Here is a 144179-nt window from a genome sequence, read left to right on the forward strand (position 1 = left end):
GGCTTCTTTCTATCGCAGAAAAGTTTCCAGTCATTGCTAAATCATAATGGTGGAGTAAGGCTGGGGAAAGGACGAAAAGGAAAGGTAAAACCAAAATTTGCTGCTAGATTTTCTGTCAGATCTTCCCTGACAAGGACAATGAAGTCACTTCCTACTGAGTCAATACACTACTTGCAGTGAGTCATTGTGGAGATGCTGAGTAAGCTGAAAGAGATTTGCTAATGACTGGATGATCAGCATAATTAATATCAGCAGAGACCAGTATCTGTTTTTGAAATGATCGGATTCATGCTAACATGAGAATGCAATAAGATGACAAAGATCACAGAGAGATTTTCTTTTTTTCCCCCCCCCCCCCAAATATAAGAAGAAATTTGGTTTGCTTACTCAGCAGGTTATCCTCAAAATTCAGCAAATATCATACCTGAACTCCGATGGGGTTGGTTAGGCCCAAAAAACCATAAAAATTTAACGGAATTTTACTTGTTGCTATAACACTAAACAATTAAGATAGGCTTCAAATACTCAGTTATGGTACAGCCCTAACACTAACCACTTTTAACTTTGTGTTAAGCAAACATACTGAAAAAAGGAGAAGATTGCTATACCTTTCATAATAAGTATTTCTGCTAACAGACAGCACACTGCACACTCCTTTTCATTTGCACAGGGGGTGCATGGTCCCTGGTAAGAAAAAACTGTTTTAGGCAGTGTTTTAGGCACTATGTAACCTGTATTAACTGCTTTTCTGATAAGAAAAGATCAGGCAGTGTAGATTTGCTCCTTTTGCAGTTGTTAGTGTGTGATCCTTCCCTGCCTCCACCCTCAAAGGAGAAATTTACAGTAAAGAGAAAAATTCACTTTCTGTCCCTGGTGCTCACTTTTGAAAGAAAATTACTGCTGGTAAAATAGAGACTCAAAGATCTTACCTTGGACAACCATGTACTTGGGTTTCTTTGTATATTCCCTCCTTCTCTGTATCCGGGATGAATTGGAAGGTACTGTAATGGATAATTACTGTGATTACTGGATGCTTGCCAACCCATTCAGGAATTACAGCGCCCTGGACTGAAAGGGTTGCTGAAGCCTGACAAACTGGCGCTCCTGTGTGCCAGCTGCAGTCAGGCTGCCCTCTCTCGGCAGGCCGGATCTCTCCGTGTGCCCAAAACTTCCAGCACCCCGGAGGAGGACTGCTTTGACATCATGAAGCTGATCTACGGCGGCACTATGGACATGCCCAGGATATGTGGATGTACGGCTGCTCAGTCACAGCTACTCGCAACCATGACTGAGCTGCTAAACATCCAGAAATTCTGGACAAATGTGAAATACATTCACCCCAGACAACATCCTCAGTCTGGAAGTGGTTTTCTTCAGGCAAACTGCAGCTCTGAATCAAATGCATAGCCTTTGCGGTGTATGAAGTAAACCTGCAGCCGAGGCTGCTCAAAACTCTCAGATATATGTACATGTACAGCGTGTTTGTGTAGCACACAGGCAAGCTGAACACTTCACAGTTATTGAGCTAATAATTCTCCCATGGATGCAAATTTCTGTGCAGGAAGCTCTAGATAGAAATGCAGCAGCTTCTGTCTGCCAGTATTTAACCTGAGCGAGTTGCTCAGACAATTAGCAAGCTTTCACCTGCAACGCGCATGTCACGGCACTGCCATTAACAACCGTGCTGGTTGCCTGTTGGCGAGTGCCAGAATGGACAGTGTGGTCAGCAGCTGTGCTCCTGCCTTGCAAAGGGACGAGATTAATAGAAAAACAAGGCAAGAAGGAAAAATTACCAAAAGAAATGGAACAAGAGACAAGAAGCTGTGTAGGTGTTGTTTAGGATGTAAGTGAAGCTGATGAACACAGTTATGTCACTTAGTAATAGTCTTCATTATGGGGCTGGCTTATTTCCTCCTATGCACACATCCCTCAGCCTCCCCGCAGGATGCCCTATTAGAGATGGTAACTTTTCATTAAGAGTAAGTGAGCAGGTAACTATAAATGCTTGTTGCCATTTCTGAAATGTTTTACATCATTGTCATTCCAGGGGGTTATTTTATTCACAACTGTGAATGCTCTTTGGGCTGATGGAACCTCTGAACACCATGGCATTGCAAACCTTCTTGTCTCCAGCTGGTACCACACACTCCACATACACACGAGCTCTCCAGACGAGCTGCAGTGAAGTCCCCCGCAGGCTGACAGGACGCCTTGGCGAGGGCTGCTGCTGCAACTGTGAAGAAAAGACTACTTGGAAGAAAAGCAGTTCAGCCATGCTGCTAGCCAAACGACGACCTGTCCTCCACGTGTTTCCAGTGTATGGGGCTACCCTGGGTCACTACCTTGAAGGAAAATCCTGATGAAGGAAACACGTTTGCAAGTTTTCTGACCCAGAAAACTATAGTACAACAAACACCTGGCGGGTGAGCCCGAGGTCACCCACCTGAAACACCTCTAGTGGGTGCACTTTCACCCAGACCGGCTGCACAGGCTGCAGACCAGAGCTCCTGGCACAGTGGGTGAGCAGGACAAGCACCGGCCAGGCTGGTGTGCTGGAGCTTGGCCTGTGCTTTTAGGTGAAGGGGAGTTAGGCAGCGTGTGAAGCCTGTTCGAAATGGAAATGTACCCAAGTTTGGGTGAGCCTCGAGCCGCCTGAGCCCCCCCCCCCCCGTGAAACAGCTGCTGTTTTCCCGGCAGGGCACAGCCTGAGCTCCCCGCACGCGGTGCGTTAAGGCTGGGGAGTGAGAGGAAAAATAATCTGAAAGAATAAAAACCCATTATGGTTTTTTTAGCATTTAGTATAGGAAACACGGAACACGCTCGCCGAATGGTAACAAACAACACCGGCGCAGGTCGCTCCAGGCGGGGCGAGCACAGCCCAAGGGCGGCCCACACGCGCGCGGCCCGCCCCCCTCACCCGGCCCGGCGCCGCCTGCGCGGCTCTCCGCGGCCCGCCGGTGCCTGTGCGGCGGCTCCCTGCAGGCGGCGCTGTGCGGCTTGGCCCGCCGGCGGAGGGCGGGCCGGATGGCGGTGCCGCTCCGCCCGGGCCGCGCTGTGCGTCTGCTGGCGGCTGCCGCTACGGCCCGAGCCACAGCCCCGCGGCCGCTTCCGCGCATCCCTTCGTCCTACTCATCCTCTTCTTCTTCCCGTCTCTCTCGGCCGCCGCCCGCCATGCAGGCCTTCCAGTACCCGGAGGTGTACCGCGACGAGACGGCCGTGAGTACGACACTCGCCGGCGCAGCCCGCCGGCGTGTGGCGGCTGCCGGGCCCGGCCGCGGGACAGCCTCTCTCTCCAGCCCCTCGGTGCCGCGGTGGGCCGCCTCGGGGGAGGGGTGTTAGTGCTTCCTCGGCTTCAGGGCTTTGTTCGGCCTCGGCCGTTAAAACCCCAGCGCGCTCTCTTCAAAGGGTGTGGGGTTTTTGGCCGCCGTGGGCCGCGGCGGCTGCCGGGCGCTGGTTAAAAGGAGGATTCGTGGCCGTCGTGCCGGTGCCTGCGGGCACGTCCCGCGTGTGCGGGGCCGGCGCCGCCGACCGAGGCGGGCTGGCGGGCTGTGAGCCGGGCCGGGGCCGCGGGGTAGCAGTGGGAGCGGGACCCGCGGCTGCCGGGCCGGGCGTGCAGATCCCGCCGCTTCGGTACGGCTGTGCGGACCGGGGAAGTCCAGGCCTCAGCAGGGCTGTAGCTGCGTGCAGCGGAACAGGTAGTCTGTTTTTGGATGATGGCACATCTGTAAAAGAGCCCCATCTCCTTGTGATCCATAGTAACTTGATACGCAAGGATTATGGTAGAAGTTTGGTTGAAATGGGTTTAGTTGTCTTTGCCTTCTGCAAAGGGCTGAGTACAGGATTTATTTACAGAACTAACATTACTTTTAAACCAAAATGTTTGCCAACATGAGCCAACACTGGAAAAACCTGAACTATTTGATTTCATAGTTGAGTGAAAGGCTGAACCATGCAACTCCTAACGGCAGGTGCCTCATCTTATTTTGTACACTGGAGGAAAGAAGCAGATAAATTCAACCATGTGGGTTAGTCATTTCAGTTTTATTGGTTTGGTTTTTTGTTTGTTTGATTTTAATTTATATATGTACTTCACTCACATGTTTATGAGTAGCAATAGTAGGGCAAGCTAAACCAGAGACAGTCACATAAGCAGAAACTATATTTTGGGTGCATCCAGTAATCAGGTTTTGTGATTTGACTTGGACACCTGGATTTGGAGGAGGTTTTGGGGTTTTTTTAGGGGTTTTGGTTTGTTGTTGTTTCATGGTTTGTTTTTATTATTATTATTTCTTTATTAGTCTTATCTTGTACAAAGAATTTATATTCATGTTCTACATTTCCCTGGTGCTCTGTGTATTTTCTGAGGACAACTCTGCTGCCTTGGTGCCATCACCAAAGGATGGTAATGTTAGCAGCTCGTGTGAGCAAGGTGTTGCTTTTCTCGTCCTTTGCTTCTCAGCATTCTATGCTTTGGTGAAATTCCAAATACCCTTCATCTTGATGCCTGTCATTCCTTGATGAATAGTGTCTGTGCATATCTTTTTTTAAAGTACTCTCTTTTATAAATTCAGGTGTTGGATTATCATGGCTGTAAAATAAGTGACCCATACTGCTGGCTTGAAGATCCCGACAGCGAACAGACAAAGGTAACCTTTCTTTGCATGGGAATAGCTGTTTCAACGTGGTTCTCTTTTATAGACTAGGTGCATGGGTACTCTGTTTTTCAAAGACCTGCCAAGGCTTTTTGGCACCAATTTGACACCATTATTTTGTACCTTTGTGTTAATGGAGGAAAGACTAAAACACTTAGTATAACCTAGATAACAGAATTTGGAAAACTCAAGGCCTTGTATGGCCTTGGACCCATTTTTCTTAGACAATATGAATGCTCAAGATAGTGTCGTCACACTGAAGAGAAATCCTCTGTTTTTAGAATGCTTTATCCACTGTCCTAAGTGCATCTAAATAGTGCATCTATTTATTTGTCGTAATAAATAATAAATGCCATAATTGCCATAATAAAAAAGAGTAGAAAGAAAACTCCTTTGGCTTGCTTTCTTTGTACAGTGACAGTGTATGAATCTTCTATTTTCTTATCCCTTTTCAAAAAACAAACAGACAAACCTATTTTCCTCCTGAAGTTAGGCTTTATTAGTGTCTTTTATTACAGATTGCAGATGTTGCAGTGTTTTTCAGCCTGCAGTCTGGTGTAGCTAGCCTGTGCTGCTGGAATTGGTCTTTCGCTGAGAGATAATCCTGAAAAAGAACAAATGTGACTGTAAGCCAGTTCCTCTGATAGTCATGGCACAGGGCATTGCAGGGGTGATGGCCAAAAAGTGGTAGGTTGGCAGTGTGGGGGGGGGTTCCTCTGTAATGGCTAATAACTTTGTGATAACTGCAGTTCCAGCTCTAAACCACTGGTGTTTATCTAGTATGCGTTATTGTGCCAGAAGGATGATGGAGGGCAGGATCTCTGTTTAAAAATATTCTGCAGGGTGGCTTTCCATTAGTGAGATTCCTTCTAGGTTCTCTCATCTATACATCTTGATGAACTAGAGAGTGGTCAAATAGAACTTAATGTCTGTACAGTTAGGATCCAGTTCCATTCTTACAAATCTATCAGCATATATAAAGACTCATGTGGATTAAAAAGATCCATTTGGGAACAGGTTTTATTGAAAAACTCTGGCACTGACATTAACATTGAAAATTAGATATTTAGTAAGTTGGGAGTATTTTGATTTTCTGATTTTGGCATCCTTAAGAAACAATACACATACAATAGTTTGTGCCAGATTCAGAAGGATATATGTGTGGGGAGATATGGTTATGTCTTTCTTTCATAGAGGCCTTACAAATATCTATTAAAGTGGTTTTCAGGATCCTCTGGAAGAGTTGGGATTGAGAAAATGTCAAGACCTGACAGTGTTTAATATTCTCACAACACACTTGCTAACTTTTCTTAATAGTTTTATCTCCCAAGTTCTTGAGATAGTTAGCAGAACTCCTGCAGAATAGCCATTCTGCACCTACCAGATCAAAGAAGAACCAGACATTGGTATAGAGGCAATTGAATGACTGTGCAGGCTTCACAGAGAATTTGGAGCATGCTTTGTAGGCTTTTCAAGCCTTCGAGTCACTGACCGTGAGACCTGTGTCCTTCCCATTCTTCCTCCAAGTTGCTTTCTCTCTTTATGCAGTCCTTAGTATCCTAAACCTCCATTTATTTTGGAGAAAAGTCAGAATATCCTGTGTAAGTCTCCAACAATAGGCTACCTTTAATTTTCTACATGCTAAGTACAGAACTAGAAGAGGAATTGCTTGGTCATCCATGCTCATTTGTAGTGAAAGAGCCCTCATTTGGTTCCAGTTTACATGCTTGCTTGCTTGATTTGACTATGTGTAACACTGAAAATTCTGGTTTATATCAAAAATGGAGACTGATGTCATTCATTTACTAAGTTAGGAATCTTCCTGTGCATGCGAACAATTGAAATTATTTGGACGTGTGCTGTTGATTAGTTACACAAATATGTTGGAATTCTGCTTTTCTAGTCCTAGCAGAAATAGTCATGTCAAGCATAGGCATGGTCACAGGAAATAAATTGGTAGACCTTGCTTTGTTTCTGTGTTGATATGATTGGTGAAGCATCAAGTTTACTGTTTCTTGAAGCATGGCAAAAGAAGCAAAGGCAAGTGAGGTTGGTTTTAACTCTGGAATTTTCATGGTAGTTTCACCTGCTGCCCACTGTAGGGTTAACAGGGCTGTGACTGAAGGAAATTACTCACAACAGCTATGAGCATAAAGAATAGTGCTCATTGCTCCTGTGGCTAGTCCAAATGATCTTGTGGGCTCTGATAGTTAGCAACTTACAAACAAGTGAACATAGAAGGGTGGGGTTGGTGGGGTTTTTTGGTAATTGGCTTAATGGTACTTTTGCAGTGAGAGTACTGTACCTGATCCACTGTAGTTTGCAGGTTTCCGTCAAGTCAGGTAGTTCTTTGGTTTCTCTCTGTCCTCATTCTCCTTCTTGCACTAACAGGAATGCTTCTGTCTCTCCATTGCATGGGTATAGCCATGACAAGGTGATGTTCTGGTAGAGAAGCCTTTGGTGGATTAGTTTTTTATTGGTACATATGTTTAATTTAGGTCACCCCAAGGCCACATGATAGTTGGATCTAAGATGGTTCAGGAATGGGATCTTTCCTGCCCACAGCCTACTTTTAAGTAGGTGAAAGTCAAATAGGTCTAGAATTTCTTCAGCCGGGTCACTAATATGTTGTTATTTCATATATACCGTATATATAATCTGCTACAAAAAGGAAATTATTGAAATCTGCAGGTGGCTAAGCAAGACTCTTTCTTGTCAGATGCTCAGTCTTATTGCTGATTAAGCCTGTCATCAAGCCACATCCTCAATCTCTTTTGGAAAAGCTGTTGTTCAAGAAGTATCTGCTTTCATTTTCATGATTTACATGCTTTTTTTCACCTGTCAGTGCTTGGTTGGAGTAGTCATGCACAGCAATAAGCAAACAGAACTCCTTTCTCCAGATACATAAATAAAAACTGAGCCCCTGGTCAGATGGGAAAGTTCCTACCTCACTTTGTAGAGAGGAAGTGGAGAATGTGGGTTTGTGCTTTGCTGCTATTTGGCATTGACCTTCAAGATAGACTGAGGAATTATCCCCAGTATAGTTGAAAAGTTGTGCTACACTGGTAAAACACTTCTGGTGACGATGCAGGTCACAGCTGCAAACGTACGCTTTTACTGTCGTCTTGGGTTTGACTTGGGTGGACTTTTCAACTTCTTGGTTTGTTTTTACACTTTGTGGGAAATAAGCAATTTTTTAGACCATAGCAAAGTCTTTCACTTAGACCCTTATTCTGTCCTTTCTTCTGCTAGCAACTTCTGTCCTGGTTCAAGGCTTACAATCAATTGACAGATATAGATTTCTACAGGCAAAATGAGAATCTTTCTCTATAGGCTTATGAAGATGCACAGTTACTGTTAGCCCTATAGCCTGGATGGCGTCTGTTCAGCTCAGCATGGTTGATGGAGTTGTTTACTCTGAAAGTTTCTGCTGACATCTGTTCCTGCACTTTACCTAGAGCAATATTTCAATTATGTATTGCCTTTTGAACATAAGCGCAATCTTGTGCTCAAAAGTGTAAGAACAATAGAGTTCCCAAACTGGGCTGGATTCTTCTTGGTGGAACTCGTTCAAAAACCTGTAATTCCTACCTCCTTTTTCAGATAGCAGTGTCATTCCCTTTTACAAATAGTCTTGGAATCTTTGGTGCATACTAAAGGGAAAGGGGAAAACGATACTAAGTTTCTGTAAAAGCACAATTACTAGCAATTCAGCTGTGAGTGCAGTAGTTAGTATGTAAGCATGCTCTTGTGCATGCTTACAATGCTTGTAAAGAAAAGTTTGTGTCTCCTCTTTGAATGAAATGCAAGTAATAAAAGCAGATGTGGTAAGATGTGGCTGTGCAGTTAAAAGTGAGTAACACATTTCTAGTATACCCTTACAACAATGTTACTGTTTCGATTGGGCTGTTGATATATGAAACAGAGATGTGTGCCAGTTTCTGTCCAGTAAATGCAACTGAAAAGTGCTTTTTGCCCATCCAGTGCAATGGATGGTTTTATACATGGTTTTTTAAGACATCTTTTCTCTGAAAATGTCACAGCAATTTGATTAGTTTATTTGTGTAGCATGTGCTGTCTAGATTTTTGTGTATGTGGTCTTTAAAATTTACTTTTCCATTTAGAGGAAACAAATTCAGATACACATAATTCTTGGGTAGATTTCATTAACTTCTTCCATTATGTGATTGGGGGGTGGTTTTAGAGGTACAGTGTAAAGGCTGCATGTCATTTTTTGCTTACCACTGGGATGTGCTGTGCTGCCATGCTGGGCGTTAAAGCTGTCTATGCCACTGTGATCCTCAAAGGGAGAACAGAAGTAAAAATTTGCCTTTCTTTGGCAATGCATTCACCTCTTCCCAAGGAATCGTTTTCTGATTTGATTCTTGCTGATGCATAAAGTCTAATTTTGAGTAAAGGTCCAAAAGTCATCATTGTTAGCCTGCTGAATCTGTTCCTTTTCAGTGCTGTAATGCTTGCTTTTTTATGTCGTGCTTGCGTGGTGACTTGTGTGTAGCCAAACCACGTGTTCTTAAACTAGTATGTTTCAGCACTTAGCCAAGTGCTCTTAGAGCATTACTAATTCTGCACTCATGTGTTTAAAGCTTATCAGTTTCTGTATGCTTTGCTAGGCATGAACAAACACATCTCAGGTGGAGACTGACTATAATTAATGCAGTTTCTCCTTTGTCTTTTGGCCTGACAAGCCTCTGAAAACACAGTTTGGCATGTAGCGCAGCTCTTGGCTATGCACTGCTGTGTCAGCAAGACAAATGAGAGGGAGAGTGTCTCTCTACTTACCCCATGTGCTCACTTCTCACCATGTGACATGTCTGCAAAATGCTGCTGAAAGAGTTTTATGTTGTATTCTTTCCTCTTTTCACCTGAAGAATTGGTAAATGAGTAAACATTCATAGCAGTTAGTGAATGTGTGCCAGGCACTATGTACAGCAGCTGGCTTTTCTGAAGAACTGTGAAACACAAGTTGTGAAATATGGATTGTAGCCCTGATGTTTCCGTGGGTCATGCCCTGCAGTACAGTTCACTGTTGTCCTAAGTAGTTGTCTTGTGTTCATCTTCTTGTTGTGTGACTGATTCATGACGGGTAGAAACAATAGCATCTTTCAGAGCAACTGGTAAAGAGACCTGTGTAAGCGAGAGATGAGTGGACAGGGTTTCAGGCTGGAGGCAAGAGGCTGGGGTCCGAGAGTGATACTGCAGCCATCATTGCGATATCTGGTTATGAATCACAACCACTCACACTGTGTCCTGTCCTTCCTGCTCTATGTTAGAGACTGAAGAGCCTGCATGTCTGCTTCTTAGTAGCTGTGGTTGCCCTTAAGATGCTTAGGTATTAATTTTATGTTAGTGTACTGTGCTATAAATAGGGATGGTGGAACACTGAGTGCCATTTTTTTCTGTGCATGCCATGGGAGCGGCAGCCTATACAAACAGCTGGAGTAGTAATGGTTTTGGCCACTGTCCTTAAGTGTTTGTGACTGAGAAAAAGAAATCAGACTCCTCAAAGCTATCTTCTCCAAGATTGGGTACTCTTGCCTTTTGTATCTAAGAACTGTTCTGTGAACAGTGCTTTGACCTTTCCAGGAAATACTGTATGGGACAAATCCTCTGTGTTATGTTAATAGGATGAACAGATGGTGCACATGATGTTTTGTATCATCTTTCATCCCTTTCCCACTCTTGAAATAATAGTGCTGTCTGTGGGCAAAAGGGATTCTCTTCTTTATCCATTTCTTAATCTATTGTAGAGTATTGGAGTGATGTATATTTGTGATGAAGTAAGGGAAGATGGTATGTCTTGGGTATATACTGTAGCTTTTCTATGCCATTTAGACAAATATAAAGAGAGTTTTTAAAAACATGAGGCTTGGGTTTTGGTTTTTTTTTAAAGAGAATGGCAGGAATCTGAGCTGTCTTTGGCCAGAACACTGGCTTCCTCAGTGCATGCCCTAGAGAGAAGTTATTCAGGATATAAGATCAGTTTTATTACAGTATTGCAGCATAATGTAAATGTGTAAGAATCTTCAGGTGTGACACTCTATATGACTTACATGGGGGGAAGATGGCTGTGATGAATTGCTTCAGAAAATAGTGTTTTCTGTGGGAAATATGTGTTTCTGCTTGAGTTCATGTCTCTTTTGGGGGGATTGTTTTCTTTCAGGCATTTGTGGAGGCTCAGAACAAGCTTACAGTACCCTTTCTTGAGCAGTGTCCTGTCAGAGGATTGTTCAAAGAACGAATGACTGAACTCTACGATTATCCTAAGTACAGTTGCCACTTCAAAAAAGGAAAAAGGTATGTGAGGAATGTCTTTGTAGGTGGTGATGAATGTGAAGCAAGTCAAAAGCAACTACTAGTAAGGAAATCAAACGATAAATTATATTTGTATTAATTCCTTTGTAGTTGGGAAGTAGGAAAAGTAAGCCAATGTTGGTATATATGGTTGCATGGTGCAGAGCACAAGGTGCTTGGCTGTCTCCTGTTCCCAATCATATAATCTTCTTGGGTTTTTTTGTTGTCTTTTCGTTTTACAGGAAGATTTGTGAGTTTATCAAAACTCAGACAACTTTATAGAATGACTATTGTAAAAGTAAAACTTTGAGGAGTTCCTTTCAGGTTTCATCACTGTCAGTATAGTTAAAGGCATTTGATGCTGAAAACAGCACAAGTCTGTCATATGCATGTTGTTCTAAATATTTGCTAAAACACTAATCTTATGTTGGTTGTACTTTGAGCAGCCGGTAGGATTTTTGTTTAGTCATAGCCAGTGGGATTCTCTTCTGAAAAACTGGTCCTGTACCTGAAGAGGATAGGGGAAGAATCATTTGGTGGACTTAAGGCAACTGATGTAGAAAGATCTGTCTTCTAAGAAATAAACAAACCTTGCTATATTCCAGTATCTAGCCTACTTGTTTTAATGCTGTGGTTAGGCAAAGAGATGGTGCTTACCCGAGGTCTGGAGACTGCAGCTGCTACTCAATTTTGTGACCTCTTTGAGAAACTCTAGCAATCTCCTAGAGGAAGGGAGTAAAGGGATTAAACTGCTGGTTAACTTAGTAACATCTAAAGACTGTTTTAGCAGTTGAAAAAGAGGTAGTGTTAAACAACTAGCCATTCTTAAATCATGTGAAACACAAATTATCTTTTGTGGTATTTTGCATTTGTTTCATCTTTGTTGAGTGGGCACGCAGACATGCCAGCTATGTTTTTACTGTCATCCATAGGAAAGAGAAGAAGATGTCTCATTGCCTTAAGATTTCTGCACAGATATTGGGGGAAATCTGCTACTCTTTAGTCATCTGTCCTATGCTGTGAGGGGAATGTGGATACTTGTTACTAAGGGAGGAAAAGTCTCTACTGTGTGTGTTTTTTGTAAAGTACACTGTGAGGAGTGAACCCAAGCTGATGTTGATTTAATTTGTCACTGATGTAGCATAGCATGTGAGCGTGAGGTTTAAGCCCAGAAGCCATGGAGATGTTTAGGTCACTGCTGCATCCAGAGTAGGCCTTTTTGAGCCAGTCAGGCAAAGAATATTTTGTATGTGATGCTCATGCAGATGTAGCTGTGCTGAATCTGATTCTGAAGCAGGCCTGGTCAGTAACTGCTCTGGATTCTTGGACCCATTCTCCCTGTACAGTGCAAACATGCCTGCGTGTGGTTATCTTCAATGCTGTTGAAATTTGATGTTGCAGGAGTGTTCATGGCAGTGATGAATATGGTCTCCACTAGAGATACGTCTTAATTTGATGCAACTCACTGTCCTCCAGGAAGAACATTTATGCCAGGAGCTTAATGTGCTTTAGCTTGTGACATTTTGTTTTGATTTTAATAGATGTCTTCTTAGGGTTTTTTTTTAGTGTTAGTCTTATTTATTGACCCATTCTAAACTTAAATCACAGTTGTTTAAAAATCATGTGTTGTGGTGTTTGAGGTGATCAAGAGGGCTCTACCAAGTTAAGTAACATTTAGTAAGGGGCAGGGAGAGGAACTGTTCTATTTGAAGAACTATCTAAACTTCCCATGACACATGGAAATTCTTAAATTTAATTACTCCAGTTTTCTGCTAAAGAATAGCAGCTAAAGACAGTGTCTGAAATGCTGTTCTGTAGAATCTGCAGAAGGGAAGAGTGCTCAGGGAGGTGCTCTGTCTCTCACATTGTTTGACCTTTGCTTCCAAGCTTATTGCCCAGTATTTCAGAGGTGAAATTGGCTAGAAAATGTATGGTCAAATGGAAAACTATGTATCTTTTTCTTCTATTCCTTTGAATCTTTCAATTTTGTCACTCACTGAACATTATTGTTAGTATTTGAACATATTACTAGTTCAGATTGTTAGCCAGGCCTTTGTGAGTGTAGTTCTCCCTTCTGGGTTTACCAGGTTCCCACAGTTGTATTCAAATACTGCAGAGTCTCGGGGAATATGTAAACTTACGTAAACTTAGGTTTGAACGTTACTGCATAAATTCCCCTGTTCCTCCAGGTGAAACTGCTATTTGATTCGTTAAGTCACGGGTTTGTGTAGTAAAACTCAGAAGTCCTATGAAAGAAGAAAAGTGTAGTACGTATAAATTGCATAGAGTTATTAATTTTTTGAGCTCTGTACCATCTTACAATGTGAAGAGTATCCCTCACTAAAGAGAATTCTGTAATTCTCTGCTTCTACAACTTTTTCAAAACACACAGTTTTAGGGACAGTGGGAAATACAGATGAAACAATTTCAGTTGTTTCATTTAAACATCTGTCTGCCACTGGATGCAGATTGAAAGTAGCTGTATGAATAACAAAGCTTAGAACAGGAAATGGGAACCTGTGCCAATACTTGTAACAGAGAAATGATGAGGCTGCCAGAGCTGTTTAACATAGCAAGTATGTAGGATTTGTAGTATACTTGGCTTTGTTTGAAATGAACTGTGTCAAATGCAGCTTTTGTTTTTAAAAGATGTTTTGGATATATCCTACAGTCTCTACTATACAATCTGTATCACTGGGGTGAGATTCCTCTCATTTTTAGAGGCCTAGAGATTGATGTCTGGGCTTCCTCTGTACTAAGCGGGAGAAAAAGACACCTACAGGGGGTGGTTAAATCTCTGATGGCCGCAGAGGAAACCATGATTCCTACTCTGCCTTGAAGCTTGTGTTTGCCTTATATATTTACCCGTCTTTTTTTTTTCTTTCCCCCTCCCCCCCCATTTTATGACAATCTCATACAAGCTTTTCATGTTTGTCTAGCTGTAAGTTCTTCGTACTTATTTTTCCCTCTTGTGTTCTTTTAGGTATTTCCACTTCTACAATACAGGACTGCAGAACCAGCGAGTTTTATATGTACAAGATTCCTTGGATGCCGATGCCAAAGTTTTTCTTGATCCAAATAAGCTTTCTGATGATGGCACTGTGGCTTTACGAGGTCAGTGAGATGGTAGTTCCTGCTGAATAAGCCTGGGTCTTTAGCAGAAGTCGGAAATGGTTTCCAGTTCTTCACCTAGAAATGTATAGCTAGAGTTGCTTGTTTTAATTAAAGTAGTCACAATAGACATATGTGGATTTGTATAGTGTTTCAGGGGAATACTTCTAAATCTGCATTGTATTCACAATTAACTTGGTTCAGTTTCTCAACATCTTTTCACAATTCTGTAGCGAGTTTCCACTGAAATATGAACAGATCTTGAGGCTGTCCATAGCAAGGAAAAAAAGTGTATATATTTATATTGACTAATTTTCTTAAAATTGTATTTTGCATCTTTAACACAAGCCAGTAAGTTAGAGACTGTGGAGGAATGTAACATTAACTTTTATGAGAATCACAAAATTACTTGTATTTACTTCGTTGCTTTTAAACTTGTGTTAGCTGCCCATTTTCCCACTCCCTATTGGGTTATTGTAGAAGCAAGGGTCTTGGACCTAGAAGCTTTTAAATCTGTTCAAGACCAGCTGATAAAAATAAAGGGCAGAATCAGAATTAGTGGATGCATCTTTAAGTGTGACCTAGTTGGAAAGAATCAATATGACTTTCCTTAGTGAGAAACCTTGCCTTGAACTGTGGGTATAAGGAATTGAGTTCATATAATCTTTCTGTATTTCTAAAAAGCTTATGACAAAGTTTCTTTCCAAATGCTCTTAGAGAACCAACAGCCACGGAACAGGAGGAGGAAACTCCTGGTGTTGATAAATAATTCATTTAAAGGCAGAGACAGGAATAACTGATAAACTGTCAAAGTAGAAATCACAAGTAGAGTTCTGTCAGGGGCTATGCTAGGACTCACACTGTTCACTATGTTCATATTTATTAGAAAAACGAGTGAGCAGTGAGGCAGCAGTGTTGATGAAGATACAAAGTTATTCCGGGTGAAAGCTGAAGAATGACTGAAGAGCTGCAAGAAGACCTTTGCAATAGCACATGGGCAATAAATGAACAGGTAGAAGTCTCTGTGCAGATAAATTAAGTGAAGCACAGGGACAAGCAATCCTAATCTCATTTGTAGAGGAATGGATGGAATGGACTCTGAACTGACCATGACCACTTGGGAACAATTCTTAGTCTGTAAGAGTTCCATGAAAATGTCAGCCTGGTTCTCAGTAGCAGCCAAACAAGCACATCAAGTATCAGAAATTATTAAGAAGGAAATAGAGAATAAAACAGAAAACAGCCCTGAGGTTTATAGAATATCACTGAATACTAAATATAGTTCCAGTTCCCTCAGCTCAAAAGGGGCTCTGAAATACATTTCAGAGGAGGGCAGTGGGAACAATCAAGAGCACAGAGCAAAGGTCAGAGACAATTGAGTATGCTTGGATCAATCAGCTTCGAAAAGGGACCATTTACAAGGTATATAATAGAGGTCTACAGAATCATTTGTGGCATGCAGTAGCATGGAGAGAGAGTGAAGAGGGGTTGGTTAATCATACTTTTTCTATTACAAGAATGAGGAGATATCAAATTAAGGCAGTGGAGTCGAGTCCAGAGCAAATAAAAGAAGGTGATGGTTCATTCCACAGTAGATTTGTAGAACCCCTTACCAATGGACGTTGGTGGTGCAAAAAATGGGTTTAAAGGCAAGCCAAACAAGGTCAAGGAAGAGGGAAGCATTGAGGATTATTAACCAGCTACTTCATGGAAATAAAGTCTCCTAAGCTAAAAGCAGTCAGAGGTTGCAAGAATGAGGAAAATACTACTTGTGCTTGCATGTTCCTACTCTTATAGGCATCTCATTGAGGACTACTAGGTGGAATCATGTTCTGAATCAGAATGGCCACTTTTGTGTTCTTACGGGGGAGAGTATGTTAGGAAGGCATGGTGGTGCCTCTCAAACCTACGACTTCTATTAAATGCATCTTGTTTGTGTGGGTTTTCAGTAGCTTGAGGTCTGTACAGGCCTATGATAATTCAGTCTTCTCACTTGAGTTGGATTTGCAAGAGTGAGTTTGATACTTGTCAGCTATGACGGACGCTCTTGAATTTTTTTCAGAATCATGTTTTCCTCAGTTTTGAAAGAGCAATATATATATATCAAAGCTTTTAGTAAAGAATACTGGGGATTAATCCATTTGCATCTAGTGGCAAATTTTTCCAGTTACTTCTGTTTTGATGGTTTCCGCAGGGTCTAGTTTTCAGTGACTCCAATATTGAAGTGTTATTTGCTTTATTTCAGGATGCATTGCTTGCATCTCAGTTTCTGTTGACTTCTTTGGTACCGTTTCTCTCCTGAAATCTCACTTTAAGTTCTCTACCTGTGTGCATTTTCAGTCTCCACTTCTTCTCCCCCAAACTCGGGGAAGGAGAAGTTATTCTTACTCAAATCATAATTCAGTAGTTGGGGATAAGTGATATATGCATGATTTCTAAGTATGCATGCCTAAACTCATATCTGTGAACTACTCGAAGTCCACAGAGACTAGAGAAGTTCTGTGAATCCCAAGTGATAGCAGATGCAGTTGCTTGCACTGTCTTTTAGAGAACATACCCTCTTCTCTCAGTGTTCACTGAACACAATTCTTTTAACTATTTCCTGATTTCACCTCTCTTTCGTTGGGATTCGGCTAGCATGTAGTAAATAATAAAAAGTTGTGTGGCAAAATAACCAGCACTTTCTTGAAAATATTGATCCCTTGTTCTGGTTCTTACTTGATTTTGTTTGACTCCAATTTCCTAGGTTATGCATTCAGTGAAGATGGTGAATACTTTGCATATGGCCTGAGTTCTAGTGGCTCTGATTGGGTTACTATCAAGTTTATGAAAGTAGAAGGTCCTGAGGACCTTCCTGACACACTGGAGAGAGTTAAATTTAGTTGCATGGCATGGACTCATGATGGAAAAGGCATGTTCTATAACTGCTACCCAAAACAAGATGGGAAAAGCGATGGTAAGTATGGCTGTACTAATTGCATGCTATGTGGAAGCAAAATTACCTTTTCAGTAAATTCCAAAAAACAATTAGCTCTGTTAGATTATATTGAAATAACTAGCTGTACTATTTTATACAATTAGATACCAGGTTATGTCTTGTATGACCAAAACCTATGCTCAGTTAGTGTGAGTATCCTCTTGTCTATCTGTTCCTGTCTGTCTCTTAAAAGTTTGCTGCTCTTTTTTCTCTGCAGTGATTTACTTAGCTTTCATACAAAGTGTATGAAAGGCTGGAATTTGATGTCTGGTGATCACTTGCTTAGATCTCCTTATGCGTGTGTGTGGGCTAGGTGAACTGGCTTGGGAGATTGATGAATAGCAATCTGGGGCATAAGGTTTTTGTTATTCAGCCAGATTAATTCATCTGTGGTTCACAGCACAGCAACACAAAACGTTTATGCTAGCAAAGTTCAAGGAGCAGTGCACAAAGTGGAATAAATTGCTGAGGAGCGTCAGTACGGAAGGAATTTAGCAGCTCTTATTGTAAGGCAGTGCTGCTGATAAGTTTCTTCTGGAGCTGTGCTCTTCGTTAAACCTTGGAGAGAGCCTGAATTTTGCCTCTGTGTTTGCTTTTGCAGCCTATAATTTTGCCAGACTTGCAAGTTAGATACCGACCTTGTGTTTTTTACTTTTAATTATGTTTGTAGTTCAGAAGGTGAAGTGTTGGAACAACAACTACAACAACAACAAAATAATCAAGTAGCACCTCATGCAGTGCTTTAAAAGATTTCTTTTAATTTGTTTTCAGCAAATGGAAAAATGAAGGTTTCTGGGAATCTTAATTAGCAATCAGTCTCCCTTAGTTGCCCAGGGTGAAATGGGACCAAAAACATTAGAGGGTGTCAGGGATTGTTGTTTTCCTTTGCTTGGTGAATATTTATAGAAAACAGATCTTGAAATGATAAATCTTTAAATTCAAAGAATGTATCGTTAGCAATAAAAGGAAAGGGTAACAGGTTTGCAGCGTGGTTTGAAGTTCTGTTTTGTCTTGTAGGGGGGTGTTTGTTTCGAGGTGAATGGTTGTAGAGTGAGCCATTCCTAGTTCTTTCTGCTGAATTACTCTTTTATATGCAAAGGAATACAGAATTTTCTAAGGGTTTTGTTTGGTTGTTGTTGGATTTCCTTGAGAACTAATTGGTTTAAATATCTTCATTTCACTAGGCACTGAGACCTCCACTAATCTGCACCAAAAGCTGCATTATCACGTATTAGGAACTAACCAGTCAGAAGATATCCTGTGTGCTGAATTTCCCGATGAGCCAAAATGGATGGGTGGAGCTGAGGTATGGTGAACACCCTGAAGCTTGTCATCATTATGTTCAGTTTTTCAGTTTCTAACACTGATACGAATTGGAAAACATTTTGTTAAATGCTTTTCATAAGTGTTGCAGAGTCGGTCATTAAGCTAAGAATCATTGACTAAGAATTGCTGAAAATAAGATTGTTTAATTTGCTTTAAATTGGTCCTCAAGCCTGTAATGACACAATCACATACCCTTTTTCTTCACTGAGGACACTTCAGTGATACACATTCCAGGACAGAGAAGGATCATTTGATGGACAATGTATCAGTGTTCTTGTTTCTTCTTAGTCAGTGTTGAGCTGCAGCCTTCAGTCTCTGCACAAAAAGCTTATTCCAATAATCAGCATGGCTAGATATTCCTTGCCATGTTTTGTTTTTTTTTTAATTTAGATTTATTTTTGTGATGTCTTTCCTGAAAATGAAATACATCTATTCTGCTTACTTGAAGAATGGAGGCATGCAGGTTAAAACCTGTTAATACTGTGTGCAAAGTTAGAGACTTAACAGTTTCCCTACAACAAGTTTTATCAGCACAAATACAGTGTGGACTGTGTTATTGGAACTGGGACAAGTGACTGGGACAAGTGACAAAATAAGCTTAAGCTTATTTTATTCAACTAGTACGATATTGTGAACCAAATGTGATAGGTAACCATGCTTTATTCTTTCCATGAATGATTCAAAAGACCCTAAGTTTTGTAATTAATGTGTGTTTTATTCTTCATATTAGACTTAACAGTGCTTGATTGAAGACACTGTTCTAAGCGTTGGAATGTAGCAGTGGTCATTGTGTTTATGCAGGAACTGATGTGTTCTTTGCAGTGGATAAAAACCTGTTGTAGTTCTTCATACTCTCCTAGCTACTGTGTTTAATCAGTACATTTCATTTCTGTATAGGGTCTCTTTTGGTTTGATGCTTTTTATGAAAATGAACTGGTTTTGCTCTGATCATTTCCTAGAACTACTTTTCCCTGTGATCATCAAATATGACATTTTTCAACACATCAACCCGTGAATATGTTGGGGGTTTCTTTTCTGTGGCCTGCCAGAAAAGTTCATTCAAAGAATTTGAACAGTGGGAGTCAAAATGAGAGAATGAGCGAGAATGTGAAAGGCTCCTCAGCAAGGTGACCACACTGAGCTTTCTTTATACGAATCAGACTTATCTGTAGGTTCTGTGAATAAACAGAACCTTTTTTTACATAATCTCATCTATTCATGAAATATACCTGTAACAACTGACCTGAATAGCAGTGTAAACTTGCAAATGGGGCTTTGGGAAGTTGTGTTTGTTTTTTTTACCGTTTAAAACTAGTCAGTTATGTTGAATTGAACTGCAATAAAATGGAATTTGGAAATAGTTATCCTTATTTTTCCCTAGTTCCATAAATAAATGGGCTTTCTGTTTGTGACAGATGTCTTGTAGTGATGTATCTGCTGATTCACATGAGTGATGCTTATTATTATTGCTTTGCAGTGTCATGAGCTATACTACACGTGTTATGAAGGCAAATTAATTTCCGTGGGGGAGGGCTGTTGTAGTCTGATTCATTAGACTATACAGCTTTTTAGGGTAGTGAAAGTTTACAGTCTCAGATGGTATTAAGTCCCATGAAAATGATATCTTCTGTGTTGGGTGTAGAGGTACCTTTCTCTTACAAATACCAAAACCTTCTTTGAGATAATAGCATACTAACAGAGCCTTTTCTTATCTAAGTTGAAGGAGCAAGGCTGGAGCATCTCAAGATCAGAAATAACAGGAATTCCTATGAGAAGGACCGTGGAATGGAATTTGTAGTACAGTGCTTGTAGTGAGTAGCAAAGAGTTTGCCTGGCTAGGGTCCCCAGAAGCAGCAGTCCTGCATCTCCTGGCTCTTCTATTGTGAAAGAAGAGCTTGAGGCAGCCTTTAATGTAAAAGAAGTATCTTTTTATCTGATACCAAATGTCTCAGGGAAATTTTGTGATTAATAAGAATCTATAGCCCTTACATGAAATGCTCAAAAGGTTTTTGCGGTGGGAGGAAGGGACTGATAGTAGTAACTTTTGCAGTAGGATAGAAAAATAATAGAATCTATCGCAGCTACCAGTTCTGAAGCCGTTGGAATTGAAACAGCCGCATAAGTATTGGGAAAGTGGGGAGGATGTTGAATAGAGAAACACCCCACTACTCTGGGTTCTTGTTTAATAAATTTATATGGCTGCTTATGACTCTTTTCTTGACATCTAGGAGGCATAAACTTCCAGAGATACTGGTATTTAATAAGAAATGCTATTTTAAGGAGGCATGGTAAAGCAGAGATCCACCTTGATAAATAATCTTGAGCTTATCTAAGTGAAACATTTAAAACAGCTAATACGCTGGGGTTGTGCTGTAAGCTTTAGCTGTAAAATGTGGCTCTGTCATCCTTATAGGAATGAAAAATGGATTTTAATGGTCAGGAAGAAACATATTCTGCAATTAAAAACCCCAAAACACAACAATGCAATTGAAAAATGTGGTTTCATCCTTGTGCAATAGTTAAAAAATCTTCAGGCTATTCAAACAAGTTTTATGGACAATTTGTATGTGTTTGAGAAAGTGGAAGACCACAAAGTAATGGGGGAAAATTAAAATGTCACTAGTAAAAATTAAATTATTGTCCTGAAAATCATTACTTGGTGCTAATATACTGCCACAGATTTTAAAATACAGCTTTGCACAGCTCAGCATTTTATCAAAGTCTGCTTTGATGCATTCCTGTCAGATTAATAAATGTTTTTTTTCTACAGGGCTTTGGTAGGCCAAATATTTAGATACATTTGGTTGTTTTACCCAAGCTCCAGTGAAGACAGTGAGATTATGGTGTGGGATGGTCTAGCCTAAACTACCAAACCTTTCTCCGTAGTGGGGGACAGAGCTTGATCTTCCATACTTGGGTTTAAAGCAGAATTTGCAGGTCTTGCAATCACTGAGTCGAGGGAGAGAAATATGTTGCTTACAAGTGAAAAACACCTGACAAGGTGCTTCTTTTGGAGAATCCAAAAGAAATAATATTGCCATGATAATTAAAAAAATGAGTAATCTCAAATGCACTGTAGGGAGTTGGTGCAGTATGTATTTTCAATGGAGAAAAGAAACTAGGTCCCTGATTAGGACAAAAAAGGGTTGTGTAGAGTCTTATCAGCTTAATATGTTTACAAGACAACATGCAAGAAAACAGCTTCAGTTTTTTGCCTCATTACCCATTCAACACCAGCTGCAAGTATGCTTGATTCAAACAAAATCTATGGTGCTGAAAATGATGTTGGAATAGAAATACAGATGCATTTCCAACTCCTTATTTGAATGGATTGCTTCTGAGGAAGAAAAATCTGTTTATTGTTAGTCAGATGTATTAGTTTTAAAAAAGAAGATATCAAATCTTCTCATTATTCTAGAGAAAGCATATGTATTTCTGGTACAGATTCTGCTACAGTGGAGGAGCTATGAAGAGCAGGGGCAGAGTTTATTTGAATAACATCCCAGTAGAGGGCAGTCTGGTACGAAGATTTTTGAAACCTTGGCAATGTTACAGCTGCTCGCAGCAAAGAGGAGCTTCCCATGCTTCTCTGTTTAAGTGGCATGTTCTTGTTTCTTCTCCAGACTCGCAGAGCATCTCTCACAGCCAGAGTGTTATTCTCAAAGTTAAACAATAAGTTATATAAGAGCCTTTCACAGTTGGTAGTGTTAAAAGTCCCTACGGTACCAGCAGGAAAGTAAATTGGAAAGAGAGGGTGAGGGGAACCCTCCCACCCTCTCATCCCAGTTCTGCCAGCAGTAAACCAAGTACAATTTGTCATATGGTCTAATAAACGCAGTGCACAGTCCCTGAATTGACTCTTTTTTTTAATGTTTAGAGCTGTCAGTTAACATCAGTGGTTTTCAACTATGGAGGTGATCTTGCAAATGAAATTCAGAGCACAGAGGAGTAAGCTGTGCCAGATGTGTGCAGGCTATGGCGTTTTTGCTGAAGGAACATGGAAGTGCAGTATCCGCAGGGGAAGGGCTCACAAAATTGTCAGCTTGCTCGAGTGAGACTCGCTGCTGGATAAAATGGGCCTGTTTTTTTTCTAAAGCCTTACACTGTCTTTTTGAAGGCTGAATCTGGAATAGAAGCCTACTATGAATATCTTCCTACAGCCATGGCAGTAGGTCTGGAGAATTTTAGAGAGTTTTACTATTAAGAAACAGGGAGGCAATCTTTCTGGCTGCACATTAGGCTGTGGAAGCTATGTAATCTCTTAAATAACCAGGTTCCTGCTGTTTTGGTGCTTTCATTGCACTCGAAAGCAAGCTGAAACACACAGAGAAAGTCATGGGTGATGTTTGTCTGTCACCTCAGAATGTAGTTCTGTGGGACCTGATGCTGAAGTTTTGTATTCCTGTAATCACTCATCATTAGGGCTGCTGAAATCTAGTTTATTAAACTAGTATGATGCAAATAGAAAACAAAATGAAGCATTTGCAGCCTTAGAGTACCAGTTTCAGGGCGGGGAGGGGGGGCTTACATTATGCGGACAGTCGCAAGAAGTCGCTTAGTGAAAGGAAGTTTTTGCCCCAGTCATCATCATGTTAAAAGGCCAAAAGACTGCTAGGACATTAAAATGTGATAGGAGCTATATGCAAGCTTCAGTGACTTTCTGGCACCACTGCAAAGATAATGTCAGAGCATATGAATATTAAAAAAAAAAAAAAAAATCTAGTCAGTCACTCGGGGTGGTTTAAACTGTTCAGTATATAGCATAGAGTGAAAATTATAGCAGTGTTAAAATGCAGCTTATTGATGCTATGGGGTTTTAATTCCTAGTTATTAATGCCATGCATTGCATGGTTGCTTCCTTATTACCACCCATCTTGCCTTCTCTGGACCATTTATCTTCCCATGACTGGGTACGCACTGTCCGCACTGAGTTACTGATTTGACCATTTGGCTCTGTTTGAAGCTTTGATCGTGTCTGTGATTTTTAGTGAGCTTTGAATTTTACTTTTTTTGGGGGGGGCAGGGTTCGGGGTTTTTTTGTGATTAATTTGCTCCATTTCACTGGAAATGTATTAGATAGCAATGACAGCTGCCTTGTTCCATATGCAAAGGGCACTAGTGTATGAAGAGCAGTAGTTTGTAAACTAACCACAGATGCATTTTAGGTTGTGGATTGTGATAATGTTTATGTCTGCAGTTAAAGGAGAAGTCAGTTTATCTTTTCCTCAACGTAACCGTATCATCTAATAACTGAATCTGACTAATTTTTTAGTATCTTGTTATGCAGAAACAAATTATACCATGATTAGTGTTTTTCCACCTTGATAATAAAAAGGGCAAAGGTGGTAAAACTTTTAATTGGTCAGCTTAAAAAGGAATGATGTACATATACATATAGTTGCCTTAATATAATACTGTGCACTCAAAGGGCCCCTATTTGTGAACTAAAAATAGAGAGCTCTTCCTTATCCTGAATCTTGAAGTGATGACCCAGGTAGTATTCAAAAAACTAGCATTGATATTCACCGGGATTGCTGTCATGTGCTTTTCTTGGAAGCAAAGCATTTAAATGTCCTCCTATTGACATTTTACTTGAGGAGTAATACATAAAGCCAGGAATTCTGAAAACCTGACAGCCTTCTTCTGCTCATTATTTTTTGTGTTTTAGTTTAATTATGTATGAATTTTTGGTCTGAAATTTGCTGCTAGTAGACAAAATACTTCAGTTTTACTGCGGATTGTCATAGATGGTTAGTACTATTGTAACAGATCACATAACCCTTTGGGATTCTTTATATGGAATTAACTATATTAATTAAAAAAAAAAATTAATTGGAAAACTCTTTACTAATTAGGCTTTAAATAATATATCTTTTTTTGATATCCACTGATTTGTTGAAGTTACAGTTAAACTACTTCATCTCTTAATGATTTTCAAAGCAGTGGTTACTTTTCATCAAAATAGAGAGAAGAGATAACATTGAAACGAAATTGCTAATAAAAACAAAAAATACTCCACTATAAACCAAAACTTCACAATAAAGATTTTACTTCAAAGAGTCTGATCCTTGAAAGACTAACAGTACTTGGGAGCGGAGCTATTCTGTATGTTTGTATGGTGTAAAGATGGTCACAGTAAATACTTCAGAAATAATAGATCTAATAAATTCAAAATTGCCAAGTGATTGAATGGCAGCAGTGAAACTACAACCTATGTAGTAACGTCAGCTCTTTGAAATAATCCTTCCTTTACTGGTGCTGATTTAGGGATAAGTGCTGCTTATGCCAATAAAATCATGGTTATGCTGAAGGTTTTTGAAAGCTCCAGTTGAAGGGCTGCAGAATTTCTTCTGTCCTATTTTGACAGGACCTAAATATCTTTTAAAAATGTTCAGTTGCTTTATAACCTCCTTACCTTTTACCAGTGGATGTTGTTTGAAATGATAGAAATTATTTTAATGGGAGAAATGTGTGCTGGCTAGCATTCCAGATCTCTCAGAAATTATTGAGATGTGTTTCCTTTTCAGCTTGGATGTGGGACTGGGAGAATTTATTTCTGATCCAGACTGTCAGTTCTGACTTTACAGCTGTCTCCCTTACGCTGAACCATGAATGCATTTTAAGATTTGAGTGGAATGCTGGTATGAAGTTTCAGTTCACAAGTTTGTGGGCCAAAAGCAAGGATTGCCATTCAGCTCCTGAAGATGATGTAGCAGCATAAGAATAACCCAAATGATAGTGGGGAAATCCTATTTCCTTTTGCCATTCTGAAACCCAGAGACTTGTCTGTTTGTGGTGTAGAAGGGTCAGTGGCATTCAGGCTGTGATTACACATTCATCAGTACTGCCATCTGAGCTGCCTTAAGCAATCTCTGCCCCTGTTATTCATGTTTCCAGCTGCTTGGTGCAGTATGTTGGCTCAGCCATTTGTGCAACTGCACAGTGAACTGACTGAGATACTAATCTGGCAGAGGGACTGCTTTTATTCTGTTTCTTTTTTGTTGGTTTTTTTGTTGTTATGTTTTGGGTAGGTTGGTTGTTTTGGTTTTTTTCTTTTACTACTTTTTTGGGTGGGTTTTTTTTGTTTGGTTGGTTTTTGTGGGGTGGGTGTTTTGGTTTTTCTTTTTTGGTTTTTCGTTTAACATGCTGGATTTTTCAGCTGGATCAGTTCCTCAGTCTGGTTTAGCTCACAAATGGTGAATGCTTATACTGACGTAACTAGGGGAATGAACTTCCAGGGACACAAGCAACCATAGCAGTAGGAAGAACTAGAGGTGGAGACCACATAAGCTGGTACTGCTGCCAGTATTTGCTCATCAAATTGTAACTTTGCAATGTGGATGTCTAAATACGCAGTATAATACTAAACATTTTAGCATGCTGCAGTCAGCAGTGTCTTGTCCTGTTTCTGTCAAATTCCTTTGGATTATAGAACTCACTGATATAAGAATAGCTTTAGTGATAGAGACAGACCTAATTGGCATCCCACCAGCAGTATGCTTTGGGAATTCCTACTTCAAATTAAACATAAACTGCTATCAACTTTTCACTAGTCCAGCTGGGAATCTGGAAAATAAAAATTCATTAGATGTACTCAGATTTGCTGTCATCAGAGGTTCTGAATTGCCCTTGCAGCAACATCATCAGAAATTTGCGAGTAAGTTTGCTTTCTTGGGCAAAACAAGCAGTCTTCTGCTAACTGTTAACTCACAGCATCAAAGAAGAAATTTATGCGGGTTCTGACTACAACTGAAAGAATTTTGTGTGTCATACTCTTGAGTTTAACTGAGATTTGTATTTGTATATACTACTTGCAACTATTTAACATGTTTTGTGAGTTGGTGAGGAAAAGAAGGGGAGACTTGGCGCTTTGACAATATGAATAGTTGTTTAAGAAGCATATTGCAGTCACTAGTTTAATTAGAACTGATACCCACAGTTGATGTTTGTCTAAAAACACTGAAGATGCTGCTTTCAAAAAAGATCACCTGATCTTGGTTTCTATTTCTGACTATACTCCCATCTTGGAAGAAGGAGGCAAAATATCTCCATTTTGCAGACTGTCCTGTTAAAGCTATCTTAGCTGTTTCATACAATAGGGGGTTTTTGGTCCAGTAGGAATCTTAAGTGTTTTTTTCTGTTTGCCTTCTGAGCTTTCAGCTGTATGGACTTTTTGTAGGGGTATAATTAGTTGTTGACAAAATGCCTGCAAAAAATGTGACTTACAAACATGACTTTGAGATTAGTTTTGTTTGTTTTGAGGGGTCTTTGGTTGTTGGGTTGTGGGGTTTTTTTGTTAGCTTTCATACATGGAGATTTGCGTCTGTATTCTACTAAGTTCCTTTCTTGTGTCTTCAAAGCTGTGGATGTGTTTGAACAGCATTATAATTGGGACCTAATTCTTCTGAAATTTATTTTGCATAACTAATTCTACAGATACTTTACACAACTAACGTTACAAATATTAAAGTAAATCGAAGAAGTAATTACAATATATAAGATATTTTTTGAAGATGTGTTTAGGGCCAAATGGAAAGGTTCCAGAACTAGTTTGTGACTAGGGATTTAATTTTCCATTAGATATTGTCATATAAGAACATGGGCAGGAAACAGCTTTCTCTATCAGTTGTTAATAAAAGCACCTAAGTCTAGTAATTTTGGAATATGCTCAAAACAGCTTAGTCAGGAGAGGAAAACTTTTAAGTTGATGACTTCTTCTTACTTCCTGCCTTTCCTTGATGGGCTTGCACTTTCAAAAAAGCTTTGCCAGGACACAGTGTTTGCAAAGCCTGAGTAGAAAGAACAATTCATTGATGATGTTACATACCATTTTGGAAACTTTATCGTGTGTGTGTGTATGTGCATGTGCAAAAGCAAACCAGGAAGCTTCATCAGAAAATTTATAATATGGTTGTAGCTTGTAATGTTCATTTAACAGCAGCATTAGATGTTTGTGTATGTAAACCTAGTGAAAATGGCAAATATTAAAACTTTCTAAGTGTCATTTAGCTTGCCACAACAAGCAGAAGTGTCCTTAAGATTATCAGTTTGGATGGTTTCTAAGAAATTTCATACTGCTTTGTGACAGAAAACACACCTTATTAATTCTGTCACTGGAGAACTTGAGGGAAAATTTGCTATGAATTAAGTGTTTGTCATTCAGATGGACTAAGCTGCCAGCCTTTTTCTGCATCTGAGATGAACTTCTGGCAGATACCTTAAGGCAGCCAGAGATCCAAAGCTAATCTCTACCACTTGGGTAGTTTTTTCTGTTGTATGTCATGCTGTGAACAACAGCATTAAGTAGATGAGTATTCATCTTTTGCTTTTAAAAGTTGGATTGGCAAAGCAACTGTGTAGAGCAAGTATGGTTGCTGTATGCCAAGAGCTGACTTGATGGTATTCGCTGTCCTGCCATTGTGAACAATTGAATTTTGGTTTTCCCATTCAAGCAGCAGGTATTATATTATCTTACAAGGCTCAATTCACAACAAGTGTGAATCTGGAGTCATTTGGTAATCCTGGATTTTGGCATATCTAGGATATTCACAGGTTCAAACGCTGACTGTATTGGGTATGGTAGAGAGAGGAAGCATGGTGAGAGCTCCTCATGTAGAGGAGGCAGCAGTTAATTTATATAGGCCTGTAAGATTCACCGAGGGCCTGTTTTAAGAAGTAGGTTCTATTTAGCTGACAGGTTACACAGTAAAAAAGTAAAGTAAAAGTAAAAAAAATGCTTACACGGGGATCAAAATAAAAACCTGACTGAGATAAATGCCCCTTTCACTTAAGTATTAGCTGTTTCAGCAGCACAATTTTTGCTTTGGTTGATCAGCAAGTGCAGTCCTGGTACATCTCTGCCTCTCTTAAAATACTTGAATTAATACCTGTATCCAAATTGCTGATTTTCAATGAGGTACGTGTAACTGGGCCTTCTCATGTTGCAGCTGGACTGTTTCCATAAGCCTGGGGGGGAAGGGGAGAGGAAGGCCAATTCCTTTTTGCATGGTATTGATACCTTGATAAAGGGGTTTGGAACTTCATAAGTTTTGACACCATCTTCAAGAAACATTTTGGGAATTGTTTGGACAGAAGACACTAGTTGCTCCATTTTTTGGTTTTGTGAGTTTTGGGGAGTTTGTTTTGTTTTGGGGGTTTGGGGTTTTTTTTGTTGTAATGGTTTTTGTTGTTGGTTTGGTTTGGTTTTTTTCCTTCTTGCCAGCAGGTTGGCTTTTTGGACTGTTTATACTGAGTCCATTCTTAGTTACTAAAATGTCAAGGTAGTGCTGTACATTAGCTGTTGCATTGGGTATATGCGGTATATCTTGGTACTGGGGCAGCTGCAGGGGTGGCTTCTGTGAGAAGACACAGGGGCTGACCCCATGTCCAACAGAGCCAATGCCAGACGGCTCCAAGACGGACCCACTGCTGCCCAAAGCTGAGCCCATCGGCAATGCTGGTAGCACCTCTGTGATAACATATTTAAGAAGATGAAAAAACCCAACTGCACAACAGAGAGTGGAGTGAGGATATGTGAGAGAAACAATTCTGCAGGCACCAAGGTCAGTGCAGAAGGAGCAGGTGCCGGAGCAGAGATTCCCCTGCAGCCTGTGGTGTAGACCATGGTGAGGCAGGCTGTCCCCCTGGAGGCCCAGAGTGGAGCAGATATCCACTCTGACTCAGACACCTTTTTAGCTGGAATACTTTTAATAATAATATATTTTTTTAATTCACAGTGGAAAAAAACAAATAATGTTTTTTAATTCACAGTGGAAATAAAATCTCCTGAAATGTCAGCAAACTATACTTATGTTATTTGTTGATGTAGGTAATGAGTGTGGGTTCTTGGTGAGTTCTCATATTCCACACATGTTTGCTCACTCAACTAATTTCAGCATCAATTCATTTTTTAGTAGGGGTTTAAGGACTAACTTTTCAAGTTGGTTGGTTGGGTTTTTTTTTCCCCCAGAAGGTGAATTGTCTTTGATTTTTCTGTAACTTCTTACAGGTATCAGATGATGGTCGATATGTCTTGCTGTCTATCCGAGAAGGCTGTGATCCAGTGAACAGGCTGTGGTACTGTGATCTACAGAAAGAGTCTCAGGGTATATCGGGTATGTGTTGTCTTTCTTTGTAAGTTTTGCTTCATTTTAGGACAATGCAAGACTTGAAATACTTTATGTTTTTATATATACACAAGATCTAACTGTAACCATTTGCTTGCACGAATTCTCCGTTTTGTAAACTTTGGAGCTCTCCGTATCTGTCTCACTAAGTTGTCTAATGCGTTTTCAGTGCAAAGACTCTTATATTTACCCTTGTCTTTCTACCTCCATGCTAGTAAGCACAGATCTGACAGTAAGCATCTGGGTCATTTCCTAGAGTTGATCTTCCATGCAAATGTAAATAACCTGTCCCTCTGGTCCTTCAGCCTTTGATGGCCAGAGGCAGTAAGTAGAGCAAGCAGTGATATATGTAAGCTTAATTCTTGGTTCTGCCGTGAGAGGTATGATTTCAGTTCAACTTGTAAGTTTTTGGGACAGAAGGTGTAGAAGAGGTTGCTTGTGAAGCTAGGATAAACTAGTGCCAAATTTCATTATTTAAGCTGTTTTAGAGAAGTAAATGAGCAACTCTACAATAACAGAGTTTAATGGCAAGTCTCTCTTAAGACTTGCATTTAACTTACAGTTTATACAGACTGTTCAGTAATAGATTTCAAACTATGATGGGTTAAGATTAAGTGATACTTAGAGAATTAAGTATAATGGAAGCACATTCTTAACAAAACCATGAGATAGAAAAATACTGACTCCTGGCTCTTGTTATGCCATTGATAGAATGCAGTGTTCTAGACAAGGGTCTGTGTAAGTATCAAACCATACCACTTGTGAAGTGTTAAGAGAATCAAGTGTCTTTGAGAAATATCTGTACTTTTAAGATGTATTACGTTATCCTTCTATCTTTTAGAACAGGCTTTATTTATGAGTAGACCTCACTTTTGATGACATCTAAGATCCTTCCTGCCATTTTCCTCCTTCAGAACTATTGAGTGTTTAATCTGAGCCTTTTTACTTGACCTGTTTACAATATTCTGTTTGTTCAAAAATCCATTCTAGAGTTCAGAATATCTCATCTTAGTTTTGAAAAAAATGTAAAGGAAAGAAAAGTAGGATAGCTAGCGGGTTTTTTTTCAGTGTCCTAGATGGTATTTGATATAGATAAATAATCAGAATTTCAGACACTTTTTTTTTTTTATTCTCTATTTGCTCTTTTAATCCAGGTTGTCCAAGAATGCACTAGTTCTCTAGAATATTTTCTTTTTATGTCTTAGATCTTTCAAGTCTCAAACTTCTTTAGACTTGTTCAAAGGCATCAAACGCAAAAGGCAGTGAGGCCTTTTCAAAAGTAACAGGCAGTAATATTTTACATGGCATCCATTACTTACATATTTCTTTGGGAGGAAGTAAGAGCAGTTGCAAAACAAAAGTTATTGGATGAGATTCTAATTCTTATGAAATTTGTGGCAAAACCCTAATTACAGAATGACATGCTTCAGCAGATTGTTTTTAAAGCTGCTCTGTAGTGTATATTGTTTATAAAATAATACTTCAATCATGTAATCATAAACTGCTCTTTTCTTAAAAATATTTCTATTCCATGGTAAACATACTACTGCATAGTTCAAAATGCTACATGTAAAACTGTGAGTTAAAGAATTTTCTGTTACTTAGAATTGCACAAAAATGAAGAGAACTGCTTCTCATCTGTGACTTATTACCTGAAAAATCTATTTCAAAATGTCATGTTAACTAACTGAGGGATGCTTTTCTTGATTTTTGATTGCTAATAGTGCATTCCTTTCCTTTGACAGAAGGCAGTCCAATTTCTTAAGTTGTTTAAACAATTTTCTAAATGTTCTAAAAAAAAGAACATGTTCTCATAGTCAATATATACGATCACTGGAGAATGAATTTCTTTCCCTTCTGATGTACTGAGGCCTTGTAGTTAGCTGTCACTCTGTACTGTTTCTTAGAAATGATGGTTGCAATGATAAAGGCTGCTTATTTGGCCCCCTTACTAACAAAATTCTGCAAAGAAGTCATGAACTTCAGTGTTCAATGAAAATAAATGCTGTTACTAACACTTTCTGCTTCCGAAAAAGCAGAAGGAATTCCTTGGAAATGGGAGGTGCAAAAGTATCTCTCTTTCATTTTAGGAACTATAATAGCCAAAAACTAGAAGAAGAGGAGAAAGTCTCCTGTTATCTGTAGATTAGCTGTAAATTTGTAGAGGAAAGGGTTGAAAATAGCAGAGTACATTGAAAGAGTGAATGTATGTGCATGCTTGTTCCCTAAACAACTTTCTCTTCTTTTATAGAATCATAGAATAGTTAGGGTTGGAAAGGACCTTAAGATCATCTAGTTCCACCCCCACTGCCGTGGGCAGGGACACCACGCACTAAACCATGTCACCCAAGACTCCATCCAACCTGGCCTTCAACGCTGCCAGGTACGGAGCATTCACAGCTTCCTTGGGCAACTCATTGCAGTGCCTCGCCACCCTCACAATAAAGAACTTCTTCCTTACATCTAACCTGAACTTCCCCTCTTTTAGTTGGAACTCATTACCCCTTGTCTTATCACTACAGTCCCTGGTGAAGAGTCCCTCCCCAGCATCCTTGTAGGCTCCCTTCAGATACTGGAAGGCTGCTGTGAGGTCTCAAGAATGCACTGGAGGTGAAATGGCCAGGGAGACATGAGAACCTGTTAAGTAAGGGCTGTGGCATAAACCTGATCTTGTTATACCTTGAAGATTCACTCAGATGAGCAACGTTATGGTTGCCTGAGGTGTAGAGAAGGCTTCAGAAGAAAGTTCTGCCGTCTTAGACTTGAGAAACTTTCAGTCATGGTTCCATGTGGATTATCACAGACATGAAAGATAATGGAAGTTTGTGCTTCAACTGTTACATTCATAACAGCTCTCTTCTGTGTGTATTCTCTGATAAAACGACACTCTGCTTATGGGGAATGTTATTATGAATTGAGTTAAAATGTCAGCCAAGTTTATATAACTCTCTGCATCAGGTTCCATTAGTTCCAGTGTTCAGAGACTGAAGTATCTCTTCATTACATACAAGATTCTGTTTTTGCTTTGTAGTCTTTTAAGAGGGACCCTTGTGCATTTGTTTACTCAGATCGTAATAGTGTTCAGCTGGGCTTTGTCACTGTGAGGGATTGCGGTGATCTGAGATGACACAGTTTCAGAACTGATCCATGGATTAGAAGGAGCAGTAGTAAGCACAGCTAGGTTTCTAGAGATCTCCTTTAACAACCTGATTTCTATGCTGACTTCTCCCAGAGGTAACAACTGAAAGTCATAGATCAATTTGTAGTATGTTAGACAAGTGTGTTCTCAGAGTCGAAACAAAGTCTAACTGCTATAACTGGGAAAATTCAATGAAATATCATAGTAAAGGAATATTAGCTGGTGTGGCGTGTGATTTAAAGGATGTACAGGGTGGATAAATAGGGTAGTTATGTTTGGTTTTAAATTTGTATGCTCATTTTCTTGAATGGGCTATTAAGTGAGATGTCAGTTAGGTAATAACAAGACTAAGTTGCTCTAAGTCACATGTTCATTAAGCTCATCTGGCAGCTAGTTGCATCACTGACTGCTGTGAGATGCAAACTGTGGACGAGATGGTTAATGAATTTTCTTATATGGTGCTGTACTGCAGGAATTCGGTCATTGCCGAATTCTGTGTTCGAGGTAAAGTGAGAATCAGTTGCAGACCCAAGATGTGTTAGAGGAGATGACAGACTCAATTTACCTGTTCGGACCATTAGCTGGGGCTCCTGTGTTCTTGTGCTGTTATGCGGAAAAACTCTGTGTGAAATAAGAGTCGTCAGGATGATTCAGTCATGTGGAATATGGGTAGCCTTCTGGAGAGGTCTGGACCTCTGTGCAGATTGCAAAGGGTGCCCATGACTGTTAGCTCACATGCTTCCAAAATTAAAGGGAGAGAACCAAAAGGGAAAAACTGCAAAACTGAAAGCTACTTTCCAAAATTGAAACAGAACATTCCTTCTGTGGCATTTGAAGAAAGTAGAAAGCTGAGGTAAGACAAAAAGTTATTTAAGACACAGGTGTTTGTGAAAGGAGATCTCAAAAAAAAGAGAACTAGTTGCAGGTCTATTTAAGTCAGTATTAGTTATTTTGAAAATTGTATTGACTGGTAAAGAGGGAATGCAGGAAATGGAAAAAAGAAAGAAAATGTTGGGCTATTATAGGTAGCCTAGGATCCAGCAGATAATGCTTCTGATATAGATGCTTCTTGTGTGTTTTAGGGAGAGTGCTTTGACGGTGAAACTCCAATTTAGTGACCTTAACAAAGAGATGAAATAATACTAGATTAGAAAGAGGAGAGCTCTGATTGTTTTGGTCAAAATGCTTTTACATCCTGGAGATACTTTCTGAGGAGAGACGTGCAAATAGTCTGAATTTCCAACTGAAAGTTGAAAAGGTGACCATTGTACTTTCATTTATTTAGGTTTTAGCACCATGTTAAGGTGAGACTGACTAAACTAGTTACCCGATTGCTGAAGTTGATTGACTAAAGAAAGCTTCTGTCAAATATGCCAGACACAGCTATGGTTGTATAATGAGCTGAAAAAAATAACAGAGCTGGTAATTAAGGGAAAGGACCTAATATATGGAATGCACCTCAAAATTGAAAGGACACGACTGGTTTTCTGATATTATAAATGGTCTTGTAGTAACTCCTGGCACCCCTGTTCCTTATAACACTTCAGTGTTTGGACTTGTCCTTCAAAGTCTCACATAGTCTGGTTATAGGAGTGTCCTTTATTCTGTTAAATTTCTTTGAGATGCATCAGAATTTAAATACTTTTTGAGCCACGAGTCAAAATAAGTGCTTGTGCATATACTTGAGGGCTAAAGCCACACTACCACTGTAGAAGCTCACATGCTCAATTTACTGAGTATGTTGCTCTACAGCAGCATCTTGGCTGCTGTAGCAGCAAAGATGAGTAGGCAGATCTGATTTCTCATGTCTGTATCAGGCAAAACGAAAGGTGAGGCTTGCCTTAACTGCACAGGGGTATAAACACAAGGTAATAAACTGTTCGTATCCCAGACATTTTACAGTCATGTTACATGTTGTCGTACTGAGTAGTAATGTTCTGGTTTCTAGGTTGAGGATCATGTAATAAGTGAAGATGTTTGTGTTTCCGTGAAATGATTCGTAGTTTGGATCCCTTTGATGGAGTGCTGTACAGCTTATTTAGAAATAGTGATTGCTTTTATAATTTTCCTTGTTTAAAGCAGGCCTTAAGAAAAAAATCATTAAATTCCATGCAATCTGGTAACATTACACTGGATATTCTTGAGAGGTTGGGAGGTGACAGAATTCGTTTATGAGCATATACAACTAAAAGTCTTCTCTGTCATGTACAGAGATTATTATATAGTTTTTCATTATTATGTTCATCTTTGGGGGCTTGATTGATTTAGTTGAACTAGTCTGTTCAACACACAGATGGGCTTGTGAAATATTTCGAGACTGGTATCAACCAATTTCCCATAGTTCTGAATTTATATTGTAAAGTCATAGTTTAGAAAGTTACATTGCAGTTTCTCGTGGCAGTAAGTACGTTGTACTCAGGGTTGTAAGAATTAAGGTTGGCTAGCTCATTTGTGGGATTCATTTCTATCTTCGTGTATTTTGGAAACATGGTACAATTTTTTTTTTTTAATGTTTTAATTTTTTGTACCTACATGTTAAGAGACCTGCTTGCTCAGAGTAAAGTCTGAAAGACCAAAAAAAAACCCTCATTTTCCCTTAAAGAACACAGTATCCAGTTGAATTATTTTGCTTAAATTTGCAGTATAGAACGGAGAAGTGAAGTGGAGTAGGGAGGGGGGGATGCATCTTGGGAAAATACATAAGAAAAAGGAATGCAAATGAAAGAGTATGTTTCATGTGTGGAAATGAGAACCACTTATCAAAAAGCTGCCTGACAAAACTCGGAAGATGACTGTGAATTCAGGGATGAGTCAGCTACTCATTAAGAAACATAATATAGCTCATAACAGGCTTACAGGGTTCAGATATTTCTTTCCCCAGCAGATGAAAGGAATGTATAGTCTTCCCTTTTTATTCTTATTTACATACAGCTTGGTTTTATAGCATTTCCTTTTTAACTTCAAATTAAATTCAACAGTTTCTGGCTGTTTTGAAAGATTAATACAACAGAATAAGCATATCAAATGAAAAAGCTGTAAAACCTTTTTTGCCTCCTTAAATTGTGAACTTTTTATGCTCAATGACATGCCTATCCTGTTTTTACTATATATCTAGACAATACACATAGATAAGTAAATCTGCACCTTTTCCATCTCCGAGACTGAAAGGGACGATCCAGATTGTCTCACAAGTATCAGCAAGAACTGGAACAGAATGAAAGAGAAAGTTCTCACCTTTTTGCTAACAACACCAGATTGTGTTGGGGTTTTTTTTCCACCTCCTTTAAGCTTTACATTAAACCACTAGTCTTGTTTTCTGAACGAGAGTCTGGCAGGCAGTGGTGCTAAATCAAAATGCCCTGTTGTTTCAAGGTGCCTGGCTTAGGTTTTAGTTCACTTACCTTTACTTATCTTTGTTGTTGTAAATTATTTCAATTTTTCACAGCATATGTTGCTTCCATTTGGAAGAATGGAAGTCATCTTCAGTCACCTTGCTAGTGAAGAAAGATTACTGGGCCTTAAAAATAAGGATCATAATGTATTTTTTCATGGGTTTTATCCCATATTGTATAGATCAGTAACATCATCTGGACATTACAATTCTGAAATATTTCAGTACTTATCTTTCAGATTCTTTGCTACCCCATGGAACCTGCAGTCCTGAGCTACATTTCTATTCTATGAAATTCAGAGAGAGGGCCCATAGATAAGAATGAATGATCACCTGCCTATTGAGATACTGAAATTAGGAAATAGGGACAAAGTTGAAACTACATGGGATGTATGTACTCCATGTCCTGTGTTGGGCAGGAACTGACCTTGACTCTGAGTGGAGGTCACATCTAATAAATGAGAGCAGACTATTTCTAAATGTTTGAGAAACTTAAAGGATTTGACTTGCTTATTTCTACGTTTGAAACTTTTAGGTGTGTCAGCCCTTCCCTCTTTGCTGTATGTGATTACTCATGATATTTAGTCAACAGCTATAGGTAGAGTTTACACTGCAATCTTCTGTAATAGTCCTTGTCAGTTTGTTTTCCCTTGAAGATAATCTGCACAGTAATGTTTCTATTTCTTTCCACGAACATTACAGAGAACATCTGAGCATCTTTTCTGCTTCCCAGATTAGCTATAATGTTCTTCATTCTTCCATTCCCTCCTTCACAGTCTTTCTCCTGTATACAGACTGAGTCATTTTCCTCTTCAAATATTCAGGTTGTTTGCTAGGTTTTTAAGTGGGCCATTGCGAACTCTTTGTGCCAAGAATGCTCCTTTTTAGAATAGAAAATCACTGGGATAAGTAAGTTATGAAAAATACATACCTATTTTTGTAAGAATTTTAAATTAGTCTGAAAAGATAAGAGGTTTGGGGAGATATTGTTTCCCCTACTCCTCTACTACCATGTGTATCTCATGATTCTCACCAGGTTAAACCAGTTTGTGGCTTAGTTTTTACGACAAAACTCTTCGTGTTAGAAGTGAGCAGGTTTACCAACTGGAATTTTATGTTTATAAACTTATGTTTCTAACTTAACCAAATGCACTTAAAAAAAAAAAAAAAGGCTGTTATCTCATATGAAAAAGTGTTTTACAAATATCTGTGCTGGCAAGACGATACTGTGAGAAGACACCCATGGGAGAAGACAGCTAGGCTTAAGCTTTTGGGGGAACTCCCTTGCTATATATACTCTGCTTCAAGTAGCTGTGGATATGGGGGCTTTTCCCTTCATTCTTGCCTCTGGTTCCTTATGTGGTGGAGTTTAGAAAGATTAGGGAAAACAAATGATGGGATCATTGCCAGGATTTCACTACTCTTCGTCAGCCACTGAACCAACTCATGCAGTTTCATTTTACTTTATGAAATTTCAGTAGCACAGCTGCAACAGCTGTACATTGTGTCGGGAAGGACAGCACTGTGGGTTCATGTTCAGAAGGCTATCCCTCATTCAGGACTCCAGATTTCCCCACTTATCTTGCTGAACTGCGAGTAGGGTTTTCCAGCCTTGACGCTTAAAACAAATATTTTAAAGTGATGTAATGCTAAGTGTTTCTTTAAAAAACAGACGCATATATTTTCCCAGTAGCTGAGCACTGTAAGGCACAATTATTTTCGTAGCCAGAATACTGTTAGCACTCAAGTTTGCTTGTATGTTGAACCAGTCAAACAAGAAAATTTCTCTCATCAATGTCTTTACTTAACTGTTGTTCTTGGTATACCTGAAAGCGCCTCATATTAGCCAAACAGCTGGATATACAGTAATCAAGCAATTATATATTAGCAAACTATTGTGCACCTTACAAAAAAACAAAACCCAAACAAATAAAAAAAAAAACCCACAAAAAACCCCCACAAAATCAAACAACACAACCCTCCCCAAACCCAAACAAAAACCCAGTAGTGCTTTTTCTATAGTATGCCTCTTTCTATTTCTGTGCCTGCTAATAATTTTGGTTTTCCCTTTTCTCGAGAAATGAGATTGTTTCTTTTCAATTAGATTGTCAGCCTTGACTATTCTTTTGAATGTGTGGTTTGGTGCAGTGAAGAGGAAATTTAGCACAAACCTATTGGTGTGCAACAAGAAATAAATGAAAGGTCTTTAATCAGCCTTGGCAATGAACTTAAACTAACATGACATGGCCTATTGGTCTTGTTGAAGTTGTTCTTAATATTGACCTTTTTTCTTTACTTTGTGTTATGGTAGGAGCTAGGAAGCCTAATAAAAAAAATAGAATCTTGTTGTGAGCACCATAGAACTGATTTATGAGTCACCGACTCAGAGCTCTGGACAGAGCCCCACTTCTTCCTGGGAGAGCCAAAGTATGAGAACAGGGGGAGGAGGGGAAAAGGAAGAATATAAGGCAGCATGGGGAGCAGAAGAGTTAGCTCTCAATATAACCTCTGGGCGCATAGAAACTCTGAAAGGCTGCTATGGCTTCTGGCGTACAAAAAGTTGAGAGGGATGGCTAGTTGGAAAGCACAGCCCGGATCGTTGGATTAGAAAAGATTGCACTGGCTAGAAGCTAAACACAGGTTTGTGTAAGTTGGAGGTACAAGGAATTTAGGGAGAGAGGACAGTATCAGGGACTCTTACGCTTGGGTACTGGGCTGCTTGGAGATCAACAGTTTGTGTCTGTGGGAGACAGTGGAAGGTGGTGGGAAGACACATACACGGGAAGAGGAGCTATTTGAGAACCACTGGCTTGGAAAGATGCAATAAAAATTGAGCAAAACCTGAAGTTCAAGCTTGCTGGTTGCTTAGTCGTTGTCAGTTGGAACTGCTTTGCACTAGACTGGTAGAGAGAGATTGCAAGAAGGAATTGAAGAGCAGGATTATCAGCCATAAGAATTTTTATTTTGTGTCTTTGTTTAGAAGGTTGTTCTTTTTTCCTCCCACACTGAAGAAAGCATGTGTGTGGCTTGGGGGCAGGTAGAAAAACAAAGGTGATGTTTGTCCACTTCCTGTTGAAAATAGGATTATCTGGCTTTTTGTATTTTAATTTAGTCTTGCAATTTATAAGACTCTCTTAAAAATAATTTTAAGCACAGTGAACAGTGATATAGCACTGTTAATCATAGTATACCAATATTCACAGTAACATCAAAGGGGTGAGTCAGCATCTTCTACGTAGCCTGAATAAGTGGATCAAAACATTTGTAGTGAAAATAAACAATAAAAAAAGGATAGTGAAGAGACAGTAGACATCAGCTAGGAAGTGGAATGTGGAGGGAGGGAGAGTACTTGTCTTTTTTTATTCAAAGACTTTTTTGTGATTAAAGTAACTTTAAAAAAAAAAAAACCAAAACCACCACTTTCAAAAATGAGTATTGAAATGAAGCCTTTATATGCTGGTTTTCAAACAATAGGGAGAAAAAAAATCAGTTGAGTCTTGGAAAATATGTGGAGGCCTCAACAATAGAGTGTTTACTTAAAGAGTTTCATATCCCTTAAATGGCAATTCCAAAGAGCTGTCAGTGTCTTTTTTTTTTTTTCTTTTTTTTAATTGAAGGCAAATCATTAGTAATACTAATGAAGTTACTTTTTAGATAATGTATTTGTGCTTTTCTTTGTATATATTAGAGCAAGTATGGAGTGAGAGAAGACATGTATATTCTCTTCCCCTGTCTTTTGAGTCATCATCCAAATGGAAGTAAAATAGAATTCTTGAAACTGATCAAGAAATCTCTGCTCATAAAAGTGCTTGATTTCTTTTTTCTGGGCTAATCTTTAATATGTCTTGACATGTCTGAACTTTTTAACTCAAAGGAATAAATATTGCCTCCTTCCATTCATTTGTTTTTTAAATTGCAAATACATTAACTTTCCATGATCATTAAGTAGCTGTCATCCATCTTCTGCAGGATGAGTGGTACTTGAGAGCCCTTTCAGTACAAACATGACAAGTCGCATTCCTTTCAGGGACATCTTAATATGTCCTCTCCAGTATTCCCTCCCTCAGACATACATAAGCAAAGTCAGGTCCCAAGAGATGAAGAGATCTTATTTTCAAAGAGTCCAGATTGTTTGAAAGTCTATTTTGCCTTTGGAGACCCGATGAGACAATTAAATATTTGTGATTGTGAAGAAGGAGGCAAAACCCCTGAATTGGTTTCCATAGCTGCCTGGCTCAGAAGAGAGAGCTTGAGAGCAAGCCGAGTATTGCATAATTCAGAAAGAAATTTGATTCTATTGTTGGAAATAGATGTCAGAGTGAAAGGCTATGCTCTGCCATTCATTTCCCAGGATACATTATAGACATATCACTGAGGCCCTGAACCAGTCTCTATCGATGTGAAGCACACTGTGTACCGTGTCTTCTATTGAACATAAAACTATTGTTGATTAGCACTGTGACAAACGCTGGAGTAAATGTCCATTTTTTTCAAAATCTCCTCTTGTGGACAATACTTGAAATTTGAGTGTATGGATTTTCAGTGTCTGAGGAGTCTCTTAAGTAAGTCTGATGGATCTGACTTGCTTTATTTAGCAATGAAAATGTGCTTCTGCATGAAAACTCAGATACTTTTTATATGGTGACTGCACCTTCAGCCATGAAACCTTGTGCAATTAAGCTGACAACTGGTATGAGTAGCAGTAGTGAAAATTAAAAGGTGAACCTTCATCTATCTGTCAACATAATAGATACTTTTGCAGGTTATAAGCTTCTGTCAGTCAGCATATTCATCACTACCGTCTTGTTTGTTTGTTTCTGTTAGTGTTCTGGGGCACCAGAAAAGGATGATGACTGTTGTCATGGTTTAACCCCAGCTGGCAGCTAAGCATCACTCAGCTGTTTGTTCACTCCCCCTGGGTGTTTCTCACCAGGTTGATATTTCTAGCCCAAAGGAGAGATCTAAGAGGATGGCCTAAGGCAATGCTAGAACATCCCTTTCAGTCACAGACCACAACTGGATCAGCTGCAACCAGCCATAGAGATGCATCCTTTTATTTCTGATAGCTCTCATTGCCAAGGGTTTCTTCTTTTCACTGTAAAACTGCAGCACATACTTTGTATAGTAGCAAATGTACGTGATGTAATGATCTCTTTAAGCTGCTTGTAATTTCCTCATTATGACCTCTTAACTTAGACAAGATATTGGCATATTTAACCACTTCAGTGAGACAGTGATTTAGAGGTAATTCATTTGCAACAGTTGTCTTCTAAGGACTATATAACATCCACTTTAACAAGATGGATGCTCTAGATTTTATAACAACAAGTTAGTTTGTCCCCGTAGAATATCCACTCTTGCTTTATTTACTAGCTGTTCATTTGGGAGTGGATGAATGAGTTGCAAGGAACAATGTAAATCCCTATTGTCACATTATTGTTCTTGTTTTTCATGGAATCCAACTTCTGTTCAATCATGGAGATACAATTATTGCGCACATTTACTGTTAGAAAGTGGTTTTTTCAACAGTCTGGGGATTCCTTTTTATGGAGTCTTGTTCTTCTGTAGTACGATGGTTTTATTCTGTCAGATACCAAAATACAAATTTTCCGATATTGTTATGGTGTTATACTGCAATTAAGTTTTTATTTACTAGAACACTTGTGCATGTGACTTGGGATCTTAAAACAGTTTCACTGGTGTATATCACAGTTCACTGTAGGCTGGATTTTCTTTGTTTTACCGGGCATCAAAGCAGGTTTTCTCTACAGAACTCTGAGCAACTGGAGGGACTTAGCGGGATATTTCTTCAACATGAAATCTTTTCAGAAGGACAAAACTTTGGACCTCAGCGAAAATCAAGATTTAACATGCAGTTGGTTGATTCAGAGGCAGAATACTAAGTTGACTGGATTGTCTGCATAGTTTGTATTACAGCAGTATGAAAAGTAGAATTTAATTGGCTAATCTGTCACATTACATGAAGAGACAGGGAAGTTTTCCTTAAACCAAAACAGCAATTAAGAGATACGGGCTTCATGAATGTGCTAGGTCTGGCTATACTCTCTTATTACATTTAATGGGTTCAAAATGACCTTAGACATCTCACTGCTTCCTCAATTATTATTTTCTTTTTTTTTTTAAACTTACAGTAATTACAGCTCAGCTATGATCTACTTCCATTATTCTACTAAGCTTTTAATATTATAAAATAAGCTGATTTGCTGTTTTAGTGATGCAAACATTAAATTATAGAATTTCATGAACAGATTTATACACAGTTTATGTGTTTATACTTAAAACTAAAGACTCAACCTTCAATTTTAGGAAAGAGGCAGAGGGTATGACAAATGTTATTTTAAAATACGAAAGCTTTAATTTCACGTATCAATAAGGATTCTGATTTTTCATCATAGCTAATGTACAATGCTTGTAATAGTAAGTTTGGTTGATAGGTTGGGTTGTAGATATAACAAGCATATTGCATATCTGATCTAGCCTTGCTGCTTTTTCATTCTACTATTTTCTAAACCTATTGCAAAACAGTAAAATGTGAATAAAAAGTAGTGGAGTTTTTTCAGTCCCAACTCCAGGTTGAGTCAATATTAATGTTATGATACAGAGTGAGTAAACTGGGGCAATTCAGGTTTGAGAGAAGTGCCCTTCTATTAGCGAATGTGGTGTTCTAGAAGGTTGATAGGGAAAATGCAATTTCATTCTTTGCAGACCCAGAAGGTAACATTTTAGCTAACTGTCTGTACTTGTTCTTTGGAAGTGGCAAGCTTCTGCAGAACAGCACTTCAGGAATGTTGTTTCTGAATCATCAGGGAAACTCCTAGTGTTAAAGTTTGTTATGCTCATTCAAATAGCATCATCTCTATTATGTGGGAGGTTCTGGGCTTTTAAGGACGATGGAAAACTTTCCACTTTAAGAAGTAACTTTTTTGCAGAAAGACAAAACCCCCCACAACACCACAAGCATTTATTTTATGATTAAATAACAATTTTTTTAAAATCTATTAAAAATAGAATAGAGGTTGGAAGCTTAGTGCAGTCTTGACTCAGCTGCGACTCCACGTTCCAAGAAGTCTGTAGAAGTGGGGGCTTGTGAGCTCCATTGGCAAGAATCTGATGTGCTCAGTGGCATTGTCTCCATGGCACCTTTGTAGCAAACATCTGAGCTTTCCAGCAGTCCCTTAAAAAGGTGGTGAAATGCTAGCCATAGTTCTGTCAGTTTTGTACATGTATTTTGCTAGAAATTTCTCAAAATCAGTATGTTAACATGTCCACCAACTGGCATTTTTCTGCTGTAGCCTATTAATCTGGAGAATTCTTTGTAAGTTCTTTCCACAGCTGCACTTCTTCCAGTTGCTGCTGTTTTTCGAGAAAGAGCCTACAGCAATTGTCAGGAAGGCCTTACTCATGTTGTTAAAAGGTTTTGTTCCAGGAGGTGAAGAATTTACATTGTATTTTTGATCTTGCAGGAATTCTTCAGTGGGTGAAGCTGATAGATAACTTTGAGGCTGAGTATGAGTATGTCACCAACGAAGGAACAGTGTTCACTTTCAAGACAAACCGCCATTCTCCAAATTACCGGTTAATCAACATTGACTTCAGTGATCCAGGGGAATCCAAATGGAAAGTTCTTGTCCCTGAACATGAAAGAGATGTTCTAGGTAAGAGTTCATGTAAAGTGAAAGACTTTCTGTTCTTTTTTCAAATTGATGCAGTAATTAGGCTATAGAGTAATCTTGTACAGACCTTCTTACTCTTTTCCTGTGTTTAAACTTTGTTCAGGATTTGCATTTAAAAGATTGCCGAGACTCAAGAGATACAGGATCCATTTCTATTTCTAACATCCTGTGTGGTCATACTGAAGTTGCTTCATCTGTCCTTGTTTTAACTCTGTAGAAAATACTGTCCCCTCATTTCCCGCTTCATGTCTATGTAGTAAACATTTACTAGACAGTTGGAGGTTACAGCAAGAGGGACTTTGTAAGCAGAAAGAAAGAGCAAGCCTGGCAACAGTGCAGCACACTATGAACAGACTTGTTCAGAGTTTGAGACAGGATTTTCTTTTGTTCCTGGGATAAGAGAAGTAGACAACACTTGGAAAAAAGCCTGAGGAAAGTTGAAGGGCGTGGAATTCTCCAAATATAAAAGCAAGTTCAAAACATTAATTTTTTTGTTTTGATACAATTAAAATGAAGGTGTATTTTTTTTTTTAATCTCACCATTTTGGGGAAATTTCTATGAAAACTGAACTAGTTTCAGATAATGCAGAAAACCCTTCTCTAAGCTGTTTTTTTGAAAAATGCTTTGTGTACATTTATGTAGTCTGTTCTCCATACAGTATAAGATACAATTATGATTTATCTGACTAGCATAATTATAGCTATTCACAAAGACTAGCTGTTGCTTTTTGTGGTTTTGTGCTTTGTTTGTTTGGGGTTTTTTTTATTATTAAAGCATCTTTATACAAGTTCATTGATGTTTGCTACTTTTCCGGTGAAGAGCTGCTTTGTAGAATTAGTAGAATTCTCTGTGTGTGATTTGATACAGTAACTTCTGTCTTTTCTCACTAAGACAAACCTATTTGACTACTGTTGCAAATTCCTCATAAGATCTTGCTTTTCAAGACACATAAACATAAAAAAGTCTTAATCTCTGTCTGCATTTCACAATGTGTCCTGCATGGTTTTTTGCCACAGCCTAGATAAAGTGTCCCCACTGTGACATAAATGGTGATTCTGAGCACACCCATAATTGCAGTGATATTGCACAAACAGTGTTGGTAAATACAAAACCAGCAAATTAGAGCTTGATGAGACACAACTCTTTTTCTTAAGACTGTGAACTGTTTGAATCAGGAACCACGTGCATCTTAGAGGAAGTACCTTTCAATTCCTAAGCAGATAATAAATTAGACATGTAAGTGAAAGATTGCTTCCAAGTCTAATTAGATTGCATGCAAATTTGCTGACAGTCTGCGAAGCCATGCGTAAGTTATGAGGAACAGCAATTTATAAAGTGGGACCAAGCTGAAGAATCGACTTAGGGATGGTGAGTGTTCAAATTGAATGGGACAGAAGCATGTCATTGGCATAAAGTTTAGTTATTGTGTGTGGATTTACCTGAGATGTGGTTTGGGCAGCATGAGGAGCTTTGACCAGTGGCTGTACAGGCACTGGCTATATGTTCCTTCCTGGTAAGATAAAGGCCACATCTGCTCTTCACTACACTGCAGTATTTAGCTCAACTCCATTTTGCTTTCATTCTAAAGGCAAAGTCATGCTGAGTTCATGTTTGTGCATATGCAGAAATAATTTAATACATGCAACACTCCTTTAATGGCTTACACATGACAGCCTTGACTATATAAACTGCACTTAGAAAACAAAGTTCAGATAAATGGGTTTGGTCAGGGCACTGGCCTTCATACTGTAAACACAACAGGCATTCAGCTCTTAAACACTTGAAGGCAAACATAATCTGTCATATAAAACCATCAGAGTGACTTTCAGGAGTCTGTTGTGTGTCATTAAACTTCTACAGTATTTGAATGTGAAGCCAGAGTAGGCTTATGTCCTTTTCTCCAGCTTTTTGGAGTCGTATGTAAAAGAATTGGATTAAATTAACAAATCAGAGTGTCTCCATAAGAAGATGAGTTTTTAGCGCTACAGTAAAGTAAGTTTGGATTGCTCAGTTGCTTCCTCGTGGCAGACAAAGCAAATTAGTGTTGTATCCTCAGCACCAAGATAAGGGAGTTTTGTTGTGTTCAGGAGGTTGTAGCCCTGAATAAGTAAAAACACTCCTTCGCTTGATGAAGTCAGCAAGCAAGTCAGTCTCTATGTTACGGTTTTTTAATAATTCCAAGATTTGATTTAGGAAAACATAATTATAGCAGAAGACAGTTAGTAATTAATTGTCTTGAAAACCTTGCAGTCAAGTAAATTTGATTTTCTGTGATCCAGAAATGACAATCTAATGAGACCCCTTCTGCAAAAGCTAGGACAGCAGTGATTGAAAGGGTAAAGGAGTATTGCTGCATGTCCAATTTTAAATATGTGTGGGAGTGACAACTAATTTCATCTTGGTAAGGAGTATGAGAATTTCTTTACAAACATTATATTTAGTGATGCTTTAGGTCACAAATGTGTTTTACTGGGATATATAAGTACTTGGCTCCTAAAGTCTCCTACTCTGGTGTAATGAGCCTGGTAGCCACAGCCTTCTGCATAGATTCAGTTCCATAAAAGCTGCACTGTGCACATATAGGAATAGATTTATTTATGAATAATAAATTCAGGATTAAGAATTGCCATCATCCGTCAGTGGCAAAAAGAAATTACACAAAGTATCCTAATGAATTCTTGGGGAAGATGTTAAATAGCTACTGTAATCTGACCAAGAAATGAACACACATGCCTACACGGCTGTGTGAATGTCATTTGGTTCCTTCATATTCTTCAAGACAGACTTTTTTTGTTGGCTTTGACCTTTTTTGTTTTCAGAACTGTTTATAAATGAGATAATTTGGGAATTACAGGAAAAAAACCCAAACATACTCCTGCAATGAGATTGTACACGCACCTCATTTTAAAACTTTCAGCAGGGCTTTCACGCAGAGCTGAGATAAATTTAGATCTCTACTCTGAGCTGTGAGGGGAAGAATTAAATTGCAGCTATTTTAAAATGAAATTGAGGGGGGCCTCAGAACATACTGAAGTGTGATGAGATTCATTTCCTCCACATTGGAGTTTGTTTATAAAGTGTTACTTTTAATTTTCAGGGAGTCTAAAATAGAACCATAGGAGAGATTCACATCTAACATTGAACTAGGGCTTTAAATGACCACAAAGCTGCAAGTAGGTGTGCTGTATTAGTTAAAAGGCATCTATGAAACCATAAACGTAGACTGATCATTACAGTCACTGTGACCCTAATTCTAAGGCATAGGATAAACTTGCTGTCTTTAGAAGGCTAAATAATTGATTTTGAGAACTCTGCTCCCCCCCCCGCCCCCGAAGTGCTTAATACTGGTAGAGCAGGACAGCTCAAGAGTAGCAGTTATATCTAGCCCTGTACTGGTGACAATTAAAAGAAAGACAGAATAGATATCCTGAGTAAGGAGGAATGAGAAATAAGGCATATTCCTGAATGTGTCACAGACGAGATGAGTGATCCTGAACAGTTCCTTGAATCTCAGCCATTTACCAAGCAGGGTCAAAGCTAGCAATGCTCCTGTACCTTGCACACATCTGCATACCTAAACTCAGTGATATAAACTGCTTCCCTTCCCTCAGCTGGAATGTGCACTCCAAGTGAAATATAGTATTTTTTTCTTCATACCTTTAATCTGCTAATTCATAAATGCTTAAGAGTTGCAGTAACACTCCTCCCAAAACTGAAATATATCTTTTGGCACTGTAGTGAAACCAGGAGGAAAAGTCTGGAATGAGCACCAGGGAATTGTTGATCCTGAATGACAAGGATGTGTGTACACGGGTGTGAGTAATCCCTTGTGTTCATCTTGGCCGTCAGGAAGCTTGTGTACTCTGTTACTCTGTGGTGTTTTTCAGAGCCTTACAGTCTTGGGAGTTTTGCTTGCAAAGCAGGTGCATGAAGGGTTGTGTCTCTGTTGTGAGGAGCAGTTGTGTGGCCACCTGTGTACAGCCCAGAGGAAACATCCTACAGAGACAGCTAGTGCAGAAGTGTGGCAGAGAGGAGGGAGCTGGCTACAATGCAAATGACCAGATTGATAAGCTTCTAATATGAAATGGGACGTATGTGCACACACACACTCCCCTCGACAAACAAGCCAACTGAGGTGTGGCTTAGCTCCAGTGTTTCCCAGCAATAAAAATCGCCCCCTAAGATCTGGCCAAGCTGGATACAGTCCCTCAGTCACTGAGGAGAAGATGTGGTCCAGATGCATGTCCCTGACTGAAAGTTTTATTCTGCTTCCCTCATAGGGCTTTTATGGCTTTGTTTAACTCTCTTTACCATGGAAAAACTGCATCAGTCACAGATGGCTAAAGCCTTAGGTTACTTAAGGAAGCGTTTCTCCTAATGTTTGCAGCTTCAGAAGAGCTTTGGGCTCTCGTTTTGTGTGTTTTTTCTTGTTTTGAAATTGGTTGGAGCTTTTCCATTAACTTAAACATGGCAGGCTGTCACTGAGGATGGCATGTCAGGGAGAAGACACATGCTTTATGTTGTGAGGGCTCATGAACATTTACTCACGTGTTTCAGAATGATACATGTTTTATTCTGTAAATTGCTCATATTTTACTTCCAAGTCTACTCATAGGTAGCCTTGAGTGGTTACAGATCATTTTAATTGAGGTCAGCATGGATACCTGTTGATCTCAGAGACACTGTGATACGTGGTTGCTGTCTGGGATGACCAAAGAAACCAAAATGATCTTCCAGGTCCATTATCCAGCTACAGCTTTGTCAGTCCATGGAAATATATTCACTAGTTGTTGAGAGGATGCACAAGCACACCGTACAGCAAGTAACTCAGCAGTTTATTGCTGAAGGCTTATGGCTACCTAGCTTTGCTAGCTTGGCATGTTCTCCATCAACATTTCAGTCTGCATCTGTCAAAGCAGGTTTGTACAGTTGGACAATTGGCATGCTGTAGCTACTGCTGCAGAAACGAAAGGTCAAAGCTGTTGTAAGTAGTTAAGGTTAGTGGCACAGATGCTTGGTGTGAGGATTTAATCTTTTTTTTTGTGAAACTGTTTCAAAAGTTGTTCACAGCAATGTTGCAGGTGCCAGGTTGGTGGCATGCCTTTGCTACTAATGCAGACTGTTGAAATACTAAAGGTTTTGGAAAGTAGCAGTATATGAATTTTTAAAAGGCAGAGCTACAACTTCAAGATGGTTGAGCTCAATTTTCTAGGCCTTGTTAAGAGGTATAACTCGTCTAGCACAAATTTAGCTGTTGAAAAATTGTGCGTAATCTTTTATAGTTATCCAAGTGGTCACTGTCATCTTCAGAGAGAAATGATCAGTGCCAATAATTCTTCACATCTATTTTCAGCACCTACCAGTGCCTCCAACTGTGTCCATCTCTCTGATGCCTGAGCCGACAGGCTCAAGTTGGAAGAGGCAACCTCTACATGTTTATTGTTAAATAAATCCCTTGCCTGATGGGTATTGCAAGTAGGTGCATTGTAAGTATGCTGGAGAATAATAGATAAACTTAGATGTAACTGTGAAAATAACTGCTCTGTTCATTGGTATTAACTGAAAATAAACCACCCTATATATTGGAGAGGTATTGGATGGTTAGCTTTTTGTGAAAATCCCACTTGTGTTAGAAAAACTGGTCAGCAAAGAAGTTCACATTATCCCAGAATGGAGTATCCAACACAATTGGGTGAACTGCATTCTAAAGGTGCTTTTTTCTGCCCATTGTCTGTAAAGAGAGCCTACAGAAATGTTGTCAGATTTAACTTTTAAACAGTGAAGGTTCCAGGAAGTGCAGGGGTATGCAGGATGTGTTCTGCAAAGCATGAGCAAAACCAAGGAGTCTGACTGCTAATGCAACAAACTTGACAGTATCTGCAGTTCTCTGTGGCAAGCATGGGAGTAACAGAGACTCAGCTTGCACCTTGCAGTCAAAAAATAGCTCTTGTTAATAATTCAGCATTGTTTTAGCTTGCTGTGTATAAATGTAGGCTCTTAGTGTCTTTTTTTTTTCCTGCTCTTTCGTGTCTGCTTCAGTGTTTTGCTCTGTTTTGATTCTGATTTAATGTTGCTGTTTCCTAGGCAAGGTCTTCAATAGCAGGAATCTTCACATAAGCCAGCAGTCTTACCCTTAGGCAACTGATTTTTTTAGTAAAAGAGTAATATTTCTTTGTAATACGTAAGTCAAAGTAATAATGTACTTCGACTTTTAATTAAAATATTCATTAAACTGCAATGCTTCATCAAACTATTGGTGAGGAATTAAGGGTCATCACAATTTAATTGTAAAATAAAGATTGCTTAAGTAGTATTTTTGCGGAAGCAAATCTATGTATTACACATTTAAAGTTGATCTAAGAGTGTCTGTCATCCATTTCATGAAACTTTCAAGTGTCAAGAAATTTCAAGAGTAAAACTGGACATTTTAGTTACATCTGCAAGCAAAAATTGTGTGTTACTGTAGGGATACTTTTTTTTTTTAATTCATATTTGCGTTAAACCAGTTATACATGTGAATGTTAGCAGATATGTGCAGTGACAATGTAATAAATATTTTAAATTACTGCGTATTCTCCTTGTTTATACAGCCAAGAATGATGCTGTGTTTCAAAATATGTAATTGGCTATAACATTTAAACTTACAAAGTTTATTCTGTTCTCCAGCCTCACTTAAGCAATTTAAGTCACTGCAGAGCTAAAATTACACATGAATTACTAATTTATAAACAGTGTTATGTTGTGCTCTGTCGTATTATTTCAGGTCATGGCTTCATGGTTGAAATTCCAGTTAGTGTTGTACTCTGGTGCTTTGGTTAGAAAATTCCCAGATTTAGGCTAGAAGCTCATGAGGAAGTTGGAAAGCCTTAGGGTAAAAAAGTATCAGTGGTGGCCTCTGTGAAGAAAAGAGTACTAAAGCTTTATTTTGGTGTTTATGTAACATAAATTCATTTGGCCAGAAAGTCAGACTAGTGTTAAATTCAGGAGCAAGCTAAAAGGAAGGTAGACTGTATTGAGCTATTAGGATTTGAAGGTCTTGGAGCTGTAGGGGGTCATGACAGACCTGAATTGTATATGAAAGCAGGGACTGTTAAAGAAGCTAAATGCTACAGAATAAAGAATTTTGACCTTCAATTCAGAAAGACTTTGTTAGCCTTAATGGAAGGGGCACATGATACAACTTCGAACTTTTGTTCTGGAACCTGAATGTGCAAAGATCCATTTATAAAGCTGTCTTCAGTACAACTCTGAATTCAATTTATTTGGTTTTATAAGACTCTGGGGGAACTGGAAAGAACTGTTAAAATGTGAATAATGTAAAACTGAAATTCAGTCAATTTTAGCTTACTTTGTTTTGGTTTTGATGTTTTTTCCTCTGATATTGGTATTTTAAACTCCCCTTCTCACAGTGCTTCTTTGACATTACAGTGTGCCCCAGTCGGTCCTACCAGATTTTTCTTGCTCATTTTATTCCATCTTTCTGGGTTTTGCTTACAGCAGATTAGAGAAGTCATTGTCCATGGTACCTTGCCCATGATTTAGGTTGCCAATCTGAGTAGTCAGGGGAGAAGTTGCATATATAAAGTTGGTAGAGGACAAGAATCACCACTTCACCTAGTCTTACAAACAAAACAAAAAATGTCTTTTCCTTCCAGATATATTTTTCTTGACTTTTAACCTGGTTTGTACTTTGTCTTGTTTGTATGTGATTTGTGACTTAATGAGAAGAAGTTGAAATACTTTTGTTGCAAAGTAGGGTAAGTGGTTTTTAAAATGACAGAAGTAGTAAGAGAGATGAAGAGGTTTCGAACTTTTCCCTGTCTGCATAAGTAAATAAATATATTTGTCACTAAAGATCTAAAGCCAGCAGCAGAGGAGACAGGAGAGAATGTTACGTGATATATTCTGGGTGAACTGGAGCCCTGAAGAGTTTCTGTGCTTCACAGGGTATAAAGATGGCGAGAGGAAGTGAGATGGTCAGTAGAACTGCAGGGATTTTTGTAGAAATTGCCAGCCCGGAGCTGGTTTTTTATCTTTTTCTTTTTTTTTTTTTTTTCATTAGTTTAGATTTTTTCAAAGTCCAATTAAGAAAATCAGCATTCCCTCATGAAAAAGTTCATACATCTCTGGTAATTATTCTGAAGAACAAACTCAGAATGTGAAAGGTTCTTTGAAGCAGAAGCTCTCTTTCCTGCACAGCTGAGGTGGGCAGTTCTGCAGGACCCAGAGCTGCCAGGAGTGGTATAAAGGAAATAACTTCTGTAGAGGATTTTGTTCCTGGATCTTTTTGCCAGATTATGTTGACTGTGTTACATCCTGTTCCTACTACCATACAGACTAAAGAATGCTGTTTAATGTTAGCTTCTTGAATAAACACTTTTTTTGTGACAGTGGTGTGTTGAGGATGTCATCTCAGAGTAATCCTTTTCTTACGCCCAGTAGAGCTTACTTAAGATAATAGCCTCCTGAATACTTAACCAGTAAAAAAATGATGAATGGTAACCTCTAGGTGCTGTATTTCAATGTGCAATACAGGACATGTCTATTCTTACGAGTTTAGCTTAAGTCCGAATCATAATGATTGTTTTTATTTTCATGCATTTCCATAAGTATTACTGGCAAAGATCAGTGTTTTGCTTGGGTTTTGCACTGAAATATGTGATATTTAAGAGCAGTAACGGTCTATAAGCACCCCAAATGTATAAGCATCTTGGTTAAGCAATTCTTTACTCCTCTGTCTGCATAAATTAGCTTCAAGCATCATGGTTAGTGTGTTTCCAAAGAATGTCAGCCTTTACTTTTGGGTTCACCTTTTTGTTTCAGAAGGCAGGTGACTTTTAAAGATTTTTAGGAGTTGATGCATGTCAAAAATTTTGGTTCATGTATTTCGGAATGGTAAAGAATTTTACAGTCAGGTTATGTCTAATTGTTTTCCTTCTTACAGTTCTTTTCACTGTATTTTCTGTGGTTTTGTTTCTCTTTTCTGCAATCTGCAGAATGGGTTGCTTGTGTGAGGTCCAACTTCCTGGTTTTGTGCTATCTGCATGACGTGAAGAATATCCTGCAACTTCATGACCTAGCTACTGGTGCACATCTCAAGACTTTCCCCCTAGAAGTTGGCAGTATTGTGGGATATAGTGGCCAAAAGAAGGACACCGAAATATTCTATCAGTTTACTTCCTTTTTATCTCCAGGTAAGATTGGTTTTTCCCCTAGTTATTGTTCCTTTTCTTGGAAACAATATCTTTCTCATTTTCTGTTTAGTAGTTATTAGGTATCTCTAAGATGCAAATAAAACTGCTTCCCCACCATGTAGTTAAGCAGTGGTTGTGCACTTCAAAATGTACCAGTCCTTGATCCATGAGGGCTAAATAATATGCATACTAATATTTGAGAGAGCTGCACTGAGAAATTACTCAAGACTGGCTTGTACTAGAGAGGAAACTGTAGCATTCTCACAGCTATTGCTTCATACAGCAAGATACAAGTTTACAAATTCTGTTGAAGACAATTTTTAACGTATTCAGTGGGATTTTTCATCACAATTTTGAAGAGCATTTTAAAAAGTCTTTTTTTTTTTTCTGATAGCTTTGTGATGCATTTATGCATAGCCTCATAAGAGCATTCTTACTATCTGTGCTTACATCTGTTGGATTATCTGTTGGATTGCTGTAGGAATCCTCTTGCAAAGCCAGAGCTGTCCAAAACATTCTGTAATACATGTGTGGAACACCAGTAAGTACTCCAGGATTTTGAATAATGAGGGAGTTTCTATGCAACTGTCAAGCTAGTATATGACAAGAAAATGTGTTTGCTGGTTTTGGGGGGGTTTTGTTTGGATTTGGGGTTGGTTGGTTGGTTGGTTGATTGGTTTTGTTGTTGGTTTTGTGGGGGTTTTTTGCTGTTGTTGTTTTATTTAAAATTTCTTTATAGCCCAAACAATCAATAGCTAATGCAGGAAAGGATTCAAGTATGGAGAGGAGAGATAGGCTCCAGAATCTTCATCTTATTCCAGGGTTGTAAGTGATCATGAATCATAAGATGATCCAAACTGTTCTTACAGCATCTGATATACATTTTCCCTCTGTTTCAGTTAAAGCACAGCCACGTTGCAAAATGGCTGTATGATAGTTTTGATAGGTGTCTGTTTTTGCTAAAGGATTGTGTCAAATTATCAAAATTATGTTTCAAGCTTAGCAGTTAAGAAGTGTGGTAGATTTCCTATTATTATCTTACTATTTACATAACCAGAAACAAGATAGGTTTCCAGTTCCTCTTTTAAACAAACTTTTAAACAGCACTAAGATCATTGCAACTGGAGAGGAGCTCAGGGGCACTCTGACTTCATCCCAGCATGATGGTTCAGATTGTTCACTTGCTCACATCGCAGCTCATGGGCAAGAAGTTGCCAGTCTTACGGGCCTGCACTGTTCACCTTCGCTGATTCAGCAGAGTCTCTGCAACTGCTAAACATGTGGAGGGGAAGAGCCCAGAGATCTGTTAATCTGCGGCTTGCCAGCCAGCAGTGGTTGCTCTCACTGCCTGCTGGTTGCTTAGGCAGACTTTTTTTTCCTTCTTTTCATCCATGTGCTTAGCATCTACAGAGAATTTGCCATGAGCAACCTGGAATATAGAAGAAAGAGGAAGGGAAGAAATGGAGGTAGACTGTATGGGAATAAGGAAAGGGTGAGGAAATCAGACCAGAGAGATAATTTTTAGGTAGGTGTGTGGGTATTTTATTCGCATGCAACCTCCATTCACCCCATCAGTGGAATAATCAGACAAAAGGTATGGAGCTGGTCCTTGATAAATATAGATCTTCCTACTTTATGATTAGAAATCAATATAATTTGCACTTGTATTAAGTTGCACTTCTTTTTTCTAATGAGAAACAAATTAACATTTAATGTTAATTATTGTTTGTTTATGCTTAATACCTACAACAAAAGTAATAGTAAATATATGTATGAAATGATGAATAAAGCAGTTCTAAAACCATAGATGCTGACACCATAAAAATAATTTTTGCTGTTCCCTGAAAAATGTGGTTATCCCTGCTGTCCCCTCCAGTAGGATATTTAAGGGAGCACTCTATTGTTTTGCATTTATTTACCACCCAGCAAAAGAGTGCAGGCACCAACATTACTATGGTTTTGGATATTAACTGCCATGCCACTAAAAATATGACAGAACAAGAGATGCGGTATCAGGGATTCAATTATATGTTACTCTAATATTGGGTTGACTGACTCCTGAAATGCAGTCTGTGACTGTGCTTATACTTCATCATGTGGTTTCCTAATATGCAGCTATTCTGCCTGCTCTGTGTGTAATGTTTGCCAGTACATTATCCAGCTTGGGTGGCTGTATATATATGTCAAATGTCTGCTCTGCCTGTTGCCACCTGATGTGCTTTCCTTTGTGCTTTGGCATCACTTTCTGGATCCTAATCTCTAAGGGAAATGCTGTTTTAATACTTGTTTGTACCTGTCACCCTGCATTAGGCTTGCTAGTCACTTGTGATAAATGAAGAAAAATTCCCAGCAGATTAGATTCCGTGTTAATTCACCATTATAGAAAGAGGCTTTATCAGTTATCAGGAATGTTAGTTTTCATCTCTGTTCCTTTGCCAATCTGTATCTTTCTGATTTTCCCACAGTCAGTGATTTAGTGAGACCAATCCCTTGTATCAGATATGTTTCCTCATTATTTCATGTTTCAATATAATTTTTTATAGCTATAACCTCTGTAATAATTACTTCTGATTTCCTTAAAGTATCTAAAATACAGACAATACAGCACTATTTCAATCAAGTCCTGTCCACCTTAATTTTATTACATTGAGGATCTCTATAGAGGGCTCTTTGCCTTAACTTTTAGTGATCTTTTCCCTGGTACACATTTTAAATTTTATAGAGACCACCTTGTTGTAAAGCTGAAAAACAAAGAATTAACACCGAGGTTAGTTTTACGTTTCATATGTATCTGCAGTATATCCATAAATATTAGGATTTTGTAAAATGTTACCCTGTGTGCATATGCTCAAATGCTCTTAGGGTTGAATGACAGGAAATATGATTCATAGTCTAAACACAAAATTCTTCTTGGCTAATTACACATCTGTTTAATATCTAGATTGCTGCAGTCTCTGAGATTCTGCCTCTGCTGCAACCTAGAAATCTTATACACATAAATTTTCTAATGGGCACAATCCTTTGGAAATCATGGGTGCAACTCAAGCAAGTCAAGTTGCCTTCAAACCTGCAGGATCAGATTGTAAAATAAATTGCATGAGACCAAATTCTGTTCAGTTACACAAGTAACCCGAGCTAGTCTGCTACAATTTCAAGTGGATGTTCAGCTTTTTCCATTATCCGGGGGTCTATTTGAATTGTATTTTCAAAATATTTTATCATAAAGAGAAAAATGTTGACCTGAATGAAAGTCTGATATATTAGCTCTAGAGGAGATGTTTCATAATTGACTTCCTACTTATTTCTTCCAACATCATCATTTTCAAAAAGTGCTATGTAACTTTATGAAAACAAATATTTTTTTCTATTTTGCTTTACCCACTTTGGATAGCTGGCTTTATATGGGTGTAGAGAGATATTCCTTCTGTACAGAAAGCTTTTGCACCCTGCCTAGGTGAAGTGCATATATCTATCTGTTAAATTATATATTAACTGAAAGAATGTGTCTAGAGCTACTGTTCTTCACCCTGCCGAGTTACCTTTGCTATTCATTACTCCATCAGAGCACTGAAATCAGCATCCTTTTAACGACGGACATACACTAAGCTGACAAACTTGCACTCTATTTTAGGTATTATATATCACTGTGATCTGACCAAAGAGGAACTGGAGCCAAGAGTTTTTCGGGAAGTGACTGTGAAAGGATTTGATCCTTCAGTTTACCAGACAATTCAGGTAATAAACATGAATCCTGCTGTCTTGCTGTGATCACTTATGCAAGAGTTTAACAAAATTGCACTTGGCTAAGGATGAGAGTGCTTTAACTAGCTCCTGGTTTGCAGGTCTGTTTGCACTCTGAAGGAATTCTTCCAACTCTTGTTAGAGAGATTGGAAGATGTCACTGCAAGTAACCAGGGCAGATTCAATCCTTACTTGCCTTACATTATGGAACAATATGTTCTCTATTTTTTCCCCCCCCATATTATGGTATTCTTTGATATTTGTTTTAACATCAAGCTGCTGCTTTTCCGTGTTTTTTCCAGGGCAACTTGGCACAGCTGCCATAGGCAAGTGTGTGAAAGGGCAAGACTTAAGAGGCAGTGGAGAAATAGAGGAAACTTGGAATTGCCGGTCATCTTCCCAGCAGTTCCACAGCATTCTGAGGCCAACCACTGAAAGTGGCAACAATAGATGAAACACACTGTCCCCACCAATCTTGTGTAAAATCAGCGATAATTTTTTCCTGAAGTTCATAGTGTGGATCTCTGTTAAGACCTGAAGAAGAAACTGGGAGGAAAGAGGAAATGCACTAATTCATTTATAGCTGGCATCAAATATGAAATCTGCCATAGAACTATGAAAGGTCTTAACCATGATTATTTGGAAGAAAAGTAGGAGGATATCTAGTGGTCTGAACAGAAAAATCATATTCATGCATGCTGTGTAAGAATTTTGAGTTCTAACTCAAAAGGTTTTGAGTCTGCCTTTCCTCCAGTGCCAGAGTATATTGTGTTCATTAATGCACCAGTGCAGTTACACTTGGAGCAACTCACTTTTATTGTCCTAAGAGCAGGATTAGACCCTTTTCTTGCAGTGCTGGAATAACCAGAACAAGAAGCAAAAGGTAAAAGGAATTTTAAATACATACATACATATATATATGTATAATTAATATTTCTAATGTAAAACCCCATGAAGCAATTAGTGACCTTTTGCCCGGTTGAAACAAAGGCCCCTGCATTTAAAAGTTTGTGTAAGTGGAGTTAAAATTACAGACATGGATCATTTACAGCCTGGTTCTGAGAGATGTGAACATGGAGAGAAATGAGTGAAGTCTTTGCTAGCAAGGTCTAATGCCATTCAGGAAACTCCTCAGAAACCTAGAGAATAAAATCTTTGCTGATAAAGTATTTGGAGTTAACAAAGACTGGCAGATAACAAAATAAGGACAGCAGGTTACTGATTTGTAATGATGTGAACTGCTTGTTAAATGGTCCCATTATCATCATCTGCATTTCAGTATAACAAAGTGTGGGTAAGACATCTGGGAATCAGGGAGGGCTTTATCCCACTTCAAAATCTGAAATCAGGTAGGTTGTGTCATTGGGTATCCCAGAGCTCCCTTTGCAATCCCTGGAAGGCCATAAGCTACATCTGCAGTTACAAGCAGTGTGTTTTAGCGTTCATAGAAATTTGTTGAAATCATATAATCATTTAGGTTGGAAAAGACCTTTATGATCATCAAGTCCAGCCACTAACATAACACTGCCAAGTCCACCACTAAACCATGTCCCTGAGTGCCACATCTACATGTCTTTTAGTATCTCCAGTGATGGTGACTTAACCAAAATAATTAGAGGTCTAGAAAAACAGTCATCGTATTGCAATGCTTAGCGTATTTAATACCTGCAATTTATAGAAGAAATATTGAACAGTGGATTAATTATTTTATATGTAGGATTTTGCATCTGTAAATTACGAGTGGAATAGAGGATTTTTCTTTCTATACACAAAGGTATAACAAGATCCAGTGCGTAAAGTGGAACTTAAATAAGCTTGGCCAGGAAAAAGGTGAAACGACCTAGGGAGATAAAGTTAAGCAACAGTGTGACAGCATGACTTGGAATCTTTGAAAGGAGATTAGATATTTTGCTTAATCTCTTATTTTTCATTTTGCCTCTGGACAGGACAGATGCTCTAAAAGCATAAAGACGGTAGTATGTGTGCACCAGGTGGCTGTAAACAGCCCCATCTGTTTGTCTCTATATCTCCAGACAGAAATAAAAGTGTTATAGAGGACAGTTTGCTGGAAATGTTCTCACAGAGAATGTGTTTCTACTGCTTTTCTTAAATTCATTAAGGGACTTCCTCAGCATAACTTCAGGGCATAGTGAGCTGAAAAAGAGAAAGAAAACAGCATTCTCTTCAGGAGAGAACTTGGTACATTTGTAATACTGCCATCAGACTCAGAAGGATAATAATGGAACACCGTGTAATTAAAGAGGGTTTAGAAGGGGTTGCCATAAATTAGAAATAATGTAGTTTTATAGTAAATCAAATTTTATGAAATAAATGTCTGGAAAAACAAAATCTCATTTTACATTTAAATGAATTACATGTTAAAGTAAGGTAAAGTAGAAGAATAATACCAATAATTTCAAGGAGGCAGCATGCTGTTGCTATGCCCTTGGAAGCCTTTGCTTTGTAAATCACTGGCAGAGCTTCACTGCTAGGCTGTAATGCGGTGGAGGTTAATATCACTGTTTCTGGTTTTCTCCTTACTCACTCCTGTTCAGTACCAGCTCTAGGGAAATGTGACCTGGGTAGTTACACTGGGATCAGTGCTTATGAAGAGCAGTCTTGGCTCTTCACTCATCCAGTGTTGCCTTTTATCAACAAATGATCTCAGTGTGGCAACATCTTGGAAATTAGTTTCCCATTATCATTCAAATAAACAGAGACATCTCAGCTGAGCTGTGAAGGAGGCAGTTTGTCAGAGCCAGAGCTGGGACTGCCTGGTTGCGTTTATAAGTAACTCGCCTGGCAGTGCTACACACTTCTGCCAGTCCTTGTTTCCATTTGTGGGGTCCTACGTGGACCCTTGATGATGCTGCTGCTTGGAGGAGAGAAAGGGAAATGGCAGCTTACCAAAGCAGCTTATAAATGGCTGTCAACGTGGATGAAGGCCTTGCATAGCCATTGCAAAACTCAGGCAACATCGTAGGGAATTACGAAAGCAACTCAAGAGTGCAAGAAATATACTGAGAATAGGCAAAGATTGCTGATTACTGGAGAATGAACACCACTGTGGAATTTATCTCTTGATTTTAATTTCCATCAGAATTACTAAGCAGTAAAGAAAAATGTTGCTTGCTCTATCCTGATCTCTGTCCTTTATGAAAGGCAGGTCTCCTGCCAAAGTTCGTTCTTTATTCACATATACCTGAATAAATACCTACTTAGGGTAGCTATCTTCCTAGCTTTCTCTGTGTAGCATATATGAAACTTCAACGAGGAGTTGCTCTTTAGCAGTCTTTGAAAATAACTGGGTTAAGAAGACCTGAATTGAGCTGTAAGGTGTCGTGTGTATATGAAACCTGAATTAATGGCAATTGGAAATTGCCACAGTGCCTGTTTTTAACTCTTTTGGATCCACTTTGCAGTATTTCATGGATGCTATGCAGTGCAAGTGTGGACCAGTGATAAAGTTTACTACACTAAGTAAATTTATGGTAGAGCAGCTGCTTTGTAGTACCTGAGGTTAAGTTCTTACCCTTTGGCAGCTCAAGAGCAAACTAGCTGACTTAGCTTGCACTGACGGGAGAAATATTTCAACATACCTGACATTTACACCAGGGTAAGAGCATGCCTGTAGGTTGTTGGCTCTATGTGACGCCATGGAAGTACATAGTCTAACTTACTGTGAAATAGCTTGTGCATATGCCCGTACCTTGGAAGACTCTGTGACTTTCATGAAAAAGTCGCACTGTTTAAAATGCTTGCCACATCAAAAATTTATCCTGACTACTTTTGTTAAATGATATATTAAGTTGTGTTAATAATTTTTCCTTTGCCAAATGCTTCTTGAAATTTGTCTTTGCTTCCATGCACACTTCCATCTATCACAATAACAAACTTTTTTAGGAAATGGCCTGGGGTGGGTTTTGCAGGAGGAAAAAAGACTTTTGCAGGAACTTGGAAATGGCACTTGCCATAAGCTGTTTGCTGCATCAGTAGCACAACTGCTGCTTTAAATAAAGAGCCTTTATTTTATCTTTACAAAGTTGCCAACTAAGTTCTTGCATACCTCTCCATATTAACACCTCACGGTGACACTTAATCATGGATAAACAGTCTTCTGGCCTGGCTCACAACTCACCTACTTTTAGGCTGATACGCAGGCTTGTAAGTGTTAAAATTGCAACAATAAAAATGTTCTTTGGCTCCTTTTGCCATTCTTTGAATACCTTCCAGTGCTGCCCTTAAAATAGTTTGAGATGAACCAAAAACAGATGTTGCTATTGACAGATGCACTTCAGAGCAGCTCTTGCAGAATGGTGAAATTCATAACACAACTTAGTTTTACAACTTAGTTTGATTCAGAAGCAGCTGCTGTTTAGATACTGTTGCAGAGATGAAAGAAGGACAAGTCTTAAAAAGGGTATTCTTTGGGGGGGGGGTGCTGGGATTAATTTTCTCCTCTTTCTTTTGCAGAAATTATTTTTATAGGTAAATTAATTTTCATGAGAAGTTTATTGGTTTATTGCGCAGTCTTTTACTCTCATTTTCAAGCCCTTGCAGCCCTGATTTCAAGTTAGGAGTCATGATAGGGAAAATTTGTCTACAGTCATTTTAATTCGTAGTGGAATTCTATACCGTACAGTTGGCACAGGAGAATAGAACACTGTTTCAGGAAGACACAATGCTGAAAGCAGATGAGTCAGGCTTGAGGCTGATTGGCAGAGCTGTGGGAGAAACTTGTGCACAGCATCTGCCCACGCTATTCCTGGATCTCGCCACTGCTGGTGGTGTCATTCCATGAGCATTAAATTCCCTCATTAAGATAAAAAGTAGCAGAGGGCTGCAGAGGAGGGCAGTGTCCTGTGAAAGATGTAGTAAGTTCAATCTGCTTAGCAATGCAAGGGCTGATAGTATCATTGTTTTTTCAGTATGGCTGTAGAGATAGTCTTAATATTGTTTATTTTCCTTATCTATGTGTATATGAATAGATCAGTGGAGTTTGGAGAGAAATTCAGTAGCTTTGACTCTGTGTCTCTTTTGAGAAAAAGCATTCTTATACCAGAGAGGAAAGGCATGTACTTTTTACATTAATTTTGAGCAGAGACAAAGAATTCTTCCCTTCAGGGGAGTAAGTTGTTCTGGCATCATTTTCTTCCCTCTTCTGAGAATCCAGCACAGTGAAAAGGGGATTCGTTTTTGAGGAGTTGTACTTTCTTGATTCTAACAATATTTGGAGTTTCAGTGCTGCCTTGATCTCATAGGGTGGGACGGTAGAATTAATACTTGGGGTAAATAAGTATTGTTGTTTGTTTCTATTTTATTCCTTTTATTTCCTTGTGGTTCCACATTGCAGTAAGGAAGAAAATGAAGAAATACTGGGGGGAGGAAGGAATGTGAACAAATGCACCGATTTTAGTCATTGCCACAGTGTGGCAGATACCTGCCCTCTTGCAGGGGGACAGTGAGCTTTGAGCTGCTTCCATCGGAGCTCCCAGGAAGAAGACTGAAGTCTTCAGCTCTGATCTCTGCCAGTGTTTTGGCAGTGGCTGTGGTTTTGGCACGAAGGCAACAGTCTTGCTTTGGAGGACATCAACAAAATCACAGTGACAGCTGTGGCAGTACTGGCTGTTTGCCTGTGTGAATTTATCATCTTACACCCATGGCATGCAGTTGTTGTGAACACCACTTTAATCCGCTGTTACCTCTTCTAATTGCAGGTCATTGAAAAAGCACTGACTGAAAATGTGGTCCCCTAGTTTTAAGGCCCTGAATTTCTTGAAAGCCAAGAGATTATATATTAAATATGTTATATATTTGCAGCCAGAGTACACTCCATTTTAAGGGGGAAAATTGGCAGTATGAAGGACTTCCATACTAGACTTCATACATGTCTAGAAGAGTATCAAGTGAAGAATTTCCCATAACGACCTTACATGCTCTTGAACTTTGAAATCCTTATGCCTGAGCAGATGAGTAGCAGTTGTCTCTACACCGATTATATTTAAGGATCTCCATCCAGTACACTTCAGATAATTCTTACCAGTAATTCTCACAGACGATGATACTCCTTAAGTGTCTGGAGTAGGAACCAGATCTCTCTATTCAAAGTAAGAGGATGAAGTGATAGAACTTTGCATTGCTTTCTTCACCAATCCAGTTCAAATCCTGTTTTAAAGTCTAAATGTCTGGGATCGTTTTCTCCTCTTCTTCCATACCATGGGGGATTGCTGCATAGTTTAGCATGTTGGGAGCTTTTGTTCAGCAGAATGCAGAACAATGGAAATGTGGTTTGGGATGGGAGAGTACAGAACTGCTCTTTGGAAGAATTAGCACAATACCAGACCACACAGTATGGGGGATAATATTAAAATACCAGTCTCTGAGTTCATTTGGATTGTCGTACAGGCTTTGTGACTCACTAGTTCCAAGCCTTTAATACTAGATTGCTTAGTTTTCTGTGGTGTGCAGGGAATTGAAGAGCTGCTTAAAATGTTGGTTGTAGGACCTTGATGTTCAAGACATGTTTTAAGCCTATGAGAGAAGTAATTGCCTAGTAGTTTAACTAAAACTCGTTATGAAATATTATTCTTATGCCTTACTCAGTAGAACTTTTTTTTGAACTTACAGTGGTTTGTTTTCCACTTTTCTAGTGAATGGAGATGTTAGTTGGCATGCTTGATCCCAAGATGCATTCTGTGCTCCACTGCTATCTCAGAATTCCTTAAAACACAAGGTGAAATAACATGGAATAAAACAGAGCTGTAACCATTGAACACAGTGTAGAGAGTCCCTTTTTACACACAGGAGTTTTAAACAAGAGCTTAAGCAATTCTGATGGAGCTTAAAGGATTGTTTTACACCTTCCCGTGTCTTAAATGATTCAAGTTTTAATTGTGAATTAAAAAAAAATTTTCATTCTTACAATAAATGGTGAAATATATTTGCTATCAGGAAAAAGATCTTAAAGGTCATTCACTCAAGGCACCTTAAATGAACATGTGTGTTTAAGCTTTCAGGAATCTCCGTAGGTAGATTCTTTACTGATACAGAGATTAAAATGAGACTGTTGTTGCAGTGAAAATGCTTGTTTCTTGTCCTCTTTCTAAACAAATCACTGAAGACTTCTTCCCTTCTCTTTTTTTCTCCAGCTTTCATATTCACTCCTGTGATTGATCTCACCTCCAGTAATTAACCATGAACACATTACTATTTTAATTAACTCCCTTACAAGATAAGTAAGAATTCTATTTAATGATTCTTAGTGGGAATCTTCTTTGAACTTTTCTTCTCCCTTTTGTATAAAGATATTGGTGTTATTTCTCAAAGGTAGTGAATATTTTTAGCTCCATTCTACAGGAGCAGAAAGATTCAGAATGAAATTTGTCTGTGGTTGCACATTGATGAGGTGTTACACTGGGCATATGTTTTGATGGTTTGCTGTTCTAATGGCAGTGGTTTGCTACTCTTCTTTTTGCTGATCCTCTGAGTTCAATCTTCAGATGTGGTTTGAAAACTTAAGCCAGTTATGAAAGTCTTAGACAAGTAACAGTTTGTAAAACTTCAGTATCAATAAAAAGCCCTCAGTCTCGATCTCTCTAATACTATTAAATGCTGACAAAACACTGTCTTTTGATCAGTGTGGTATTTGTGCGTCCTGTATAGAGCAGATTGAATGACTAATTCCATCAGTGGTGGAGGATCGAGCACACAGAATGCTTCCACAAAAAACTGTTCCGAAGCTTCTTTGTGGTTGTTTAATTGTGCTTACACCAAGCAGACATAAAAATGAAAAATCTCAGCACACTAAAGACTGCATGTATAGTCCTCTACTGAAAGAAAGAAGTGGTACCTGCCACTTTATTTTCTCTGCCCCTTTTTTGAGGCTAAATGTCAAAATGACAGCATGACAGCATTGTTCAGAATGAGAGTGCTCCTCTGCAAGTGTGGGAATTTTTCTGTCCATCTGCCCACCCATTACTTTGCCTCATAGAGCCTAGCAGGGAGGGTGTTAAATTGTGATGATAATGCTCCATTGAGGACAGATGCTCTGGGGCTACAATCATTGGTTTTATTCACACAGCTGGCAAAAGATTATTAGATGACTGCAGTTGTCAGTCATCACTGGTGTGGGCCAGCATTCAAGCCATTGATCTAGCAGCAAAAAGCATTGAATTCCTTTACCAGGCCACCAAGACAACCAGACTTTTCTGGTTGCCTTTTTCAGTACTGTGCTAGCAGAGTCGTGTAAGTCTGTTGAAGAGTCATTAGGTTTCCAAAGCAGGGAATGTGTTATAGTCCAAGAGGTAGGATATCGGCTTTTCCTCCAAGAGAGAAACCAGCTGTTACTACCCAGCAGGTGGTGGCAGCTGTGAATTGAAAAACCTGTAGAACTGCTGAAATAACCAAAGGACAGAAAAACAGGGAAAGAGAAGAAACTACAGTTCCTGAATGTAGTTGGAGGTGGTGGTGACATGGGCACGTACCCATGTCGCAAAGCTGACCATTGTGGCTACCACAGCTAGAGCATGCTGATCTGTCCTGAGCACGGTGGCAGGTCGCTTCTGCCTATAGTATTCCTGATTGGCTTTTGTCTGCCTTGTGCTTAAAAGCCTTCAGGCTCCCTAGGCAATCTGTTCTAGTGTCTCACTGTATTTACTGTTAGAAAGCTTTTGCAGGGAGCAAGGTCTCACAAGCACAAGGTCTCACCTAAATACCCTTGCCGCAGTTGAATTGAGTTGCTTAGTGTCTCTCACAGACATGGAAGACTCTTCTAGTTACAGCAAACTTGTGCATATTTAGAGACTGTCACCATTCTGTCCTTGCATTTTTTTTCCTAAAAGTATACAAGAAAACCCGTGCACTCTGCTTGGGTTTTTTTTTTAGAGGATTGTATTTTCTGGGCCTCCTATCACTCGTCTTTCTCACACTGGAGTCTCTTTAGATGCTCAGTGTATCGTGTGCCACGGTTTAAACTGAACACAGCGCTCTAGCTGAGGCTTTGCAAATGTTGCATACAGCAGAAAGAGTTATTTCATATGTCTTGTGGTTGAGACTTTGGCTTAGATGTCCCACTCTAGGGTTTGCCTTTTCCTTAACAATTCATTGTTCATTTAAGTTCAGTTTGGCATGTACTGTATCTCCCGAAATACTTCTCTGAATTATTTTTTAGTCAGTTGTTCTCTGACTGTATGTGATTTCACCTGTCAGAGTATAGTATGTTACATTTCTGACCTTGCTGGATTGCATTTTACTTTTTAAGGTAGTTTTGCCTTCTGTTTGTTATGCATTCCAAAAAGCACTCGTCCCCTCTTTTCTGCAGCATCTCAGTGTTTCCTGTTAGCAATTAAGCTTCCCTGCAGCTCCATATTCCGTTTAAATACTTTACGTGAGATGCATCTCTCATTCTGAATGGTGTCTTTGTAGGCTATCAGGGGACTGGGGTGTTTTCAGAATAGAAATGGCTCTGCAGAGCTGGGAGGTTTTTGTTTCAGAGTTGCAGGTCTCCAGTGCACACAACTTGGTAACTAGTTTATGCAGTCATCTATTAGGCTTGACATGCAACTGATCCAAAGAGGTTTAAGATAGTACAGGAGCCTACAGATAGCAAAATAGAAGGTAGTTGCTTCTATATGCACTTGCGTTATTGTAGCTCTTTGGAGTCTTAGTCATGGACCACATTCACCAGTGTGCTGGATGCCACAGAAATGCAGGCCATCACAGGGCCCTTAGCAACCACAGCTTGAAAGCAGAACAGAGAAATAAGTCGGTTTTGGAAGATTAATAATGATAACTACTCATTTACTACATATTACCAATTCAAATTTGTCTCCTGTATTTAAAACTAATGAAAAATGCAGATAAACTTCTGACACTTGTATATCCTACAGCACAATAAAATTATACTGTCTTCACCAGGGCCAAAACTGCTTGGTGGATTAGGACTTTTTAGGCTGATGTTAATTAACATTCATCATCATGGTGGAAAGCAGATTAATGGAGTTGAGAGTGGAAAACAGCAATTTCAAATGTTGGTGAGATTTTACGTAGACTTGTTTCAGACTTAGTGTAACTAAATTGTTTTTAGGACAGGACCAGGAGCCTCTGCAAAGTAAATGAGGCTCTGTGGCTACTGCTTGGAGCAGACTGCAGTTTAAAGGAAAAAAGGGAAGCAAATGATAGCATGTCTTGTAAACTGAAGCTACAACTTTTGCTTTCACTGTGAACATGATTACCTTAGAAAAGTATGCGTATCAACCTCTCTAGGCTGAAAAGGCTCAGCTCTTTCAGCCTTTCCTCATATGGGAGATGCTCCAGACCCTTAATCATTCTAATGGCCCTTTGCTGGACTTGCTCTAGGAGCTCCATGTCTCTCATACTGGGGAGCCCAGAAATGGACATAGTACTCCAGGTGAGATGTCACCAGGGCTAGTAGAGATTACCTCCCTTGACTTGCTGACAGTGCTCTTCCTAATGCAGCCAGAATACCATTGGCTGCCTTGGCCACAGGACACATTGCTGCTGGCTCATGGACGACTTGTTCTCCAGCAGGACCCCCAGGTCCCTCTCCACAGAGTTACTTTCCAGCAGGTCAGCCCCCAGCTTGTACTGATGCATGGGGCTATTGGTCCCCAGGTCCAGGGAGGAATAACCCATAGTCGATAGGTTTTTATCTAGACAGATTTGGTGGGTTGTTTTTTCTTAAATTGTCATTCACTGGTGAAGAGAGAGGACGATTTTAACACAAAGTGCTTTGGTAAGTATCCAGAGATGCAGTTGTGAACTTCTGTAAGTGGACCACGTATGAGTGGGATCATTCGGGAGACTTCTGTATTGTCTGCTCTCAGTATAAGATCAGAAGTAATTAAAAATTATAAAATCTTGGGGCATTCTGAAAGAACTTTTTTTTTTCCCCCAAGGAAAAGGAAGGCAGGCAGCAGTTCACTTTATACCCATAAACAGGTCAGCCACTAATTATGTGAGCTTTTTTTTCTGTGGGCTTTTGTCTGCTTATGATCCAGTACAAATTAATCAGTGTGCAGTATTATTAAGGGTAATGTAGTTTGCATCTTCATTTAGCAGTTGATTTGATTTTATCAACACTGCCCAGAGGTACTGATAGAATATAATCTTTCCTAAGATTAATTATTTCTGCTCTGTCCTTGAGACATCTCTCAGGAAAATTTATGGGACAAGAGAAGCCTCTTGGAAAATATCACTATTATTCATAGTAACTAGTTTTTCAACTGTGTAGATGAATGATATAAAGAAATAGATTATTTCCTTAGTTCTGGCTTGCTATTCTCACAGACAGGGAAAAATTGATACATAAATTCTCCCTGACAGTTCCCTGAACTGCTTGCTTTTCAGCCAATTTGTCAATTATTTTTAAAGCAGTAGTACACAGAGATCACTGCTAGCAGATAAAAATAGACAAGATGCAGAAAAGCTTCAAAGCATAATGGTAGAATGCCTAAAATCAGGCAATCTTTTACCAATAGGAATATCCTTAACTTTTTCCTTCTAATACTGGTGGTTTTTGAAATGTTAGCACTCACTCTAGTTGACTTGAGATCATTAGACATTTGATCTGTTGATTTATTAGTAGTTGAATTCCTTATGACTGATAGAAGTTTGTTGAATTGTTCACATTTTGCCTAAGATTGCTGCAAGCTGTCCTTAGTTTTGTGGCTTTAAAAAGAAAAGGCATTCCTCTTTTGCTCATTTTTCTCCTCCCTCTTCGAATAGTATTACAGGGATGCATCAGCACACATCTTGGTGTTCCTGTTATGAGGTACCTTAAAGTCTTGCTTATGACGTTTGTGTGGAAATTATGCCGTCACTTGGAATTTTTACTGGGTTGCTTTATACCAGTTTTGGTTTAAATTTTTCTCTAAGTATTGTTACGACAGTGTCACAAAAACTCATTCTCATAATTCTTTTCTTCTTGCTACTCGCTGGGTGATTTTCTTTGTTGTACAATGAGTGCTGCAAATCTGAAAACAATAGATGAGCCTGAAGTACTGTCTCCCAGCAAGGAGGTGGTCACCAAACACAACTGTTGAAATCAGTGGCATCCAAATCCTTAGAATTATTGTCTTCTAAGCTAGCAACTCAAATATTTTCTAGGATTTTAGTACTTTACTTTATCCTTGACCATTCTCAAGGGATTTTTTTTTTCCTGCTGCTGCCACTGTAGTTTTTTAATCATGTAGGGACACAAATGGGTAACTTTAAATTCAAGCTTAAATCTCAGAAAATAAATTATTTGTAGCTATAATGTGAGTGAGAAACCACACAGGAAGTGCTTCACAATGCTTTTATGTGACCTGTTTATTTCAGTAAGTTCTTCAGAATAAATATGCACAGCGTAAGTGATCTAGGACTGATTTTGAAAGGTGGATTGTCCAGTGTAGGTGATCTCTGTTTCTTTTCAAACCAAAAAGTGGGAATCATAGGATGGTTTGGGTTGGAAGGGACCTTAAAGCTCATCTAGTTCCAACCCCCCTGCCATGGGCAGGGACACCTTCCACTAGACCAGGTTGTCCAAGCCCCGTCCAGCCTGGCCTTGAACACTGCCAGGGATGGGGCAGCCACAGCTTCTCTGGGCACCTTGTGCCAGTGCCTCACCACCCTCACAGGGAAGAACTTCTTCCTAATATCTAATCTAAATTGACCCTCTTTCAGTTTAAAACCATTTCCCCTTGTCCTATCTAATGCCCTTATAAAAAGCTTTCTTGCAGACCCCCTTTAGGTACTGAAAGGCTGCTCTAAGGTCTCCCTGGAGCCTTCTCTTCACCAGGCTGAACAACCCCAGCTCTCTCAGCTTGTCTTCATAGGAGAGGTGCTCCAGCCCTCTGAATTAAGAGTATCAGCTATTTTTTCAACATTTCAGTCGCATGCAGAATTTTTGTAGGTGTTTAGTGATTTAGAGCACCTCTGGTTTGGGGTAACCAACTTGATACCTATAAACATGCTATGATACTCTAAGGAAGAGAGAGCAGAGTGCTCTGAAATTGTCCACATATTGAAGGTCATAAGTAAAGCATCTTGGCAATGTTAGGTTGAATATGTGGGTCCTCTTGGGGCACTTGGCATCACCAGTGTCAAGATTGAATTTGTTCTGTGCAAGTATTTTTGGATACAGGTTTACAGGTGAAATTTGAGCACCCTGAACCATGTAGATGTCTGTGTAAGGGAGAAAAACCAGCAGTGGTTGTATCACCTTTTCGAAGCTTGTAAAAGCTCTACAGCAGGGCTGTGTTAAGATGACCAAGCCAGTTTTGAGCAAGATGAAGTCAGAAACAGAAAAGTTGAATGAGACAGTTACTGTTTGAGGTGAATACATCTTTTTCTCACCATGTTAAATTAGATGTGTGCACCTACCACAGCGTAAAATCATAAATAAGAATAGTTGTTGTAGAGTAGCTTGCGTAAGCTAAATTCTCCCCTTTCTTACCCCATGGTAAGTTACTTCTATATTTTTCTTCTTGTAGTATTTCTCACTACAGCTTGAGCTGATATCCAGAATGGTAAAGATGAGTAGTGTTTATTTTCTTATGCCTACGCACTATTACAGTGAGTTGACTCCTGCCAGAGCAGTTTTCTCAATGAAGTAAAGCTTGATTTAATGAAAGAAATTGCACTAGCCAGCACCTGTTATTTATGTTTTTATTTATAAGTGTGCTACTTGTATTGAGACAGTACTTTGCTTATCTCATGCTATACTACATAATAATAATTTCTCGAATGTGTAAGCACAGAAGTAATGAGACTGTAATTTACAGAGGCTCCTGGGACACTTTTCTGTTTAACATGACTACAATGTGTATTTAGCTCAAAAGGTAAATGTTACCTGTCTGATATCTGGCTGTCTCTGCACTATACACTAAGTTTTCTTTAAGGCAAATTTATAAAAGAAATTATATCGATGTGGCAGATGCTAATTATTCTGCTGCAAGGAGCTCTGGAAGGGGCAGAGGATAAACATTTAGAGAAGAGTCAAGAAGTCATCCAGGTTGCAAAAGTGGAGTAGAGGGGGGTCTCCTTGCATCCCATTTACCTCTAATGCTTTATGCAAAGGGAATGCTGCCTTTTAACTAATTAGAAAAGTGTGATTTAAAAGCACATACCAGTCTTGCAGGATTTCTGAACTTTCAGCTATATTTTTCTCTTACCTTCCTCTCCCTCCTCCCTCCCACTGGCCTGTGATATACCTCCCTGCAGTCATTTGCAGCTAGGCAGCTGAACTTAGTAAGGAAGCATTTCTTCTAAAAGACCATCTCCTGGCACATTGCCTCTATCAGCATGAGGCTGCTTTTTGTGCCAGTGGGTGGGTGGTAAAACAATTTCTTCTAAAAGGTTTCTTGATTATTTTCACAGTACTTTTGCAAATGACTGTTCTTCTTTCTGGGTTTTACCTGCATGAATTTTTACTGTGCTGAGTTACTTTGGCCCCTGTCCAGTTCTGTATTAAGCAAGCTTTGCAACCCACACAGAACTGCTTTGAAGCTAATTTAAGAGGCTTAAAGAAGATTGATGAGGATTCCCCTCTGAAGAAAGGAAACCTCAGATCCTGTGGATTTGCTGTGTAGTCGTAATCATTCTCTATTACTTCTCCTGGCTTCTGGTTCATGCTGTATATAGGAATACAAAAACTGGCAGTTAGTAAGAGCTACTCTTACAGATGGCTACTGGCTGGCTGCCAGAGCTGTCCGTGGGACCACTGGTGGTCTTATACTTGGGTCTGTGCCAGTGCTGCAATAAATAAGATGTTTTGCTTGTGATGGGCTGTAGTCTTTAGCCCCACACTAGTATCAGATTTTTTGTATGGTCGAAGGCAATGAGGATTGAATGAGCGGGGCGGGGGTGGTGTGGAAGGCAGCATGTGATTCTGTTTGAATGGGTGAGATTTCTGCCCTGGCATCTGGAGGAGAGGATTTCTCCCTGCTTGCTAGTGCTGAAGTGTTCAGACTTGCTGGAGCGAAGGCAGGGTCTTTGTGACTTGCCTTCCTGAAGCAAAGAGTAGCAGCTACTAGAACTTGCCAGTGCGAAGTGTTGCTTTGTAGCATTGTTCAGCCTCAGGCGCTCTTTTCTCTGTACCCAAATACAGGTTTGAACACTCTGATGCCACCTCTGTGTAGGAATACTTTCTCCAGGGACTACTCCATTAAGTTTGCTCTTTCAGACATCTTTCAAATAGTTGTGGGGGACTTTTACAATGGTGAGCCTTTAAGAAAGCATTTGCAGCGTTTGGGAAAGCATGATCGACATTACATGATTTACTTACACTATGCTTTCCTTCCCCAAATCTCAAAACACAAATGTGTGTAAGTGCGATGAGAAGTCTTCATCTCACACTTAATGAAGGAAATATTTTATGTGAAACTGAATGATTGAAATGCAATTCTAGGAAATAAAAACTGAAGTAGTCATTCCCTTTGATCACCTGCTGAACACAGCCCGTCGGCTGCTTCACTTGTGGCATGGATGGTGGGACTGAACGGGGCATTACGCTTCTCTACCGCTGTCTGTAACTTTGTGGTGGCCACTGGTGGAATCACAGCAGCTGTGTATGAGGGCAGCCACTCTTACCTAGAAGCAGAAAATAATTGTGAAGCTTCACAAGACTGCTGCATCCTGTATTTGTTTCAAATGAATTATCTCAGTAAAATTCTATAGAGGACATTGGAACAAAACTCTTTTTAAAGGCATTGTCATGGTGTTATTAAACCTAAATTATGGAACATGCATTTTTAATAAGGCGTATTCCAGCATGATTTATATGCTTTTTAGTTGCTCTTTGTAAAATTCTTTGGCATTTCGCACAATGGATGTCAATCTAATGACAAGTGTAACTCTTAACTGGTTTTGATCAAGCACACAAAGACATGGAAAGAATTGGTATCTCTGGTATGTAGTACCTAATCTTGAAAGAGAGGTTGAGAGAGACATTTTTAGAATCACTAGTGGCTTTCTAAGGATAATTAGTCTACTGTGACTTAGGGGGTGTTTTCAAGTCCCAGAAGTCAAAGTTCCTTTTCATATGTAAAATTCATGTATAATCTGCAGGAAATAATTCTTACTGAAAAGCCAAACTAATCACTTCTTAATTGGATTTTAATTCTCTTTGCTATTAATGAATCATAAAAATTGTAAAAGGTTTGTGGACATTCAGGTATTGCTCACAGCTTAAAAATATATGCATTAAACCTGTTTGGATAAGATTATTTTTTGTTTGTGTTTTACAGCAGTATTTCAAACCCTGTGTTGAATCTTACCTTTATAAGGTTAATTTTAAATCTGTACAAGCTTGAGGTTGAATTTGGCTTAGAAGAATTTTTGGTTTTGTAGAAGTACTGTTATTTCAGGAGTACAAGCCCTATCACACAGCCATTAAGTGTATTTATTACTTGTAAAGCTTACTATGCAAACTGTCTTCAAAGTAAATTTCCATTGTCATTTTTAGGTGAAAATGGAGTGTAAATTGCTTTCAAATGCGAAGTTAACAAAAACCAGCAAAACACCACTCTATAAATATATATGTATGCACTAAAGAAGAATGACTTAGATTTGTTTTCATGTAGCTTGTATAGATTAATCTTCATGTAATTTATAGTAATGAGTAATTGTGCAAACAGTGCCGCTTTCTCCCTGGGTCATAAGAAGAAGAATAGGGGCTATAAATTCATGCCTCCGGTTCCGGCATCTGAACGGAAAGTGATTCTTTCTGGCACTGAGACCCCTCTGCTGTGTGACAGATAGGGACATTAGTGTGAGATGAAGTGAGCTACAGCTATTTCAGGGCTGCTGTTCTGTTCCTGCGGTATGCTCCTAGAATAGCATGAAGGTTTGCAAGCAGCAAGAGTGCCCTGTCAACCACACAGAGTTGTGGTGCATTTCTAGAGGCTGAAATTATGTATTTTTAGCATGTCCCTCCTTGAATAGTGAGTTTCAGCATTCATGATAATACGTCTGAGCATTGATCTCCACTCTTTTCCCTCCAAAATAACTTTGCTAATATGTCCTCCTCTTACGTGCTGATGTCTGTAGTGATATGAGTCTTTATTTGAAAATATATGAGCAATGGGTAATATAATGTGACCAGTGCAAGTGGATCACTCCTATCTGTGATAAAGCAGAAAACAGTAGTACCCTTTTATTAGCATTTACTGCTGTAAAAGCTGACTGTTTCTAAAATTAGGCATGAAATACCATCTTGGGAAGTTCTTTTTAAGGCTTGCCCTTTCCAGTTTACCTTAATCTTTGAGATAGAAGCACGTTCCTTTATTGGTTACATGAATAAACCATTGGACTTGCTTCAGAGATAACACTTAATTTAAAGGTGAGATTGAATCAGTTGTTGAAAATAGTCTATTTGGAGAAGCTTAAATAGCTTCACGTATCTCAGCGTCTCACTGAATTGATTTCCACCCCCCTCCTGTTTGTTCATCTTGGAGGGAGAGGTAATCATTATTTTAGCAAAGATAGGAGTGAAAACTCTTAAATTGCAAATGTCACCTTGACACGTATCTTCTTTCTGTTGAGATTTCATTTAATGGTATGTTATTTAATCTTAACTGATGATGATAAAAGCCCTACTGAAGTCAGTTTTCAGGGAGTTGTTTCAAAAAAAAAGCTCCTTGTTCAGAAAGAAGCAGTAAAATCAGTGGCATCCTTTAATCATCAGGAAAGGACTGGCCAACAGCCGGAATTGCTGGAAATGTAGGAGGGCCAGGTGCTCACTTTGCGTGAATAGCGCACTGCAACTGGAGTTGATGAATGGCATCTTAAAAAGGAATCTCTGTGGAACTCCTCATCGCCAGCCTCGGCTGTTCTCCTGTCCATTGGGTAGTTTATTTTTTTATAATGTTCAGCTAAATACTGAAAATGAAAATCCTTTCTATCCTACTTCAGTGAGTTCTGATGAGCACTTCTTTGTCAGTAAAGTTGTAGCGATAGTTAGAAACAGTGATAGAATCTCTGTAAAAATGCCTTCAGGCTTTTGTTCTGAATTTTTCCATCTGCTGGGAACTGTGAAATACCAAATTTTATCTGGAATATGTCTACAGATTTTGGTGAAGCCTTTGGAGCTAGATGTGGTTTCATTAGAAATTTCTCACATTTCCTTAGCAATGATTAAAATTAAATGCAATTATTTTGTTTTCAACATGCCATGTGGATTTACATGTTTCACATTACAGTCAATGCTCAGAATAAATGTGTTGCACAGGTTCATATTACTCATAAGGTTCATGTGTTATAAAAATAGATACTGATGATCACATGCTTTATAATAAAGCGTAGTAGGTCTGTTTCCTTTAAAAGCACAGGGGTTGTAAACATGCAACAAAATGATAAGAATGTCATTCTTCATTTACCACTTCTTTGTTCTAATTAGACTAGAAGCTGCAAATAATGATGCTAAAGCCAAAGCAATGAGAAGTAGTCAACCAGAACTTTAGGACAAGCAGTTAACTGCATTCACACCCACATGTTTTGCTTGACTGGCAAAATAAGACACGCTGGATCCTAAAATAGAGTATGCGGGCAGATACATGCATCAAAACAAGATATGGCAACTGTGATAAGCAACTGCAGTCTATGTTTGTGTACATGGAATTTAGCTGTTAAGTTCAAACAGTGCTGTGGCAGTCATAGAAAGACATGAAAGCATGTGCTGTGTGGATACTTGGTGTTTTGGGAGCTGATTTCTTGAAAGCCAACAGGTGGTTCTGTTGTCTTGCTGGATGGATTTGGGGTTCTGCAGTGTTAGGGCTCCTGGTTCTAGCTGCTAGATAATGTCTGAAAATGCACCAAGCACTACAAATGTTTCTGTCATGGCTCGATGAGGTGAAGTGGTTGATGAGACAAGCTGGGAAGACTGGCCAATGCTTAGTCCACTTTACTGGATACAGACTTGTTTTGGTGAAATCATGCTGCATGTACCAGTGTTGAGTAGTCAGCTTTTCTGTTTTCACAAGGCTTAGTAAGAAACAGTGTCTTCAGCTATTCAAAATTTGCTCTTTTAACTTGAATCTTGTGTATGAAGTGACTCTGTTAAGAAATGTTGTTAATGCTAATGTATTAATACTAAAACCAAAATACTGTGACACTTAAAATATCTTTGGCCTTCTGCTTGTGATTAAATTTATGTTTTTACAAGCAAAGACTGCTGCATCAACTGATATAAAGGAATTCTCTGAGTGCAGCAGTACAAGACCAGATCTTCAGAGTTTTACATATTTATTGGTAGTTGCATAGCTCTCTGCTATCCAAAACAATGTAATGCGTAGTGGGATCTCACTCAGTCACCACCCTATCAGAAGTTTTTCTTCTCTGTCCACTCTTCTCTAGTGTCTGAAACTTTGAATTTTTAAAAAGAAGTTTTTAGCAGTTGTAATTTTAGATTAGAAATCTGGTTTTAGTTCTGTTCATTCTCCTTGCCAGGTCAGTCTTTGCTGCTTTCATATACGATGGACCATGCAGTTCTTGTGTTTTCACAACAGCAGTCTTCCCGTGCAGAGAGTTGTATTGGTTTTGCAGCATTTTCTTAAACCCAGTCGTATGTAGAATTGATAAATAAGACACATAAAAATGATGTTGTCGTACTCCTTGTATTGTCTTATTTTGATACATTTTCCACAGCTATTAAGCAACAAGATGGGTGATGGCCATTACTGAACCTGCCCTGGACAATTGGTGCAGATTGCTTGGAAAGTTTTACCCATTGGACACCATGAAAGCGATCGCTTCTGATTCTTGTTAACACCACTTGTGGAGAGTTATGACAGTAACAGCATTTCAGATTTCTTTTTCTCTTGTCTTAGGTTTTCTACCCTAGCAAAGATGGCACTAAGATCCCAATGTTTATTATTCACAAGAAAGGAATTAAATTGGATGGTTCTCATCCTGCCTTCCTGTATGGTTATGGAGGCTTCAACATATCAATTACACCAAGCTACAGGTAAGCAGGGTAATTAATACCTTCTTCTGAAGTATCAGGTATCAGCAACTGTCACCGAGTACAGGGTGGACTATGGATCTGACAGAGTAATGCATTTCAGGTCCCTGGGAAGCAAGATGGGGGCCTTAAGGACTGCACATTAGTGTCCAGGCATCATTTATCTGCTTTGTTAGTTCTGAATTCAAGGGTTTTTCCCAGAGTTACAGAATAAATCTGCGTCAGAGCAGAGAAGTGCTCTTCTGAGGTTTACAACAGGCACTCTGCCCTTTGGATTACACCTTAACCTCTTCCTACTTTGTCACTGAGCTCAACAGAAGAGCATGTGGACATGCATCAAGCAAGTATTTGGGCCGTTTAATAACATAGGAAGTTTTCTTTTTTCCCAAGTTATATGATTACCTGTGTCTAAATACTAAAGAAACATTTGTTTAAATGAATGTAAATAATTAAAATTTGGCTGAGTTTTTGTATTATACTTTTGAGGAGATTACATCAGAAGCAAAATTGTACTGTGTTCCCATATGATCATGAAAGAGGAAAGATGATTGTCTTGAGATGCTGTTGATATGGGCTCTACATATGCAAAGCAATGCATTGTAAACCAAAACTGCTGTGTGCAAAACAGGATTTGTAGCCCTCAAAAGCCATAAGCTTTATTGAATAAATGATCTCTTTAAAGAAAAAGCTTATTTCTTCAGCAAGGGAATTTTTATAGACTTATCAAGAGGCAGTGGTTGTCTGTAATACATAAGAAATGCTCTTAGGCGAGGCAGGGGAAAACAAAGGCAGAGGACTGAATGGAAAGCAATTTTTCATATAGCAGAAGAGCAGCTTACCAACACAAAAATAACCTATTATGAAATAATCCTATTAAGTTTAGGTGCTATCAGTCTTGCTTTAGACTCAGCACATTTCAAGAAATCCTTCGTAGTGCTTGCTTTTCCAGGTCACTGTAATTGTATTTGTGAATAGCACTTACAGTTTCCTGTCCTTTCTAGTAAATACCTTGTCTAACAATGGACCTCCCATCTAGTGTCCATGATTATTTGAAGGCTTTTTATCTGCCTTGTAAAGCTACATGTTTAATTTCCTGTGTTTTTTGAGAGATACAATTATATTACCAGAATAGTTTTTAAATTCCTTTTTTAGATTAGGCTCAAGCACTGATTTATTGGAGTTCATTGTAGATGCTGAAAACTGTGATAAAACTTAATCATGTTTTCTTTTTTAAAGCAAATATTATGTATCTATTGATTTAAGGTAAAATTTCAAGTACTACAGAACTGACACCAACTGTCTGCTGGCAAAAGAAGATATCTCACAGTGACTCCTTCTACCTGCCATCCATTGGCTCTGGTGCTTGCTGGAATCTTTGCTAAGCTGATTTACCTTGGAAGAATGGCAAAAAAACTATCCCAACAAAACAGAGTGGGTGGTTTTCTGCCATTTTGGCTAGTTGAAAATTGGCTCTAGTAGGAGTCTGCCCAACAGCAGCAAGAGGGTGCAGGTGACAATCAGGAGAGTAAGATGGGAGGTGGGAGCAGTGAGCTATGTCTTCCTGAACCCTATGAAACCGTTATTACACAGTTCATAATATAAGAATATAAATCTGTTATGGTCCCTTAAAAGTAAATACACAGAGAACTGTCAGTCAGCACCCGATCAAAATACATTATCCCACTGACAATATAAATAAAACACGACTGGCCACACCTCCCTCATTCGCTCACTGTGATATCAACAGCCTTTCTCTTCCTAAAAGGCAAATAAGAAAAGCCAAAGCCTTCAAATGCATCTTTATGGTTAATAACCTGAGAATTGAGTAACTCGGTGAGAAAGTGTGCTGCAAAAATAGGCAAGTAAGATCAGGGAAAGGAAATTCTGATAAGAGAATTTATGCCAGAAAGGCAGGACATTCAGTTCCCCTTTACCTGATAGATTCAAGTCATGTTTGACTTGTTTACTGTTTACTGTTTACTGCAATATTCCGCAAGGAGTTCCCAGGTTCAAGGGTTGTTCCAGCCACAGCCCAACACCGTGACTTGGTCAGGTTGTTTGTAGATGAGCACAAACATGAGTGCTAGAAAGCAGCCACAGGATGGTCAAGGCAGAAGCTTGCCACATTGTCCACCTGATCCCGAGCTGAGACGTAGCTATAGAAATGCAACTGAGTAGTAGCCTGCTTACCTGTAAAGCAAACAAACAAACAAGTTACTGGGTAAATATTGCTGATTTTTTATTTGAACTTAGGGTTCTTACGACTTTTCACAAAGCATTCCATCTTCTCCTTTCCAGTGGTTTGTTTCTGTCATATATGTCTTCAAGCCAGTACAATGTTTTATCATTGGTATTTTGCACCCATTAACGTCAGCCAGCTTTCTGGCTTGGGGAGCTTACTTCAGCTTAATTCAGAATCTGGTGTTGCTTTTCATTTTTCCCCAACACAAAAAAAATGAAAATCTTTTTGAAAACAATAGAAACAAACCAACAGGTTAGAGGATCCAGAAAGAACTGTGAGAATGATAGGCCAAAGTCATTAAGTCAGTTACAGTAGTGGTTTATTTTTGAATGCAAGCATGCATCTTTTATATGCTCCTCGGGACTGAAGAGCTGCATTAAGTAGTAGTTTGAGTATGGTGCCCACTAGAGCTCTGTCATTAATTATACAGCCTGCATAGCGAGTGCAAGTGAAGGCTGATGGAACTGACACCAGTGGCTTGTCAGAGCTGCTGGGGAAATGCCATGACAAATGTACCACTAATGCCTCTGATTCGGCTAATTACCCTGCAGGAACCAGCGTGTTTCCCTTCACTGTCCTGTGTGTGCCCATGTGGGTACAGGAAAAGCAATTTCTGATGCATCCTGGAATAGAGCTGATTGTGAAGCAGACTGTGAAATTGCATTTTGCTGCTACAGGGCCAGGTTGTACCAAGCCTTTAAGCAAGGAGGTACTGCAGAGAAAGACTGTAAGGCCAGAGAAAGGTCAGGCAACATAGCAGCCATGAGTGCAGAGTGCAAGATTACTCTTTTCAGTTAGTTTGGTACCGCTTCCTCCTGCTCCACAAAAGCCAAGAAAGCGACCAAGTCCAGAGACTCAGGGATAATGAGCAAAAGGCTATAGAGACTTCTGGAAGAGTAGGCAGGCACCAAGACTTCCCTCTGCAGAATGAGGTGTTTCATAGGCATCCAGATTGACTGACCAGTTTGCTGTGACTTGAAATCAAACCTGGAAGCAAGAACCCACCTGGAAGAACACAGGAGGCAATAGCAGGATTGTGTATGAAACTTGAATTTTGTGCTGTCTGATCACTTGGAATTTTCATTTTTTAAAAAAAGTTAATTCCTAATTATATACTTACAAAACCTAGTCTCTTGAACCTTAAGGTCACTTTGAGAAAGCTTGCTATAAGCTCTAGGCAGATCTACCTTGAAGTGTTGGTGAAGTTAGGGCCCTGACTCACTTTGCTACTGACCATACCAGAGTGGGTATTAATTAATAGTCATTAGCAGGACATTGCTAGATGTACATGTTGGAGTATACAGGGTAATGTTTTCTGAAGTACCTAAAATCCCGGTAGTAGTGGGCACAGATTTACTAAACTTTACTTATAATTTGGGCAATATAATGATTGTTACCAAACTCTGGACTTTGTCCCATTGAGGGTCTGTGCAACAAAAAAATTATTTGCTTGTGGAAATGGGGACTAGCTTCCTATAATGAATACCAAATATCCTATGAGAGGCTAAGTCACTTAGACCCCTCCAAAAATGATCATCAAGGTGCCACCTCTGTTAGAGAGTCCACGGACGGGATGGGGTGCACTCAGTACTCTCTGGTTTTGCATTGCTTACAGATTCTTTGGTGGTTAAATATGCTGATCCCTCAGCATGTTTCTTTCAGCAGGTGGAAGAGGATGGACTCTGTGCAGAATATTCTGGAAGGTTTTGTGGCTCTAACATACCAAAAATTAAGAAGTCTCATGCGGCAGCCTACTGTCAGGCTACTCCACATTAGCTGTGTAGCAACCTGTCAAAATTAGGCATCCTGGAGTTTGACAGAATAATGCTCTCTGACCTTTGCACAGTGTGCTTAGAGAATATCAATCTTGCATCTGATCAACATGTCACAGCAATTTAAAGAAAACACAATTCACAGTGATGCACTTCAGAATTGATTTTATAGAAGCAGAGATAATTCATGCCTCCTGAGCCATCTGATGGCCACAGATGACCAGCATAGGTGGAAAATTTTTCCTTTGATGGATTATCAAAATATAGAAATCTGTTATCAGTTATCTTTCTGCTATTCTTTTTGTTTTCTTAATCCTTGGTGTATACTCTGAAGAACAAGTGCCAGTACATAGATAATTGCTTTGGAAAGTATGAAAAATTTACCTGTTTTGACATTACATCCACATGAGACACTGTAGGACTGCCATCTTTCAAGACATTTCTTGTAAGCAGTAGGGGAACTTAAAGGTAGAAAGGCCTAATCCTCGCTCTTGTGGTTGAATAGGATTAATTTCTGCAGGCAGTGGTTTCTTGCATGAGCAAAGATTTCAAGTAAATAAGAAATTTAAACTTACTAGACTGAATAAACCCGACTTGTTGGGATTCAGTTTTAATATTTTACTGGTCTCCTTGGCATATGTGTGGTTTGCCATCTGCAACTTCTGCTATGTTAAGCTTCTCCTTCATCAGGTAAAAGATCTATTTCTCTTCTTAATTGTGAAATATAATTTAAATTATTTCAGTCCCTTTTAAAAAGATAGCAATAGCTTTGATACTTTTGCAGTCTGGCATTAAAAAAAAACCACCCAAGTAATATGTTACATTAGCTTTCAATCAGGTTCTAAAGCTACTAGGAAAGGCAGAACTTGTAATTTTATTTTTTACTATTTGTTCTGTATTTAGCAGTGCAAGTGGAAAATAAATAAAAAGGTGGTTGGCCTTGAATGCAGAGCGTGGCACAAAACAATAGTAGAAGCAGAGTTTTTCTTTGCAAACACAATTTTACGAAAGTAAAAAAAAAAAAGGTACATTAAGCAGAAATGCTGAAAATACCTGCTCATAAACAAAGATCAAGTGCTGATCTTAAGTCTTAATTCTTTTCTTTCTTCATTTGGACTAAGCCTTCCATTCCTCTCTGAAAAAGTGCAGGACCCACGGAACAGAAAAGGTTCAGAAAACTGTGGGAGTCCAGTGGTTCTGCACAGCTCTAGTCCCCACACTGAAGGCTTTGAAGATTAAAAAAAAGCGGGGGGGTCTGTTAGGCAGAACCACTGGCTAATCTCCTCCAAAGTGCAGAACTAAAGGAGGAAGAATGAACCAGCACTGGTTCTTTCCTCTCCCCAGGCTGCAGAGGGTTTCATTCCCACTAGTAACCACTGAAAAAATCCTGGCTACTCAGGTTTGCCATCAAGGAGAACTTCATGATTTCATGATTGATTTTGGGAGAGATCTTTGCCTCAAAGTATTTTTGTAAAAGTGATAGGGATATAAAAATTGGAAATTAAAAATAATCCTTTATTGGTTTGCTTTTTCAGTGTGTCAAGACTTATTTTTGTTCAACACCTTGGGGGTGTTCTAGCGGTGGCGAACATCAGGGGCGGTGGTGAATATGGAGAGACCTGGCACAAAGGTAAATCAGTCCAAATAGAGAAAAAAACTGCAGCCTAAGCAATGAAAATTACAACATTTTCTCTTCACTCTCTCTTCCATACTCCCATCTCCTTTTGCCTTTTACTTATTCTGTAGAAAAGTATTTTTTTTTTTCCTTACTTATATGTTAGATCTTTACATTGTCCAGTGTTACCTGATGGTTTTCTTTAGATTGTTTTAATTTTTGCAACCTACTGAAAAATGGTTTTGCACAAACACGGTATTTTCCAAGAAAATTATTGCAGTTTTTAAAGCAAAATCATATTCTCCACACTTAAGGATTTGAAAATGCAGCTATTTACCTTGAACTGATTTTCAAAAAAACCCTGTTTGTCTATACTGCAGGAGACCTGGATTGCTTTCACATACGTCTTTCATTATTTGCAGGTGCACGTGGCCCCACAATTCTAGACCCCCAAGACAACAGCAGTAACTATTTAGACTCTTTTGGTATCATGCAAAAAACCCCCCTATTTCTAGAACTTTACAGAAGATGTGAACTTTTGAGTTCAGAATGTAATTCTTCTACATTGTTTTTGCACAATTTATGAATAGACCCTTTTGTTATTTTTAGTGAACGTGATTGGAAAAATTTCTTCACCGAAAGGGTTGTCAAGCACTGGAACAGGCTGCCCAGGGCAGTGGTTGAGTCACTATCCATGTAGGGATTTAAAAAATGTGTAGATGTGGCACTTGGGAACATGCTTTAGTGCTGGACTTGGCAATGTTACGTTAATGGTTGGACTCAAAGGTCTTTTCCAACTTAAACAATTCTATGATTCTGTGATTGAAGTTCATATGAAATCAATCAGCTCCACAAGTGCAGTAACTTGCCATCCCCTCTGCGCTCTCTTAGGGAGTCCAACTTCTTGTAGGCAGGCTGGTTTTTAAAGCCGATTTTAATGCTGCAGGGAAACCAAATCACTCACTACAAACCCCTTTCAATCTCTTTTCCCCTTTTTTTAATACTTTTGATGTATTTCTTTCCATGTTTTTCCAATCTAATCATTGTCTTAATCTTTGATCGTCCACCGTCCTTATTGTTGACAATTTAGTACATCCCTTCACCAGAGGAAAAAGATGGGAAAAGTCCAACTCACCTCTGTAACATACCCATAATTATTTAATGGCGATGCCTCATTCATATCCCAAGAATCTGGTAGATATGTTGCTGGAGATGTTGTCAGCAAGGCAAATGCACCAAAAATGCACAGTGGTGTTTATGATTCAGCAATTTGCTATGGGACTAATCCATAATAACTTTTTATCAAACAAAACAGTATTCCCAGATCATTACGTCTTGGTTTTACTATATCATGTGTGGTAACTTTTTGTCTGGGTCATTTCCTCCCAATTGAGTTAAATATGTAATAGTTTCATAAATAGAAGCTATATATGCTTGCAGATACAGGATATTATTGCTAAAGATGAAGTATCCTTCATTAATTTTAATTTTCTGATTGGTTTGTAATAGGTTTTAATAAAATTTATTATAATACGATAATGCTCCTTTGGTCCACCTATTTCCTGCTTAATTTTGACCCAAGTCTTTTACTGCAGTTGCATAAGAAGAGATGTATCTGGGTTTTGTTAATTCCGGAAGTCTGTTTACTTAGGTTTAATTGCATAGGTAGGTTTTTTACCTAACACCAGACCAGAACTTTGAGCAAAGAGTAAGATTTATTTCCTCTTTATTGCCACACATTTGAAGATTGCTTTGTGATCTGTATGACCAAGTGTCAGTTATCTTACTAAACCTTTGCAACATAGGAATGAAGCATCCAGTGTAAATAGGATGTCTAGAGTCACTGGATGAACAATGGAGATAGACACACCTCCAGATTATAGCTCATCTCACTTATTTTAGAGTAGAATTAATTGCCCCAGAGGTTCCTGAACCACAGTGGGAACCTCAGGCAATTAGCTTCAAATAAATATCCAGCTTTTAAAATAGAAGGAACTGGAGTTCCCCTTCTGCATCCACTGAGCTCCTCTTACCTGGGTGGACCACAGCCTTTGCTACAGGCATATGAGGAAATTCTTCCTAGTTCCTATTTCTTACTAGCATGTGTTGCCTGAGAAAGAACGTAACAAGTCTTAAGGTAGGATAACCTTCGAGGAGAAGCCAGTTTTCATCTCTTGCCAAACAAGCATCTAAAATGGGAAGATCATGGAATTTGACCAACTGTGTGTTCTCTGGGTTGATAATCTTCTGCTCAAATAGTTGAAAGTTGGTAGGGAAAACTATGCTTTTCCTTCCATAGCCCACCATGCAAAATCTTTTGGTTTGAGAACTGGAAGTCTTACCAATGATGTCATTTGGACCTACATTTTCAGTCATGATTTATTGCTCATACATCTCATCACGTTTGGAATTTTGTTTAACAGGATGGCAGCATCTTAAGCATTTCCATATTGGTAGTTAATAAAATTTCAAACCAAGATGCAATTCTGAAGTCCCTGTTTGATCATAGCTATATATCATCTGATTCGAAAGCAACTAATCGGAAAAAAATTAAATTACCAGCCACATATTCTATGCCCAGGAAATTAGAAGTGCTTATTTTATATAGCTTATTTTATAAGTTGAGGCTTTATTGCCTTAAGAAACTGTCACTGAGTTTAATGCTGTTAAAGTCCCATTAAATCAAACCTCAAGTGGATTGTATGTGGTCATTTTGTATATATTTTGCAATGCAAAGCTTTTAGCTTTAGTTTTACTGGTTAGAAGCATTACATGGCACTCACTCCACAGTATAGGTATGTATTATTCAGAGTTTCTGAAAGCATTAGTGTTATTGACAGAACCATCTTATACCCTCTCTTTGTTGAAAGAATCTTTCATTTTTGCAGTCTTTCTGAGCCGCATCAATTATTAAAATGTTCATGAAACTGGAATTGTTCCCAGGTATTTTTGCACGCATGTTTTTCTGAAGAGATGGTATCAAATGGATTTTATGGTATCAACTAATTTGTTTTATTTGTGTGCCAGGTGGTATCTTGGCCAACAAACAAAATTGCTTTGATGACTTTCAATGTGCTGCCGAATACCTCATCAAGGAAGGCTACACATCCCCAAAGAAGTTGACTATTAATGGAGGCTCAAATGGGGGCCTCTTAGTTGGTAAGATCTGCTTGTATATTTCCTGGGTTTGGTGCTGGGTTTATCAAAGTAACCAGACAAAAATTTACCAGATCCTCTTTTCAGAAGCTGCCAGAATATCAGTGCATTGGTCTATACCAGGTGTAAATATATACCGTTTTACTTCATTTGCCGTTTGCATAGGACACTGGGATTCTGCAGTCTATAGCAAAGGCTGACTGTTAAAGCCATGCTTAAAATTACTGTCTTGTGTGGTAGAGCTAATCTTGTGGTAGAATCACACAGTAAGTAAGAATGCTTAAAAAACATTCGGGGTTTTTTTAATTTTTTCTTTCTTAGGGCTAACTATTACAAAATAATTACTGAATAACCAGAAATCTGTAATGTAGAATGGGGAAACTTTGTGTGGTCTGTAGCATAAGCCAGAAACCCATGCCCTGTGATCTTTCAGCAGAGCTTCTCATTCACTCTTTCTGTGGTCATGCATTCTTGTTCTTAGAGGACAAATGAAAACGTGACAGTTCTGCGTTTAAAACCTTAAACAGGGACATGTAACAATTTGGCTCTACTTCATTGTGTAGTTAAAACCTGCCCACAAATAAAATCATTAATGCCTCTGGTGAGAGACACAAAATACAAGTACAGCTACTTGAAGAAGTCATGAGCTTTTGAGGGACTGTGTCAGTTGTAGAACTTTGTTATAAATGCATCTTTCTCACACGTAATTCGCTGCCATGTTCTTTAATTCAAGGAAATTAATAGTCTCCTCTTAAACAGAAAAGCCTGTCACAAAAATGTCTCACAGTTTAAGCAGCATTTAAAGAACCACAAAATATGTTTCTGACTAAATCTCTCGGTCAGAAAGCAGTAGAAGAGAAAGGGAGATTTTATTCCATTTTGAAGGGAGAAGGAAACACGAATAATACTGCAGTTTGTATTTTTTTAAATAGCATGAAAGGCATGTGACAGTGTGACAGAATTGAGCTACTCGTGAGAAGAAAAAAAAAAGGCATTTCAAGTTCATAAACCACTGATTTATAGAAAATGAAGAGTTTTACTAGGCCCACTCTTTGCTTGTTCTTCTTTTTATACTCCTTCCTATTTATCTGCCATTGAATACTGGCTGTATTGATTTTATTTTATTTTTCAGTGAAGTAGCATCCAGCATAAGAAACAGGATTTGGTGTTATACAGATCTTTGATCTAAGCCATCTTGGCTATTCCTGCATTCTTATTTTTAAAATAGCAAGTATATGTAAAGTGGAATTTTTCCTTTCTGCTTATATACTTCTTGGTTAGAGATGGTAGGAGTTACTTGTGCATTGTAAATAGGAGCACCAGTAGAAATGAATGATATGGTAACAGATTAAAGGGTTTGTACACCATTGCACAAGTCAGTTTTATCTGAGTGTAAATATATAATTGGAAATGCAGTTAAACTTTCAACATTTTACATAGCTTCTGAAAACACTATTTTGTGGTTACATGGACTTCTCTTTCACTCAGGATGAGATTCGTCCTACCCAGCTTTAGTCATCAAAACCCCTGTGTTTCTGGCTGAACAAGTCAGCTGGGCTCCTTAGTTAGGTAAGGGGAAGCAAGTGCCATCTGCAGGGTGTACTTCATTCCAGTAGGAGACAGGTGTTAGGAATCTAGACCTCCCTGCTCTGAGAAGTCTGTTGTTAGAAACCTTCCCTTGTACTCACAGATGGATTACAATCCAGCTGTATTTCCATGCATTTGATGAGCCAGATAGGGAGTTTCCTTGACTGGGTAGCATTAGGTTAATTTAGTAAATTCTTGTAAGTGCTTTTTCAATCAAAGCAGAACTAAATTTTGCAATAGTTGTTCATGCAGCACTAGGGAGCATAACTCCTGCTTTAGGTGGAAGGACTCACTGCCAGATTTTCTCAGTTCTCATTTATTGAAAGAAAAAGTGACAAGGAAGAGTATTGTCACTCTAAAAATACTGTTTCCTTTCAGTCAGGCTAACAGGAGGTGTCTCTGAGGAGTGCAGAGCCTTGAGCTCTTGCCTCATTCAACTGCAAAACAAGACTTCTTTGTCCTGCAATGTGATCCCCAAGCTGAGTACAACCACAGCTGTGAGCTGAAAACCTCCTTCACGCAAATGCAGTTTGACCTCTCGTGTTTGCTTCGACAAACAGATCTGAGGTTTTGAAATCTTACTTTTGTACTGAATTTTAAAGCTCCAACTAAATGTAGGGAAGTAAAATTCACAAATAAATTTCTGTTCCAGGTTACAGTTTATTAATGCATATAATTAAGTATAATGACTAATTAAAGGGGTGCAGTGGGAATGGATGAGTGCCTCCATAAGTGATTTCTTACTGAAGTAACTATTTAGGGAACTAGGAGCAGCAATTTTTTATGAAATCCTGAGCAACACACACTGCTTCAAGAGACACTCTGCAATAAAGAATGCTAAAATGAAATGTTATACGATAATTGTTTTGGCTTTTTTTCATACCAGAATATAATTTGTGTTCATAAAAGGAAATAACATAAAGGGGAGGCATCTGATCTAAAGCTTCAGTTAAAAGGGGTAAAGAGCTTTCACATGGTAGCCATTTAAGGCACCATATATCTCTTACGAAAATCACTCAGAAAGGACCCAGAAAGAGTTAGCATAGCTTCATAACACAGATGACCAGAAGTAAAATCGCATCCTTCAGAAAACAGAAATCATGTTCAAAAATAGAAAACAAGGTAGAGCATAAACTCTGAGAGAGACTGATGGACTACAGGAAACTGATGAGCAAATTGCTTCCACTATAAAGATTAGCAGTGAAAGCTTTCTATGCACATCAGAAGCGGGAACCTGGCCAGAGGATCTATGGAGCTTATACATTAAGCAAGGTGTAAAAGGAGCACTAGAGGAAAGATAGTGACAGAGCAGAACAACTAAATGGTGTATTTGTATTGATGTTCCCTCCTGAGGAGCCTGGGGAGTTCCCTGCACCAGAGTCTTTCCTCATGGGGAACACTCTGAGGAGCTGTCTCAAGCTGAAGCATCAGCAGAAGAGGTTTTGGAGTAAATCAATCACATGAAAAGTAGTGTGTTGCCAGGACCAGATGGTGGACACACACAATCCAAGTGAACTCTGATACGAAATTGCAGGCTACTAAGCCTGAATATCTGAGGAACAGAAGGGGGCAAGTGTAATGCCAATTTTTAAATGGTTCATGGTGATCCACAAGCTGCACATGAGTAAAGCTGGCTTCTCTAATAGGCTAACCAGCTAAAGCCGGTAAGTAATAGCTGTCGAGGAAGAATTTTGCAGGCTGAAGTCACATCTTGCAAATCTATTAGAGCTATTGGAAGGAGTCAGGCAGTGTTATGGTGCTTTTAACAGTGATCTTGGTGAGGAGTTATTCTTGGATTTTCAAAAGCTTCTGACAAGGTCTCTTGCATAAGGCTATGCAAGAAAGTTCTTGCTGAGCAAAAAGCAAGGTCATGTCATAGCAATATCCTGGTTAGCAGGAGGCAAAGAATGGGAATAAACAATCCATTTTCACAATGGACGAAAATGAGGAGATAGAATAATTTGGGAAAGACTGTGCCTACATGTGGATGTGCAGTGATTAGCTCTGAATAAAGACAAGGATTCTGGGATCCACTGTAGTAGGTATGTGAAAATTTCAGTGGTCTTATTTCTTAAAATTCAAAAAAAGCAGGGGAATTTGTAAAATCACCAGACAACAGATTTTAATCAAGCAACAGAGATTGGAATTGAAGAGCTTATTGCTGCAGACTATGATGAACACTAGATCGCTTGATTTAAGGAATGTAACATTCTTCCTAGGTGTAGCTTTTTCTAAAAGAAGTATGAAATAGATGGAATCTTTGTGACTTAATGCTAGATGAATAAACATTAAGAAAGGATGTATTTACAGAGGATATGGGTTTTGATGGTTGTTTTAACAGGATGGCTGCAGGTAACTCCAACTCGGGGAAAACCTAAACAACTAGTTCAAAAACTGATAATGTACAGGAAGTATCTCCCAGTATTTGCTTTACTCCTTTTCCCAGAGCATCTGCCAGTTGCCACTCTTATAAACTGAACAGTGAGCTAGATGGACCTACTGTGGTTATTTTTAAAATATATGAGGCAAGCATTGTTCTTGAAGAAATTGTCCTTTCCAGTACTGGAAGATGGAGGTCATAAAAAAAAAAAAAAGAACATATAACAGTTATTTGTTTTATTAAGATGAGGTTATTCCTCTGATTTTTGTAGTATGCTTTTATCAAAACTCTTTTCATATGGGTTTACATAGTAATTATAGAAGAAAACTTTCATTAGTAAATGTTCCTTAATGCCCTTTTCTTTGCTGATACTAATATTAAAGGTTTAGACAGTGAATGTTTTAGTAACCTTCAATTCAGTAGTCCAAAGCTCACGTATTTTAAAAAGTGCATTTCTCCTTTAAACCCAGTTTGCTAGTTTGGAAGGCAGTTTTCAGAAAACAGCACGTTTGGCGCCTGAAGAACAAGGAAATAGCTCTTAAACAATTTTGAGCATACCATCTTTGGGAGTTATAATTTTTATTCATTAGCGTATTTGCTTTTGGTTTTGCTTAAAAGTCTGTTTGATTTTGTATTCATGGCAGTCTTCTCCCAGCGCAATTGGGTTTATATCAGATACTTTGTACTGAAGTTTTTTGGCTCCAGATGTTATATGGTAATCCATGCTTCTTCTTACATTGTTTTAACTTTACAGTTTTGGGGTTTTTTTTTCTTGGGTTTTTTCTTGTTTTTAAGAAACTGAGTTTATAAAAGATAGCTTTTTGGAAGTTGGCTTTCATGAACTTGGCAGTGGACCTTTTACTGCTGAGCTTAATTCTTTGAGATAAGAATACTAATAGAGTTGTTTTCTTGTCAAAGCTGCCTGTGCTAATCAGCGCCCTGACCTATTTGGTTGTGCTATTGCCCAAGTGGGAGTCATGGACATGCTCAAGTTCCACAAGTACACCATCGGCCATGCTTGGACCACTGACTACGGTTGCTCCGACTGTAAAGAGCAGTTTGAATGGCTTTGCAAGTAAGTGCCTTTAAATACCTCTGTGGTTGTTAAAATGCATAGTCTGCTCAACAGTTTCAGATTGTCATGTTCAATATCTAGTCTAAGAATTACTTAGTCCTTTCCCACATGAGATGTGGGGGGTACAGCATTTCCCTACAAGTCAGTTTCACATGAAAGATTAACTTCAAAGCCCTGTTGAGTCAACTGGTCATATTTTCGAAGGCCTTGTTCTACAAACAGCTTTAACAACTCATAAGGTTTTCTTTCTGAATAATGACTCCTTTAGGCTGTCACAACAGAATATTCTCAAGCGAACTGCTACATAAATAGTGTTTTTTACGATGGGGAGAGACAATCACCATTGTGAATTATATTATACAATGTGAATGGGATCTATTTGTAGGAATCGAATGGCCATAACAGTGTATTCATTTCCTAACTCCTTGCTGAGAGGTCTGGAAAGATTATTTAAAAAAAAAAAAATAAAAAATTCAATGTCAAGTCCAAATACTAGATGGTCAGTTGGGACCATTGTAATTAGATTGTTTCAAAACCTTCTGTTGTCTAATTTAAGTCTTCAGTGGAAAACATGTTTTTGTAAATATAGTGCATGAAACAACTAACAAATTTCATAATTTGATTTTTATCAATAGATAAATTAGATTTTAGATAATACATAAAAGATTAACTGTTATAAAAATGATCCAAATAATCTTCATGATTTTGGACACTGAAACTTCCTTGCACATCTGTAAATTCAGATATTCTGAAGAGGTAAAGTAGAAGCAAAGTTTTAAATTCATTCTGTGATAGAGAGAAATACATCTGCAGCAAGGAGTCACTCCATACCTACTTAAACACATGCTTACTCAAAAATCTCAATGCATAATTTTAGAAACATCTTATATGGCAGTACCTGAAATATTTCTTTCCCTCCTTTTCAATAGCTGGCAATTGCTTATCAAATGTAGGAAGACTTATATGTAATGTTGCTTAGATGGTGCCTTCACAGACACCCAAAAAATACATAAGGCAAATAGTGGTATGTAGTGACTATCATTTAACTTCTTTTCAAAACAAATAATAGTCTGAAAATTCACTTACATTGTTCCTTAGATGAAAATGAGGAAGCCAGAGATCTGCTAGGTTAGACATTCAAATATTGTCATGTGTTCTTAAATATAATTTGGAGTTACTTCCTGGGTACTCCTCCAAGTGGGAAATTCATTCAAAAATAAAGCAAAATTTCCTTCTGTATTTCCTGTCATGAAATAGGGGGAAAAAATAGTATCCTACTCTTGACTCAAGGAATGTAACATTTTTTCTAGGTGTAGCTTTGTCTAAATGAAGTATGAAATGTTTAGATGGAATTCTTTGTGGTTTACCTTTAATTTCTAATGCTAGAGGGTACTTTGTGTTGAGGTATGTAGATACACCTTTTATGTTATGTTGCAGTAGCTAAAAGGTGTAAATCCTCCTGCAAAGAAAGTGAATTTTGAAAGTTAGATTGTTCATTGTTCAGCAAATAAAAATTGAAGTCATCCATTGAAAGCAGGAAAACTTACAGTTCTTGTTTCTGTTTCCTGCATGGTGTTCCCTCAGTTTCCCTATTGCCCATTCCTGATATTTTTGGCATTTCTATGAGAGGTATGCATATGCCTCTCTGAAATTAAAAAAATGTACTTGCTTCACAGTTGAGAGCCAGAGTTTTGTGGCCACCATCAGCAGTTGCCAGTAGTGCAATTCTGATATATGTGACTGAAAACTGTAGTATTCTGGGTGCTATCAAATGCCACTGTGATGATTTCAGTATGAGAGGACCTTCTTTTTGGGTCTTGAGGAAAAAGTATGTAAAGATTTGTGTGCTCTTCTCAGGTACTCTCCGCTTCACAATATCAAACTACCAGAAGAAGATGGCATACAGTATCCCTCAACGTTGCTTCTCACAGCAGACCATGATGATCGTGTGGTCCCTCTTCACTCACTGAAGTTCATTGCTACTCTGCAGTATGTTGTGGGCCGAAGCCGTAAACAAACCAATCCACTTCTCATCCATGTTGACACCAAGGCTGGGCATGGAGCAGGAAAGCCAACTGCTAAAGTTATAGAAGAAGTGTCAGATATGTTTGCTTTTATAGCACGATGCCTAAATCTTGATTGGATTGAATAGGCAAAATGCTCATTACTGTCTCCTATAGAAAACAAGGGCTTTAACACCATTTAAGACCAACCAGACTACTACTTGGTGTAGTACTTACATTTAAGAACTGCTGTTTAATATTTTATTGATCCAATCGGCTATGGAGTTTTGATCTTTTGTGCTTCCCTCTTTTTGGCATTTCTTTGAATTTCTTTTCTACTGCATCCCAAAGTACATTTTGAAAAGCATGTTCAAATAAATAGCTGAGCTGCTGTCGGTGCTGTTGTGAACATTTAGATTCCAGAGTTAGTGCTAGTTGAGCTTATTTCCTGAAAACAATTTTAATGTATTTTGCACCTATAAATATATCCAGATCATCTGTAATTAAATGTAAGTACTGTCCAAATACAGGAACTCTGAGCATACTTTATTTACACAGTAACTTATTTAAGAATGTAAATTGAAGGTGTTCAGTGATAACCATGAAATACCGACGAGACAGTAATCTGGGTAATTAAGTCAAATATTATTAAAAAGCTTTTATTACATGCTGTTCATAAGTGTGTTACAGTCTATAATAATACTGTTTCTAAATTGTTCTTTCTTTCCAAAGAGACTTTAAAATGTCACCAGTTTTCTCTTCTGTCATTTATTTCCACAGAGAAGAGAAAATTGAAGGCTGGAAAATTTCAGGAATTCTGAGATTCTCACTGTAATCTCAGGCAAGCTATACAGATACTATTCAACACCCCATCTGCTGTTAGCTCTTTATCTATTCCTGAAGAGTAAACCAGACAACTAGTTAAAAAAAAAAATAAATTAAAAAACCACACAAACACCCCCAAAAAAAACCAACCAAAAAAAACCACCAAAACATCAAAAGCACAGCTTTTGTTTTCCAGATTGTTCAAGTTCAGGTTTTCCTGATGCCTTTGACAGAATGTTCTCTAACAAGACAAAATCTGAGCATTCATATATAACCTAGTTCTGGCTGCAGAATAACAAGAGCTCGTAGTCAGACTCTCTAATGATTTGACACAGGCACAGTATTTGAACTGCCATTTCATATCTTTCCTATCTAGGCTGTAGAGCTGGAAAGTCGATGTATTTGCCTACTGCATCAATCAGTCTAAACTGATGCACTGCAGCAACTAGGGTTTGATGTTACAGAGAAAAAAATCCTACCAATTATTATTAGTCTTGTCCCTCCAGAGAACACTGCTCTTTCTCAGTTTTGGTTAAACTGATACATTCTTCTAGAATCATGCTGCTCATTATATTCACACTTAGACCCTAAGGCCTGTGTTTTAACCCTAAGCATTGTCTCAGCACAGGAAGAGGAGGGAGTGGTATTTAAGAGGAGTAGGCTGCTGTAAACAGCAGCAACATTAAAAATAGATTTGCACTAGATTCACTCTCTGTTTCTGTCATGCTCTGGGGCTTCTGCTGATTCCCTCTGCAACTGAGGAAGGATCATCCCTTCTAGGCCCTTATAATTTGATTTTAGGAAGGAAAAAAAAAAAAATGTATTTCTGATTCCTTATGAAATACTACACCTAAAACCTGTATGTCATCTGGGGTTTATTTGTGATCCATGAGCATTATGGTTTTACCAGATACTTTACAGCCTGGTGCATTCTGACCACAACATTGATTTAAACAATCAGAATAGGGAGTTGAAAGAGGTATGGGGTTTTTTTCCCTCCAGGCTGCAAAAACAGGGCTCAGGTTCAGCACCCGCCTATTCCCAGAGGTATGTGAACTGTTTTCTATGATCTTCTGGGAATTTTCAACAGCTTCCCTGAATGGCAGAAACAAAGCATATAAAGCAGTAGCGTCCCCTCTTGTAACACCTCACAGTTGCAGCAGCTGGCCTTTTATTGAATGTCACAGTTACCAAGAGGACAAAGCTGCACCTCTGAGACAAGAGCTTTGCGGGACAGGGTGTGTGGGAAACATGGTCCTCATGCATTCGTGGAATAGAGCTGAACTGTGTCAGTGCATCGAGTTGCAAAGGCTTGGGCACAGCCACCTCAGTCATGGCTTCAGGTCTTTGTTTCTAAAAATGTTTTTCCTTGTTCTCCACAAAAATTTTGGCACAGATTAAAAATCATTCATTTTCTTCCTGAAGCTTTCTGCTTTCTGCTCTCATATGGGGAGTTGGGAAACAGAAATTTCTCTCTGAGTGGCAATCAATAGTATTGAAGGTGGGTTGCTGGAGACACCACTCATAAAGTAAGGGTTCAAAAGTATCCCTTGTAGAATGCTGTTATCTATTGGGAAGGCATTGTGTTTCTGTAACAGGGTCTTAATGCTGACATTTTCGTTCATCTTAAGGTATGCCAAGTCCAGGATTCAAGTGCCAAAAAAGTGATGTTGCAGAGCTGTCTTATTAGCCAAGTTGCTCGTTTGGTTGCAGAAAGGGTAATGCTCCAACTGGAATCTGTAATTAACTCTGAGCAAGTAATGCTCTTGTAATAAAGTGGGATTTAAACCTTCAGAGTTTGGATTAAATAGACCTGGAGCCAAACCATTCCTGCTGTATAAACCTAATGAAATCTTTGTTAGTCTGGTTTCAAGGTTACCTTCTTTTCTCTACAGTGGAAATGCTATTTTATGAAGAGGGTGTGTATTTTGTGCCTTTTGTTTCCAGTACGTATATCAAAATTCACTAGCTGGGCTAGGTAACCTCTTCACAACTACCTGCTTTTTCAAAATCATGTTTCTTAGGAAAATAGATACCAGTGTTCTGTGCCAAAATCAAACCCAGAAAAATCTTTAAGTCCTGTAAGAGGCTTATGCTACCTGAACTAAAATCTGGTTTTAAGTGGAAATAAATTGACTTTTTTGCATATTGCTCCTTGTGATACTCTTCACAACTAATGTAAAGATATCTTAGTTATCTTTGCTCCCATGAGAATACTTTTGCATCAGATTTGATTTATGTGAAAAAGGTCAGAAGTATTTTTAAAAGCTGAGAGTCTTCATATTCTTCACAGAGAGAGTTATTTGAATTCCTTTGCATCAGAGTTAAATTATATTTTGGTAGCTAAAAAAATAAAAAATACTGACTTGAGATTGGTGCTGCAGCCTCCCCAGCAACATAACCACCAAGATCTATGGGTGGAAAAAGGCAGCTGGCCTGAGAATATGTAAGTATAAAGGATGCTTGAGACAGAGGTAGGAGACACCTGTTACTGGCACCTCGGACCTCTCCTGCTTCACCAGGGTTTTCTTGACTTGACTCTGCTTTGCCATCTCTCTGTAGGAAACCAGAAACATGAGCAGCAGTTCGCTGGGATTCGATACGCCAAGCAACAGCTTTCAAACATCTATGTTGTCAGGTCATTTATTTATTTTCAGCCTGAGGTAGCCCCTCAGGATTGCCTAAAGAGCTGCTTATAGACTCTTCTTGACAGCCTTTCCTCTGAAAGGGGTTTTCCAAGCCGAGTAGGATTTAGGAGGAAGGGACTTGGAAGCCAAGCTAATAAACAACCACCCCAATTTTCTGCCAAGCTCTTCTACTTTGAAAATCCTTAATAGGCAGCTTTTGTGCAATTGCCTCTTTGTGCAGACCTCTCAGGATTTGGATAGTCGATGCTGTCTGAACAGCCAGGGTTGGCAACTTTGTTCATTTCTCCATATGTTCTTTTAATTACTTCTGCCTTACTGTACTGCATACCAGGAAAAGAAAAAGCAGTACTCTGGCTTTTTAGTTTTTTTCTTTGCAGGAGGGGTATGTGGGGTAGCCTTCCAATTCTCACGTCTCTGAAGGTAACCAAGGTGTGTCCTCAAGATAATGTTACTCTTGAATAGCCTTTTCTGAAAAAGCTCGAGTTCAGTTTATTCATGGCAGAGAAATCCCAGTGATGGAGTCCCTCGGTGGGGGTTGGACTAGCTACTGGCATCTGCAGAAATGAACTGAAATTCTGGACTAGGAGGACTGTGATTTGGCCATTTCTCCTAATTTTTCATAAGAAGATTAACTGAAAGTACAACATTTAAAACTGAAGCTGAGCAATAACATGTCAGTAAGAGCCTCTGTTCTAGCCACCCCTCTGCCTGGCTAGCAGGAGTAACAGAGGCAAGGTACGTGGTGCTCATGTCCTTACCCATAGCAGCTGGAAGTCTGAAAGGCAAGAGTCAGCTTGTGATGATTTTCACTAAACATTTCTAGCTTCCACAGCAGCTGCAGCACAAGAGCTGGAGTCGATGTATGATATCTCTGCAAATGTGACATTTCTAGCCCACTGTGTGCTGCTCAGAAGACTACAATTTGCGCATGTGCGCTACTTTCAATGCCTGTCAGACCTTCTGTGTGCAAAAACGAAGGAGACATTATTCTTGAACCCCTCAAAGTGGGGGCCGCATGCTAGTTTTAATAACATGCCTATTAGGTGGGTCCAGAGAAGGGCAACAAAGCTGGTGAAGGGTCTGGAGAATAAGTCTGATGAGGAACAGCTGAAGGAATCACGGTTGTTTAGTCTGGAGAAGAGAAGGCTCAGGGGGGACCTTATTGCTCTCTACAACTACCTGAAAGGAGGTTATAGTGAGGTGGGAGTTGGTCTTTTCTCCCAAGTTGCAAGCGACAGGACAAGAGGTAACAGCTCAAGCTGCACCGGCGGAGACTTAGATTGGATATTAGGGTGATCAGGTATTGGAACAGGCTTCCTATCACCATCCCTAGAAGTGTTCAAAAACCGCGTAGATGAGGTCCTCAGTGATATGGTTTGGTGGTGGTGTTGGCAGTCCTGGGGTAATAGTAGGACTTGATGATCTTAAAGGTCTTTTCCAACCTAGTTGGTTCTGTGATACTATCTGATAGTTTTAACTGAAGCATGTAGATATTTGTCTATAAACAAGGCAATATTAAGCCCAAAATATTGTCTATAATTTTGATCTTAATTTTCACCTATAATTTCCACTGACAAAATACTGGGAAAATAATGAGAAGAAAAGCGATAGAAAGGGCTTGATTTTGTGGTATTCATATTAATTTGACCCTTTCAGTACTTCAGGAGAGTGGATGAACGTTCAATGTGTGGGTTCTAAAATAAGCATTCCACAGACAAGGAGGGGGTTAGAATTTCCTGGATTTAGGAAATAAAGTTGTATTATAAGTGTAAGATTGCACACAGTGAAGCTACAGACCAGTTGTAGGTTGAGCTGCATGAAATACCTTAATTCAGCAGGGGCACCTGGACTCGTAGGTGGTAATTCCATTTAATTCTTTGCACCATCATTTTCATGCTGCTTTTCTTTCCCTGCAGAGACACATACTTAACCTCTGACATTTCCTCAGTAAAAGAACAGATGAACATTAAGATATATTGCATTTCAGTGATGCCATCAAATACATACTCTTCTCCTGTGGGACTTCGAAAGTGTCAGAAGAGCAACAGCAAAAAAATTAATGTTTGCTTTGCCACCTAGTCATTGAACAACCATGAGCATACTAAATAACAGAGGACTTTATTCATTAGTTAGTTATACACCAGTTAATGCAATTTTTCAGAAGTTTGGATGAGAATGCTTAGCTGGTAAAAATCTGCTTTCTGTGCTGCTTTATGCTTTTAAGGCCATTTCTGGTATGCAACAACAGCATGTCATTTAAACAGCAAGTGACAAAGTGCTGTAGCATGCACTGTTGTTTCTTTCCTGAGAAAGAAACTGAATAAAGAGCTTGGGCATTTCACTAGTCAGAATCGTTTGGAGCTGTAAGGGGAGCAGATAATACTTAGTGTCTTCTGATTGTTTCAAATGAACCAGTGTGATTTTCAGCAGAATATGGTGTTTTCTGGAAGTGTTACATCTCAGAGGAAGCTCTGCCATAGTAGAACGAGCTTCTAAACGTAAGTCTGTGCAGGTATCTATTTCACTAGGTGGACCAAGCTGCTAAATACTTCCTACTTCGTATATTTAGTGTTAATAATTAACATGCTGCTGCTAAAATTGCTTTTTTGGTTTAGTTTGAAGCTTCTCAGTATGAAAAATGTGTTTTCATCATGAATGGCATAAAGCTGTAGACCTACAACAATTCATAGGGACCCAAGCTTCAGCTCTTCTATGGTTTACCCTCCATTTTGCATTTCACTGGGTAGACATAGGTACTCGGTTAACTTTGCATTACAGTAAAAAAGTGAAAGAAATATTCATGATCACTGCCCATAAATTGCAGATCTTGGGAAACCTGTGTTATTGACTGTATTTTGAAATTAAAAGCTGTATTTTGAAATTAAAGGGATTACTTTTCCTGATTAGAGATGTTCAGACTTCCTTGGACTTCAAGGAAGTGCAGATCCAAATCTGGTCTTTGCAAGAGCACCCATCACTCGAAATGCCTAAAAGCAAAAGCTTTTAGGCAGAAGTTCTTGAAATTCCCCATATTCACAATGTGATTATTCTCCAGCAAAGCTTTGGCTGCCAAGGACAAACTGGAAAACATCCTCCTCTCACAGATGACAGTCACTCTCACAACCACCCAGTCATTAAACAGTTTGCTGCCGTGGGCCTGCTGCCCATGCTTCCTGCCTGGTGGAGCCTTCCAGGGCCTTTGTGCTTGTGAGAGGAAGTCGATTGAGGGGGTGGGCTATCAAAGTTACAAAATCTCTTCCAGCTAATGAATTAGAAAGCTTGTTGAGACCATTTCATGAGGGGGTTTGGGCAGCTTTTGTTATTTTCAATGCGTGTTCCCTTTGGTGAACATTAGGCAGCTTGTTCTGCCAAGTGGGGACAGCAGTGCTGGGTCAGAGAAAGAGTCATGCTGATGGTGATCATCACCTGGAGAGGCATTGTGGAAAATATGCCTTCTGTTCATCGAGGTTTAACACTGACCTGCACTCACTTCTGCTTTGCTGGTCTAATTAGGTGCAAAGGAACATCCATCAGCGCATTAACTGCAGATGGGTGTTGTGGCCCCTTTGCTACCTCAGAGTGGCTGGGGGGGCAAGGCACCCATTGTAGCAGGACTGGCCAGAAACATGCTGGTAGTAATCACCAGTCAAATATAGACATGGCATGTCTCTCAGTGGATGACAGGGTAAGAACTGCCTATCTTTGTTTTCAAATGCACAGGCCTACAGAGCTCCTACTTACGGAGCTGAAGGAAGAGCCATTCACCCCAGCTGTCAGAAACTGGTTTTGAGATGTGTTAGCTGTAGCTCTTCCCAAGGTCCTACACCAGCCATCAGGCTGGTACTTAGCTATAGTCACTGAACCATGAAAGTTCTCTATTTGGCTGTTATTTTGGGAGCCGAGGATGATGCACCAGTGAGTTGAGGAGGGACGTGATAGACTGAATCATTAAACCACTCAGCCACTTCACCCTGCTCTGCAGGCCTTGGTGTAGATAGGCTTTATTGGGTTGCCCGCAGGCCAGAGTGCCACAGGGTGGCCTGCACCCATGGCTGCGGGCAGCAGCCTCTGAAATGGAGGGCAGATTTTGGTCAGGAGAGATGGCCATGTCTACCCAGCTGGAAAAGCATGGCAGCCTCTAGCCAAGCATCCCTTTTGGGTACCACCAAAAGGCTGACAGGGATCTAAACCCCTGCAATGGGGGAATCCTCCAGGACTGGGACAGTGCCCCGGTGCCACTCCATCTTGGGCTCCTCTGAGGGTTGCAGGTCCTCTGCTTAGCAGCTACCTCATCCTACCTGTCAGCTGCAGCCTGTGCCAGGTGATGTGGTCACCAAGGCTGAGTCCCTCTGGACAGCCAGTTTCCCTGTGTGACAGCTAGCAGTGGCCTCAGCTGTTAGCTGAGGGAGGTAGGATCGAGGGGGATGCCAGCACAGACCATGCTCCCACCAACTTGGTGCAGTCCCACAGGGCCAGGCCATGATGGGCAGATCTGGGAGCTGGTAATGGGGCTCATTAACAGCCCCTGTCATGGCAAGCAGTATACCAAGTCGAGCCATGGGCACCGGACAGGAGCAAAACGAGATGGGGCCACAGAGAGGGCATATGCAAGGGGTGCATACTGAAGACAGGCTACCCACAGTGCATAGTAACAGGGGCTACCCAGCACCTGAGATAAACACTTTCAGGGTTAGTTTTAGAAATAAAACTGAGATTTATTTCCTAGTCACTGGATAAATAGAAACCCCTCCTTTCCAGGAGCAGACACTGGACCCTCTGCCAGGGAGAGAATGGGGTATTCAGACATCCCTTCCAGTACCTAAAAGGGGCCGGCAAGAAAGCTGGAGAAGGACTTTTTACAAGGGCATGTAGTGATAGGACAAGGGGGAATGGCTTTAAGCTGAAAGAGGAGAGATTAGATATTGGGAAGAAGTTCTTCACTGTGAGGGTGGTGAGGCGCTGGCACAGGGTGCCCAGAGAAGCTGTGGCTGCCCCATCCCTGGCAGTGTTCAAGGCCAGGTTGGACAGGGCTTGGAGCAACCTGGTCTAGTGGAAGGTGTCCCTGCCCATGGCAGGAGGTTGGAACTGGATGATCTTTAAGGACCCTTCCAACCCAAACTGTTCCGTGATTCTATGACATCCCCATAGATGGCGGTGTGGGTGCTCCGGGTGCTGCAGGACTTCAGACCTCAAGGTGCCTCGAATGCACGGTTAATACTAAGTCTTTCTGACTTAGTGCTCCTGACAGCTCTCTGAATCGCGTTTGAGATTTAGGTTTACTTCCCCCCTGCTCATGTAGAGGTCTGGCAGACATATTGCTGAATCTTGACCTCTCTTTTGGAAAGCCTAGCTTCTAAAATTAGGTATTGATACGCCCAACTTACAGTGGCATTTAAATCCCACCCCAGAGTTAGCCTGAGGCATTTTCACTTAACTGTATAATCCTCTGGGAGCTTTTAGCAAAGCCTCTGCCTGGGTTCAGTTTACTCAATTCAGAGAAGTCAGTACCTCACTTGGAGCCAGGTACCAGCTGTTTGCTCTGGTGTAGTATTTTAGGGGATGTGATTCAGCAGGCATTCTCAGAGCATGTTTAACAATCTGCCAGGACAGAGCTCCCTGTGAATCACAGCTTTCCCCTCTCTCCCTTTCCAATCATACCAGCAGCCCCATGGCTGGGACCCTCCCCAGGGAGAGGAGTTTCGGGTTGAGAGATCCTGTAGCCCTCCCTGGCTGGGCAACACTAGGCTGCAATGATAACTGCAGGAGTCATAATACAGGCAGTACACAGCAACAGCTTACCCTCCGTGGGGCTGTCCTGGGCTGTGGCACCAGCATCCAAAGCTGTTTCAATGTTTTATCCCATGATGTAAATATCAAATACCAATATGGGCTAAGGCAATTTTCCTGGTAAATACTAAACTGCAGAGTTGGGGCCACTCTTCTTTTCCCCCCCCCCATCCCTCTGGTTTCTGAAGTCCTTCACTTGTCTCAGACCAGAGGCAACGGCTTCTTTGAGCAATGGGGAAGAAAGGGGGACCTGCTCAAGCTGCTCACACACATGTAGGTGAGTGCTCAGCCAGTCAGCTAAAGGATGAGCCTTACAGCTCCTGACTTGGGCCTGTCTTTTGCAAATGTAGCCCACCACGAAAAGTTTTGTACCTATTTAAATAAATAAACCCCTCTTCTTCAAGACAGCTTCCAGCGTTGCAGACATCTGGTCAGGCTCAAACAGCTGGTGATAAATCATTCTGAACAAAAAAAAAAATAAAATATTTCTTTTCTTCTTCTCCTTTTTCCCCAGATGTGATGTTCTTCCAGCTGACACCCGCCTCAAGGCAGAAGTCTGGCTTTAATCGTTTCTGCCTGGCTGCTGGGGTAACATGCATATACCACCCCACACGAGCACGACACATGCCCCCCTGCAGCAGGCAAGCCCACTGACACCATGCTGGCAGACTCTGAACTGGTGAAAGCACTGTGCAAGGTGGGAGCGCTGGGAGGCTTGTGCCTGCCTCTGCAACGCAGAGCCCGAGGAGGACTCCTCGGAGAAGGGCTGCCGCTGCCACGGCCCTGTCTGCCAAGGCTGGAAGGACAGCCGCTGCTGCCGGTGTATTTAGTACCTCTGTCATCACCCAGACTAATGCACCAGCTTGCAGGAAGGCCGTGCAATCTGTGTGCATGCCAGAGCAATGCCGGTGCTTGACATGGGTCTTGGCTGCAGGGGAAAATGGGTGTACATGGGAACTCAGGAAATATATTTGGAGTCTGAGGTCCCTAGGACCACCTGCCCTCAGCAGAAGGCTTGAATGCTGCCACATTGCAGGGGAGACCTTTCTCTTCCTTTAAGTATAGACATCTCCTGCACTAAAAGCTATATTTTTTTTCAAGTTTATTAGCATACTCATCTCATTTGTGGGTTTTCTTCACTATTCCGGATGACAACAGATGTCTAGGGAAGCTAGACTCTTCAAGCCCTAGAAGGCTGTGCAAGCCTTTTGGGAGAGCATGTCATACTCATCTCCAGCACAAATTTCACTGAAAGTTGCTGAAATTAGCTTAGAAGCCAGCTTCCCACAAGTCTTCTTTACAGCCAAAACATGGAGCTGATCTCCATGGCTTGCCAGCCAAGGACCCTCACAGACCTATAGATAACTGAAGGGAGATGCAGCAAGCAATAGGACCCCTCAAGCCAGCAACAGCAGCCAAGGCAAGGGAGCTGGGGAGCCCCAGCCTCTCCAGGACTTATCAAAACCCTACCACCAGCTCCTTTGTTTGAGCTGTCCTGCTGTGCTGTAAAGCACGAGGATGGCAGGAGAAAAGGCATGCAGTAGCCTAACCATGCCATTGAATAACCAAGGCCTGCCATTCAGTGCAAAGGAGGCGCCCAGCTCAGGGCTTGGGTGCAACAGAGACCTCTAGCTACCAAGAGAACTTTCTGGCACACAAGAAACATTTTTGGAGGGAAGCAATGAATTGACAGGGGTTTCTGAATCACAGTTTCAGACTTAAACACCTGGAGCCTGTCTGACAGATCCTCCCATTGACTCTAAGCCCGTGTCTTACAGCAGCAGCTTCATCCTTCTCATTCTCCCAACCCATTCTCTCTACCCTGTATTACATGCTGCAGGAATATCTTATTTTCTTTATCTGCTTTGACCTCCACAAGATGCTCTCATCTTTTCTAATCACACTAAGCATGCTCATTTTTCATTCTTTGACCTTCTTGCTATTTTAACCTTGCCTACTACTTGAATTACCTAAAGCTTCAGCATGCAGGAATCACTACAAAGGCAAAAACAAACAAGCTGCAGACTCTGTCACACAAACACATTTGCAGAGGGAGACCTTTCCTTGGGGCTTTGCTTAATTTTCTCTCTGCTGTGTTACAGATCACTTATTAGCAATTCAGAAATCCCTCGAGCCAGTTTCCAAAGACTAGCTGTTCTCCTTGGGTGACATATGGTTCCCACATACGTGGCCCTCCGAAGACTATGCTTCACTGAAATCTGATTTCAGAGATGTGATGGGGACTCGAGACAGCGTGCTTATTTTCCATGGGTGACTGAATCTCACCCATTGGGAATGTTTGGTACCAGCACTACAATTCCTGTTTTGCCCTCTGGTTTTAATCCTTACTTTCACTGCGTTCTCACCATCTGTGGCTAACTCCAGCTGTCAGCTTTTAAAGAAATCCTTTTTGAACATTAGCTGTGGCTCTGACAAACCTTTTCTCCAGGTGCTTCTGTGAGAATTGGATGTCCCTGGTGAACACTCAGCACTATCTGATGCCCGAGACATACTGCTGCTCTGAACTTTCTCCTCATCTGTTGAATTAACTCCTTTAGCTGGAACTAGCTGTGGTTTAGCTTCTGTTGTTTTTCCCTTTCCTTCATCTTTTCACCAGGGCAAGCTGTCCCTATGGACTGTTGCCACCTCTTGTGCATCTCCTTCATCTTGTTCCTTGAAGTTGCCCACAAAAGCACTCTGCATACGTTTTGCTTTCCATACTAGAAGATGGGCAGCTTGCAGAGCTTTCAGCCCTGATGGTGGCTTCACCTCGACAGCAGCCACTTGTCCCAGTATTTGTCTCAGAGGCACAGGCCCCCTGAGATGACGTGGTCTTCTCCTCCTCCAAACTCCATGCCATTTTCATTACTGTGTCTTTTGCGGAGACACAAATAATATGCCTGGCACGACATTTCCCTATTCTCATTTCATAGAATCACAGAATCACAGACTGGTTTGGGTTGGACGGGTCCTTAAAGATCATCCCGTTCCAACCCCCTGCCACAGGCAGGGACACCTTCCACTAGACCAGGTTGCTCCAAGCCCCGTCCAGCCTGGCCTTGAACACTGCCAGGGATGGGGCAGCCACAGCTCCTCTGGGCAACCTGTGCCAGCGCCTCACTGCCCTCGCAGGGAGGAACTTCTTCCTAACGTCTAATCTCAATCTCCCCTCTTTCAGCTTAAAGCCATTCCCCCTTGTCCTATCACTACATGCCCTTGTAAGAAGTCCCTCAGGTAAACTCAGCCAGAAAGGTCTAAATTAAACAAAACCCAATGGAATGAAGAAGTTTGGGGATCCCTTAAAATGAACCACCATCTTCTCACCCCAAGGTTTTCACTACTGGAAGCTGAAAACTGACTGGCAGCAGAAGGCACAGCAATCAGTGTTAATCTTCCCATTTTGGCAATGAACTTTCATATCAGACCCAAAAATAGTAGGGAAATTTTCATACTAGTGTAATTTTGAAGTTGCAGCATAGATAATGCAAAAGGACCCCCAAATAACTTTTGAGATATTTCAGTATAACTTCACCAGGGCAGTTCTGCTAATTTTGTGCCTTTATTTAATCAAGTCCTTGGACAATCCTGGGACCTGCAGGTCACTGATTATCATGGCCAACCTCAGTGACAGGGCAGGTGAGAGCACATGTTAGGGGATGGCCAAAGGAGGGTCTGTGCAATGGGGAGGAGGCCAGGGAGCTGTGACCTGTCCCCAGGATGCTCCCCAGCTGGTCCCATGCCAGCAGCTCACGCTGGGGAGTCCTGCAGGCTTTCCTAAAACAGCAGCTTCCTCTCAGCCCTGCCCTTGGGAGAGGCCCAGCATTAGAAAGTGGCAGCCTGATACCCTGCTGCAGCTCCTCACTTCAAGCCCTGGGAAGTCCTAACCTAACCTATGCACTATCCACTAAAAACATATCCACAAATACATTTAGAATTAAACAAACAAACAAATCCCAAAACCCCCTAATCCCAGCACTGGTAAGGAAGAGGAGAGACACCGAAGGTATTCATCCTCCTCTGAAATTGGGCATTGAACTGCATTGGTTCTACATTGAAAAGATGGAGCAAAAGTAGGAAAGTGCATACAAAAACCAGTCAGTCAGATGGCTGTTAGGAGATAGTGAAAAATTAAGAATTGTTCATTTGGAGAAAAGTGAAGTGGGAGAGCATGAAAGATATATTGCTAACAACAAACACTGCAGAGATGGCAAACTGGATACTGAAATCTGCATTTTCTCTAGAAACAGACCTCAAAAGAAAATAAAGAGGCAGAGATTTTACAAATACTGAAGGGGAACAGTTTCATGCAACTCGTGATTAATCTGCAGCACTGCTGACCACAAGATGTTATTGGGGTTAAGTGCTTAGCAGAACTTGAAAAAAAAATTAAAATGCATATTAGGTGCTAATAAAAACATGCAGTCATCTGTGATAGCTGAAACTTAGGGAAAAAAATCTGCAGAATATTTAAAGGAAAGCACAGAAGGTATATGACAGTTCATGGGCCCACGGACATTACTCTTACTGCAAAAGTATGGACAATCCCCTCTGAATTGGAGCCAATCAGTTTTACATACAATTTGCTGTTGAAATATTAAACAAAAAGCATGAGCATTCTCAAGTCTCCATGATGCATCCTGAAGATTATTCAGGATAGAGAGATGGTGGGAGAAAAGTGAGGAAGAGGTTTTGAAAAGGAAACACTTTGCTTCATTCTTAAAATCCTTTTCAGCCCTAGCAATCTCTACTGGATAAAAGAGCCATAGCAGAAAATGACTGAAGCCATTTAACATTAAAAAAGGAATAAGATTATAAGGAACGAGCTCAAGCTTACTTTGAATGTGATGCCCCACCACTGATGGGATTTTTCAACCAAAGGAGTGCGCATCTGTGCTCAGTCCTTGTGTTACTTCATCCCCTGTGATGATCTGAAGTAGCTTTGCCAGCCTGTGGGAAGTTTAAGCAGCACGGTGTTTTGAAAGAGACATGCTCAGAGGCTGTTTTATGCAAAGGGGTATGTACATACCTGTGCGTTACTGCTACCTTACCACTCGGATTCATGCCACGGTCTGTCAAGAAGTTTCCTGAGCTCTTTGCTTTCTGAACAAAACAGACTAAGCTTTTGATGCCAGCTCTTATTACTAGAAACGCCTTTAAACTACTACACATCTTTTGCTCCACTTGTAGCTAATTATGAACTCATTTGACAACTGACAATTAACCTGATTTCCTTTCATTCTTTTTCCTTCTCTCTTCGAACTTAACTGGCTGCGCTATAGATGCTAACATCGATGTCAGTGCAGACTTGCTGCCTTTTCACTTCCATTTTCCTTGCTACTTGTGCAAAGCCTGGGTTTCAGTTTTCTGGCCAAACTCAGATATAATGGGTTCAGTGTCTTTTTCTTCCGCTCCCCTCCCCCCCCCCCCCCCAACACATGTCCTAAAATTAATTTTTAATTGAAGACAATGTTTCATTTGTCCAGGCAAAAAAACAAACAAAAAAAAGAAGCACATCCATCCCGAGAGAGAAAAAGAGAAGCAATTTGAAAATGAAATTACTTGAATTTGCCAATATTTTGTCAGTCTCTTTCGTAACAATTCACTGAACTTTTATCAGCGCATCACTGTGTTGTCCTAAAATATGGGTTCCTGTTTGCTCATAGCATTGCCCTTCACAGTCCTTCATGCACTAAACAAACCTACATTATCATAAGACCCCTAAGCTTTTTCTAAAGCATTTGTAATTGCGTGAGAGATTTTTGGAATGGTTCCACCTTTTGTAAAGCTTTCTCAAAGAATGGGGCTGCTTCTGGTCCTCTTGTTTTTTCCTACCAGATTGCTGCTAAAAACATGTAAGCTCTCAATAGGAGCTAGTGCACAATATCATTAATCAGTGTCACCCGCCAAATTCTTGCCAGTATCTCAAAGCAGCACTTGGGGCAATATTTTTCAGCCTCCATTCATAATCAGTGATCTCTTGCTTATTACTTTTACTGCAGTGACAGTTTTGCTGGATCGATTGACTTCCACATGTGTCTTTTGTGGGATTTTCTGCAGTTACATTTCAGTCTTCCTAAATTCCTATTTGGCTGCAAGTTTCTTCATAGTTTTAAGTCTTATCTTCAAATGCTTCTGCCCAGTGGTGAAAACTGGCTTTGATCCCACTTCAGTTACTTTGTGCTATGTGTCTGCATCACAGGAGCAGCACTCTTTCTTCTTTTCCCCATTCTGCATCTTTGGTTTCCCTTTCCCTTCCAGTCTCAGACAGAGGGGGCAGGTAAATCTCTCATCTTCATGTCTGAAACAGTAGTGAGAGACTGTGGGTCTCAGCCTCATTTTCATTCTTCAGAAAACGAAACCTAACTCACAGCTACATAGCAACAGCAGTGGCCAGGAGCCACCAGCCTCCCAGGGCTTTGAGGTCCCACAACGGCAGCCAAGCCCTGCTGTGCTTAGGTATCGTGTCCAGGGCCTGGGTACCTCACCTCCCATCGGTGACACTTTCCACTGGTGGCCACTCAACCTCACCAAGGAAGGACCACTTTTCCTATCAGAAAGTGTGGTGATGCTGCAGGTGCGACAGACTTGCAGGGAAAGGCAGAGATAATTCCACCAGTAAAATGGGCAATGGGATGATGTTACTGCCACACTGCATTTCCCGGTAATATTACTGGAAGCTGTGCATGCACCAAGTTCAGTCTAAAGAGGCTCAGGACAAAGTTATGAGGAGCCTACTGGAAGGTTTCTCTTAAGCCTTTCAGACAATTCAGGTTATACCACCCCATTTTTAGTTCATTCTTGCCTGCTTAACACAGTGCTACAATGAATCTTATAGGCACATCTTCAGAGGGAAACAGAAGATCTCTTCTGGTTTGCCAGCAGCAAAAAAAAAAAAAAAAGAAGAAAAAGTGAAGATTAACTGCTGTTGTCAGCTCTGTTAAAAATGTCTTTTGCAGGTATGTCAAATCTTAGTGTTATTTTCACGCACAGTGAAGTATTAGCTATTGTCTCTGTCATAAGCAAAAAATTCCATTTCTTCCGCAATGTGCTGAAACCTGAAAAAGAAAAATTGTCCTTCATAATTCCTGACAAGATTCCATTATATTGAAAGGGAAAAGTGATCTTGTATTTTATGTACCCAAAGAATGATGTCTTAAAGGCTGTGATGCCTCTGTTATATACAGAATATTTTTCCACATCAGTGCAGTTACTCTCAGACTACACATCGATTAGTCCCCTCCACGTCTTTATTTCATATAACATGGAAGTATTTTCTGTGGAAGATACACAATAACTTTCATATCACACCAGAATTCATCGAAATATCACAAAGAAAATACATATTTTTACACAAAATCTTTAAACCTAATAAATTCTCAACAAAAATCTGTGGTTTACACTGAATAGATAATGTTTAACCATCTGAATAAACTGTAAGGTACTGTTCCACCATATAGTTTTGCACCTCTGGGGTATTACAGCAAGGAAAGCTGGATGAATCCATGACAGCTGAAAACGAAAAGACAAAATCCTTCCCTAATATAAATCCTCCTAACTTCATCAAATTCAAGCAAGCTATAATGATTTACACTTCTCCAAAGTGTTTTCAGAACAGTTTCTTTTGTAAACAGAAGGATGAAAATGGGAATAAGAAAAGGTAGGATTATGGATAAAAATATATCTCCTGGAGCATGGAGACTGCATGAGGTCTGCTAGGGACCCCTATTCAAATGTAGTTGAGCTAGGAAGTGTGTGCTCTGTGTTGTACAGAAAAAAAAAGAAAGATGTATTTTTAAAAGATATTTAGAAAAGTAACCTAGTATGTCCTGCACAGCCCCTGTGTCAGATAAGCTGCTTTGTGATTGCTGAGAAATCCCAGCTCAGTGCTGTATCATTAGGGGAGCAGTTCAGTTGCTTGCACATGGATGTCTAGTGACATATGAGATGCTCTTGGGCATCCTTTCAGCCTCCAGATGCTCTCCCGAATGGTGCAGGTTTCCCAGGTCTTGGTGTTTTGTGCCAGTGCTGCACAGGCGTAGCAGACACCCTTGGGCATCTCAAACTGAACAACCCGCTTATCTCTGGGTACTTGAAACCTGCCCTTGGCAGGGAGGCAGCTCCAGATTAAGACACCTAAATGTAGATGCTTACATGTGTCATGGTTTAACCCCAGCTGGCAACTCAGCCCCACACAGCCACTCGCTCATTCCCCCCTGGTGGGATGGGGGAGAGAACTGGAAGAGTAAAAGTGAGAAAATCATGGGCTGAGATAAAGGCAGTTTAATAGATAAAGCAAAAGCCACAAGAGCAAGCAAAGCAAAACAAGGAATTCAGTCACCACTTCCCATGGGCAGGCAGGTGCTCAGCCATCTCCAGGAAAGCAGAGCCCTAGATCTCCACTGACCCTAACAGGAGCCTGACCTCAGGTCAATTCCAGTCCCAGTAAGTGCTGAAAAGTCATGATCCTCAGTGGTTTGCTATATGGGATTGCTGCCCTACAGAGTTATTCTGGTGGTATATGAGACAGTGTATACCGTATTTAGTGATCTAAAGGGCAGCTTTTTGTCTATTTTCTAAGATATTATTTCACAGAGGAATGATTAGTCTATTTAACAAACAGTGCAAAGAGCATCTGGTCTATAAAGAAAAAAACAACAAGCTAATTATAAACAATTCTGTCTATATCTCCTATTCAACTTTTTTTAATTCCTTCTCTGCTTTAATTTCATTTCAGTATTGTTTCAGGGAAATAAGGTCTTTTGCTTTAAGACTTCATCTGCTCTTGCTTGTCATATTTTAGAAGCTAATAATCCTCCTTATGACATCACGCGCTCTCACTGAAACCCATTATGCTAAGGACGAAGTATGACAGTCTCAGACATGGGGAATAAGAACAACAGATGAGAGACAGCAACAGATGCAAATTAACTGCTGAAGACAAAGAATTATATTGTACCCTTCCACAAGAAAACTCCGAGAGGAAGGCAAAGAGCCCAGCAGTGGTGTCTGTGCCCTGGGGATGCTTTCTAAAATCCCGCACCCATCATTAGCAGCAGTGGAATTGATCAGACCAACACTTGTCTTCTTCACAAAGGAAATGTAGCGGGCTAACAAACGGCAGCTAAAACATGGTGTTAAACACAGCCTGGCACTTAGTGCAACCAACTCACGGTTAGCCTTAAGTCGCTTTTAGTACTAAGTAAAAGCATAGCTTTACTCCAAATCATAGTGTTATCTGTTTTCCCATGCAGTTTGAAATGATGTTCAGTATTTTTTAAACGATTGTATTTTTTTTTTTTTATCATATCTAGAGGATCAATAGTGCTGTCAGGTGAGCTGGGTAGGAGAGATAAAAATTATTGTAATGCTTTATAGCCCCCAAGCCTGCTCAGTTTCATGTTTAATGTGGTTTTGGCCAAAGGAGTCCCATGTTTACTGAAAAACCTAATGCTGTTAATAACATTGCATTGTACTACAGTCAAGCGTTGGAAACACATTCCAGTGTTGGAAACCCTGGTCACAAACAGGGCTTTTACTCAGACAAGGGGTTCCCCGCGAGTGCTCTCAGCTGAAAGAGACAAGGAAGGAAGGTGGGCTCAAATGTAAAGGGTCAAGTATCATGTCTGTCTTTTCACTGTAAGTATCTGCTTCCAAATTGCAGATCAGGAACCAATTATCTTCGCCCAAAAGATGTTCTGCCCCCCCCCCCCCCTTTTTTTTTTTTTAACATTTAAAACTGCTTTTGGAAACACAAGAGCAGAAAGGTTCTTTAAGGTGCTGCCTTGTCTCCAGCAGTGACTGCAATCAGGTGTATTCCAGGGGGAGAGTACAAGAACATGGCAAACATGTATGGTCCTGCTATCAAGTAAATTCACAGCATCCCGTAAGCCTCAGCAAACCTCTTTTCCATGAGCTTGTCCTGCGCTCTTTGAATCCATGCAAACTTTGAGCATCCATGATGCCTGTGAGCAAAAGTTCACAGGCCAAGGACAGACACCCTGAGAGTGGAACAACCTCCTGTGCTGAACCTGCTGCCTACTACTTTCATCTGCTGGTGCCCCATTCCTCTACCAGAAGGAATGTGCTGTTGATTCCCTCTTCTAATGCCTTTCATGATTTCATAAACTTCTGTTACATACACACACACACACCCATTTAGTTGTCTCTTTTTCAGACTCTTTCATTCCTTCTCTCATCGTTCCTCATACAGAAGCAGTTTCATACTTTTTATCATCCTTGTTGCCCTTTTCTGAAACTTTTTCATCCTTTCTATGCCTTTCTAAGAAAGTCCAGAACTGCATGCAGAATTGAAGGAATGAGGAAATCATGGGCTTATATAGTAGCATCATGATGACATCCTGTTTCCTTCCTCTTTCTTTCCTGGCAATTGTTAATAGTTGCTTTGCATCAGACTGCATACTGATAGCAAGGACAAATAGTTTTCACGGAGCTATCTATCATAACCCAGAGCTTTTGCTGATGAGGGAATCAATCAGCCCATCTTTTTATATATGAAATTAAGATTGGTTTTCCCCAACTTTCATATTTGTCTACATCAAATTTCATCTGTCATTTTGTTGCTCACTCAATTGAGCAAGCTCCTTCTGCAACTTTGCATAATCATTTTTGCTATCCTGAATAAATTATTAACTTATAATCAGCAAACCTCACTCCTCACCCCACTTCCATGTCATATATGGTGGTGTTGAACAGTGTAAGTCCCACTACAGATTTTCTTGCAGGATCCCCCTTACAATCTCACTTCACCATGAAGAATGACCATTTGCTCCCAGCCTCCTGTTCCTTTCTTTTAATAAATTAATTATCCACGCATGAACCTTCCCTCTCACCACAGAGCTGCTGTGCTTCCTTAAAAGCTTTTGGTGAAGGGCCTTGCTGAAGCCTTTTGGAAATTCAAGTAGACAGCATAGCTAGTTTTTTTCCTATTCAATTGCTGTTGACATTTTCAAAAGACTAAAGGTTTGAGAAGGTGATGTTCATTTATAAAAGCTATAACAATTATTTCCTAGCCAAAGGGATTTCTGTTACTCCAACCAGGAAAATTTCCTTGGTGGAATCCAGCACTCATAAAATGGGTGCTTTTTCACATAACATATTACCCAGCACTCATTTCCAGAAGAAAACACTCAGGTCAAGAAGTCAGCAGGATTCAAAACAAGGTTGGGCAACCACAGTCAGAGTTGTCCTGGCTCGTTTTCCACTGGTGTAAAAAGGGATATTGAAACTCATGAATCAGGGATTAAATGATTGCCTCAATATAAATGATCATGATGAAATCTAATGAAGATTCGTAGATGATCCCTTATTTTCTGAATACTCCTTCATTTGAACCAGATCTGACAAAAAGAGGCAAAAAATTGAAACAGTACATTAACAGGAGAATTAGCTGCTCATCAGCCACGGAGATGCAGGCTATGGGGCCAGTCAGCAGAACTGCCTGCCTGCTGATCACCAGGCTGCAGCGAAACTTGCTTGGCCTGCGCACATGAGGATAAACACTAAGACTAAATTATCTGTGAAGCTTTTCAACAACTTATTGATCTTCATTTTAATGCTGACACTTGGGTTATAATATAAGCTGTCCAAAATCTCAAAATCTTCATTTAAATTACAAAATATCCCATTTATCATCCTCATAAAATAACTTGTAACACTCACTCTAAACCCAGTCTAATGCTTGTGCTTAATATGTTTCTCATATTGGTTTGTTCTTCCTTCCCTTTCCCTTCGCTTCCCTTCCCAGCAATTTGCAGCAGGATTAGATTCTCACACCGTTCAAGCTGGATCTTGTGATATTCAGTGTATCACAGCCAGTGCTACAGCATTTCTTAATGATAAACATAAGAGCTGATCAGCCCATTGGGAAGTATTCTGGAGCTCTGCAGACGTAACACTCTTCCCCCCCACCCCACGCCGCTTTTTTTTTCCTGTTTTCTTTTTTTTCTTTCTATATTTTTTAATTTGTGGTTCCTTCACTCCGCAGACCCTAAGGTAAAAGGTATTATGGTATACAATGTTTACAAATTTTTTTCCCATTTGATACTTTGTATGTGGTGCAAATAATTTACCAAAAGTAAATTATTAAGCCCCTGGGTCTCACTTTGCTTCTCAAAAACCTTTGGTCATGATTTCTAGTGCATTTACGTGCCTCCACAACTGAGATAGCACAGTCAGATCTGAGTTAGCTTCGCATAAACTAGATACATCCACTTTACAGCTACTGCATAGAAATACCCTAACACAGTAAACTAGCTCACTCAGAGGGCTGCGATTTGAAATTTAGCTTGGATAGCTCTCTGATATGTATCTGTCCACACGTTTACTTCAGAAAGGTATCTACTCCTTAGCACAGAAGCGGGAAAAAGAATTAGCACAAAGTATTTTTTGTTTTCTCGCTTTTGATTTCCATATGCAGCCATCATGTTATCCATGTTCAGATACTCTATAATTTTCTGTGCATGTAATAAACGCAAAAGCAGTGCAATTTTTAGTAGCATTTATTCATTATTTGTGTGCAATGATACATAGTCTATTGGCATTATGGCAGGCAATCTACGCTGATAAGCAGAATGATCTTCCCAAATTTCCAGTCTTCAAGAACACAATTCAATTGTAATTTTCATAAATACTTCTGAACAGCTTCATTTTTCAGAGCAATCCCATTGAGGCTACATTTTAGCCTATGTGTCTGCAATTAGCTCTGTCTGTGTTAGTCTTTTAGCTGAATGTGTTTAGCCAAAACATACACTGCAAATTGTTAAGATAATGCCAGAAAAGACTAAAGAAAGAAATATTCTCAGTTGCTATAAATAAGTGCAAGCAAACATGCCTGACAAGGGATTTTGAAAAGAGTGATTGAGATACTCTTTTAAAGTCATTAAGTAACTATGAGAGTTAACTCAATTGAAAGATAATATCCTTATTAAGAGAAAACAAGAAAAAGGAGTATGTTGAAGTGGATGACACTTTCCAGAAAGAATAAGCTATGTCTGAAGTCCCTAAATTGAATTTCAATTGTTGTCCATTTTCTTATCTAAGCTTGTATGTGTGTGCCCAGTATGAGTACAGGTATTCTGAACTCCATCCTCCCTAATGTATTGATTTTTCCTCCCACCGGGCTGGCTTGGTAATATATTTGTACTGCTAATATACAGCAAAAGTGCCTCACGTACATGCAGTTCAGTAAGAACAGCATCATGTTGCTCTTTGGGGAAAGGACGTCCCCAAGCGTTGTCATACCTATACTTACTAATCTTTCACATTCTATTGCACTTCCACTTTCCGGCTGATTTCCATGGCATAGAAATACACTTTCATAGTCACAGCGGAGCTCATTAAGCCAGTAATGCCTCTTTGCTGGCAGTTTCCCTTGATCAGTCTGGTCCTGCATACGGGCACAGTCTGCGCAAGCATCTGGTGGTGAGGAGGAGGGAGTGACCTGCGGGGATGGTTCAGAAGCCCGTGGTCCCATGGAAGCCCCAAGTGAGGATTTTGGAGAAAAATGCAGCTGTCCTGATACCACAACACACAGACAGTGCACTAGCTCTTCATTGCTTCTATCTTTTTTCACCTGTTCCTGAATGAACGAGGAAATCGTGTCAGGAAGCTGGTCGCAACTGCTAGTTCAGGGCATGAGCCTGGCTAACCAGAGGCTTCTTGGCAGTAGCAGGGGGAAATGGATTTTGCCAGAAGTGGCTGAGTAGCTCTTGCAGGGACTGCTCTGCCCAAGCAGACCAGGTTGCTGGTGCCAAGTCAGGGCCAGGCAGGGAGGAGATGGCCACATCCCTGCAGCCAGCACCTCTGCCCTCCCTCGCATCAGCTCAGGGAGAGCAGCCGTACCCAACTATGCACAGACAGGCTGACTCCAGCAGCTTGCGACATGAGAGTGAAGGTCACAGTCCCTCCAGGAGCCTTTACTTGGGCTTTCCTTCCCTCTCTGCCATGCAGCCCATGGGACCTGCTCCCCCTTCACACTGCAGGACTTGGAGGCACTCATTGTCCTGGCCTTCATCTGCCTGCCACCCACGGCAAGTACCTGCATTGTCTCATCCACCCAGGCCATGGGAATTCACAGCTGGATGTGACAAAGTCAGTGTGACAGCCAGGGTGTGGGTTTTACCTCATGTGAGGATTTTCAACAGTAGGACCTACCCCAAATCTTTCCTCATGAAGAGCTACATCTCAAGTCCCCTAAACTCAAGAAGAGCATCCTTCTCCATAATGGATTTGGAGTGGGTGCACCCAGAAGGCCACTGACTAAAATCAGTGAGCTGCCTGTCCAAAAAATAAAAGGCAGGTTTGAACCATGAAAGAGGCATATTAATAGATGAAGGAAATTGTGTTCTCTTTGCTTTTTCTTTCTCCTTTTGAATGTCATTTTTCCCACATGCAAATGTTGCACTTTGAAGAAAAAGAACACTATCAAATGCAGTCAGCTCAAGTTCAGGCACTCTGCCTTTTCTTTGTCATCCGAAACATTTACAAAATATTCACATTTAAAAGATCTTTGCTTTCTTCTTCTGTAAGCTACTGATTTTGTTTTGCCACAGCCTACTTACAAGATCACTCTGAATATTTTGTTTATTAAACTTTCACTTTAATCAAATATTTTTAATACAGAGAGTACATAAAGGATGAATCCTTTACATCTGGATGTTCTTCAGAAAGGATTAATTGTATTTTGGTCTTTTATTTACTTTCACCAATTTTAGCTAAACCATACACCCTGAAGGCATTGCATCTGACAATTAGTGTGGCACAGTCCTACTTACTTCCACCCCTCCTCGTTTCTTGTCACTGTAAATTGGTCATTTCACATTATGCATGATAAACCATGATAAAAATTCTCCAGTGCTTCTTTCTTTCCATGTAAATGCACAAGTTGACTTGGTAGATTAAAGTAATCTGCTTACTGACACCTAAATAGTTGTGTATGTGAACCAACATCATTAATTATCTTCTCTGACATGAAGTCCATCAGCACCAAGGACAGTTGGCAGTCAAGGTTTTCTGTGTGTCTTGTGGTAGGAAGCCAAAAAGGAATACCTAGCTCAGGACTTACTCATTTAAATTCAGTGCAAAAGTATTTTTCTCTGCCTGTGACCACTTTCATTAAATCAATCCTAATCTTTCAACAATGATGTGAATGCTATTATGCAAATAAGCTACTGCTTTTCAGATTTGCAGAAATGATGACACCTATACAAAGATTCTGAGGCTCTTTAACAGTAGCAGTCGCTGAACTTCATAAATACCGATTTGTAAGTATTGCATTCAGTGATAATGATTTTTTCTGTGAGGCTGGCCACTTTTAAAGCTGTTTCTTGAGGCTGAGAACTAATGAAATGTTTAATATTCTGGAATAATTCACCTCTGTGCTCAGAATGTTGTAAAAAGGCTCCCATCTGATGACGCCTGTAGCTGGCATGGTATGCTCTGCATTTATCACAGTGCTCTAGATAATATTAGTATTTAATGACTGTGCAGTGATAAGCCGAAACTGGATGAATAGACTCTCCTCCATCTCATTCTGCTTAAGGTGACATGAACTTTCATTTATGTCCCAGCCACTTGCAGCTGTCCAGATACACACTAAAAACGCTGAAAGGAATACTCTATCAATCGGCAACTGAATGAATGACCATAAGAATGAGTCTGTTGTCTTACCGTCTTTAGATTGCTTTAATAAAAGCATTTTTATGCCAGCAAGGAGGCAAAAATATAATTAATCATTGACACAGCTGAGTAGGCACATTGTCTAAGTGATTCATTAGGAAGCAATTTCGAGAATATTTATTTTGATGATATACATTTTATAATTCATTAGCAACATAATAAAGTGAACACTCAAAAGAATCCATTTCCTATTTTTATATCTTTGAATTAAATATAACTGCATCCTTGCTATCTGCAGCTCTTTGCAAAGCTTTTTGTCTGAAGCAAAATGCAAGAACTGCAATCATGATGGATATAGTTTAGCAATATTGGGAACATGTATTTACAGGGATTAAGTCCTTTTTGTATTGATGACCACAATTCAGACCAGAAATATGACATGCATAGCGAAATTCAGCCCCCCAATTCAGTATCATTGATAACAAGCTGGGCAGATAAGTCTAGAACTAAACGACTGCAACCATATACAAGAACAGACATTTACAATGACATTTTCCATACTCCAGATGCACTACAATGTGTGCAGAATACGGGCAGAAGGTGGGAAACAGCAATGAAGAATTCCACATGTCACCATGCCACTCTCCTGTACCTACATGGAGCTAGGGCTACACTGCAGCAGCTTGGTATGCTACATGATTTTTCTCTCTTTGAATACTTCAAGGAAAAGGTTGGTTTGAAGAAGAGGCCTTTTTGACATATATTTGAGTAGATTTTCTCAAACTTCATAAGCCTTCATGGCAAGTCTGCTGAGGGCTTACCTTGGTTCTGTTCACTGCTAGGACTCAATGACATACGTTAACCATAGATTCCGCCTGCAATTAATCTAACACTCTTCTTGCAGATGTATCTTTCTAACACAGAGAAAAAGAGCTATCGTAGATGAAACAAGAGCTAAATAACTCTACATGTGTGTCAACTGAAATTGGTGCAATTCTGAGCCAGTTCAAACTTGTTTTTAACAAGAAGATGGGCTCCCGCAGCCAAACAAACCTCTTGCATTGGCCAGCACACCTGGTCATCTGGATCTTTCTAAGCAAAGATAATTATTTATTTAGAAGATCTTTATCTATTCTTAATGACAGTGCTTGTGAAAATAGCTTGATTGGTAAGGACTGAGACAGAAGGCTTCTGGGAAGAGATGAAGGGGGAGCTGGAAGAAGGTAAAAAAGCCAAATGAGCAGTGAGAGTATAGAGTTAAAAATAAGAAGTGTAAATCTAAAAGCTACTGGAAATATTATGCAACTACTAAGATACTGGACATGAAAGGTTAGTCTGGGAATTACAGGTTTCCTTCTTTTTTCCAACAACATCTAGCAGGAGGGTGATGACAGCTCAGAACTTCAGCAAGAGAGAATATCAAATACTGATAACAGAAACCATCTCCATGCCTGAAGAGTCTTTAAACAGTTGTGCTGGAAAGCATCTGCTTTGTTCACCTGACTGTAACATAACCTTCTCCTTTTCACAGTTGATATCCTCCATAGTTACGTAATGCTTTGAAGAGATTTTAGATTTACACTCTGTATTTTTAACTTTGTATTCTCACTCCTGAGCTGACACCTTACTCGAGGGACGGACAAAAGTATGGCTCTGTAGCGATGCAAAGGTCAGGCCAGTGAAGCACCTTGTCTCATAGAGCCACATGAGCTGTGTGGGCAGCCCACCTTTTACCTAACAGTCTTGTGGTTAAAGACCCCATGCAAGCAGCTAGAAGTCTAGAACAATTCAAGTCCACATCTCTTTTTTGCCATACAAGCATTTTGTATGCCTGTATGGCAATACAACATTTACCATGCTGTATTTGCCAGCTTCTGAACACCTGGACATACTCAGCATTCCTGGGGTATATCTGAGTGAGGCAGAGATGCTATGGGGCACTGGTTTTGGCACACAGTCCAGCTTTAGTGCTAGTTTCCAGGTTTGTTTCTGTACTTGGCATTAAATTGTATTTAGCTACAAAGTGAAAACAGTCTTGAGAAAATGCAGGTCTTCCCCACACTGACTGCCCTAAGCACTAGGCTTTCAACCCACATGTTTTTTGCATAAAAAACAGGGTGGAGAAGCAGCTAAGGCTCTCCACCTTAACTGCAGCTGAGGATACTCAATTCCAAGTCTATTACCTGAAAGCCTTCAAAAATGAAAAGATAAAAACTTAAATGTACTATTTAGCATTTTATTATACTGATGTATGAAAAAAAAAAAAAAAAAGCCTTTTTCCTAAATTAAAACTATTTTATCTGTACCTGACAGGGAATGCTGTTAATTGAATGACATTTTAAAAAAGGTTTTCAATTTGAATTTTGCTCAGTTCTGCAAGCTGCGTATGATCTGAACTACGGGATTATATTGTGTTATGATGCGACTTGGTTGATGTCTCGATTGTAAGAGTTAGCAATAAAAACTAGTTTACTACACAAATGCAATCCTGATTCTTCTTACTTCAATTATATCCACAAATAAAGGGAGGAGAACTCAGTTATGCCAAAGTCTGATAAAAACTTCTCGAAGTACATAAAGAGTTTAATTCTCATTCCAAAATGACTAAGAACTCTTACACAAGAGACTCTTACAACTACCTGGGAAGTACAGTATTACATCCACAGAGGAAAAGCACATAGCTTCTTAAAGAAGTAATTCATTATGTCACCTGCTGCCATACTGCCCTGCTTCATAACTTACTTTTATTGACCAAGGAGAATGCAGGGAAAGAAAAATGCAGTGGGAATTTATTGAACATTTAAAAATTCTCAGAAAATATGAAAAGTCTCCCCCTTAAACACAGTTATTGATAACTTCTCCTTCTAAAGTACAGCATGATGTAAGAAACACCACTACTTTACTTCAGAGACAATGGAGAAGGCAACCATCTGCTGTAAGTCAGTCCCTCCTTACGCAGTTACTGAGGAAATAGATGGGGCTGTTTTCTAGACAGTGAAATCATACACTGAGCTTTTTTCCTCTGTCTGGGGAATATTGCCAGCACACCCAAGTGAAGGTCTGGAGCCAGCACCCTGGCATTACTTTTGGGTGCCTGCTCAGGTAACCCTGCTTTGACAGCAGCAACACAATGAGCAGCGTCTGGAGGCAGAGCTGCCAAGAAGCTGACAGCAGGGCAATCTGAGAGTTTTATGGAACTGTCAGACTTCTCGTAGGATGGATCGTGCCCAGAGATAGGTGCATCTAAGGTACTCCTATAAATATAATGGTGGGTATGAGAAGAGAGCTGTTTACAACCAGCCAGAAACTCACACTGTCCAGTTTCATGGCTCATCAGTGGGACTGGCCCAAAGACGACAGCGCAGGTGTTCAGGTTCCTGCCCAGCCCAACTGCAACTAATCTTGCATTTTCTGCTGCCCCTCCCAAGCTGGCTCCATGCAGAGCGCTTGCCACAGCTGAGCTGCTCCCTCAACCCAGGGCCACAAAGCCTCCTACAGCTTTTCAGTCTGATACTGGATTTCTGAGTCTCACAGCAGGCTCTCTGGTAAGCCTACCTTTAAGCATGACCTTTCTATCTTGCCATGCTGCTGCTAAGAATAATATTGGTTATAATTTGGGTTTACATTTATTATATTATTTGACCTTTCACAAATAGATCTTTTAAAAATAGACATTTTACCACAAGCAGTTTTAAATATATCAGGGAGTAGTCCAACTGCTCAAGTGGGTGGTTCAAAGCACACTGGGCAGTGCTACCCTCTCCATAGTGTGTGGTGGCTTTGCCATTTCGTTATTGCCTCCCTTGGATCTCTTATCCAAGCCCGTTTTTCAGGGCTAGATTGAGAAGGTCATTTGTAGGCTCAGTCTTAGAGTGCTAGAGGATATTTGATGTAGAATTGATTGAATTAAAATAAAAATCATTATAGTAAAACTGTTCCTTGGTGATCTATGTGTCTGTGGAGAATGATGATGACCATTGCTTCCAATTAAGTACAACTCAAAAAGTGTCTTACAGATATGCCATCAAAAGTTTCTTGCTTCTTCTACAATCATTAAAAGGAACATGTTTTAGTTTATGTAATAATGGCTTATTAGAATATTGTAATCTCAGTAGATAAGTAGCTCAAGTAAAAAATGTTATCATCCTTGTTAATTATGTATTTTCCCATCCCATCACTATCATCCCAATGAAGAGTAAATATAGTGGGTAAATTTATGCCTAATGCAACTGGGCATAAATCTGAATAAGTGCTTTTAACTCCACCCAAGTACAAAGAACAAAAAGGAGAAAAAAAAAATGTAAATCAGCACTGTAAATCAGGTTTCCCATTATAGAAATCCCTCAAACAATACTGCTAAAATTAAAGAAGTTGTAAAATATTATGTGCAAAGCATGTCTGAAAGGTAAATATTCGGCGCTACGCGGCAAAACCCTTTAAATGTTTAATTAACTACAAGAACCTTAATACATACTTGATTAGATTTATAAAAAGGCTTTTTTATAATAATAAAGTACTGCAATCAGATAATGATGTTTTGAATATATGTAACCCAGAGATAGCTCTCGGTTAAACTGCTCTGGCTCTTTGATTTCTCAAGTTTTAGGAGAATTGATTACTTCAAAAATTTATGCATCTTCTTCCCTGGTAAATATGGAGTTAAAAATCTTTGAGAATTAAAAAACCTCTTGAGGAAGCAAGTTCCTGAAGGTGTTAAGGAAAGCCCTGATCTCTCTGACCGGAGCACGACAGGTTGCTCTGTCGTTTTGCTTCTAGAGAAATGCACGTCAGCGCGTTGCCCTGCATCGCCTTGCTGTGCTTGCGTCGCCTTGCATGTCCGTCAGCTTACCATGGGGCCTCAGAGCTGGCCACCAGCAAGCACACTCGGTCCTCCCCACTTGCTATTTAAGAGAGATTACTGCTCATGCTCCAGTTATTGCGAAACAGCTTCTGTTGTACCAGGAGCTGCACATTTAATATGCCGTGATTTTTGTGTATTAGCAACTCATAAGTCTTGTATCCCTCAGTCAATAACTTCTCTCTCTCTGAAACACAAAGAAATCATCAAACGCACGGCTCGTACGCTGAAAGCCTTATGTGTTGACACAGTACCAGCACTTCTAACCGTATTCTTGGTAAGGCATATGCTTGTACTGAAACGAAATAACTGAATACCGTGTATCCATAGATGCATCAGTCACGTAATGAAGGCAACCCTGAAGGCATCTATCTCCCTCCTGAAGAACGTGCTGCTGAGGTGAGTGGGTGAAAGAGCAGAAAACTGTATGTTTATTTATTCCAAACCAGTGGTTCCACACAACGTCACCCGAGACAGCGGTATCAAACGAGACGCCCCTCCCGGCGTGTCCCAAGAGCAGCGGGGTTTGCGGGCAAGTCCCAGCCAAGCACTTGGGCTGCACCCACAGACGGTTTTTCGGTGCCCAAGTTTAGCGGGCGGCACGGCTGCGGACTATGCCCTCCCGGAGGGGTCGCGGCAGCCACCGGCGCCACCTCCTCGTTCCCCCGCCTGCCCCCACTTCCCCCCGTCCCCGACGCCTTCGGCGCTCATCGGCAGCGCGGGCCGGCGGGGGAGCGGGGAGCGCGGCCGCCGCAGGAGGAGGGGCGCGGCGGGACGGGCGGCAGCTCCCGCCGCCTCCGCTCCCCCAGGCTCAGCGCTGCTCGGTTCACCTCAGCGGGGGCTGCCCCGCAGCCCCCCGGGGCCGGCGGGAGGCGCCTGCGCGCTGCGGCCGCTCGGTGCCGGCCGCGGAGCTGGCGCCGCCCGCAGCCTCCCGCCGGCTTCTGCCTATTTTAGTCACAGCGGCGGGTCGGTGGCCGCGGCGGGACGCGGTGCTGGGAGCCGTGAGGAGAGGAGCGGCGGCCCGAGCCCGTCCCGTCCGAGCTGCCGCGAAACTTTTCCGAGGGCGTGGGGCAGGTAAGGGGCGCGGGCAGCCCTAGGGCCGTGCCGAGCCGGGCCAGGGCGGGCTGAAGCCCCGGCGCTGCCCCCGCCTCCTCCCCCCCGTGGGCGCTGTCCAGTCAGGCAGCTCGCGGAGTGTCGTCCCGGTCCGCTCTGCCCGGGGGTGAGGGGGAGCTGGGGCCGCCTCCCGCCTCGCGGCGCCTCGGGGACACCTGCTTCGGGCCCGGGCGGCGGCGGGGACTGGTCCCGAGGGAGGGCTGCGGCTCCGGGGGCCGCGTGGCGGGGGGCAACGCTGGACGGGCCGAGGCACTGCCCGCCGCGGAGGAGCGCGCTGCTCCCCGGTGCGCCCCGCCGGTGCGGTCCGGCCCGGCGGTGGTGACGGGAGCGCCCGAGTCCAGCCTTGGCTGGAAGTTGGAGAGCGTCACCGTGTCCCCATTACGAGGGAGCGGGGCTCGTTGCTCTGCTCTTCTCCTCCCGAAGGGTCTGTCTGAAGTGAGACTCTGCGTTACGTGTCCCGGGTTTAGGGTTCGTTCCTTAGGGAAGCGCGATTTCTGCTGCCTCCTCGGGCGCAGCTGCTGCGGGCTTCGGGAGTACCGCTGCTTGAACCAAACCAACTCGGGATCCGGGGATTACTCCCGCTGACTAGGGGTTTGCTTCACGGGCTGCCGTTACTTGATTCTCTCTCCCAATCAACAAATGGTAAGAGCAGATGAACCCTAAAATTAAGATCTGGTTTTGCATTTGCAGTTGTTTCTTTCCAGACGATACAAAACACATCTTTTCCCCAAATGATGATATTTTTTTCCAAACTTTTTTTTCCCAAACTATACTATTTTACCACATTTTTTCAGCTGTTCTGTAAAGCTTTGTGTGCATTTGGACTGTCAGCCACTTAATGGGCAAACATTTTATGTAGCTGATCTCTTGTAATACTGAATCATGGACCACCCAGTAGTGTTATAAAGATGTCATTGATGAAATCTGGCTTCCAGAACTAGGGCTTCATGCCACTCTGTTGATTAATGAGAATATGGTTGTATACATGCAAGTGAAAATGTCTTCACTGACCACAGCAAACCAAGAAGTGGTTTCCACATCTGTGGAACTGTTGCTCTTCAGACTTTCCACAAAGTTCTGTCTGGTGCCAAACAATAAAGTAGCTTAAAATGTCAAGTTTTAAAGAAATGCTTTGCCTGCAAAATAGCAAGTACACTGCAAGTCCAGTAGTGAGAACAGATATTGAAACAGAAGGAAATGTGATACAGGTAATTGTGAAGACAAAGTTTGTGGCAGGAAAAGCTTTTATGATGGAAGTTGAGAACAGAAAGTTTATTAAGGATTCAAGAAAAGGGTTGTTAGCTGAAGATGTATTTAATCTTTTTATTAAGTTGGCAGGCTCTTCAAAGATGAGATTTTATTTTATCATATTGGTGTGTTCCACTACCTTGAGAAAAAGAGCTCTGGTCAGCGTCTCCAGGGGATGATATAGTACATGTAACTGGGCATGCCCCTGTTGCCCAAATAAAAGTCAGAGATGACTTTTCAGTGAACAAGCCTTGGCTTGTGATTATACTAGGTGACGAAACTAAGAGTATTCTGGCTCTCATAGAAAACTAATGAAAGTGATGCTAAACCAGTGCCGTATGCATGCTTCTGGCTGGTTCTGCTTTGTATGTAAAGCCATATGACACTCATTCCAGTAAAGCAGAGAGTATAAATGTACTTCTAACCCCAAACCTCCAGTAAAGATAAATAATTTCAGAAGCTCAATTAGGGCATCCTCTCGACCTTTCACTGTGTTTCATTCTGGTTTAGAGCTCGTGGGGTACGTAAGTATGGCACTGCATGCCTCACCATGCTGTTCATCCAGTTGAACACGTGGCTCATGACACTGCTTCTCCGTAATCCAGTTGCACGAGTAATGCAATGAAGCAAGCCTTTGTGTTTGTTCTTTTTTTGGAAATGAAGTTCATGTCAGGAAGTTGGTTTCATTTCCCATCCAAAGGTACTACTGCACCGTACAAAATTATTTAAGCTGAATTCTACAGAGTTCAGCTGTAGTTCATTAACACAGTTTTAAAGCGCTTGTGAAATGTGTTGTAGCTGCTTTCTCTATTATTAATTTAAAAGTCGAACTGTAGAAAAGCTTGAACATGTGCTTCACTTTGCAGTTTCTATTATGAAATACAATGAAACAAACACCCTGAATTATTATTTGGCCAATGCTGTTCAATGTATGAGCCTTGCTCAAATTTACCCAAATGCTAGCAATCCATAGTTAATTTAAAAAATGTTTGCCTGTCATTTCATATTCATGTTCCCTAGGAGCAAAAGACCTTAAAAAAGGAGGGAGGGGATTATTCTTAGTTTGGCAGGAATACCACATGTACTTATGGTTCATCAGTTCTAATTCAAATTGGACGAAAATTTGTATTTTTTTTCACATTAGATCCTGTCTAGATGATAAAATAGACAGCATCTTCAATATTTGCTTTGCAACCACAGAGGATTACATTGTATATTTTTCAGTGATAAATGAGGAATCGTTCAAGTACTGTGAGCTGTGTAGAGTAAGCTGGTCTTTAAATATTAAAAGACTAAATAATAGCAGCTTCACTGTATGCGGTGCCTCTAATGAACCTTAAACTATTCTGTATTGCTGTGGGTTTTCTTTCTCTTTTGATGCCATCTCCTTCCCCCCCACCCAACTTTTTTTCAACTTAAAAAGATAAGTAGGAATTTGAGCACATTTTAAGTAGAATCAGGCCTCCCCAGCTGCAGCCAAGCAAGCTCAATGAGTTGAAAGTCCCATGAAAAGGCTGCTATTAAAGGTCTGTGCTCTACAGAAAGCAGTTCTGGCTCAGCCTGGTGAGGAGGACAACCAGTCAGTCATCAGCTCCTGCGGTTGGTGGGTCATTTGTGTGGACCATTGACCTCAGTGTAGAGATGATGTTGGGGTGTCTCCAGGGTTAGGCAGTAGCTGGCTGGAGGGGGTTCTTGGTTGAATAACCTTGAGTGTGGGAGCCTAAATTTTGCCTGGCCAGAGCAGAGTTTTGTCCCTGAAAAGTCCTGCTTGGCTGGTGGTTGTTTCTCAGAGATGCCCTGAAGGCGGTGAAGCACCTCTGGTGGTTGAATGTGTTCTGGGCTGCTTTATTTATAGCTCTGAGCATTCCCAGAGGATTGCTTTCTGAGAAGGCATCCATTCACATGGATGCTCCGGGGATAGGGGATCCGATTTGGCAGTTGCAGCCTGTGCAGCCCAGGGGGTATTGGAAGAACTGGGAAGGCTGCAGTTTGACTGCTTTTTGTAAGGCTTTAGATGCTTTACCTTCCAACTGACAGCCTGTACTCAGAGTAGTGATCCAGGGGCTGAGACGTAGCAATGAGACACCAGTGAGACACAGGATGCCTTCCTCTGCCCAAGGGAGTGCAAATCCATCTTCCCTCCTTCCTTGAGGGTGTCCAGAGTGACTCATTTTGACTCCCGTGGGTGGGTCAGTTGTTGCCCTTTTTGTTGAAGCTGTGATGTTGTGCAGAAAGGAGACTGAGAGAGGGAGACTGAGAGAGGGAGAACTGTGCCGCAGATGCTCTGCGTTCTGTGATGGGGACACTCGCCTGGGGAGCGGGATCTTGAGGCTTGGCTGCTGGGATCGCATACATGTTTCATGTTAAAGCATTCATTGATGAAACATCCCTTTCTTTGAAAAGCATTGGCAGAAAGGGATGCTGGCTCCGCATAGATGAAGGTTCCTTCTCGAAGGGCTATATGAGGAAAAATTCCAAAGAGATACCAGTCTTCAGTGTTTTCTGTTGTCTAAAGTAGCTGATTAGTTGGTATCTGAGGTAGGCTTCTAGATTGGGAAGACCAACTGTGTAACTTTCTAGGTATATACACACTTTTCAGATTAAGCAACTTAAGACGAAAGTCCAGAAGACATCATTGTGATCATCTAATCTGCCTTCCTGTAGAATAAAAAATAGAATTGTAGTAAATAAATTAATTTTTTAATAGTAGCATACCTAGATTTGGTTTAAGTACCAGACTTCCTTAATTCCCAGCAAAGGGGATCTTTAAAGCCATCCCATTAATTAATTACCTTTGCTATATATGTTCGTGTGTCTTTATAATCTAAATAGATCTAGTTTTATAGTGACTGATTATCTTGATACCTTTGTCTTTTGGATTGGATAGTCCTCTTCCTCATCCTTCTGAAGTCTTTTTTAATAGATGTTATGGACCGTGATGAAGCTACTGTAGCCTTCTCTATGTTGCACAGGCTGCATTTTCTCAGGAAAACAGTGTATTTTCCGATATTATAATTACTGCTTTCTCTAGGATGTAGTCTCAAGAAGTTTAAGGTAAGATAGCTTGTGTTGTCAGTTACTGTCACAGGCATGTCCAAGGACAGTTCATCACTGAAAATAGATTGTTTATCTGCCCATACTTGCCTATAGGCACATAGCCATACCTCTCTGTAGGCGCATAGCTCTTCTGTGCATTGAGTTAGACACTGCATTGCAATTAAGAGTTTGGTCATCTCTGTCCCTCTGTGTATCTGGCCCCAGGTGAACAACTGCAGAAGGAAAGTAGCTTCAGGAAAGTGAGCTACATAAACAGTCACTGAGAGCAATAGTTGTCAGCAGGGGGCCAGAGAGAGGGTTTCGGAGAGGCAGGTAGGGTGTTCAGAGCTTGTCCCTCTGGAAGCAGGGAGTGTTGATGCTGGGAGGGCCCACCTTGGCTGCAGGGACCAGTTGGTTCCAAGCAGAGTTGCTGAAGCAACTTTACTGACTGCTGAGCCAGGCTGTGGCCACAAGCTCATGTATAAACATCTATGCATCTACAGTGGCTAAAAACAGTGAGACAAATCCTGCTAAATCCAGCATAATCTCCTTTTGTATATGAAATGTACACATATGCTGTAAAGGAAAATCCTTTTTGCTTCCAAACCTGTAGCAAAAAATTCATTTGGGCTGGTTACAGGATCAGCATCTACAGCTCTATGGCCTCTTAATATGTACAGTGTGAAGGTGCTGAGGGCTTTCGTCTGAATGCTTGGGATAAGACTAAAGAACAGAGTATTCAAACTCTGAATAGCTTTACTTTTGACTTAATTAAACATACCAAAGAGAGAACTGCTATGTGCCTATAGGCAAGTATGGGCAGATAGTCTATTTTCAGGGCTTTTAGGGTTTATTTTTTGCAGAAATTTATTGTGATCCAGACACAGTAACTAACACTCAAAGCTTCTCAGAGTTGAATTTGAGTAATCAGTGACAAAATTAGGCTATAGTACCCAGTTCTCAAGCAAATTAAAAAGGTACGTAAGTGGTAATTATTTGTGGGAATACTACAGTGTATGGGGAAAATGCCCATTTGGGAGCAGGAGGTTGTACTATGCAATTAAATTACAATGTAAATTCATTGTTTTGACTGTTTTAATATACTCCTTATATGAAGTTTTAAGTTGCTGGCAGGTATTTATTTTGGAAAGTATAAGTTAAATAATCCATTTACTGCTTTGAAGCTCCAGGTTGCCTTAAAGAAATCCATTTCTTTAAAACAAAAACGACAACATTGCTGAAAGGACCAAGCTGTCATCATAAAGTGTTAAAATCAACAAGTTGCTAGAGCTTCAAAGCAGTAAATGGAGTAATATTGCTCACATCTCTTGTCTGGGGTGACTTTTTCCAGCACTTGATCTGCTTCTGCTGGAGAGGGTGGGGTGTGTGGTGGGCAAAACACTCAGAAGCATCTCAGTAATTCAGCCTGTGTTGGCAGGGCATGTCTCCTTCCTGAGCTGGGAGATCTCTCTGGTAGCCTACAAATGTCAATGTGTTATTCTTAATACGTCACATAGCAGAGACTGTGCTCCTGCATGGTGCACCTCCTTCTCCATAGGCAGGGAGCAGAATAAAACATACTCAACATTTACTTGGGGAAGATACAGTTTTTCAGGCTTATAATCCAAGATACCTGCTTTAAATCCAGTTTCCAGCTTAAGCTTGCCTGATCACCACCATCAAATGAACCTGTAGCAGCAACTGTTCACCACAGCCAGGACAACTGAAGCAGGACATCAAACAAGGCCACATCAGTTGGCACGTTCCCTGTCCTGGTAGCTAAGGACACTGAAGCATCTCAGTGAAAGGATGGTGTCCTTTTCGGGGGCTTACAAACTTGGTAATGCGATGCTACTGTGGGCACTTTGTAGACTGGTCCTCAGTGGAGAACTCATAGTTGGTACCACACCTATTTGGTTTTTTGGTTTGGGGATTCTTCTCCCTTTACCCCTGCTTCCAGTAGATGAATGGTTTAGTTAGCATTGGGTTAGACTGTTCTGAAGCCCTTAAGAGTTTAAATTTTGGACTTGTAGAAACTGTAAAGAAAAATGTGAAAGGCCTTATCTAGCACTAAATACCAACAAAATTAGAAATGTTATTATACTTAGGCCTATACATACTGTGGTCTTTGCTCTAATTCTTCATCAAAAAAAAAAACCTACTAACTGTTTTTAGCTCCCAAATCTTAGAATAATGTATTGATTAAAAAGAGGTGAATCCTCTCTTTCTGCCTGTGTTTCACTGGCAGCAAATGTGCCTGCTCTTCACTGTAGCCCTGAGAAACCAGCTCCATTTAGAAATAGACTTCATCAGTATTTCCAGAGGGTTTTTTTCTGCCTGCATACCTTATGTAGCTCAGGAGAGTGTCTTGTTGGTGACGCTGTATTCTGTGCTAGCGCTGGCCTCCCTCCTTTGCCCTTCCTTCTGCTCAGATGGAGGGAGGCCATCTCCAGCCTGGGTGATGCTGCAGCACAAGTAGAAGTTCTCAATGTGCAGAAATAAGTAGGATTTTTGCATACAATGGCTTTGAAAGGCAGGTTCCGTTCCAAAATAAACAGTTACAAATACAGGACAGTTTTTCGAAGCCTTTGGTTTTATGTACTACGGCTCTCTATTTGTGTCCTAGTCATATGCTGTTCTTTTCAAATTATTTTGACCCATTTTGTCATGAATAGATGTTTTACTGCAATGCTGTGAGCTGTAGTGTGGGCAGACTGTGAATGCTATAAGTGAATTGGAAATCGAACATATATTCTGTGAAATTATTGCAACGTCATGTCACGTTATTGCAATGTGTGACTTTACATGACAAAAAGACATTGGTAATGGAAAGTAGATTACAGTACAGAGTAACAGTGGTTTTGTTTGTGGCGTGCATACAGCTTCCCATGTAACTTCTCAGTTGTGTTTCCATTCAAAACACTGCATTTTTTGTAGAAATTAGTGTCTTCATGAGAACTGCTCAGAGAAAAACCTTGGCAATAGAGTAGAAGTGCTAACAATAATTCAAAATCACTCTTATCAATGATTCTATTTAAAATAACAAACAATCCAACAAAAGACCTATGCCACTGATTTTTGACCATGCAGTGGAAATGCTGACTGGATTCAGAACACAAAGTCTGGGGACTGCATGTTTGTTTTATTGTTTTCTAGTTCAGAAATCTTAGCCCTTGATCACCAAAGTGCCACCTAAAATTCCTCATGCTTTTACCATTCCAAGGTAACAACTTTGTAGCTGGTGCAGTTCTTGTCTCCCATTCTCCAAGGGCTAAATCCTGCATCTGGGGAGAATCCTGTACCAGAGAGGAGTGTTTGGGTAAAGAGACAAACAAAAAAGCTTATAATTACAAAATATTTCATTCTTGTAATGCCCGCTCTTCTGCTGCAGTAGGATGTCAAGCCTCTTAATTTGGAGAGGTTCCATGCTCTTTAGATGTAATGTTTTTGCGGGTCAGTGATTTCCTTATCCCCATTCCCAGAGAGGGAGAAGTCTCTTCCTAACTTCTTCTGAACTCTGCTGTTCATTTGTTTAGGATTTTATGTCTCTATTTAGCATTAGTGGGTTTGAATCGTAGAGTTAATGTTGGGGCTCGAGTAAACTTAAAAGAAGTAAAGCTGTAGCATCTAGGAAATGTGATATGACTTTGCATTATTAATTTCTTAGACCTGTCACTGTAAAAAAAATCACCACCGAAAGCCTTGCTGAATGATGTTGGATGCTTCACTGCACCAGCATTTTAAAGTATTGACAACTGTGGCTTTTGTTTTTTTAAAAAAAAAAAAAAAAGAAAAAAAAGAAAAAGCTCTTTGACATTCTAGACAATGTAATAATTTAGATAGCAAGATATTTCTTAGCTTCCCTGCTGTTTTACCAGGAAAAGGATCACACAGTTGAAGACTTTGATGGGTTTCAATGATGGCTACGCTACTGGCAGATTCTGGCTTTGCAATTTCTACCATGTCTAATCTCACACTGAAGCATGTATTTTTACTTTAAAAGACAGACATAGAAAGCTGGTTTTGATTTTTTTTTTAATTGATTTTTTTGGGGGGGGTTTCATGCTTTTTTGTTGTGAATTTTACTTTTTATTTAACTCTTAGAAATATCTTATATGGAAACAAATAGCATGTTTAACTTTTACAGTGTTGAACAATAAAACTATGTGGTCCATGGCATGAAATTATACGAGGTAGAATATTATAAAATTGCTTTGTGAATGTCCCTCGAGTAGTATTTTGAAGGACTACTTACTTCATGTTCTCATAACATAGACATGTATGACATCTTTTTGCCTGTCATCCTTGGAATAGAAAAGACCATCCTCAGTGATACTTGGGTTTCCCTTATTGTGGTGTTTGGCGATGCAGTTTGCTGTCTCCAGGGACAGAAAGCAGCCTTACTCAACTCATTAATGAGAGTGGTTTGACTGAAATCCAGAGTGAGATGGAGGAGGTGAACAAGGAACAGGAGTTCACTGTCACTTCTTGTCCAAGAGCTTAAATGAGACTTGCAGGCAGCAGGTTCAGGACCAACAAATGCAACTACCTTTTCAGCAGTTAGGCTGTGGGGAGGTTTGTCACAGGATGTTGTGGATATGATGTACAGCTTTTCAGTGGTGGTTCTACTGTTGCTACAGGGTTCATAGATACAGAAACATGATCTGCAACTGAAGGAACATTAGTTTGATCCTGGAATCACAGGGCTACAAAGGGGAATTGGAAGATTGTAACGCAGTCTGTGGTTTTAGACAATAAAAGGTTTGATAGAGTTTAATTGATGAAAGTCATTTTATAAGTAATTCCTTTTTTGTTCACTTGTCCAGATCAGATGAAGCTACAGATGACATGGCCAAAGTCAAAACAATACATGAACTGATGAGAAACAGCATTGCCTTCTGAGAACATTAGCTTCCTGGTTGCTGGAAATCCTAAGTGTGACTTTAGTACCAAAAGAAACCCTGATGTTACGTGATCATTGAGCAGAGTTTACAAGAATGGAAAAGCAAAGGACCCCGCTAGCTGCATCTCATAAATAAGAATTTCCAAGATTCAGCTGAATCGAAAAATTATTCCAGCCATGGGAGAAAATGCAAGTTTTTGGGAAAGTTTGATATATGCACATCCTACATGTACCACCTGGAAGCGAGAGGCAGAGGGATCTATCTACCACCTAGCCAGTATTCTCTTTGTTGTGGGCTTCATGGGTGGAAGTGGATTCTTTGGGCTTCTCTATGTCTTCAGCTTACTTGGATTAGGCTTTCTCTGCTCTTCTGTTTGGGCTTGGCTGGATGTCTGTGCTGCTGATATATTCTCCTGGAATTTTATACTGTTTGCTATATGCTTCGTCCAGTTCATTTATGTTACCTACCAAGTTCGGAGTGTTTCCTTTGACAGAGAATTCCAGGAACTCTATAGCTCTCTCTTCCAGCCTCTGGGAATTTCCTTGACTGTCTACAGGAAGATCGTCTTGTGCTGTGATGCAGAAGTGGTTACCTTGGAGAAGGAACACTGTTACGCCATGCAGGGCAAAACACCTATTGACAAACTGTCCTTGCTTGTGTCAGGCAGGTTTGTATCAGTTTATTCAGACTTATTGCAGACATCTTTATTTTTCCCTCCTTCTTAAAAATGAAATTAAAAAAAAGAGCCTGGTTTGTGTATTGTTTGTTCATTTTCCAGTACAATAGATTAAATATTAATGTAAGTCATATAAATATTAATATGCTAAATACACTCATCTATTACAGCTCTAGAGTAAAACCACTAAGCACAAAATCTGTAATAGCATAAAGGAAAGGATTTAAAGTATTTTTTTTTCCAGACCACTGTATCATAGTACTTAACAGGTTAGGCAGATAAAGGGAACAGATGTGTGCTTCAGTCTCTGGGCTATGGTTTGCTATCTATCTATTGCCTAGCTAATGAACACAGCATCTTTCTGAAACAGGAGTAAAAGGTAGTTATGAAACCAAATACACTGAGGTAAACTCTATTTGATAGAGATCTTGACTTCAATACAGATTGTATTTGGTTGCTTTATGGGGATGGGAGAAGAGAAGGAGTAAGGGAGAGCAGGAAGTCTAAAAGCACCTTTCCATTACAAGGGGATGTAGTCTAACCCTATCAAGATTTGCTGAACTGAGTCTACAGTTACTGTATACTGTGGCCCTTAGTTAGACTTTGAGGCAATAAATACACCTGCTTTTGCTCCCTAGTTACTGGAGACCTTTCTGGCAACCTTGCTGATGCTTTCCTGAAGGGCAGTGCTAGCTTTCATACTGTATACAAAGTAGTATACCAAGTGTATACAGTACTGGACCACCACAAGAGCAGGAGGGATATCCAGAGATGATGGCCATGGTCTGTCTTTGATGGGACACTTTGTGGGTGCATTTTGACAGCCTGCTGCATGGACAGATGGATTTTGTAGACAGATTGAAACTCCTCTGATTTAGGACTACATGCAATGAACAATATGGATTTTAGGTAGTTGTCCTTGGTGACACCCTGGTTCAGAGCATTCTTGGGAGCTCGCTAGAAAGTACCACGTGGAGGTTGCTTTTGGTCATAGTCATACTGAAGGAGAGGTGTCCATCCTTCTGCAAGCCCAGCCAGTTAATAATCGTGCAGGGAGTTTCTGCTGCCCTCCTTCATGCAGTATAGGGCTGCTGCCTCTGATTTTGTAAAAAGCATTAATTTCTGTGAAGAACAGATATAAAACCAGGATTCCTACAGTTTGCTTTTTTACTTTTAGCTCATGAAGTTTAAGCATATCTTTCCTGCTTGTGTGCCTTCAAACTTAGATATTATTTTAAAAGTAGAAAGAAAATTTTGCTTTGGCATCTGCAGAAGGCCACAGCATTCACACAGAGATCCTGTACATCCATGCTGTTCTCCTGACTCCAGAGGCAGTTCTGTGGTCATGTAATTCCTGTTAAACATTGAGAGCGCCATACCTAACACTGCAGGGAACTCCTGCTTCCCACTCCCTGCTTTTGCCACTTTGTTCCCTCTAAAACACATATTTGCCAAACCTAGAAGTATATCCCGTGGCTTTCACGTAAAGGAGGCAAATGGTGTTACGGACATTGGTCTTTCACCTCTCCAATGCACTCTGGCCTTTTCCTGACAAAGCTTGCACATCACTGCACAGACCTGCCCTAGAGAGAATAATATGACTTGAATAAGGCCTGGAAAGATTTCCATCTCAGTTGCACGATTGTCTTATATTCTCTTTCAGCTGGCCTGATCAAGTTGGATTCAAAAATATAATTAGGATGCTGATGTCCAGTGATTGCTTTTTTTGTACTCTGAAAGCTATATTTAAACTCCTCGCATCGTAGAAATAACACACTCTTGTTGCAGTCATTGCTGCTGTACAGGTAGTACTAACAAATTAACACATCTTATCTTGGTAGGATCAGAGTGACAGTTGATGGGGAGTTTCTGCATTATATTTTTCCTCTTCAATTTCTGGATTCTCCTGAATGGGATTCACTGAGGCCCACAGAAGAGGGAATTTTCCAGGTAAAAGTGGATGGTTTGTTGGCTTTCTTAAGACTACAGAAAACTGTTCAAGTACTAATTGGTTTAGAAATAAGTTCATTTAGCTGGGGGTTTCATTTGTGAAATTATACAAACAAGTGGCATTACATTAATTTGGGGAGGGAAGTCCTTGCCTTACCTGCTGGACTGGTTATGCTGTTTGCATCTTCTTTTTGTTTGTGTCTTTTGTTACAAAAAATGGGCTTTTCCTTAAAGCTAGTCTGGGAGGTAGGAAGTAGACACTGTTTGCATTCTTTGGCTGTGCTAAAATCCACCTCTGGGAAATCAGCTTTGCAGGAGGTGGGTAGATGTTGGTGCTGAAAAGGCTTCCCTACAGGAGGTGAACCCAAGAGTGCGGACTGGGAGAGACGTGCGTGTGACACAGTTTGGCATGAGGGTATATCCTGGGTCTCAGTGTCCATCCAGGCTGCCTCTCTGATCCATGAGCCATCCCAGTGCTGCCACTTGACTGACACATGAGCTTCTGCCTGTGTGGGATCTGATGTCTCGTGTCATGAGGGCAAATGGCATTTATTAAGAGCTTTCTTTAGATCTGCCTTTGCTGCTGGGGCTGTCAAGAATGAAGGAGGGAGTGCAGGGCCAAGGCTGGGGAATCCTGGCTGCGGCTGCCATTCAGCGTGGGCATAGGCATACTGTCACTGAGACCGACAAGGCGCAATCATTTGGTCCATTCCCAGTGACCCTTCTCACTTGTCCTTTGCATACAGTAGACCTTGCAGAGCTCCCTGGCTGGATTAAATGGCTTTAATTACAGTAGGCGCAAATACACGAAATGTATGCAATGTACAGGACACAGCATGCTGAGAGAGGGGTGCTGTCTGAGCAGGGGCAGCAGTGGCAATATCACTGCCTTCCCTCTTCGCTAATTTTAATTTCCTTTCCTATAGGTAACTCTTACAGCAGAGACAGATTGTCGGTACGTGGCCTGGAGGAGAAAGAAGCTGTATCTGCTGTTTGCTAAACACCGTTTCATCTCCCGCCTGTTCTCAATTTTAATTGGGAGAGACATTGCTGAAAAACTCTATGCCTTGAATGACAGAGTGCACATGGGGAAAGGCTTTAGGTACGACATTAGGTTACCGAACTTCTACCATGTTGCGCTGCCAGAGACTCCTCCGGTGCAGCCCTCCCACCACCTACAGAGAAGGTCCCCCCGGCGCAAGCCCGTGGGGGTTACAAACTGCAGCTCCCTCAGCCCACGGTCCTAGGAAGGAAAACTCTGCGGCAGCCGTTCCCCAAAGCAATGAAGGGAAATGTGAAGTGTGAAGCGGAAGAGCAGAAAGACGAAGCAGAATGAGACCCAGTCAAGCCAAATTTGGCTGACAAGTGCCATTTACTTTCATTGGAGTAGCCTGAATTCTTCCTCTCTCTAGAGCCAGCGGGTTGGCTTCTGTGTTTTGACTGTTTGCGCAATATGTTTAGTTTCTGTTGATTCTTTTGTTGATGTTCATCCCCTTACTTTTGGAGGAAAACAAACTATAACAGGCTGAAGTTTTACTGTAACTGTGGTGGCCTCTGTGTTGTGGTTTTTTTTAAGAAAACCAAACCCATGGTATTTGTTATTATACTTTCTCAAAATCATTTGCCATAATGAAGTATAGTCAGTATAGTCAATGAAAACAAATAAGTTGTCTTCAAACTGTAGCAACTTGCTTGTAACATTTATATATATGCCATGTGAACATTGTCTGAATTAACATTAAGAATATTGCAGGAAAAGATTAAGAGACCAATTGTATTGGTTTCCTTTCTTTAAAGAAAGAAAAGATTTTGAAATGCACAGTGAGATTCTTAAAACAACAAACAAACAAAACAAAAAAAAAACCCAACAAATTCTGCCCCATGAGCAATTGGTTTCTCCCTGGCTGTCCTAAAGAGGTAATATGTGAAAACAAAGATAAATGTAATTGCTGGCATTACAAAAGCAAAGCAGTTGTATCTGCTGCAAATATAGTTTAGGGAAATGATTGTGTAGTGTTTCTGGTGATAGAATGTGATGCTATAGGACCTAGGCTTCCACAGTGTCAGTGCCATTCGTGACATGTACAATAAATACTGCTAATCAATCAACTGCCAAACCATTGGAGTTTGTTTTACAATATTCTTTTTAGCTGGGTTTGTCAGAAACAGCCACAGCAATAAATACAATTTTTAACCAAAACATTCTTGTTCAGCTTCCAGAGTCACTTTTCTGTGCCTATGAAATTCCTGATTTAAAAGGTATTTATTCTCTCCCTGATTCTGTTGTGGTTAAATGGCATAAGTGAGCACCAGCTCATGCTTTAGTAGGAGGGTGTTGCTTTTGACCCTTGAGGTCACTGTGCCTTTGGGGAGAAGTGTCTGAATGTCTTTGCTAACTCACCTTCCTCCTGCTACGCCTGGTGCCTGCTAGTAATCAAAAAATAAGAAGCATTACTATTTTATGAGACTGTATGGCTGCTTGACACATCTGGAGGCAGATGACATTTTTAATATTTTAAAACTGCTGGACTGTTTGGTAGGGCAACCATTGCGTGTGTATGTGTGGGTATACATATGAGTTTAGATCAAGGGGATTGTTGCTGGAGGACTTAAAATAATGATGCACCCTCATGCTTGAAAGATACTCATGCAGTATATATAAGAAAGCTATTAGAAGTGATATGAAACACCACCTGTTTGAAGAGTCTTCAGTGTAGAGCAGATAACACTGTATGAGTTTTGCTTTTAGATTTATGCCCCTTTCTCAGAGTGGAAAATCTGCCAAGCATAAATACCATAGCATGCAATGTGATAATCCCCAAATCCTTCTAACAGCCCTTCAACACGACGTTTTCTGTATGTATTACTTAATGTGTGAAGTCCCTCACTCACGAAGTTACTTGGTCTTGGTCAAAAAAGAATTGACAAACTGCGAACAGAGAGTTCATTGACGGCTATTAAAGGCTGGCCCAGACAATACTAAGGTATAAAGTGCCAGAGGCTGGCAGTGTGCAGTAAGGATGTGCCTTCTTCGTACACTTTTGACAGTCAAGGGCCAGGATAGCAGGCTACCTGACCCCTTGGTATGGCTCAGACAGGTATTCTCATGTAACTTCAGTGCTGTGATTAGTATCATGTCTTATTTGTCAGCAGTGCCTGGTGCTGATGTGGGTAAGTACGTCATCTCTTGTGAATGCTGTCCCTTAGGCTGCACCTTGGATCCCCTGTCTGCTTCACCCTGCCAAGCTGCTCTGAAAACCTTATGCCTGTTTTTAATAGGTGATTTAAAAATAGTCTCCATCTCTCATTCTGATAAAATAACAAGAATTTAAAAAATTCTCGTGCTATAACGTGTTGGACCTATATGAAGTGTATACTTAATGTTTTATGTGTTAGCAATCTCCAAACATAAGAAGATTATAGTCTAAAAACTTAAAAGAGATGTTACTCTAGACTTAGGTGAAATATAAATCATTGATTAATGTTCTCCTTGGTTTTCTTGAATGTATGGGCTTGACCGTATATTCAAGAAAATTTGCCTAACTTAAATAGGGTCAACATTTAATACACTAGTATGATCATCTTCACCTTCAAAATAAGAGCAAGGTGTCTTGCCCACCCATGTTCTGTATCAAGCTTATATACTCTATTTCAACTATAGCATACTGCTTAGAAAGAAACTTGCTCTGGAGCGATGGGTGCTTCATTACATACTTTGGTAATCTTTTTCTTCTTTGTCACTGGTGTGTGGCTTGGTTTCAGCCTGGTTTCCAAGCACAGTTCCCTGTGAGGCTTTTCTCTGATGAAATCAGTTACCATCAGCAATCTCTACTAGGACATGTCTAAGTCAGTATCTGAACATACTCGTTTAGCATTTGCTACTGTGCTTTTTGGGCTTTGAGACACTTCTTTTAAAAAATTATTTCCAGTTTTCCAGCATCTGTTTGAGTCATGACTGGCAGAACGTTTCAGCTGTAGAATTCAGGGCATAGATATCTACAATAATATAAGTACATACAATAGAACTGGAAGCAAGACAGCAAGCCCTTTCCACCTTTGCTTTTTCTAATCTTCACAGCACTTCTAAAACGTAATGTAAAATGCGCTCTGGTATGTGACTCATAAACCAATGTTTTGGGAGAGCTCTATAATATGCCTAAGTAAAGACATAGTCAGACTGATGTCAGTGAAATAATACAAGCTTTTGTGATATCATATACACCCAGTCATTAGAGTGTTGGGATTGTTCAGTCTGGAGAGGAGAAGGCTGTAGGAAGACCTTATTGTGGCCTTTCAGTACTTAAAGGGGGCTTATAAGAAAGATGGGGACAAACTTTTTAGCAGGGCCTGTTGTGATAGGATGAGGAGAAATGGTTTTAAAATAAAAGAGGGGAGATTCAGGCTAGATATAAGGAAGAAATTTTTTACTATGAGGGTGGTGGAACACTGGAACAGGTTACCCAGGGAGGTGGTAGATGCCCCATCCCTGGAGACATTCAAAGTTGGGTTGGGCTCTGAGCAACCTGATCTAGTTGAAGATATTCCTGCTTATTGCAGGGGGGTGGGACTAGATGACCTTTAAAGGTCCCTTCCAACCCAAACCATTTTATGACTCTATGATTATTTATAGATTAATAAACATTTGGAGTTAGACAAAACTCTGATTTGAGCATCATCCAATTTATGGCTATGTTATTACTTAGGAATGACTATCAGCGAGATGGTCAGGCTCCTTCATAATCAGTTGAAGTGAATGGATACTTGAGTCCATGCTGCTTTGTGAAATGAGAATGCTATCAATAAATCCTTCTCTTGATCTGCAGTAATTCCCCTTTAGTCACATGTTACATTTTTAAAAGTTCCATAATCTCCTATGAGGTTATGTCTACTTTTGCATACTGTTATAAGGTAATAGTGGCGGAATCTGGTTCACGTGATGATTTGCTCATTCATCAGCATCAATCAATCTTCCAGAGTTTTTGTAATTGTGAGCATTGTGCTGGAATTGCCCTTACAGCCTGCAAAAGGGTTCAAATTTACTGCACAAGCTAAAAAAATTCACGGCCTAGGACAGTCCAAAGAGAAAAAAGAAACGGGAAAAGAAAAAGAACACTCAACTTCTTACAGGTTTTATCAAGGAGAGGTTTATTTTAGTTTTTAGGTAGTATTTTCTTAACTAGTAGTAGTGTAAGTACAGGTAACATATTCTAAGCGATGTTTTTAATGTCATGCAACTCCACTCAAAACTACGGAATAACCAGGGAGAATGTATCCCAATGTACTGTTGTATCCCACGGTACTGTTACAATTAATAATGCTATGCAAGGCAAATTTTAAGTGCTTAATGAAAAACATTACTTCATTCAGTTGCCTATAACAACAGAGGCTGGATTTGGTGATTTTCCCATCCTTGTCCTAAATTTTCAAGAAACCAGCAAATGTGACAGTGATCAAAGGAAACTCAGTAGTGGAAAGAATGATGGCAAACTATACATATAGATATATGACCTCTACTAGGATAAAGCTGAGAAAGATGAATACATGCTTGGGTGAAATTGTGTAGTTTTGCCACACCACAACAAAGGCATATGCTTGCAGTAATTAAATAATATGTTGATGCTACATTTCCAGAAAAAAAGGTGCTCTATAGTTTTCAATTATTATAAATGATAAATATAAGACATATCTGGGCTCCATGTACGTGAAAAATTAAAATACAATATTGTACTGCTCTTATAAACAGGTCTTGCATAGCATGTGTTAAAAATAAAAACAAATCCGTAGCTATTCAGCTAGAAGAAAACTACTTTAATAGAAAAGGGGAAAAAACCTGCTGAATTCAGACATTAACAGATTAAGTATTTTTCTTTCTATTACTGTAACAATTGAATGCATATTCTTCTGGCCCAAAGTGTTACTGTGTAACAGATATTTTTTATGGTACAAAAAAATAAATACCTTATTAAGCTGATTTGTTAATCCCTCTTGAAAATACTTACTTTGATTACATTAATAAGCATAAAAATGTAGTAAGTTCAGGACTCCCAACGGAAAGCACACTTTTTTTTCTGTTTCTCTAATCTGTGTAAATTTTCATTTCTTTTAGGTTTTTGTGTCCCTTCAGCTTCTGCTTGCTCTAATTCTACTTCTGTGTAAGTCAAAAGAGTTAATTCAACTTACCATGTAAATCAAGCCACCTCATCCTGATGAATCAAACCATGTAGGTGGAGCTTCATCAGTAGGAGTGTGTAGGAGAAAGGCAGCACGTCATCTTAAAGCCCCAGGATTTGGGGTTGCATCTCAAGACACGGCTGGCAAAGCCCTTCTTAGAGGGTAGCTAAGCAGGTGGTTCTGCCAGCGGAGGGTTTGGACCCAAATAATCACTCTGCAAGCAAAAAATGTTGTTAAACATTGTCATGGACCAGGAAAAAGATGGGACATTTCCAAAAGCCTGTGGGAGCAGGAGAATTTTATAGCAGTTATTCTTCTTCTGTGGATTCCCAGGCAATTTTATTCAGTTGTCAATTCCACCACAGCTTCTGGTTTAAGGGATGCGTGGTGTGTTGTGTGGACAGGACTGTTTCCCTACCCCAGTGAGGCTTTGAAGATGAACGATAGCAAATGATTAAGGACTCAGATACTAAAATCATATAAATAAACAACTGCAATAAAATAATGGTGGTAAATAACTATTCTAGCAGTGAATCCTGGACTTTCATTGTAAGCAGTAGTAAATCTCTTCCCAGACTTGTCTAAAACCTGGGGGATATAATAATTTTCTGGGAGTAAGATACGTTAGGCTGAGAAAAACACTGAAGCCAAAAATCCCATTTCATAGATAAATGCTGTAACTATGTCATTATATAGAAGTGGGCAGCACCATCACCTTCTATAACAACTGCATGCCATAGGCAAGCGTTGACGCATCTCAGATCTGTGAAACGAGGTGAGCAGGTCCCTGTCTGCAGGCAGGGATTCTGGCTGGATGATCCCAAGCAGATGGCAGCCTGCTGGAGCTGGGGCTCAGTGGGGGTGAGGCACACATCTCTGCTCAGTGTTTCCCATGTGTTGGTTTTAGGGACTCCTATGCACAGGACAGTGTGGATACCCGGTGTTGGATATCTAGATTGGATTCCCAGGGGCCAGCTGAAGGTCATGGTTACAAAGGTGGGATACCGACAGGTAAGCTAAAACACATTAGCTATGACCCTCTATCTTCCCATGTGCATTCTCTTACACTGGTGTAAACAAAAAATAACTTACTCTGTAACAAAAGTGAGGCAAGCCAGTTCATGTCTGCCAGATTACACAAGGATGAGTATCAGCAGCTCCTATAAAACAGCCATTGTGCTGGAAATCCTTACTGTGCTTTGTTCATCTAATTCCTCCGTGTTAAAAATCTCTGAAACTACTGAATCCAGTTGTAGCTGCTATTCTGTTTTAGTAAAAGCTTTAGCTTACATAAAATATTTTTAATACTTATTTTGAATATGAAGCAAAACTATCCTCTTTGCATTTACAGAAAGGTCGGGTCCCCTCAGATGATATTTTAAAGCAGATCTCCCTAGTGAGGTGAATGGGAGTACTTACTTAAAAATCAGTCATGCAGCCAGCACCATGCTCTGTTTTTTGAGAAGTCTCCATTTTCTTGTTCAGTTATGGCTTTTCAAAAACAGTGTCCTTTCAGTATGTATGTTCATTATTTAAAGAATTAATGAGTAAGTATTACTAGGAAAAAATACAGTAAGTACTAATATTCTGAAATTAGACGTGGAACATAAAACATTTTTGTATTGGTTTTTATTTTACAAATTAGTAGTACTTTTTTTTTTCTTTACCAAAGTCATTGCCATTTTAGTTCTGAAACTGCTTTATATAGTGGTATATGTACTTACATGCAAAAGCAATAATCATATATATCTGTATGTTTACTTTGATCTGTATACCTGTTTTTAATGCTATGTAATAGAGTTTTGGTTTTTGCTTTTTTCTTTACAGAACAAAGTACAATAAACTTTACTCAGAAGTCTGGTCTTATTTATTCATTGAAATGAGAAGAAAATATATGGGGTTTAATTCTGTGTTTGCCTTTACTTTCAAACATCAGGGTAGCAAGAAGCCGTTGTGGTCTACTATAACTCAGCACACATTTTGGTAGTAATTTACAATACACACAGCTGAAGCCCAGAATCTGGATGTACAAAGCAGCACGGATAAGGTGCACAGAAAATGCAGACCAGATGTTCCTTAGCTATTGTTTGATGCTGATTCTTCTGAAATGGAAGAGGAGGCAGCTAATCCAGAAATTTGGTACTTGTTATCTCCTTGAGCTTTATACTCAAAGCAAGGAGTGTTTCCAAGTCTCTTATTTAGGACTGCTAATCTGATCAAGTGCATAAAATGCTCCTGCTTGATACTTGGGCTACATCAACCCATTTCTGTGTATTTGGGCCAAACTTATGCAATCCTGATTTGCTTTTTGCTCTTGAACTTTTGTTCCTAGCATTTATTTTGGCTTACTTTCTTCTCCAGTAGGCTCCTTCATGGCATTTTCTCCCCACTCTCGCTGTCTGCTCTCTGTGTCTTTTTGTAGAGAAAAAAACCACTTTAAAAAAGCTATGTCATGCCCATTCACAGTTCTTCTGAGCTCGTCTATTTACTTTTTCTTTCCTCTCAGAGTGTGGAATATTTTCACTCTCAAATCCTACGGGCTTTCCCTGTCACTTGTTTTAAATAACCCCTTAGACTTATCTTCTGCCCCCCCCCCCCCCTTTGTCCTCCTTCCTCAGGTCTTTAAGTTAGATTTCTTTATCTCCTTTCCTTTCCTTTCCTTTCCTTTCCTTTCCTTTCCTTTCCTTTCCTTTCCTTTCCTTTCAAGTTCTGTCTGTCCTTCTGGATATGTTAAACAGTTGTTATTTAATTCCCTTTTAATCTTTAAATAAAATTCTAAAACCTTATCAATTATTAGAAAAAAAACCCCTAGAAAATTGTAGGTTTTAATGATGCTAATATGCAATGTTCTAGCAATTTAAGCCTAGCCTTTG

The 144179-nt window shown here is 40.0% G+C and overlaps 2 protein-coding genes across 2 annotated transcripts; both read left to right on the plus strand.

Annotated features, from left to right (window-relative positions):
* Positions 1 to 3005: 3005 nt before the first annotated feature.
* On the plus strand, positions 3006 to 95427 carry PREP (prolyl endopeptidase). Its single transcript, XM_030489229.1, has 15 exons — positions 3006 to 3216; positions 4572 to 4646; positions 10834 to 10967; positions 13948 to 14078; positions 16822 to 17031; positions 18237 to 18358; positions 29387 to 29492; positions 43519 to 43710; positions 52726 to 52923; positions 56555 to 56658; positions 76491 to 76627; positions 82174 to 82268; positions 85281 to 85412; positions 90295 to 90451; positions 92309 to 95427. Exons 1-15 carry the CDS (start codon positions 3025 to 3027, stop codon positions 92601 to 92603), a joined length of 2280 nt encoding a protein of 759 aa, XP_030345089.1. The 5' UTR covers positions 3006 to 3024; the 3' UTR covers positions 92604 to 95427.
* Positions 95428 to 123090: 27663 nt separating this feature from the next.
* Positions 123091 to 137244, plus strand: POPDC3 (popeye domain containing 3). The gene is made up of 4 exons (XM_030490837.1): positions 123091 to 123282; positions 132432 to 133176; positions 135027 to 135135; positions 136062 to 137244. The coding sequence occupies exons 2-4, from the start codon at positions 132686 to 132688 to the stop codon at positions 136380 to 136382; spliced, it is 921 nt and encodes a 306-aa protein (XP_030346697.1). The 5' UTR covers positions 123091 to 123282; positions 132432 to 132685; the 3' UTR covers positions 136383 to 137244.
* Positions 137245 to 144179: the final 6935 nt, after the last annotated feature.

This window comes from Strigops habroptila, chromosome 6 (genome assembly GCF_004027225.2).
Source record: "Strigops habroptila isolate Jane chromosome 6, bStrHab1.2.pri, whole genome shotgun sequence".
Lineage (NCBI taxonomy): Eukaryota > Metazoa > Chordata > Aves > Psittaciformes > Psittacidae > Strigops > Strigops habroptila.

What these genes read in the sequence shown, in the direction of transcription:
- PREP (XM_030489229.1), top strand. Translation starts at nt 3,025, where the DNA reads ATGGCGGTGCCGCTCCGCCCGGGCCGCGCTGTGCGTCTGCTGGCGGCT. An exon ending in TGGCACTGTGGCTTTACGAG is followed by an intron (nt 14,079 to 16,821) that starts GTCAGTGAGATG and finishes CCAATTTCCTAG; the next exon opens with GTTATGCATTCAGTGAAGAT. An exon ending in ACATGAAAGAGATGTTCTAG is followed by an intron (nt 43,711 to 52,725) that starts GTAAGAGTTCAT and finishes TGCAATCTGCAG; the next exon opens with AATGGGTTGCTTGTGTGAGG.
- POPDC3 (XM_030490837.1), top strand. Translation starts at nt 132,686, where the DNA reads ATGGGAGAAAATGCAAGTTTTTGGGAAAGTTTGATATATGCACATCCT. An exon ending in TCCTTGCTTGTGTCAGGCAG is followed by an intron (nt 133,177 to 135,026) that starts GTTTGTATCAGT and finishes TTATCTTGGTAG; the next exon opens with GATCAGAGTGACAGTTGATG. An exon ending in CAGAAGAGGGAATTTTCCAG is followed by an intron (nt 135,136 to 136,061) that starts GTAAAAGTGGAT and finishes CCTTTCCTATAG; the next exon opens with GTAACTCTTACAGCAGAGAC.